Source organism: Panthera onca, chromosome D3 (genome assembly GCF_046562875.1).
Source record: "Panthera onca isolate mPanOnc1 chromosome D3, mPanOnc1 haplotype 2, whole genome shotgun sequence".
NCBI classification, from domain to species: domain Eukaryota; kingdom Metazoa; phylum Chordata; class Mammalia; order Carnivora; family Felidae; genus Panthera; species Panthera onca.
Genome location: NC_138350.1, coordinates 24,748,808 through 24,878,029, shown reverse-complemented (window position 1 = coordinate 24,878,029; position 129,222 = coordinate 24,748,808). Strand labels below are relative to the sequence as shown.

The 129,222-nt window shown below is 53.5% G+C and overlaps 3 protein-coding genes and 1 long non-coding RNA gene across 15 annotated transcripts; 2 read left to right on the top strand and 2 right to left on the bottom strand.

Moving 5' to 3' along the window:
- Window positions 1-10,911: 10,911 nt before the first annotated feature.
- Window positions 10,912-62,648, bottom strand: TPST2 (tyrosylprotein sulfotransferase 2). Of its 5 annotated transcripts, XM_060612869.3 has the most exons (8): window positions 62,524-62,620; window positions 60,149-60,368; window positions 28,422-28,493; window positions 23,945-24,850; window positions 20,802-21,000; window positions 16,186-16,236; window positions 13,375-13,423; window positions 11,323-11,432 (listed from the first exon to the last, which is right to left on the bottom strand). In XM_060612869.3, the coding sequence occupies exons 4-7, from the start codon at window positions 24,784-24,786 to the stop codon at window positions 13,382-13,384; spliced, it is 1,134 nt and encodes a 377-aa protein (XP_060468852.1). In that variant the 5' UTR covers window positions 24,787-24,850; window positions 28,422-28,493; window positions 60,149-60,368; window positions 62,524-62,620; the 3' UTR covers window positions 11,323-11,432; window positions 13,375-13,381. The 5 variants fall into 5 exon arrangements, with proteins under 5 accessions (XP_081646860.1, XP_081646862.1, XP_081646861.1 ...); XM_081790734.1 differs by lacking the exon at window positions 13,375-13,423 and having other exon boundaries at window positions 10,912-11,432; XM_060612871.3 differs by lacking the exon at window positions 60,149-60,368 and having other exon boundaries at window positions 62,524-62,648.
- A 5,958-nt stretch (window positions 62,649-68,606) lies between these two features.
- CRYBB1 (crystallin beta B1) lies at window positions 68,607-79,618 on the bottom strand. 3 transcript variants are annotated; one of them, XM_060612865.2, is made up of 6 exons: window positions 79,516-79,618; window positions 77,791-77,989; window positions 75,901-76,019; window positions 72,040-72,172; window positions 69,653-69,795; window positions 68,607-68,885 (listed from the first exon to the last, which is right to left on the bottom strand). In XM_060612865.2, the coding sequence occupies exons 2-6, from the start codon at window positions 77,956-77,958 to the stop codon at window positions 68,702-68,704; spliced, it is 747 nt and encodes a 248-aa protein (XP_060468848.1). In that variant the 5' UTR covers window positions 77,959-77,989; window positions 79,516-79,618; the 3' UTR covers window positions 68,607-68,701. The 3 variants fall into 3 exon arrangements, with proteins under 3 accessions (XP_060468848.1, XP_060468847.1, XP_060468849.1); XM_060612864.2 differs by having other exon boundaries at window positions 77,791-77,996; window positions 79,516-79,616; XM_060612866.2 differs by having other exon boundaries at window positions 77,791-77,977; window positions 79,516-79,606.
- Window positions 79,619-83,769: 4,151 nt separating this feature from the next.
- CRYBA4 (crystallin beta A4) lies at window positions 83,770-91,048 on the top strand. 2 transcript variants are annotated; one of them, XM_060612863.1, is made up of 6 exons: window positions 83,770-83,827; window positions 84,404-84,454; window positions 85,091-85,209; window positions 86,840-86,981; window positions 88,978-89,120; window positions 90,717-91,048. In XM_060612863.1, the coding sequence occupies exons 2-6, from the start codon at window positions 84,416-84,418 to the stop codon at window positions 90,862-90,864; spliced, it is 591 nt and encodes a 196-aa protein (XP_060468846.1). In that variant the 5' UTR covers window positions 83,770-83,827; window positions 84,404-84,415; the 3' UTR covers window positions 90,865-91,048. The 2 variants fall into 2 exon arrangements, with proteins under 2 accessions (XP_060468846.1, XP_060468845.1); XM_060612862.2 differs by having other exon boundaries at window positions 83,799-83,827; window positions 84,408-84,454.
- Window positions 91,049-98,796: 7,748 nt separating this feature from the next.
- On the top strand, window positions 98,797-121,796 carry LOC132665611 (uncharacterized). 5 transcript variants are annotated; one of them, XR_013551324.2, is made up of 6 exons: window positions 111,707-111,916; window positions 115,819-115,999; window positions 116,628-116,787; window positions 118,198-118,307; window positions 119,439-119,509; window positions 120,530-121,796. It is a non-coding gene; the product is annotated as an uncharacterized LOC132665611 (long non-coding RNA). The 5 variants fall into 5 exon arrangements; XR_013551323.2 differs by having other exon boundaries at window positions 115,816-115,999; XR_009604199.3 differs by lacking the exons at window positions 111,707-111,916; window positions 115,819-115,999 and adding an exon at window positions 98,797-99,242.
- Window positions 121,797-129,222: the final 7,426 nt, after the last annotated feature.

The window sequence follows — 129,222 nt, the reverse complement described above, 5'->3', positions numbered from 1 at the left end:
GGCGGGGGACCCCCCCCCCCCCCCTCCGCTCCCCGTCCCTTCCCTCGCCCCGGCCCCACTCACCTCTCCCGGGTCCCGCCGACCAAAACCAGATACCCGCTCTGGGCGAGCTGCGCGCCACTACAGCAGCCGGAACCCGGATGCGCCCTCGGGCGGCGCGCCGGAAATGACGTATAGCAGCGGAAACGGCGCGCTGGTTGCCATGGCAGCAGCCGAAGGCTGGAGCGTCTTGGGCTGCAGAGCGGCGGGGCTGAGATGCAAGAAAGAAGGCGGGGATTTCCAGGGCCTGGAATGGCTGAGGGCTTATTTCCTGGCCTCGCGGGCCTCCCTCCCGCGCCCGCTGGGTGTGAACGGGGCCGAGCCACCTTGGCCTACGGAGACTCCCTTTGCCAGCCTGAGATTAAAAATCTGTAAAATGGCGATACAGCCCTAGCTCGCTGGGTAGGTAGTTGTAAGGAACAGCGTGAGACGGTAGAGGGGCCGGGATACATTGCCTGCAAGCGGGAGTAATGAAGGTCAAGACTGTCTCCTGATACTACTTGGCAATGAGAAAGAATGGAATCTTGCCATCTGCGACAAGGTGGCTGGAACTGGAAGGTGTAATGCTAAGGGAAATAAGTCAGAGAAAGGCAGATACATGTTTGCACTCATATGTGGAATTTTAGAAACGTCCCAGAAGATGGGGGGGGGGGGGGGTAATAGCTACAGAGAGGGAGGCAAACCTTAAGAGATTCTTAAATACGGAGAATAAACTGAGGGTTGATGGGGGGGGGGGGGAAGGGAGGTGTAAATGGATGATGGGCATTAAAGAGGGCACTTGTTGGGAGGAGCACTGGGTGTTGTATGTAAGCGATGAATCATGGGAATCTACTCCGGAAACCAAGAGCACACTGTATAGCATATAGCTAACTTGACAATAAATTACGTTTAGAAAAAAAAGAAAAAAAGACTGCCTCCTGTATCTTGAGGGTCCTTTAGTGTAAGCACCGTCATGGGCACAGAGCAGTTGCCTTCCACAGAAGCTTGAGAGAGTGCAGGAATGAATGGGCCAACACTTAGAGGTCCCAAGTGTGCCCTCCAGGAGACTTCCCCATGCTCTTCCTCTCCAGCCAGTTGTTAAATACACTCACCCATTCACTGATCTAATAAAAATGTACTGGTTGCCTACCCTGTGCTAGGCTCAAGGGATGCAATGAACACACAGGCCCCGGAGTTTCCATCTCAGCTCTGCCACGTCCAGCTGTGGGCCTCAGGCAAAGTCACCCACACCTCTGGGAGCCTGTTGCCTCTTCTGCAAAATGGTTGAGGATCTATGAGTTAAAATACGTAAGCAGCTCCAACGGTACCTGCGACGCTGTAGGTATTTAGGAAGTGTTCACTGTTAATTTTTGCATACGTTCTTTCTCACTCTCTCCCCTCCATATGATGAAAAGATTCAAGAGGCACTCTTAGAGTACACAAAGTGCACCTGACTTCTGGTCAGAGGTTTGGGTCTAACTTCCCGTCCTTGTTATGAATGGAAGAAGAGCCTACAGAAAGGCAATCAACTGCCAGCTTCATGGGAACGGGCTCTGTGACTTCATGGTCTTTGTGTCCCCACTGACCTGTAGCGTCACTGTGCCTGACACATGATACGCACTCAGGAAATAAATTAGAAAGTGAGGTGGTAAGGGGCACCCGGGTAGCCCAGTCGGTGAGGAGTCTGACCCTTGGTTTCAGTTCAGGTCATGATCTCATGGTTGGTGAGGTCGAACCCTTTATTGGGCTCTGTGCTGACAGCGTGGAGCCTGCTGGGGATTCTCTTCCCCTCTACCCCTCCCCTACATGTGCTTTAAAAAAAAAAGAGAGAGAGAGAGAGAGGCACCTGGGTAGCTCAACCGGTTAAGCGTCTGACTCGATTTCACCTCTGGTCATAACCTCACAGTTCATGGGTTCAAGTCCTGCGTCAGGCTCCATGCTGACAGCATGGAACCTGGTTAGGATTCTTTCTGCCCCTATCCTGCTCATGCTCTCTCTCGCTCTAAAAATAAATACATACATACATAAACTTAAAAAAAAAAAAACAAGAGTGAAGTTTTAGTACAAGAGAAGGGGGTGGGGGGGATGGGGGGTGGTGAGAGTCTAACAGACTAAAATTTCCACCAGGCAGCAGAGGGAGGAAAAACAAGGAGACAAGATAGACTGTTTTGAGCCTGGGCCCGGAAATGTGTATGCGTCTGTTTACAGGCCAAAGCCAAAGGTAAAAGTAAGCTTGTGTTCAGCATAGAACGTGTTCGTGTGACGGGCATTTCTGCCCAGAGCCGCACGTACACAATGGTGGGGGGCTTAGTTGGCTCGCGTTCCTCGGGATCAGAACTGGCCCCTCTGTTCCTGACGCCCAGAGGGATGAACTTCCCTCATCGCCTTGAGCCAGACCAGGCTGGCCCCCTGGAAGGGCCCAGGGAGGGAAGAGAACTATGCAGAATGGCATCCTCCTAAGATTGGGAGATGGATAAGAGAAACAGAACAAAAGCCAGCTTGCTCAGGACTGCCCTTTGGCAAACTTAATGACTGACCGTAGATCACAAGTGGGTACTGTGTATATTGCCCTGGAAGGAATAGTTGGAAGCCTCACCTCAGGGGAGGATACTCTGCCCCGGGGGGCCCTCCATCGGGACTCCAACCTGGCTGTATGGAGGAGTGGGGAAGGGGGAGGGGGCTTCCCCAGCCAGAAGGTTGGATGATGTGCATACCCGATCGGATGTATTAACCCTTCTCTGATCTTCTCTATACTCCTTTCTGTGTTTACTCTAGTTGCGTATTTCTGTATATTCCCTTTCCCCCATACTTGATCAAGCTTTCTGCCACGAAACCAAGAGTGGCTGTCGTGAATTACTATATTCAGAAGAGCCGGCTTCTCCGTAGCTACCTCTGTAGCGATCCAGCCAACTTTATTGAGCTGCCGTCACTCTGACCGCAGGGAAGTGATGCTCGTAGATTGGCTTTACCAAATGGACCCTGCCATGTGGCTTCCGTGGACTGTGGCAGAGCCACTAAGAGTACAGGCTCTCTGATCACATGATCAGAGTGTGCCTCCCCCCCCCCCCGCACTCCCCCCCCCCCAGCGGGACAAGTGGACATCACCTACCGCGTTGATAGGATGCCCTGAGAAGATCTGTGATGTTCCTGCCAAAGACGCGTCACTGGAATGGAATCGGGACACCTAAGACGAACCCAAGTAACGAGACGTTCTACAAAGCACCTGGCCTGTGATCGTGCAAAGTGCCTGGGTCGTGAAAACCAGAGCAAGCCCCTGGCACTGCTCCAGACTGAAGGGTAGGTCTAAAGAGGTGTGGCAGCTCAATGCAACCCGAGACTCTGCACTGGACAGTGTTTTGCCATAAAGGAAGTTACGGGGTCAACTGGCAAAATGTGAATGGGGTCTGAGGTTTCCATGGTCGTGATGTGTTGGTGTTCATTTTCTGATTTTGACAGTTGTCCTGTGGTTACACTGGAAAATGTCCTTGCTTGTTGGAGAGACTAAAGTATTGGGGGAGTGATAGGGCATTCAAGTAGGGAGCTTCATCTCGCTTATTAAGGGGGACAGAAAGTCCTCTCTATACTTAGGATTTTTAAAATTTTTCTTATTTAAACAAATTTTAAGACTTTTTTTTTTACGATTATTGTTTTTTTAAGTTTATTTATTTTGAGAGAGAGAGAGAGCACAGGAGAGGGGCAGAGAGAGAGGAGAGAGAGAATCTCGGGCAGGCTCCGTGCTGGCAGCACAGAGCCCGACACGGGGCTCGAACTCACGAACCGTGAGATCATGACCCGAGCCGAAACCAAGAGTCAGACACTTAGCCCACTGAGCCACCCGGGCACCCCTAGAGTTTCTTTTTACTGGAGTAAAACTTCAAGGATCCAAATCGCTTTGCTGCTTCCTAGATGTGGGACGGGGGAAGATAGCTTTGCCTCGCTGCACCTCAGTTTTCCCATCCGCAAAATGGGCACAATGATGGTAGTGCACTAAAAGGGTTGTCTTCAGGACCAACAGAGGAGGGTGGTTAGTTAATGCACATGAAGCCGCTGGCCTTCGTAAGAGTAGCAAAAGCTTGGCAAATGGTTATGACTATTTTCATTTGAAAGACCCAACCTCACCACTGGGCCTGGGAGGCCCCCGTTTTTCAGGATTCCTGAGTTCCAATGCCCGGTCTCCAGAACAGCCAGGGGAGAGGCAACCAGAGGTTTAGATTTATGATTTCGTGCCAGTACATCACGGTCTCCAGCCACCGCCCACAAAAACCCCTGCTTTGGGCCTCAGGGACGCCCGGGCCCGTGTCTACATTCCCCACGAGGCGCTCAGAAAGGGAGCCATCCTGGAAGGGGTGGCGGGGCCCTCGACACTCGTCAGAGGAAGCCGCGGAAGAGGCCGTGCCCCTAGGGGCGTGCGCAGGGCGCTCAACGAGTTCAAGGACAGAACCAGCCGCGAGACCCGGGAGTCCAGACTTCCGGATGGGTGCGCGCCCCCCTGTGCCCTGCCGGGGGCCCCCCACACCATTTCTGCCCACGTCCTCGAGCTGATCCGTGGAGAGTGACTGCAAAGAACAGACGCTCTGCGTACATCGTCCCCTGGGTTCCCCAAACCTGCCCGATAGTTTGTTACCTGAGTCCACGCTTGCTATCACGCCCCCTGCACACAGCCTATGCTGGACAGCGCTCTCTCCACATTGCCTTCGAAAGATTTGGGGGCCAAAAAAAAAAAAAAAAAATCCTTCCTCAGCGACAACTTTAAATAGGTTGGTTCCATAGAAACAATCTGCAAGCAGCATTTCAAGGCTGAGGTATTTAAAGTCTAGCACAAGTTCCTTTTCCAGGACGGTGACATTTTACAGTCGCCTGCGGCTTATTCTTAGTTCGACTTCGGTCACAAAAATATACAGCATGCCCCGCGCTGGGGAGAATTGGAAAGCCAGATGGGCTGTGATTAGCAAACCTGGGCTCCCTTTAGAGGTTTTGCCCAGATGGTTGGTCCCTTGTTTCCCTTTCAAGAGTTTGTGAAGACTCTTTTCTCACACAGAGAGCCGGGACGTGAGGTGACGCAGGCCTGGGCGCTCTCTGTAAAGCGAGCACCCTCACAAGCACGCAGGGAAGGGGAGGAACCGCAGCCTTCATCATTCATTCATTCATTCGTTCCTTCATCCACTAGCTCGTTCACTCATTCACAGATATCTCACAAGCTCCCAGGGATTTCTTATCGCGGCATATTTCCTACTGCGGCGTGACCCAAGTCCCTCTACACTTAGCGGCTTGGAACAACAGTGAATATTATCTCACGCCATTTCTTTGGGTAGGAATTCAAGGGTAGCCCAGCTGCCTGGTACTGACTTGGGATCTCTCTTGGGGTTGCAGTCAAGCTGGGACATCTTGCTTGGCTTGACGTCCCGGGGCTTGACCACGGCTGGGGGATCCACTCACCCGGCTGGCAGGAGGCCTTGGGGAACTTGCCACGTGAGCTTCCACCTGTGGCTGCTGAGTGTCCTCATGACATAGCGACCAGACGCCCCCAGAATGAGTGACTGAGAACAAGGTGGATGCCACAACATATTTTATCACGGAGCTGGAAGTCACCCACTGCCATTTCCCTAATGCTGGTTACACGTCCAGCCCTACTTAGGGTTGCCAGATTTAGCAAATAAAAATACAGGATTCCAAGGGGCCCCCCGAGGGGCTCAGTGGGTTAAGCATCTGACTCGATTTCGGCTCAGGTCATGATACGTTTCATGATTTCGAGTTGTCAGCATGGAGTCTGCTTGGGATTCTCTCTCTCTCTCTCTCTCTGTCTCTCCCTCTCTCAATAAATTAACAACAAAAAATACAGGATTCCCAGTTTTGAATTTGGATTTCACATAAACAACAAATAAGTTTTTAGTATATGTCCCATGAAATACTGTAAAATACTGAAAATTTATTGTTTTACCTGAAATTCAAATTTGTTCCTACACTCATACAGTCTACAGTCTAGTAAGACCAATTTGAATCAAACCACCAGGCCAATCAATGCAAACCTTCGCTATGAGCAAGTGCTTCAGAGGGAAGGGTTGGAGCTTGGGATGGGGCTGATGTTCTCACCAGAAGAGCCACTTTTATGTTTCTTTTTTAAAAAATATTTATTTAGGGGTGCCTGGGTGGCTCAGTCGGTTGAGCTTCCGACTTCAGCTCAGGTCACGATCTCGCGGTCCGTGAGTTCGAGCCCCCGCGTCGGGCTCTGGGCTGATGGCTCAGAGCCTGCAGCCTGCTTCCGATTCTGTGTCTCCCTCTCTCTCTGCCCCTCCCCTGTTCATGCTCTGTCTCTCTCTGTCTCAAAAATAAATAAACGTTAAAAAAAATTTTTTTTTAAATATTTATTTAGGGGCGCCTGGGTGGCTCAGTCGGTTAAGCATCCGACTTCAAGGTCATGAACTCGAGGTCCATGAGTTTGAACCCCGCGTCAGGCTCTGTGCTGACAGCTCAGAGCCTGGAGCCTGCTTCAGATTCTGTGTCTCCCTCTCTCTCTGCCCCTCCACCACTTATGTCTGTCTCTCCCAAAAACTAAACATAAAAAAACTTAAAAATATTGGGGCGCCTGGGTGGCTCAGTCGGTTGAGCGTCCGACTTCGGCTCAGGTCATGACCTCACAGCTCGTGAGTTCGAGCCCCGCGTCGGGCTCTGTGCTGACAGCTCAGAGCCTGGAGCCTGTTTCAGATTCGTCTCCCTCTCTCTCTGTCCCAACCCACTCGCATTCTGTCTCTGTCTCTCTCAAAAATAAATAAACATTAAAAAAATATATATTTAAAAAATATTTATTTATTTTTGGGGAGAGCGCAAGTGAGGGAGGGGCAGGGAGAGGGAGACAGAGGATCCAAAGTGGGCTCTGCGCTGACAGGATGCCAGCACAGAGCCCGATGTGGGGCTCCAACTCACGAACCGCGAGATCATGACCTGAGCTGAGGTTGGACGCTCAACTGACTGAGCCACCCAGGTGCCCCCATTTTTACGTTTCTTAGATTAAGCTTTTGCATATGATTTTGTGCGTGTGTGTGTGTGTGTGTGTGTGTAGCGGGGGTAGCATATGGAAGGTTCTGCCACTGAAAGGAAATGAAACTCTGAAAATACACACACACACACACACACACACACACACAATGGTGGAAGTGGAACAAGGTCTGTGGTCTGCAGTCTAGTTCACAGCACTGCAGAGGACTGTTCGTTTCTTGGTTTTGATAGTACCCTCCCACCAGTACAAGACGTCAACATCGGGGTGGGGGGGGACCCTGCCAAGAAGCCACCGAAGGACCCTTGGTAGTCTGTACCTTCGCAACTTCATGAGAGTTTATCGTTCTTTCAAAAGAAAACAGTCCGTCAGCAACCTGTGGAAAACACCAGCTGTTACAACGGAAACGAGGTCACGTCAGAACAATGCGGACTTGTGGACGGATTTAAGTTGGTGTAGGGCGCTGGGTCAAGAGCCAGCCCTGGGGGGGGAGGGGGGGTGGACTGAGAGGGCTTTCACCCAAAGGAATGGGCTTTCTTTGTTAACTGTCCTGAAAAGTGTTCCTTTAGAAGAGAGAATGCGGGCGGGGGGGTGAGAGATGTCTTCCTGGTTCCAGGCCCAGATTTGGGTTTCGGGGAGGCGTGGAGAAGCTCCATCAGTGGGAAAAATCGTCCAGGCTCCCAAGGCATAAGCTGGGCAAACCAGAAAGCCTGGGTTTCTTAATGACGAGGCCTTTTTGCGGGGGGGGGGGTTGGAATCACTGGGATTTAAACAGTAAAGGAAAGATATGTCATTCTTCTGCAGCCTAATGGAAGAAAGGGAACATTCTGTCCACATCACATTTTACCAAAGAGAAATTTTACCATCTGATGAATTCGTATGTTCTTTGACGCCCCTGCAGGTGAGGCTGATACATTGGTTTTGATGAAGACGGTGGCCAGCTGTATTTTCCCAAGAGGCCACAATGGTATCTCTCACCATGTGGTGACCTTGCCACTCCAGCACCAAGAGGAGGGATTTCTCTATTCCTTTGAATGGGGGACAACCCTCCGACTATGACAAACGGAGCGGAAGTGACCCTGGGGCAGCACATCCCTGCAGCGACTGGCTGTTCTTTCTGCAACACCTACACGGGGGAAGCCAGCCACCACGTAAGAATCCTGGCTGTCCTGGGGCGCCTGGGTGGCTCAGTCGGTGAAGCGTCTGACTCTTGGTTTCGGCTCAGGTCACGATCTCACGGTTTTGTGAGTTGGAGCCCCGCGTGGGGCTCTGCACTGATGGTGCAAGACCCTGCTTGGGATTCTCTCTCTCCCTCTGCCCCTCCCCCTATCATGCTGTTTCTAGGAAGGAAGGAAGGAAGGAAGGAAGGACAGAGAAAGAAAGAAAGAAAGAAAGAAAGAAAGAAAGAAAAGAAAGGAAAGAGAGAGAAAGAAAGAAAGGAAGGAAGGAAAGAGATAAAGAAAAGAAAGAAGAGAGAGAAAGAAAGGAAAGAAAGGAAGGAAGGAAAGAAAGAAGCGGAGAGAGAAAGAAAGGAAAGGAAGGAAGGAAGGAAAGAAGGAAAGAAAGAAAAAGGAAAGAAAGAAAGAAAGAAAGAAAGAAAGAAAGAAAAAGAAAAGAGAGAGAAAGAAAGAAAATAAAGGAAAGAAAGGAAGGAAGGAAAGAAAAAAGAAAGAAAGAAAGAGAGAGAGAAAGAAAAGAAAGGAAAGGAAGGAGAGAAAGAAAGGAAGGAAAGAAAGAGAGAGAAAGAAAGGAAGGAAAGAGAGAGGAACAAAGAAAGAAAAAGAAAGAAAGAAAGAAAAAGAAAAAAAGAAAAAGAAAAAGAAAGAAAGAAAGAGAGAGGTCTGGCTGTCCTGAGATCACCATGCCGCGAGGAAGCCCGGGGCCAGCCATGTGGACAGGCTGCACGATAGAGAAGCCCCTAAAAGCCTCTCCAGGCTCCAGCCCCCCGGGCCCCCGCACCAGACACGTGAACGAAGAAGCCTTCGGCGACAGCGGTACCCTCCGCCCCCCCCCCCCCCCCCCCGACTGCGGGAAGCAGCCAGCTCTACTGCAGCTGACTTCCGGGACCGTCAGATTTCACAATAAGCCGCTGTAAGTCACGGAGCGTGGGGCCCGCTGGTTTTGCGGCCGACAGGTGCCCGGGACAACGAACGAGGCTGGGTGTGTCCCGCGGCCCCGGGGAGCGGCGACCGGGAGCTTCCCCGGTTCAAAGCTCCATCGGCTGTCCCTCTACTACGGTTCCAAGACCGGGAGAGGGAAGAGTTGCCTCGCGCTACGGGCTCCGGCCCCCCTCCCCCCACCGCTGCCTACAATCACCAGCGGCCTCTCCCGAGAAACCCATGAAGTTTTGACTTCCCCATTTTGTAGACGAAGAAAGGAAGACCGAAGCCACACAGCCAGTGATGTGGGGGACACAGGCAGAAGGCAACAGCATATAGAACCAAATTTCCTTACAACCTGCAGCCCATTGACACATTTGAGGCTCCCTGCTGTCTTACTGCTAAAGCTTCGCTAGAGGGAAAACCACCTGAGTTTGACAATAGCTAGGCCTCCGGGATCCTGTGCACGTGAAAATCTCTCTGGAAACTTCCCCTGAAAGTTCCCCCCAACTCCATGGTATATAACCAGTCTCTCCTCAGGGTCCCGGGGCAGCTCTTCCTGCCCACGGGTCCGGTACCCGTGCTTCGATAAAAATCACCTTCTTGCACCAAAGACGTCTCCAAGAATTCTTTCTTGGCCGTCGGCTCCGGACCCCACAAACCCCACTATCACCCCCAAAACCTCATCAGACCAGTAAGGGGGCCTGACTCCCAAAAATCTACGCTCCGAACCACTGTGAGCCATTGCCTGCCCAAATCCTGGAAGGTAAGGGAGTGTGGATAGAATACCTTCACCCTTAATAAGGTATGAAACTGCTCTGGGCCCAGCCGGTCCCTCAGCATCTGCGGGCCGTGCAGCAAAGGCCTAACTCAGCGGGCTTGTACGGGCCGAAGAAAAGACTGGCCCTCGAGCAGCTTTTGAGAGGTTATCTCTCAGCCCTTGGAATATCCTAATAAAAGTTGTCTTTCCCTAGCAGGGACTCTGGGCCACAGCAGGTACGACCCAGTGGGATCTGTGGGGGAACCTGGGAGCACGCTGTATCATTTGACGACCGCAGGGGCTGGAGACGGGGTCACTAAGGTCAGTCAGATGGGTGCCCCATGCCTACGGCTGACGCCCAATGAAAATGCTGAGCACCACGGCTCAGGCGAGCTTTCCTGGCCGGCCATACTTAATACACCGTGTGCACACTGTGGCTGGTAGAGTTGAGCCCCGTCCGTAAGCCTCCACCGGGTGATAACTAGAAGCTCACTCCTGGTCTCTCTGTGCCTGTCCTGCCTACTTTTTTCCTTTGCAGATTTTAATCCGCATCTTTTCGCCGTAATCAGCGGTGACTGGGGCGCCTGGGTGGCTCAGTCGGTTAAGCGTCCGACTTCGGCTCAGGTCACGATCTCACCGTTCGTGAGTTCGAGCGCCGCGTCGGGCTCCGTGCCGACAGCTCGGAGCCTGGAGCCTGCTTCGGGTTCGGTGTCTCCCTCTCTCTCTGCCCCTCCCCCTGCTTGCACTCTGTCTCTCTCTCAAAAATAAACAAACATTAAGGGAAAAAAAAATGTTAAAAAAACAAACAAACCCTGTGACTGTGGGTCTCCCAGCTAATCTGGGAGTCCCTCTAGCAAATCACCGATCCTGAGTGGCCTCAGGGGACCCAACCCAGGAGCTCAGCTGTGCCTTGCTGAGCCCCCAAGATGGGAACCTTGTTTGCCGGTCATCAATCCACCTGTCAAAATCTGAAATGGGAAAAAAAAAACAAAAAACAAAAAACAAAAAAATCTGTTCGCTCTGTAAAGTAAGGCACAGACAAATGAGTCCCTGGTCACTTTATTCAAATAATTTTTTTTTTTCCTCTGAAATCTGAGAAGAACTGAAGAGGAATCAAAGAAAACCTCATATATTAAATTCTTAAATAGATTCTTTGAATTCAAAAGTAAGTCGATAGGAGAGAGGCACAGGTGTGGGCCTTGTCCCCGCCAACAAAGCCGCCAAGGCAGTCCTGCAAATTAAGAAAAATGGCAAATCCATTTCTTTAAAAAAAAGTTCTTGAGGGGCAAGATAAAAAATACCGAAGTTTCAAAAGCCAGCCTACTTCCCACACTCTTCTTCGTTCTTCTCCATCCTGGGGGGGGGGGGGGGGGGGGCTGTCCACAGGTAGAGAGTCTCCAGGTTAAGTTTTCGGTGATTCGGCTTTTTTGCAAACATATGCAAATACATTCCTCGTTAGCAGTCCTGTTTTGGCAATTAAGAGCAAGCAATATGCTTGGATTAGAGGTCCGATTTCCACTCGAATGCAAGGTGTCTTCTCCTCTGGGCAACAATCTGCAGAGATCTGGACAGAGGATACAACGGCATTAGGTGCGGAGTAAGAATTCGGAGACGGACCTTTTGTATTTGTACGTGTGATCGGGGAGGGGATGGTCTCGCCACGTTCACACACACAAACAGGTGCAGTTTCCTCTACACGTCCCCCATGGCCAGAGAGAATTTAAATCGAAAAGCATCCCTCTGGTGGCGGGGGCGGGGGGCACCTGGTTGAGCGGTTGAGGTCATGATCTCACAGTTTGCTGGTTTGAGCCCCACCTCGGGCTCACTGCTGTCGGCATGGAGCCCACTTTGGATTTCTAGAAGTCCCCTTCTCCCTCTGCCCCTTACCTGCTTGTTCTCTCTCTCTCAAAAACAAAAATAAAAATAAATAAATAAATAAATAAATAAATAAATAAAAGCTTTCCTTGGGTTCTTACCCACATCTCAGCCTGGGTCGACCTGACCTCAAAGATCTCTTTTGACTTATGAAGAGACCAGTGGCAATGACGTGATAAAACACCAGTGGGATTTTTGGAGGTGAGGGAAGGATCAGCATTTAATGCCAACTGTTCACCAGGTATGAGCTAAAAAAAAAACAAAACACCCTGTACGTGGTATCTCATTGAAACAGCAAAGGGAAGAATATATCTGGCTTCTGTCAACAGGAAGGTTCAAAATTCTACGAGTGAATGTTGCGGAAGGAGCACGAGGGGATGGGGTTGAGGAGAAACGTGGAGAAGGAATCCTCGCGGTCCGACTCTTGATTTGGGCTCAGGTCACGATCTCACGGTTCGTGGGCTGGAACCCCGTGTCGGGCTCTGTGCTGACAGCGTGGAGCCTGCTTGGGACTCTCTCTCTCCCTTTCTCTCTGCCTGCTCCTCCCGATTCTCTCTCTCTCTCTCAAAATAAATAAATACATTTTAAAAACTTTAAAAAATTAAAAATAAGATCGGGAGACCAAAACACAGACGCCAGGCAGGGAGTGTCTTCATAGTCTAGAGCAACGGAGAACAAGTGGGTTGTGACCTCTCTGTGGGGTCACCCGAGAGGCAGAGGAAGTGAACTTACTGGAACCTTAACGCCAGTGCCCACAAGCACAGCGAGGGGGCAAGTCTTCCTGGATTCCCCACGCGCCCACCTGGGCCAGCTCACTTCACCTCTCGGCCACCCTCGCGGGGCGGACCCGCGTGAACCCCTGTTCTCCAGACGTCAGAAGCGGAGGCCGTGAGAAGTCCAATGTGAAGTGAGTGCCCGAATCTTTGACTTCCCAAGGTCAGAACCTGCGCCTCTCCCCCCCTTCGCAAAATACGGGTGGATGGATATGCCCTTCAAATCGGTCCCCCAAAGCGAACTCTGGAAGAAGGTGACCTTGGGAGGGATTCTGCCGTTTGGTGACTCTGTGGCCTTGGGCGAGTCAAAGCCCTCTCTGGGCTCTAGTTTCCTCCGCTGTGTCCGCTGCCTTCCCAGGGATACTGAGGGTTAAATGAGTCCCACAGGAGTAGCCCTCTGTCCAATGCCCTGGGGGTTATTCTTGGACCAGACTTGCTTAGAGCTTTATTAGAACATTAATTGCTCTGGGCCAACCTGATACTGTTTATAGAAGCAGGATCAGCAGGCAGCGTTCTGTGCAAAAATGTTCTGGAATCCCCACCCCACCCCCCATCACATTGGTCCCTGGCACCCCCCCCTCCCCAAAGGCAGACAAACCTTTTCCTAGTTGGTTCGGCACTGGTCCCTGCCCCCACGGGATCCAGAGCTGGGTGACTAGTCTGTGATTCTATAAATAGCTCCCCCGGCCCGTCGCCATGGAAACCCCCACAAGGGCCCTGGTCAGTCCACCTGGATGGACACTCCCCCCCCATCAAGGGAGGCTCTGGAAGGACAAGCTTTTCAGGGAGGGGCTCCCGAGCTGGGAAGGGCAGCCCCTTCTCCCCAGCCCCCTCCCCCGGGGAAGTCTGCAGGCCTACCTGGAAATCATGAACTTCCTAAGTGGGAGGAGGTGCTGTTCTGGTTCACCTGGAGGAAGACAACACACAGAGGAAGGGGTCACGGCCAGGCTGGGGGGCCAGGGTCTCACTGCCCTGAGGTTCAGCCCTCAGCCTCACTGAGGCAGGCACACTCTCCCTCATCGGGGATTTACTGCACACCTACTTAAGACGGGCCAGGTGCTGGGGATGCCGTGAACATGACCGACCTGGTCCCACTCTTCTACAGGGAGAGGCTTAACAAATACATCTGCAAGATAACGTTGCGTCCACCCACTCGTGGGCCTATACGAGTGACTTTGGAGCTACTTCCCATAGGGTGTCAGGAAAGGCCACTACAAAGCTGTTTGAAAAACAAATATGTGCTCTGTGTCCCGGGTTCCTGGCACACAGCTCAGAAAACCCTAGACTCTCCCTAGTGAGAACAAGCCTGTCTTGTATGCTAATGAGGTGACTGGCCTCTGGCCTCAGGATGCAGGCTGGTGGCTAGAAGGACGGAGGCATGACTCTGGGGAGGGGAGAGGGGCTGGAGGGTGAGTTAATAACCAGTGATTTAATCAATCATCCCTGCTTCATGAAAGCTCCATAAAACCCCTAAATAACAGCTTCAGGAAGCTTCCAGATTGCTGAACACAGCCCAAAGAGGGCGTGGGAGTGCTATACCTCTTACCCCACACCCTGCCCGGGGTAGCTCTTCCGTGGTTGTTCCTGAGTCGCATCCTTTATAATAAACCAGTAATCTAGGAAGTAAAGTGCTTTCCTCAGCCCTGTGAGTTGTTCTAGCAAATTCCCAAATCTGAGGAGGGGGTCATAGGGACCCCCAAATGGTAGGTGGCTGCGCAGAAATGTGGGTAGCCTGGGAACCCTGCCGTGGCTGGCGTCTGAAGTGGGCACGGTCTTCTGGGACCGAGCCCTGAACCTGCGGGGTCTGCCACTAACTGTGGGGGTGTCTCTGTGCAAACCGAACTGAATTTAACACCCACTTTGGTGTCTGTCTGGAGAATCAGACACTGGTTGTTGGGGTTGGAAAACGCCCCCTAAGCCGAGGTCTAAAAGATGTAAGTGAGGCCAGGCACACAAAGATCTGGCTGGAACAGCAATCCCTGGCAGAGGGAACAGCCAGGAACAAACAGGGAGGGCGTTGGGTGCCTGGCGAGTGAATATCCCTTTTTGTATTCGCAGCAATGGCAATGCGCGAGCTGCTTTGGTTTGCTTGCTTACTATTCTTCCATCTTTTGGGGTTCAGGATCATCATTCTAGAGGGCTATAGAGGACCCGGAAGACTTTTTCTTGTGCCACCATTTACCTAACGGTTGCTGTTAAGACTGAATCCAACTTATGCGATGCCCTGAATGAAGTCATGTGCACTCTAGAGGCCAGGGAGGGAGATGGGGGGAGGGAAGCAGGGGTTGGATGCGGTCTGCAGGGCAGCTCTCCCTGGTGGCAAGGTTCACGATGACAGGGCACATGCCGCGCTTTCACATTTTGCTCCTAAGCGAGCACGAAAACAGTCCCAGGCCAGCCAGCTAGATGTCTTGAGTATGGCCACACGTTCGGGTATGGTCCGACGTTTTTGTGAAACAATTTGGCCTTATGCTTCCAGAGTCTTCCAAAGAACTGGACCCTTGCACCCACCTATGACATTCCGTGACAATGGATTCTAAGGGAATGGCCCAAGAGAGCCCCCCCCCCCCCCGCCAGCAGGAGGGAGGCAAAATCAGGATGATGGGCACGTGCCACCATTTCTGCGAAAACTGGACAGGACCTTAGGACAACAGTTAATTGGTGGCCCATAATGCGTTCCAGAGAATACTATGTAACCATCGGGAAGAGCAGTAGACGGAAAATCCAAAAGATGGGAAAATACGAAGAACGCGAAACCAAGCAGCCCATGCAATGGAATTGCACGGAATAGAAGGTAAATACTCAGGTGGGCCGAGAAAGGATAATCCACAAAACTGAAGGCGTTCTGGACGGTGACTAATTCCCCTCACCCCGGCTTGTGTTTGCTGCTCGTTACATCATCTTTTTGGTTAAACCAAGCGCTAAATCACCGCTGACTAATCTTGGCAATATTTGTTCACGGCGGCAAGACGATGGGGTCTCTGACTCCCAGAAAGGGAGCGTGGAGCCCTCCCCGAAGAACTGAGATGTGTGCAAAAGCCGGGGACCCCGGACAAGGAGCATCTGTGATTTTGATTATCAAACTGGGGATTGGCACGGGGTGGCCCGCTCTCTCTCTCCCAAATTAAACACACACAGACTAAGAGTACTAAGCTTGGTATCACCACTTCATTTAAATGGGAGCTATCGCGTCCGTGAAGGGGGCAGTCCTTCCCGACATGATCCATGGACTGTGCCCCTCGGACGTGCCCAGGATGTGTGGGAGGCAGGGCCATGGAGATGTGCCTGAGGACGCAGGGATGTCTGTACGTCTACATTCGCGGGGACGCCCACACCACGTAAGCCTTACGGGTCTCATTTTTTGGCTGACTGATGAAAATTCTGGGCTGGGTCACATGTGGGAACTGCCACTTTAAATAAAACTGAATTTAAGGCTAGAGACAGAGAGCTGGACAGAAAGTCCCCACCAGGGGCTCGCGCAGAAGAGCTGTTGAGATTTGACCCTAGCTGGATCAGACACTTGGAGGGCCCCTGGCCCGGCTCCCCACCCCAAATTTTCTGACGAGGAAATGATCAGCAGATTAGGGAAGCAAAGTGTCCGAGGGCATCCGCAAGCTGCTGGGACAGCCCAATAAACCGATTTCCAGAATTCCCCTTGGGGTTTCTAACCTGAAAATATCCTTTCAGATTGGCTGGTGTTTTATAGTCCCCTTTCAAGACCTAGGAAAGAGAAACAAAGTATCACTATCATAGAAATTATCAAAAATAAAATTCAGTCTGTTACCACCACCTTCCCATCTACTCATTTATCCACCCACCTATTTATCCATCTACACATCCATCCATACACATTCATCCTCCTACCCACCCATCTATCCACTCATCCATCTACCTATCCACCCACCCATCCACCCATTCACCTACCCATCCACTCATCCATCCATTCTCCCATCCATCCACCTATCTTTTCATCCATCCATCCATCTAACCATCCATCCCCTCTCCCATTCATCCACCTACTCTCCTATCCATCCACCCATCCAACCACTCATCTACCCATTCATCATCCATTCATCCATCCATCCATCCATCCATCCACCCATCCACCCACCCATCTACCCATCCACCCACTCTCCTATCCATCCACCCATCAAGCCACTCATCTACCCATTCATCATCCATCCATCCATCCATCCATCCACCCACCCATCCACTCATCCACCTATCCATCCTCCTTCCCATCCATCCATCCATCCATCCACCCATTCAACTACCCATCCATCCATCCACTCTCCCATCCATCCACCTATCTTTTCATCCATCCATCCATCCACCCATCCACCCTCCCATCCACCTACCCTTGTACCCACCCATCTACCCATCCATCCACTCTCCTATCCATCCACCCATCAAGCCACTCATCTACCCATTCATCATCCATCCATTCATCCATCCACCCACCCATCCACCCATCCCATCCATCCATCCATCCATCCATCCAACCAACAAACATTTATTGACCTCCTCTTATTTCTAAGCATCATTCTAAGCTCTGGAGGTACAAAATTAACCAGACAATTAAAATTCCTTTTCTCCTGCAGCCACCATTCTAGAGGAGGAGCTAGATGATCCATAAGTAATACACCAATAAACAAGAACATATCAAACCATGAGAAGTACAGTAAAAAAAAAAATAAGACAAAGGGATGTGATCAGGAGTGACCAAGGGGCTTCTTTTGAGCAGATGGTCACAAAGGACTTCTCAGAACAAGTGACCTTTAAGCTGAGCCCTCAATGACAAAGAAAACTAGCCAAGCCGAGCTCTGAAGGAAGAGCGTTCCAGGCACAGCACACAGGGCAAAGAAAGTTCTAGGCCTTTCCATAACTGCTCCATAGATAAGCCATCATATAGACCAGTATCGTCCACTAGAATATAGGATGAACCAACTATATACTTCTAATTTTTTAGTAGTCACATTAAAAACAAAGTGACCAAGGGGTGCCTGGGTGGCTCAGTCAGTTAGCAGCCAATTTAGGCTCAGGTCATGATCTTGTGGCCTATGAGTTCGAGCCCCACATCGGGCTCTGTGCTGAGAGCTCACAGCCTGGAGCCTGCTTCAGATTCTGTGTCTCCCTCTCTCTCGGCCCCTCCCATACTCGCACTCTGTCTCTCTCTCTCTCTCTCAAAAATAAGTAAACCTTGGGGCGCCTGGATGGCGCAGTCGGTTAAGCGTCCGACTTCAGCCAGGTCACGATCTCGCGGTCCGTGAGTTCGAGCCCCGCGTCGGGCTCTGGGCTGATGGCTCGGAGCCTGGAGCCTGTTTCCGATTCTGTGTCTCCCTCTCTCTCTGCCCCTCCCCCCGTTCATGCTCTGTCTCTCTCTGTCCCAAAAATAAATAAAAAACGTTGAAAAAAAAATTAAAAAAAAAAAAAAATAAGTAAACCTTAAAAAAATATATATTAAAAAAACAAAGTGACCAAAAAAAAAAGTAAATCAAGTGAACTAATTTTCGTTAGATCTTTTATTTAACCTGATATATCTAAAATATTCACTCTTCGACAAGTAATTAATATAAAAATGATTAATGACAAACTTCACATACTGTTCTCCGTACCTGGACTTCAAAATCAGATACGTGTTTAACACTTAACAGCAACCCTCTATTTGGACCAGTCAGATTTCACTAGGCACGTTTCAGTGGCCACACAAGGTTAACGGCTAGAGGCTGTAATGGACAGTGCAGGCAGAGACAATTTCATTAGCACTGGGGTCCTTCCAGTGCCCAAGTGTCCTGCACCCCAGGATCTGTTACAGGAACACACAGTGTCTGCATAGAAACACACACACACACACACACACCACACAGTTTTCAGTGAGGGAACGTATCTTTGCAGTGACAGCAAAACTACCAGGAAGACTAAACAAGCGTCTGGCAACCCCTGGGAAGAAACCTCTTTGGAAGAAAACCAGGAGCAGCTTCCGTTTTAAACAAACAAACAACAGAGCTTCAAAGAGTTGGTCTTCCTCATCAGAATTTTTTAGAAGATACACAAGGTCAGGCCTTATTCTGGGAGCTTCCGACTTGCATTCTGGAACAAATCAGGGGCCTTCGCCTTTTAATTTTTTTTTTTTTTTTTTTGACGTTTGCTTATTTTTGAGAGAGAGAGAGGTGGGGGGGAGGGGCAGAGAGAGAGGGAGACACGGAATCTGAAGCAGGCTCCAGGCTCCGAGCTGTCAGAACAGAACCCGACTCCGGGCCTGAACCCACAAACCGCGAGATCACAACCGCCAGTCTAAGTCAGATGCTTAACTGACTGAGCCACCCAGGCGCCCCAGGGGCCTTCACCCTTTAAAGAGGCTTCAGAGAAGTTTCTATGGGGCCCCTGGCTAAGAACACAGAGTCGGGAGAGCCCTCTGTCAATGAGGTCCTCATCCTGGTCCAGCTACTGCCCCTGAGAAGCACCCTGGGTGCTGGAGTTCAAGATCATGCTCCCAGCTGCCGTTTCTTCTGTTTAATCTAATTGTTTTCTCATCATATGAAAATATATGCGACACATTATACAATAAGATAGCCTAGGTACAGAAAAGTGTATGAAACACATTAAGTACAGCTTAAAGAGTACTTTATGAAAGCATAAGAATAATAAATAGCAAAGGCTTAGAATAAAAATAATGGAAAAATAAAAGGGACCACATGGAGGTTGTGAATAGTCACACTGTCAGATGCAGTCTGAGCATCATGGAAGAGGAAAAAGAGGTATTTTTCCACAAAGAGATGTTTGCAGAATCGATAGGTGTCAAGGGGGAGAGGAAGTGCTGGGACCCGCCACCCTTCCCGCTTCCCCGCTTCCCCGAGGGCAGAGCCTGCATGTGTCAGAGAGGTGTGAAAGCCTTGTTAGCACCAAATGGGGTCTTTCTCCTCCAGTCACTGAACAATTAAAGGGGAAGAGGGAGAAATGGGACTTTCTCCCTTTGCCGTTCAACACAAGAACTGTTCACTTCCTAAAATCAGCATGTGAGGGGCCCCTGGGTGACTCAGTCGGTTAAGCGTCTGCCTACGGCTCAGGTCATGACCTTGTAGTTTGAGAGTTCGAGCCCCGCGTCGCGTCGGGCTCACTGCTCTCAGCACAGAGCCCCGCCTCAGATCCTCTGTCCCCCTCTCTGGTTCTCTCTCTCAAAATAAAGAAATAAAGATATTTTTTGTTTTGTTTCTATTCAGCACGTGTTTGGAAATGCTGAGCGTAGCTGGAATTAAGACTCTTGGGGCGCCTGGGTGGCTCAGTCACTTGAGCGTCTGACCTCGGCTCGGGTCATGAACTCTCGGTTCGTGGGTTCGAGCCCCGCGTCGGGCTCTGTGCTAACGGCTCAGAGGCTGGAGCCTGCTTCGGATTCTGTCTCCCTCTCTCTCTGCCCCTCCCCTGCTCCGCTTGTGCTCTCTCTCAAAAGTTAGTAAACACTAAAAAAAAAAAAAATTAAAAAGACTCCAGGTCTTACTGGCGTAGGAGCTAGGAGCTCACGTGTCCCCAGGCATGGGCCCCATGCTCAAATACTGTCCCTAACTTCGTGCCTCCAAGGAAGTTAGCATACAGCACCCAAAGTAAACTAGAAGCTGTGACAGTCAAGGACAGACTTGCTAACTGTTCCTTTCCCCAGGATTACCTGACTTTAAGGCTTCAGAAACATCTAGTAAAGTCATTTCCCTTGACCACCTTAACCAAGGAGAGCTTAAAGAGTAATTCCAACTGCCCCAAGCTCCCATCTGTCTGAGAAATCAACATTAAAATTTAAGGGGGCAGGGGCGCCTGGGTGGCTCAGTCAGTTAAGCGTCCGCCTTCAGCTCAGGTCATGATCTCACAGTCTGTGAGTTCGAGCCCCGCGTCGGGCTCTGTGCTGACAGCTCAGAGCCTGGAGCCTGCTTCGGATTCGGTGTCTCCCTCTCTCTCTGCCCCTCCCCTGCTCATGCTCTCTCTCTGTCTCAAAAATAAATAAAAACATTAAAAAAAAATTTAAGGGGGCAATAAAGTGACCAAGAGTTTATTTCTATTCAGCCTCAACAAAGACTTGAAGTACTTTCTAAACAGACAAATAGCCAGGGAAATGGGGGGAGAGAGGGTAAAAGAGAACAGAGAAATAGGATGAAATTAGGACACATGGACCTGCCGGTAGAAAGGCCAGCAGTCGGATTTGAGCTTCCCTGTGGCCCAAGCAAAAACGGCCGTCATACAGATACAACCACCCCCGTTCCAGGCCGGGAGCACATCTCCGCGCGAGCACACGTACTCACCCGGTGGGTGTTGTTGACCACGATGGGGTCGGGGTTGCCGTAGTTGGGTGGGTTTGCGTAGGGGTCATAGCCGAGCCGCGCCAGCATGGGGGCGATCTGGGCCATGTCCCTCACCACGTCCCCAGGGATGTGGCCGGTCCACTTGGAGAGCGCTTCAAGGTTCACGGGCTTGATGACCTGGTCTGTGGATCGCTCGATCCTGGGGAGAAAAAACAGGCCGCAGGGGGCACAGGGAGACCCAGATGGCACCCAGGTGACCTGTGCCCGCCTCGGCTGTGAAGCTGCGGGCAAGTCACTTGCCCTCCTCAGCCCTCCTCTGTACGATAAGAGCCTCTGTGGCCAGAAACTGGAAACTGGAAGACAGTGGAAGGCGGTGAGAACTTAAAACCCTGCTCCCTTGATGTCTCCAACTTTTTAAAAATAACGTTTTATTTCTGTGACTAAGATGGGTATTTCGTTCTGGCGAAATAATTATAAAACACGAACTACCCCCTCCCAGCCTATCAGCTCCCTACAGAAACCTAATCTTAGCATTTGGGGGTCCACCCGCTCAACACTGTCTTCTGTGCTTTCAATGGGAGAGTGGCCAAGGGCAGACTCGGGGGCCGGGCCGCCTGGGTTCAAACGCCAGCTGTAGCGACACTGGCTGCGTGGCTTTGGGGGGGTTACTTCACCTCTCTGAGCCTCCGTTTCCTCATCTATCGATGGGAATAATGATCGTGCCCACCTCACTGGGCTGTCCTGGGGAGTAAATGAGTTAATGACAGACAAGGCTATGGAACACTGTAAGGTCTCAGTAAGCACCAGCTTTCTCTCTCTCTCTCTCTCTCTCTCTCTCTCTCTCTCTCTCTCTCTATCACACACACACACACACACACGGAAAACCTATGGTTGGTCTGCAGTTTTAAAACAGCAATAATACGCTGTCTGTATCAGCTGATAACTTTGTTTCGCACCCGACACCTCCTCCATTTCTCCAGCTGTGTAGCATCCCTCCAGAGCGTATTTTTCCAGCCCCTAAAGGTGGCCACTTAGGTCGCTGTCACTTCTGCTGTCACCGTGGAACCACCACCACCTGGGACGTGCGTCCTCGCTCGCCCCTAGGACGGGCTTCTCGCACTGTCTGAATCACAGGACCCTACCGGTCACTGTCCGACGGCCTTGTACGGCGGAGGGTGGGGCACTCCCAGGATCCAGGCCCTGTCTCCAGGTGCTTCCATCCCAACGAAGAGAGAAATTGGGAAGAAGACCAAAACCCAAAAAGATGTGGCAAAAGGAAGGTGGGACCAGGAGTGAGGAGAGCGGGGAGGCTGGGGGGGTGGGGACAGGTGGTACGAGCAAGGGTTTGGAGTGTGCAGACCAGGAGGGAAATCTCAACTCGGCCCCCTGTGTCTAAGGTTCAACTACATGCGTGGCCTCTGCCACGCCCTTGAACCTCCAGGATTTTATGAGACAGAAGCGACACAGGTGCATCCCAGAACATGAATGGGACACGTGCTTGATCTGAGTAAAGAACCAACGTGTCCCGGGGCGCCTGAGTGGTTCAGTCGGTTAAGCATCCGACTTCGGCTCAGGTCACGATCTCACGGTTCGTGGGTTCGAGCCCCGCATCGGGCTCGCTGCTGTCGGCACGGAGCCCGTTTGAAATCCTGTCTCCATCTGCCCCTCCTCCCCTGCTTGTGCTCTCTCTCTTTCTCTCAAAAATAAATAAACATTAAAAAAAAAAAAAAAAAGAGTCAATGTGTTCCAAAATATGGGGCGTGAGACAGAATGCTGTGCTCCACGGGGTGGAATATTACACAGCCGTCCAAAATGACGTCACGGTGGCAAGCCGGGGCCCGGCGGGCAGGTGGTCCCATACACAAAGCGAAGAAAGGTTACAGGGAAACATGTTCCTGTTTCAGGAGGACTCCGGTTTTACCAACAGCCCCTGACAAAGGACCAGCACCAGCTTTCTCTCTCTCTCTCTCTCTCTCTCTATCACACACACAGATCAAAATCTGGATGGTGAGATTTTGGGTTCTTGTTCCTTACCCTGGGGGAATCGTCTCAATCTCCGACAGTAAAGATATATTCCTTAAGTTATCTGATTTTTTGGCTAATTTACAAAGATCCCAGCCCCAGCACTGACTGGCTGGGGTACCGGGCACGTGGGCACTTCACTGCCGGGAGAGTTGCTGTACGTCCCCAGCTCTGCTCGGGGCTCAAGAGCTCTTGGGGATGGGGTCTGACAGGGCCCAGCCATGAGGGAAAGGAGGTGGCGCTGTCCCGGGAAGGACTGCTCTCTCACTGGCCTCTCAGGGATGCTTGGGCCAGATCGGGATGGAGACCGACAGACGGCACCCTCCGATCCTGCATTGTTCAAGCGCTCTGGGTCTCAGGAGAGGGACGGCCTCCCCAAAGGAGGAAGGCGGAGAGGAAGGGACAGAAGGGGAGAAGGAAGAGGGGTGTGGAGAGCTTGCGAGCACACACCCTGGAGTCCAGCAGACCTGGGTTCAAATCCTGGCACTACCCTTTGCCAGCTGTGTGGCCTCAGGTAACGTCTCGCTGCGACTCAGTTTCTCCGCCTGTAAAATGGGTATAACAGCTGTTCTCCTGTCCTCAGGCTGGGAATTAAAGGAATAACGTGTGTTGGGGGCTTAACGCAGTGCTTACTACACCTCAGGCACGCATTACGTGGTCATGCGGGTGAGGATAATGAGCAGGCCGATAAAAGAGGTCTCTATGCTACCATGGTGACAATAATAATAGGAATAATTGCACCTAACGTGTCTTGACCTATTTGATACTCCCAGGTAGCTAGAAGGCTGCTCGATTAGATCCCTGCGCTACAGGTAAGGAAATGGGGGGCACAGAGAGGCTGAGTCACTCATTCAGCGGCACACAGTCAGGCGGTGGCTGAGCCGGGATCGGAACCCAGACAACCTGGTTCCAGATCCGTGTTCTGAATGTAACCTTTGCCCGCTACGACTTACTGCAAAGCACATTCGCATCTGCTGGTTGGCTCAGAAACAGGGCAAGAGTGAGCGCCCCGCTTCTGCGGGTGCTGAAGCTGAGGCTCAGAGAGACAGCGGCACTCTGCCCACCCACTGCCTCTGACTCAGGCCACGGGGCCGTGGGCGCAGGGCGAGGGCTCCACTCACTTGGACAGGGACACGCCGCCCGGCTTGCCAATGAGGTCCTCGTGGTGCAAAACAGCGTCGCTCCAGGCAATGCCCAGGAAGTCCAGGATGAGCTTGAGGGAGCGCCTGGGGTGCAGCACCAGCTGCTCGTAGTACACGGGCAGGCACTTGTCCTTGCCCACCTCCATGCACTGGGCGTACATCACCTCGATGGCCTTGTTCCACTTGGTGAGGCAGTCGCGGTAGCTGCTGAGGTCGAAGCCGGCGATCGTGACCTTGCGCGTGATCATGGAGTGCACCGACGCGCGGCCGTCGCGCACCATCAGCAGGAACTTGGAGTTGGGGAACAGGCGCGACAGGTAGACGGAGGACTTGAGCGTGAAGGGGTCCTTGTTGCACAGCACGCGCGCCGGCTCCCCGTGCTTGGCGATCACCTCCAGGATGAAGGCCTGCATGGCGGCGTCCAGCACCTCGTCCGTCACGCCCGCCTCGTCCAGCCGCAGCTTCTCGCGGCCCGACTTGGACCAGGCCTGGCGCATGGCCAGCACGCGGGGGATGATGCGCGTCTCCTCGCCGCAGCGCACCTCGGGGTGGGCGTCCAGCATGGCGCGCATCAGCGTGGTGCCGCTGCGGGGCACGCCGCCCACAAAGATGAGCGGCATGGCCTTGCCGTAGCGGTACTCCACGCGGTCCGCGCCCACCATCACCAGGTCCTCCTGCTCCGGCCGCATGGCCCGCCGGGGCCCCCGGGGGCCCCCCAGCACCGCGCGGCACTCCAGCACCTGCTGCCCCACCTGGACCGCCAGCACCAGGGCCAGGGCGCAGCTGGCCGCCAGCAGCGCCCTCCGCACCGACAGGCGCATGCTGGGCCTGGGGTGGCGGGTGGGCCTTAGCGCCAGGTCAGCGGAGGGCGGGCGGGACTCGCATCTGGGGAGAGAGAGGGAAGCAGGAGTCAGGCAGGCCTGGGGGGGCTGCCGGCCCTAGCCAAACACGCTGCGATCGTATTCCTCACCCGACAGACAGACAATAACAATTATTAAAAAAAAATTTTTTTTAACATTTATTTTTGAGAGAGAGAGACAGACAGACAGAGGGTGGGTGGGGGAGGGGCGGAGAGAGAGGGAGACACAGAATCTGAAACAGGCTCCAGGCTCTGAGCCCTCAGCGCAGAGCCTGACGCGGGGCTCGAGCTCACAGACGGTGAGATCATGACCTGAGCGGAAGCTGGATGCTTAACCGACTGAGCTGCCCAGGTGCCCCATAGGAATGATTTTTCAATTGACTATTAAAGTATGGAAAATAATAATGCCCTGGGATGTCCGAATTCAGCAGCACGCCCACTTTGCAAGGACAAGGTTTCTGTGTGTCCTGTTCACGGCGGGCTCTCCAGAGTCTAGCACAGAGCCTGGTGCCTAGCAGGTGCTTCGTATGTATTTGGGGGATGGGCCTTGGTTGAATGAGCAGGACAAGGTTCCAAGTGCTGTGACATGACGGCCGTAGAAACAGAAGGAAACCGAGGGTGCCTGGGTGCCTTAGCATCTGACTTCGGCTCAGTTCACGATCTCACAGTTCATGAGTTCGAGTCCCACATCAGGTAAGCTTGAGCCCTGCTTCGGGTGAAGACGCCCGCTTTGGGTAAGCTTGAGCCCCACTTTGGGTGAGCCCTGCTTCTCTCTCTCTCTCTCTCTCCTTCTCTCTGCCCCTCAGGGGATTCTCTCTCCCCCCCCCCCCCGCCCTTCTCTCTCTCTCTGCCCCTTGCTCCCTTGTGCTCCCCGCCCCCCCCCCCCAAAATAAGAAAAAACAGAAGGAAACCAAGAAATGGAGAGGCTGATCCCAGGTGCCCAGCTGGGGAGCAGCCAGGCTGGGGTAGAACATTCTAGCCCGGGCCAGCCAGCTCCGATGCCTGCTCTGAAGGACCACACCGCCTCGGTGAGAGATGCTTTTCAGGAGACGGTGTGGAATACGCTGTCCTGTTCTGGGCTTCTTCTGGAATCACTACTCACTCCCTCGGTCTTCATTCGGTGAATGGGGATTAAGTACAAAAAAGGTGCCGGGCACCGTGTGCAGTGCTGGGGACAGGAAAGTGGGTAAGACAGCCAGGCGGGGGAGCGATACCACACAAGCTATAGGCACCCAGTGAAAAGGGCTTCTGCTGTGAGAGGGGTCGAGGAGGGGAAGGAGGAGGGAGGGCAGGGAGGGCCCCTCGGGGAAGGTGGCATCCAAGCGGAGTCCCGGATGAAGCTGGCCACGTGAAGATGCATGGAGGACTGATCCAGGCAGAGGGAACAGAGAATGCAAAGATCCCCAGGTGGGAGAGGGTGGCCCCACACCTGGGAGGAGGGGGTGACAGCTTCTACCCGAGGAGGTGAGGGAAGACTTCTTGTAGGAGGCGGCCCCGGAGCCAAGTTCTGAACAGTGCACAGGTGGTTTTCAAACAGCCAGGTAGGGAAGAGAGAGGAGGGTGTTCTGGCAAAGGGAATGCCCAGTGCAAAGGCCACAGGCAGGTTCCTTGATGGATGCGAGCTTCAGCCGGAACCACCGAAGGACCGACCCAGCCTGCATCCCCACTGCGGGCTGTAGCAAGCGGGACGTAAATATCAGAAGGAGGGAATGCACAATCTCGGCCCCGGGGTCCAAGCTGTCGAGAGCTTCAGCATTTCCTGGCTGTGTGGCTTTGGGAGAGTCACTTCCCCCATCTAAACCACAGTTTCCTCAGCTGCAAAGAGGGGTGGGGTGCACTGACCTCAAACGCTGAGAGGATTCTAGAAGCAACTAAGAAAGCAAAGATGAATCTCAGCCTGGGGTCACTGGCCACCGTGGACATCAGAAAATAGCTGGGGACGCTCTCCCCAGGAAACTGTGCTTATCATATGCTGCTGACAATGGCGGGGGTTCATTGGTGCCCTGAATTCAGGGTCGGGGATGGGGAAATCTAATGCCAGGGCTCCTTTCAGGGAGAAGGCAGGCTGGGAAGGACAGAAAGCCACTTGGAAATCCCTCCCAGGACCTATCAACTTGTTCAAGTGCTCACTGAAATTCTCCTCTTCGACTTGAGACTAGAATTCTGTTATTATGTCAGTGTCTGTGCTCCTGGGGACCAGTCCATCACACTTTAGTTTAAATTAGAGCAATCACCCTTTCCTCCTGACACTTGGTGGGCAACGAGAGAATGGACCAGAAGGTGATGGGAGATGCACAGAAAGGAAGAAAAGGGGTAAGCTTTGGGAAAGCTGTTTCCAGAAAGAGTAAGTACAGTATCTGTGCCCGTGCGTGCGTGTGTGTGTGTGTGTGTGTGTGTGTGTATTCTCTAGTGTATATTTGGGGTCAGAAAGTGACTTGGATACTAAATATCAGGGGAAAGGACTAGAAGAATGGACAGGCAGAATAAGAAAAATGTTACCAACACACCAGTTTTGGTTAATATTGGTCATTCCTGTTCAGTTTAAACCAAATCACACGAATTTTGGGTTCTTACATTTATGACGCACATGCTCGGCTAAAACTTTTACTATGCATTAGCAGCATTTAATGCAATCACCTCTATCACCCCTGGGGGAGGGACGCCTCGCCCTCAGCAGCTCAGAGAGAAGAAGCCACTGGCCTAGGGCCGTGTGGCCAGAGACAGGCCTGCATCTGACCAGGCTGAGGCAAGCTGTTCACTGTCCTCAGACAGGACACAGTGACAGGCCCCTCTCTGTCGCCAAAAGAAAACAGCTCAAAGCAGACAGGTCAGGCCTAAGCAGGAGATAGCAAAGCCTAAGGGGTGCCTTGAAAAGAAAAAGTAGGGCAATGTGGTAAAAAGGACAGCCAGGGACCCACAAAACCAAAAGCAACTTCCTGGCCATCTACGGTCAAGGACCCCACTCTGCAGGGGCCAGAGTGCCCAGCCCGGGGATTCGGGCCAATCTTCTACCCCCCACTATCCCGCTGGACCCCGCCAAGGGCAGTGTCCCAGCATCCTGGCAGTGAGGATGGCGGGTACGAGACTCAGACGTGGCTTCTTAAAGCCCTGGGTTCAAATCCTGCCTCTGCTGCTTGCCAGCTGGTGACCGAGACAAGGGACTTCACCCCTCTGAGCCTCTGCTTTCCCCTCAAAGAAAGGGAAGGGTAATAATAACCCTTCCTCAGGGAGCTATTCTGAGATTCGGGGAGACTCTGTGAGAGGTGCTGAGATGAGCAAGCGCACCAGAAACGCTAGTCAGATGGGACACAGAGGGCTTTGGATTCTGGCCGTGCCTCGAATCTGCTCAGTGATGCCGGCCAAATCCCCTGCCCGCTGTGGGATCCGGCCTTCTCCTATTATAGGAGAATCGTCTTTCTAAGACATGAAAAAGAGCAGAGGACTGTCCCCGACATGCTGCTGGGACCCAGTGCTGCATTTCTAACAGAGAGAACACTGGCCAGGGGAGTCTGGCTGCCCCATAATGGAAGTCGGGGGAGTGGAGTAGCTCTAGGGCTCGGGCGGGGCGGGGGCGGGGGGACTTCTGGAGGCACTTACCTCTCCCGGGCACTGTCATCTCTGGGCTCTAGCCCTTGTGGCCGCTCACGGAGACTGCTCGCCAGCTGTCCCCTGCAGAGGCAAAGGAGATGCCGCGTTAGGGGTGGGTGCTGTGGAGGGGGCCCGGCCCCCTCAGAGGGGCAGAGGAGGGTGTCAGGCTCCCCAGGGGCATCCGGCGGTGATTTGGGGTAAGTTTTCTGGGGGGGGCAAGCTGGAGTGCAGGGGGAGGCCATCTGAGCCCAAGATGTAACAGCTGGGGTCTGAACTCGCCTGGTCCTACAGGGAATGAACTGGCTTACTGTTCAGGCAGAGAGGTATGAGCTGAGAATCTGGGTTCAGGTGCTGCTGCCTTAGGGAGCTGTCGGGTGTCTGCGAACCAGGGTTCTCCCTTCCTCTTGGCCCAAGGACATTGGACTTCAGGAAAAGTAAACCTAAGGATAAGCAACAACTACCACCATTATATCACTAATCAGCATCTGGGGCTGCTGGTACGGTTGAACAGGCTGTGCACTGCCCAACTCCAAAAGGGCACCACATACCTAGCCTATGATAAATAAGGCGCCCTCAGAGTAGGACAGCATCCTGCCACTGCCACCTAATACTGGCCCAATGCCTACTATGTCAGGACCTTGTATCATTTAGTCCCCCTACGAGGAGTGTGTGATGATCCCAATTTTCTCTTAATTTTTATTATTTTTCTAAATGCTTAATTTATTTCCTTGGAGAGAGAGAGAATGCAAGTGTGTGTGGGGGGGGGGGGCAGAGAGAGACAGAGAGAGAGAATCCCAAGCAGGCTCTGCAACATCAGCACTGAGCCCAACACAGGGCTTGATCTCACAAACCTTGAGATCATGCCCTGAGCTGAAATCAAGAGTCAGACGCTTAACTGACTGAGCCACCCTGGCACCCCAATCCCAATTTTCGAGAAAGGAAAAAGACCTCAAGAGGAAGAGCAACTCACCCAGGGGACCATGGGAACCAGGATCCCATCCAGATCCATGAGCCTTGGGTGCCCAGCTCTTAACCACGGCGGTAAAGGAACGGGGCCATGGATAGGATGGGGTCTGGCAGGAAGCCGGGCTGATGTGGAACCAAGGGGCTCCTGGTGTACTTGTCATGCTGTGTCCTTACCATTTGGGGGCGGGGTGAGGAGTTTTAGTCTGATTCTCACCTTCCCCCATGTTACCGGTGGGATGACTGAGGCTCGCGAGGGAAATTATTCCACAGACTTACACACGGAGTCCGGGGAGCTCCTGGTCCCTTTCCAGGAGGCGGGAGTGGTTACGAACACAGCCCTGAAGCCAGACGGCTCCCTGACTCCATAAATCATTGTTCCTCGGAGCCTCAGTTTTCCTGTTCTGCAAAATGGGTTGTTGTCTGCTGAAAGGTCACGATGGCCTATTTACGGTGAGCGCTCAGAAATCTTTAGCTATTACTGTATCTGTGTCGTGTTGTAAATTATCTGGGTGTAGACTGTTAACTGCGCCTCTCTGTCCTCTCTCCCTTTCTCCTCGCTTACTCCTCGCCTCTGTAGTTTGTGCCTGTCCTGGGAAAAGCAGGCTGATGAGGACTCGTAAACACAGCTGGAGAAGGGTATCCAGATGTAACCACAGCAACCAGCCACACACACACACACACACACACACCCTGCCTCCGAGCCTCCTGGGGGATGGGTGGCCCACAACAGAGACCTGCCTCTTGGAAGAAATAAAAACAATTAGGGACAGGGCACTTGAAGCTCTTCCAGAGTCGAGATGGCTGGGGCCCAGGTGCCCTCGGGTGGCCCACGAAATGCCACAGTGCTCGGAGAGGCCTGCCGGGGATGAGAGCTGCCCCAGACTCCCATTATTTACAGCTGCAGTCCAGTGTGGGGCACGGACCCCTTGGAAGGCATTTCAATTTAAATTAAGTAAAATGAAACAAATTAAAAAACCAAAAAAAAGTGGTGGGAGCACCTCAGTGGCTCAGTTGGTTAAGCGTCTGACTTCGGCTCAGGTCATGGTCTCGCGGTCCGTGAGTTCAGGCCCCGCGTCGGGCTCTGTGCTGATGGCTCGGAGCCTGGAGCCTGCTTGGATTCATTTATTCATATATTCTCTCTCTCTCTCTCTCTCTCTCTCTCTCTCTCTCTCCCCCTTAACCCTGCTCCTGCTCTGTCTCTCTCTCTCTCAAAAATAAAAATAAGCATTAAAAGAATAAAATAAATAAATTTCAGAAAAGGAAATTAAGGAAAACGAAAGAAAATGTTAAATTCGGCTCCTTGTGTGCCCCGGCCGTATTTCAAGAGCCCAGCAGCCGTGTGGTGGCCAGTGGCTACCGTGCTGGACAGTGCAGATCTAGGATGGGGTCAGTGAACCACGGACCAAATCCAACCTCCAGCCCTTGACTTAAGAATAGCTTGTACTTTTTTTTTTTTTTAAGGGAAAGAGGAGGGGGAGGGGCCGTGGGGAAAAGGAGAGGCAGCAAAACCCACCTTACGCACTCAGCAAAACCTGAAATGGTTAATATTTGGATACTTATAGAACAAGTTTGTGGACCCTTGCTCTGGAACATTCCCCTTATTTGCAGAAGGTTCGACCGGACAGCGCTGACTTGGAAGAAAAATGAGGTACACGGGAGGGGGGTTGTGGAGACTATGGACACTGAGGCCTCTTTTCCTTCTGGGAGGAACATCAGCATTTATTAAGCACCACTGTGCACCAGACACCAAACCGAAGGCATTCCGTGCTTTACCTCGATTCGTCCTTACAACAGCCCAATGGCAGGGTGGGGTGGCAAGGGGCAGCCCGGATCTGCAGCTTAGGGATGACAGAGTCCCACGCGGGTGCAGCGTGTGCATAATTATGCCAAAAAGCAAAACCGCCAAATCGGCCGAACCGAACGGCAAACGCAAACCACAGAAGAAGAAAAAAGACAAGAAGGAAATACGTCGACTCAAAATGCAAACAGGAGTGGTGCTTGGTGATAAGTTTTCTCCTCAAGACACACTGTCACAGTCTTTCTCTCTCTGTAATAAAAAAACAAAGCGACTAGTGTGTTTTTAATCATATGCCAGGTATAGTAGGGAGCCAGGCTGCTTGGGCTCAGATCCCGGCTCCACCAGCTACTGGCTGTGTGGCCTTGCCAACTCACTCACCCTCTCTGAACCTCAGTTTCTGCATCTTTAAAATGGGGATGACAGCAATACCTGAAAGGAGGCTCCCGGGGGGGCACCTGGACACTTGAAATGTAGCCAGTGTGAACGAGGATCTCGCCTCGTAGGGGTGCGGGGAGCTGTAAATCAGTTAGAACGTGGAGCTATTCACAGGCTGGCTTTCGCTTTCTCATTTCAGCTGCAGGAGAACCTTCTAAGGTGGGGCCTTTTATCCCCATTTGATAGGCTGAGGAGATTGAAACTCGGGAGAGTTGAAGTGGTTTGCAGAAACCACACAGTTTAGTAAGAAGAAAAGTCAGTTTCCAAATCTGGTTATGTCCCCAGATCCCTGGCATCAATGTCACATGGTCAGTGGCAGCAGGGGAGGGCAGAAGGGACTCTGCTCTCTCTCTGCACTGGCCCAAGGGTTTCCCTGAATGACGGCTGGAAGGGAGGGGCAGGGAGAGGGCTGTTCGGTCTTCCAGACCCCTTTAGACCCACATGCATTCATTCCACAAATGTTTATTGAGCGCCTACTATCGCCAGGCACTGATCAGATGCTGGGACACATCAAGGGCAGCAGACAGAGACCCCTGCCCGCATAGAGCTCACATCCTGGCGGGGAGCAAGGAGACCAGTGTGTGGGAGCATGACGCCTGTGACACATGCTCAGAAGGAAATGCCCACAGCAGGGACCGGGAGATACGCCATATGGTGTCACAGAGGGAGGGGACATTTACACGGAGACCACACCAATCTGGGGTCGAACTCATTTGAACTTTCTAACTCAGCAGGGTTCCTCCAAGCTCAGCAGATCAACAGGTTCCCCAGGCCGGGGAGGCAGGTCGCCGGACTTACAGAGTGGCCTTGGAGGGGTGCCTGGCACCCCTGTGCCCGGGCTCAGCCACCGGCCCTGCAAACTTTCCCGGTGGGGACCAGCTTCCAAACATTCCATTACCATGGCTACTACCTACCCGCTGACCTCACCACCCCAAGCCCCAACCCTTCCCTGGCAAAGCTGGGGAGACAGGAGACAGGTGATCTCTGGGGTAGGGCCCCTGGCGATCAGAGACCTCCGGAGACCCACTCCCGAGACAAGCCAGCCAGAGTCGAATGGGGCCCAGTTCAGCCCTCTGTTAAGGCACAAGACGGGGATGGGAACTGGGGAGGCTGCGGGTCACACCCCGGCTCCCCCGCTCAGCGGCTGGGTGTCCTGGGTCACCCCGGTGTGGCTCTCTGAGCCTCGGTGTTCCCACCTGACAAATGGGAATAACACCCAGACCAAAGAGGGTCTTGAGGAACTGGACGTAACTTCTACCAAGCCAGGCACAGAGTCAATATGCAAAACTAGGCGTGTTTAATATTATGAGTACTGTCCTCACAGCACGTGGACAAAGATCTGAGAAAACGAGTGGCCCGGCGAGGTGGGATCGGCAAATCTCCTCTGTGAAGGGCCGGGAAGCCAACGACCTTGGCCACGTGGGTCAGACGGTCTCAGACGCAGCTACGCCATTCGCGAGAGCACCTCCAGACAACACAGCAAGGAAGGCGTGTGGCTGTGCTCCGATGTACAAAACCAGGCACTGAGCTAGATTTGTCCCGCGGGCCACAGGGTGCCAACCCCCTGGCCTGCACGGCAAGGTTACGGTACGGGCAGCACACGCGCCCAGCAGGGCTTAGACGAGCCCAGGACGCGCGAATGCAGTGAGCCCCAGCGGGAGCTGGTGTATATTCCGGTCCTGGCCGCCCCCCCCCTTCGGGGGAGGCCTCAGGTGGCCAGCCTTTGGTGGGTGAGAGGAAAACGTAAAATTCAGGGGAGGAAATAGTCCATTTAAAAAAAAAAAAATGAAGAAGCACGTGCACAGAATCCTCTGGCATCCGGTCTGTCGCCAAGTAAATAAAGACTCAGGGGGAGAAGCTTTTGTGTATGTCTGGAGCTTTCCTGGACACTCTGCCTCCACCAACAACCGTGGGGGGTAGACGCTGTTACCAGCCCCGTTTTCCAGAGGGGGGTAAGGTGAGGCTCAGAGAGGTGAGGTGCCTAGCACAAGGTCACACAGATGGTAACTGTGCCTGAACTGGAACCCAGGTCCTTCCCAGCCTTCCCCACTCCTCTGGTGTGGCCCCTGGTTCCGGACTTCCTGCTCAGGGGAAACACGGTAAGGGGGGCCCTGCCTGGTAAACAATGCAAACAGGAGAGGCCCAAGGGACCTTGCACTGGCCACACATTCGTGGGTACACACACACGCACACACACACACACACACACACGCATGCAGGCATGCCCGAGGCCCCGCCTCCATTCCTCTGCCAAGAAGCTGCCAGAGGGAAGGAAATGAGCACTGGAGCAGGAGTCCTGGTTCTGCTGATTATTATCAATGCAGCCCTTGAGGGGGTAGGAGGGGGAGGTATTACCTAACTTCTTTGTGCCTCAGTTTCCTCATCTGTAAAGTGGGTCTGCTAATGAAGTTGTAAGACTAAACAAATGAAGGGCACAAAGCACTCGGGACAGGGCCCTATGACTGTATCCCTGTGATTTCCCCCCTCAACTCGGTTCTCAAACCCCTGTGCAGCACACCCCTGGGTCCCGCGCCCAAACACTCTGATTCAGAAGTTACATGACGAGGCTCGGCGAGCTGCCTTTTAATAAGCGCCTCTCTCCTCGACCCTGCTGCTGGAGGAAATGCTACTTAGGGCCCTGGATTCGCATGCAAGGTGCCCACCCAGGCCAGGCACTCACGCAGCGGTGCAAGGCAGCATCAGGATGCAGCCCCGCAACTCGCTGGTCCTTCCACCTGCTCTGTGCCACAGACCCCTTCGACTGTGACATCGACGGACCCCTTCAGAGAAGAGTGGGTTTTTATTAACGTTTACTCATATATTCTGGGGGTGCAGAGAGAGAGGGAGAGAGAATCCCAAGCAGGCTCCGCACTGTCAGCGCAGAGCCCCACGTGGGGCTTGAACCCACAAACTGCGAGATCGTGACCTGAGCCAAAATCAAGAGTCGGACGCTCAACCGACAGCATCCCAGGTGCCCAGGTTTTAAATAGAATCAAATACAAGGATCACAAGGACACCAATTATAGTAAAATCTGGCCAAGGACACGATTACCAAAAAACAAACAAACAAAAGCTCTGATAAAGTGACTGCTATGCTCATTTATCAAAAACAGTAAGGGGCACCTGGGTGGCTCAGTCGGTTGAGCGTCCGACTTTGGCTCAGACCACGATCTCCTGGTCTGTAAGCTGAAGCCCCACATCGGGCTGCCTGCTGTTAGCAGAATTCACTTAGATCCTCTGTCTCTCTGTCTCTGCCCCCCCCCACTTGCACTCTCTCAAAGATAAATCAAACATTTAAAACCAAATGAAGAACGAATGAACGAAAGAACGAAAGAACGAAAAATGAAAAAATGAAAGAACGGAAGAACGAATGAAAACATGAATGAAAAAACAAAGAGAAAGAAAGAGAAAGAAAAGAGAAAAGAAAAGAAAAAAGAAAGAGAAAGATAAGAGAAAAGAAAAGAAAAGAAAAGAAAACAAAACAAAACAAAACAAAACAAAACAAAACAAAACAAAACAAAACAAAAGAGAGATCTAGAGGCAGGCCCTATAGCAAACACAACGTGCACGCAGCGATGACAAGAGATGCCTGTAGCCGCTGAAATGCAACATAAAGGTATGTGTGGCTCCTATTGGTGACCACGACCCAGCTGCCTGGATGTGTCACCTACAAAGACACCTGGAGCAAATATTAAATCAGAGTCAATAAAGATATCATTGGTTCCCATCCAGACTCCCGGGCCCCTAGGGGGCCCTCCAAAGCTGCACTCCCACCTCGGGAGGGGTTCGGACTTGATGGAATAGTCCCGAGCGCGGCTGGGGTGTTTTCATTTTACATAAAAAAATAAAAGTAGGAGGGGTGGCTGGGTGGCTCAGTCGGTTCAGCACGGACTCTTGGTTTCAGCTCAGGTCATGATCTCGCGGTTCGTGAGTTCGAGCCCCACGTCAGGCTCTCCGCTGTCAACGCAGAGCCTGCTTCAGATCCTCTGTCTCCCTCACTCTACTCCTCCTCCAGCCTCTCTCTCTCTGTCTCTCAAAAATAAACATAAAAAAAATAAAAAATAGTAATAAAATAAAATAAATTTAAAAAATAAAAGTAGGAGGCAATACAACTATTACAAAGAAACATGGCCTCTGCCCACGCTGGGCATCACATGCCAGCAGGTGACCTTGGCTCAAGTCTGAAGTAGAGGACACCGGGGACCAGAGTCGGGGTGACTGTGGCCCCAGACCCGGAACACACGGCCCCGCGGGGAAGCTGAATGAGCTCTGCGTCTCAGCCACCGGCAGTGCAGAGACCCCAGGTGTGCACCTGCCTCGGCTCTACACCCCTAGCAGTGCCCTCTCCTGTCTCTGGGCCTCAGTTTCCTCATCTGTAAAATGGGCCCAAGAATTCTTCTGAGCAAGACCGCTGTGAGCATTCACAGAGACGGAGGCTTCACGGAGGGAAGGTTAGTTATGCAACCAAGCCCACGGTCCACCTTGGAATGTTTTCATCATCTCAAAGAGAGACCCCAACTGTTAGCTATCACCCCAATCCCTTATCTCCCCCCCACCCATGGCAACCATGGGATCTACTCGGTTTCTATGGATTTGCCTCTTCTGAACATGTCATATACAGTCAACCCTCGAACGACATGGGGGCTGGGGGGCCGACCCCCCATGCATCTGAAAATCTGCAAACAACGTTTGACCGCCCCTGCCCCAAACTTAATAGCCTGCTGTTGACCAGGAGCCTTACCCATAACATCAACGGTCCGTCAACATATATTTTGTGTGTTACAGGTACTCTAAGCCATATTCTTACAATAAAATAAGCTGGAGCAAAGAAAGTGTCATGAAGAAAATCATAAAGAAGAGAAAATACATTTACGGTACTGTCCTATATTTATATATATTTTTAAAAATCCGTGTATAAAGTGGGCCATGTATTTGAAACCTGTACTGGTCAAGGGTCAGCTGTAAACAGAACAGCCCGACACATGGTCTTTACTGGCTGGCTTCTTTCATTTGATGTGCTTTCAAGGCTCACTCATTGGTTTCGATTTTTTTTTTTTTTTTTTTTGCATTAAAATGTTATCTACCTTGATGACAGAATTTTTGGACACCCCCCTACGTTCTGTGCCCAACGCGAGTGCCTCGCTCACCACAGCCTCCAGGACAAACCTGGGTTTGTTTCTACAAACCACAAATCGATGCGTGGCTCTGTTCACACCTGTACTCAGGAGCTGGGGAGCCTGGGGATCCCAGAAATGCCGGGATGGCAGGGGCCACTGGGCATCTCTCCAGGAAATCCATGCACAGCGGTATAACCAGCTTCCCCCACAAAGCCCTAAGCCCTGCTCCTTCTGGCACCACTCTGTTCAACTCGCGTTGAGAAATTCTACCACAACTGTGGCTTTGAGGTAAGCATTTATTGAGCTCCAGCTGTATACACTCTGTGTCATCTCCCCCCACACCGAGCTCAGTTCTCCTTAGACAGTCACGGCACACTCACTAAGGCAGGCAGTGAGGCCAGGGGACAGGAGCTGGGTTCATCTCTGCCGCTCCCTGGCTCGCCAGCTCTGGGCAAGACAGTGACCCTCTCTGAGCCTCGGTTTCCTCACCTGTTAAATGGGGTGTGCGAGGAGATTTCTTCCCGGGGGGGTTAAAGGGAAGACAAGAGTCCACGGGGAGTTGTCACTTGATCAAAGTGAATGTGTGCTCACTCAGTGGGCACAGAGCTGAGGGCCATGTGACCATGGCACCATCTGAGGCTCCCAGCCACCCCGAGAGGAGGTACAATGACACCCCACTTTACAGACGAGAAATCAAAGCCTCGGGGAAGTTAAGTAGCTTGGCCACCACCGGGAGACCGGTAGGCGTGGGCCAGGATTTACACTGAGGTCTGGCTCGGAAACACTGGATCTTAGACATCGAGCTGGCTTCATTCGCCTTTTCATGGGCCAGACTCCTTCACTCAGAGGCCTGACGCAGGACGAGGGGAAGGTGCTTCCAGTCCTGCAACCAGGACATGCCTCTTCCCTCTCCGGGACTCAGTTTCCCCACCACTGACTCACGAGGGGTGGCGGAGCTCTGAGACGCCCTTCCCTGCCCCACACCCAACTTCCGCAGCTAGAATCCTCTCTGATCCAACACCTCACGTGGCACACCCTGTAAGATTTCACCCGCAAAAGGAGTTCAGGGTTCGCATTTGAAAAAAGACAAAAGAGGCCAGTGTCCTTGTCTGTAGAATGAGGACAATGGCGGTGCCCACCTCCAGGGGCTGCTGAGAGGGGACAAGATAGCACGTCCCAAGTGTCTTACCAATCCCCTGACTCCAGCTGGAACCCCCAATGCAGCCCAGGATGCCCCCACGCTCCCGGCTCTCCAAGACAAGGGCTGTGAAGGTGACCTTGGGCGAGGCTCTTAACCTCTCTAAGCCTTAAGACGGAAATCGGAAATCGCTTTCCAGGCCCGCTTCGCGAGGGCTCCCCTGCTCAGGGTGGCCACGGCAGGTGGCCCAGCACCAGCATCTCAGAAACTCTTTAAGGCCTGGAAGCCACGGACTCCAGGGCGAGGCCCCGGCCACCCGTACTCTCCAGTCTTGGGAAAACCGTCCAGCTGAGGCCATCCGGATTTCACCCCACAGGGTTCTGGCAAATTCCCAAGGACAACCGCCTCTCAGGCCTAGGAGGGAGGGCTGTTCCGAGCAAGAACATTCACCCTCTCTTTGGCCATGACTGATGGATCAGGCCACCGCAGACTGCCGTGGCTTCTCCTAATTGGTCTTCCTTCCTTCCTTCCTTCCTTCCTTGGCCAGCACCCAGCTCACTTGCCCGCCTCAAAGAGGACACGGGTGATGAAGCAAGGGGCAGGGTGCTCAACAGGGGTTAAGGGCATGGGAGGATGGCTCAGGAGGGGCTGAGTCCACATTTGGCTCCGCCGAGGATGGGCTATGAGACCGGGAGCGGTGGGGGTGGGAGGCAGTTCACATCAAAAGTCTCAGTTTCCTCCTCTGTAAAATGGGCTGAGCTGCCTCCCTCAGAGGGTTGCCAGGATGCCTACTGAGGCACGTGCTTAGGGCTGGAGCTGAGAGGAGTCCAGTACATGCCGGCTATTAAAGCATCATCATTGTCTCTAATTATTCTAATTAAATATTCCATGGTACAAACACAACAGACCCAGATGTGACCCTATAAGAATTCATTACCCCTCAAGGCATCCTGGATAAGTTAGGGGACAGAGGTTAGCTGATCCCATGCTGGTACATATTTAGGTTGGAAAAATACTCCAGAAGGGTATACCCTAAAACGCTTCATTTATTTCTCCTTCCACACCACCCCTCTGACCCCCCGAGTTTTCTAACTCTCCAATAGTGAGTATGTATCAGCGGCACGATACAAAAGAAAAGAATGGAAAAATGAAATGCGGGGGCGGTGGGGGGGGGGGGGGGATGTTCCCAGGTTCGCGGCATAACCTGGAGACCTTAAGCTCTGGAATACAGAGCCAGCCGCCGAGACAACCCACGGCAAGCCCAGAGAGGAGAGTCTGTCTGGTCAAGGTCACGGAGCAGGCCGGGCCTGGGCCCAGCTTTCCAGACACCCAGCCCTGGGCTCCTCTCTGCTGGCCTCATGCTGGCTCACTCCCCTAACGAGATGAGGTAGGTTGACCTCCTGACTTAAAGTCTGACTCTGAAGTCAGGGTGAAGATCTTGGCAGGGCCAGGAGCTACGTGACCTTGGGCAGGACACTCCACTTTTGCGAGCATCAGTTTCCTTTAACTGTAAAATGACAATCAGCCTTGTGGCAGTGCCAGATGGTTTCTGTGCGGATTAAATAAAATAGTGCAAAGGGGCGCCTGGGTGGCGCAGTCGGTTAAGAGTCCGACTTCAGCCAGGTCACGATCTCGCGGTCCGTGAGTTCGAGCCCCGCGTCAGGCTCTGGGCTGATGGCTCGGAGCCTGGAGCCTGTTTCCGATTCTGTGTCTCCCTCTCTCTCTGCCCCTCCCCCATTCATGCTCTGTCTCTCTCTGTCCCAAAAATAAATAAAAAACATTGAAAAAAAAAAAAATTAAAAAAATAAATAAATAAATAAAATAGTGCAGGTAAAGTACTTACTACTCTACCTGGCAAACAGTAGGTGCTCTGCGTCCTATTATTATAGTTATCACTATTATTAGTATTTGGAATCTAGTCATGTCAGGCAGGATCCTTTGAAGGACATGGAATGCTAACCCAGTAGGCACGGGTAGGAAATTGAGACTTAGGTACTAGGGAGCCATGGCAGGTATTTGAGCAGGAGAGGTGCAGTAGGACTCCAAAGCTGCATAGGGCTGGCAGCCAGTGCCCATCTACGGGAAACTTTCTGCCAAGGTCCTCTGTCACATCCTTGGCCATCCCCCTAGCGCTGCTGTGCAAAACCAGCACAATCCCCAAGGGGGATTTCTGGGTGCCAGCTGGGCACCGGTACATGTCAAGTGATCAACAAGCCGGGGGACCTGAAGCAGCCCAGATGGCCTCAGTCCACAGGTGCGGGGACCAGGAGCTCCAAACACCCGGCAGGGGCCCCAGGGTGACAGAGGAGAGATGGCCCCTGTCTCAGAGCCATGAAGAGTGGCTCCCTTCGACTTTCCTGTGTGACCTTGCACAAGTCCCTCCCTCTCTCTGAGCTCCTCTGCCCAAATGCAAACAAGGTCTTAACTGCTTCCTTCTGCTTCAGGGCTGCAAGCCTCACAATAAAGGCAACAGTGGTTTCCTCTGGTTGTTCCAAGTATGTGCCAGGCACTCTGCTGATCCCTTCAGGTGCAAACTTTAGTTAAACCCTCACAACTCCAGGGGCGCCTGCGTGGCTCAGCTCGGTGAGCGTGCAACATCGGCTCAGGTCATGATCTCATGGTTCGTAGGTTTGAGCCCCTACGTAGGGCTTTTCGCTGACAGCGCAGAGCCTGCACTGGATTCTCTGCCTCCCTCTCTCTGTCTCTGCCCCTCCCCTGCTTGCATGCGCACTTGCGCTCTCTCTCTCTCTCAAAAATAAATACACATTAAAAAACATCTTCTAAACCCTCACAACTCTAGAAGAGGTCCTTGTATCATTCCTAGTTCTAAAATTTATTTAAGTATTCAAGTCACAGGTACAATCTTCATTTTTTTGTTTTAAGAGACGGCTTAATTCTCCTTGGAGCAAAATCTCCAATGCTGTTTTGGTTAGTTAGTTAATTTTTTTTTTTAATTTTTTTTAAATGTTTATTTATTTTTGAGACAGAGAGAGACAGAGCATGAATGGGGGAGGGTCAGAGAGAGAGAGGGAGACACAGAACCTGAAGCAGGCTCCAGGCTCTGAGCTGCCAGCACAGAGCCCGACGCGGGGCTCAAACTCACGGACCGTGAGATCATGACCTGAGCCGAAGTCAGCCGCTTAACCGACTGAGCCACCCAGGCGCCCCAATTAATGTTTATTTTTGAGAGAGAGAGACAGAGCGTGAGCAGGGGAGGGGCAGAGAGAGAGGGAGACACAGAATCCGAAGCAGGCTCCAGGCTCCGAGCTGTCGGCACAGAGCCTGACGCGGGGCTCGAACTCACGGACCGCGAGATCATGACCTGAGCTGAAATCCAGTCAGATGCTTAACCAGCTGAGCCACCCAGGTGCCCCGTGGTTCCTTTTTCTAAGAGGTAACCACCGTCGATCAGTTTGGGGAGGAGCCGCCTGTCCTTCTTTCTATGAGGTCCTGGTCGGACATGTATCTGAATGGCCATCACACAGGGCCTCACTCCCACCCTCCCGAGCATCCCTCCTCCCCTCCTTCCACGCGCACACCATCATCTCCCGCCAGGGACCGATTTTACCCTTCAGGGGGACAACTGGCAATATCTGGAGACAGTTTTGGTTGTCACAGCCAGGGGCCATCTCAGGAGCAGAGGCGGGGGTGTGGCTAAGCGTCCTATAATGTGCAGCTCAGCCCACACCACAAACGATCATCTGGCCCCAAACGTCCGTGATGCCGAGGCTGAGAAGCCCTGGATCACGCATGTCCTGAAACCCGCTTGATTCCCTCCACGTTAGGTCACAGGGGTATTGCACACGTGTTCGCCACTCAGTGAACATTGCCGGAGCACCTACTACATGTTCCCTGTAGCCCAGCCAGACCCCGGTTAGCCAGGGGGCACGTGAGCGAATGACAGAGGCAAAGCCCCAGCGCTCAGACGGCGGTCCATCCTCACAGAAGACAAGACCCCTCCTTTAAATTGTGCGAGAGCACCTCCTCCCCCTTCCCCAGCAGGGATGGCCCACCATCCGTGGCCAAAGCCTTCCTGAGCGACATTTAGGCTGTTCCCATCTCTGATGCAACCGGCCCCCCCATCGCTAAGGAGCAGGCCTCCTCATACCCACGTGTGAGAGGCACCCTGGGGCCTTGCTAACTGCATCAGCAGGGTTCCCTGGGAGCTTGCTCGTCCCCTCTGGCAGGTTCCAGATCCAATCTGCATTTTAACAGTCCGCAGGGATTCCCATGCGTGTTAAAACTTGAGAAGCACAGATCTAGGCAGCTGCGTAAAAAGGGTCCGCTGGCTGGGGACACCTCGGCAGAAACTGCCAAAGCGCCTTCAGAAGGCCAGGGGTCTGTGAGTCCTCCTGCACCGACTTCGGACTGCCAGATGCTGCTGTTTTTGTGAAGCTGACAGCTCCTCCCCTTTTCCAGATACAAAGACTGAGGCTGAACAAGGTGTGCAGACAACCAGGACCCCTCTCAGCTCTGGCTTTCAGGATCTGGCCAGGCCCCCCCGGGCATGTTCCCTGCCAGCTTCCTGCCCACCCACTCTGGCTGGCAGAAAGCGGCTCAGAGCAGGGAGGCGGAAAGGTCACGGCTCTCCTGGCAAAGGAAGGAAAGTTCCCGAGGTGGGGCAGGAGCTCCGTGGGCTGGGCATCTCCGAGTGCCACTGGGGAGGCTGCGCTGTACCCATTCATGTCCAGTCATCCAGGACGGAGGGCCAGGCCCGGGGACAGCGCAAGCCCGCCCTCATCGAGCACAAGAAGTGATGTCAGGACGCTGGGGTGAGGGTGAGGACGGGGCCCGTGCCGGGGACAGAGAGGGCCCTGGGGCCAAGGAACTGGTTGGGGCCCCAGCTTCAACTGATGAGGTGCACATATGCGCCTCAGTTTCCTCCCCCTGAAAATGGGCTCACACCAGTAGCTGCAGAGACTTGCCGTGAGGAACTGATCCGCGCGAATCGGTCCACACACAGTAGCGTTATCTGGAGGCCTATCTCCCCCCTGCAGCTGGCACTGAACTGCCCCCCTCGACTACCCCACCGCCACCGGCCGTGGTCAGCTCTGCTCTCCACCCCACCCGACTGATGAGGATACCGAGGCTCGGCGCCCTACCCTTGATCGCAAACTGAGACACGGTCACGGGAGCGGTGGCCCTGCACTGACAAGGCCTGCGTTCCCCGTGTGAATTCTGCCTCTGTTGAGCTGTGTGGACTTAGGAAAGCCCCTTCTCGTTTCTGAGCCTCAGTTTCCAAAGCAGGGGGCAGCGGGGACATAATCCAGAGATGGGAGATGGGGAGCCACCCAGCAAACGGGAGACTGCCATGCCCAACGTCCCCTGACGCTCCACACTGTCACCCCTCCAAAGACCCAGCCCAGGAAGACCTGTCGTCTGTGGGCATCTATCCTATGCCCCAAGTGCGACCTGGGTGAGGCCATGCAAAGCCAGCAGCCCCCAGGGAGGGCAAGTCACTTGCTCAAGGCCACATAGCTGATAAAGCCGTGGAGGGCAGGGCAGGGCAGCAGAAGGTGGGGAGTCAAACCTGAGTGGGGTGCAGGCTGCAGCCAGCAGGGCAGAGAAGGACCAGGTTAGGTCTGGAGTGGACACCAGAAGAAGCAGGCAGACTTGTGGGCACGGTAGCCAAAGTCACTCCTGCTGGCTTTTAGCTGTGAGGCCTCTGTGAAGGAGGGGCAGTCCTGGGATGTGCCCGCCCCTCCCCACAGGCTCCTCCTCCCTCCGGGGCCCAGTCTGGTCACCTGCCCCTACATCCCCAGCAGCCACTACCTGCCTGGGCATCAAGGTTTCTCTCTGTGGCCACAGCTCAAGCCTTGTAGGCTACACTGTCTCCCTATGGCCGAACTCATCCCATCCTCTGGAATCTTCTCTTACCACTATGGCCGGAGGGTGTTAACTCCCAAGGAAACCCGACCAGGTGGCTCCCCCGCCTAACCCCTTCCACGAGCCCTCAGCCTCAGTAGAACATTCCAGCTCCTCCCCAGGGGTTATAACAGCGACATCCACGGTGAGCCATGCGTGGAATCCAATTGTCCAGAAGCCACATTGAAGAAGGAAAAAGAAAAAGGTGAAATGAAATTTGATTCTAGACTTTTATTTAACTCCACATATCCAAAATATCATCGTTACGCAATATAAAACTGTAAATAAAGCCAACATAAAGCACATGTATGATTTAAAATCAGTACCAAAATTAAAATTAATGAGACATTTTCCCTCTCCCCCCCCACCCCTGCTTTAGCACTATGTCTTTTAAATCTGGGGTGTATATTCGACTTTTCACCGGGCCTCTCTGATCTGTATTTGGAGCTCACAGAATTTACGGTTGAAAAAGTACATTCGCGTCCCGAAATAGTCCCACACATGCTTCCAAGTTTTCCAAGAACGGAATCAAGTATCTGTGTTGCAATCTAAATTTAAATGATCTTGAAAATAAAACACTCAGTTCCTTAGGCACACCAGCCACATCGCAAGGGCTCGACAGCCACATGGGGCTTAGGGATCCCGGAGGGTGCGGTGGGGGTTGTGGGGGACACAGGCTGATCAAGTCCTCAACTGTGTGTGCCTGGTCCCCGCGGTCCTCTCCTGCCTCATCTCCAGGCTTGAGCTTGGAGTGAAAGCCCCTGAGCACACAGGGGTCCATCTCGGAGATTCACCAGCACTGCCTCGGCGGCCCCCGCTTCCTGCCTCTTCCCACTGATTCCTTCAAAATTCAGCTCCAGATGCCTCCTTCTGCAACGGCTCCTCCGACATCCTCTGGAGAGGGTGACACTCCTAGTCCCTCTGCTCATGCCCCTGACTGTTAACGTCGCACCCTCTACTCACCAGACGACAGTAGCATCCCCTCCCCAAGGTGCACCGACCAACAGCATCTCCAGGTATTCCCAGTGGCCCTGGGAGCGCAATCACCTCGGGGTGGGAGCCAGTGCCTGGCGCACAGAAGGCGCCCAAGCGTGTGCCTGAACGCAAGAGCCGTACTCAACTTTACTCAACCCCGTGAGGCTTGCCTCCTCCAAGAAGCCTTCCGTGATGCTGTAGCCCAGTTAGCGCTTCCTCTGGGTTCCCGCAGCCCCCTGCACTCACCTCCAGAGCCACAGCCTCCAAAGGTAGGAACTGGGTCTAGTTCATTGCTATACTTTGAATGCCCAACCTGGAGATTGGTATATAGTAGGTGCTTAATAGATATTTATAGAACTGACCTGAGAAACAGAGAGGATTTAGGTTGAGAAAGCTCCACAGGGTGAGTGTCGCCTGTTTTAGGTCAGGGTTCTTTCATCCCAGCAAAGGTTCTAAAACAGTCACAGCTCCATCTACACGCTAAGCACTGGGCTAAATATAAAGACTCTGCAGGGTTCAGAGAGGGAAACTGAGGCTTAGACACATAGAGGGCTTGCCCTGTCTTCAAATCAAGGATTGTGAGGTTCAAAACGTTTTTCAAACGTTCACCCATCAGGGAAATAAATGCAAATTAAAAGTACAATAGAAGACTGCTATATAGCTGAATCGCTTCAAAAAAAAAAAAATAATAATAATACCAGGTGTTAGCAAGGATGTGATGCCATCAGAAATGCATCTAACTCGTCACCAAAGGCCCCAATAGCACCAAACGTTCCCAATAGCACCATCGGCAAAAGCCCCCAACTAGAAACTACCCAAACGCCCATAACCAAGAGACTTCACATGTAAATACGAATAAATAAATATACACCCAACAGCCAGGCAGATGAACAAGCCAACACTTCAGACAAAACTCAGGACGAATCTCATAGACTTATGTTGAGCGGGGGAAAAAAAAGCCAATACAAAAGAGAGCATCTGCGTTTTGACGTATGTGAAGTATTTTATACTTGATAGGTCTATAAAGTACAAAGGCAGGCAAAATTAATCTCTAATAGGAGATTTAAGGATGGTGGTCACCCTTTGGGGAGACCTGACTGGAGGAGGGGTATGGACATCTTGTTGGAGGGGGTACAAGGCATGTGCTTTAAAAAAGATTTTTTTTAAGTTTACTTATGTATTTTGAGAAAGAGAGAGAGAGCAGTTGAGCAGGGGAAGGGCGGAGAGAGGTTGGGGGGCGGGGGGGGGGGTGCAGAATCCCAAGCAGGCTCCACGCTGTCGGGCAGAGCTGGACGCAGGGCTCGATCCACGACCCGGGGATCCTGAGCGGAAATCAAGAGTCGGATGCTTAACCAACTGAGCCCCCCAGGCGCCCCGAGGCACGTGCTTTTTTTCTCGATCTGGTGCCGTCACACAGGCACGTTCACCTGCAAATTCATCGAGCTGTCCACCCATGATGTACGCAGCTTTCTGTACGGATGAGAGCCTTTCGTAAAAGTAGTCTTAAAGAGCCACACTCGGTCAGAGGCTGAGGAACGGTGGTGCTGCCTGGGCACCCCACCCCCACCCCACACACCTTCCTGTTTCTGGTACAGCAGAGCACACAGGACTCCATTCATTCCCTCAACCAACACCCACTGGCAGGCGCCCTCCCAGGGCCAGGCTCGGTGCCGGGCACTGCGAACATAAAAGTCAACAGGGCCGAGGCCTCCGATCCCGGCACCCACAACCCAGTTCCTGGTACACACGTCCCCAAACCCACACCCAAGAAAGGAGCAGCCAGGCTGGGGGAGCTTTTGAGGAGAGGCCAAGGAGGTGATGTCTACTTGTCTTCCTCTTTCTCTGCCACTCCTCGGAGTGAGAACATTTTCAGGCGTCTTCCTTCCGGACCCCGGGCCAAACCCCAATGTTCGGGCACAGGTAGCAGGAGATTCCTACTCTGCTCCTCCAGGCTGACAACCCCTGGATTATCACCTCCAATCCAGAAATCCCTCCCCAACACCAGACTCGGGCAACCACTGTCTCCTTGTCACTGCCACTTGGGCGTTGAGCTGGCGCCCCAAGCTGATCACCTGGTTATCCCCCCAAATGCACGCTACCCTCACTTGGTGGCAGCGTATTATGCGCAGGCCGAAAGGCTTGAAGGCAGCCCAAAGCAAGACTCCCCCCTCTCTCTCCCAACCCCAACCGGACCCAGCAGCAAATCCTGCCGACCTCACCTTCAAGACAGAGCCATGCAACGATTTCTTGGCTGTGACGCCAGAGGCACAGGTAGCAGAAGAAAAAAATAACAGGCGACCGGAACTTCGCGGAGAGTAAAACATTTTGTGCATCAAAAGATATCCGAAGAGCAAAACGCCAACCCACAGAAGAGGAGACAATATTTGCAAGTCACGATAACCAGAACATACGAGGAACGTGTAGCACTTAACAACACGCACCGAGCCACCTGATTCGAAACTGGGCAAGAGAGCTCAGCAGACATTTCTCCAAAGATCTACAGATGGCCAAAAAGCACATGGAAAGCTGCTCAACGTCACTGACCATTAGGGAAATGCAAGTCAAAACCGCCACGAGAAAGCACCTCGCATCCGTCAGCAACAACGTGAATACCTCCCCCTCCTACCTGGCCCCCACCTCCAGCCCCCCTGCTCGCCAACAGTGTGCATGTAAGGCTCCCAGATATCCTCAGGATGCAATTCTTCTCATGGCTTGTGGGGGCCTCACGATCACCACCCTGCACGCCAGCCAAACGGATTGTCTATCGACCTGATAGATGCCACGCACCCCTGATTTTCCTATCTCAGTCTACCTGCGACTCCAGGTGTGAGCATGTGTCCCAGGACACAGTGTCAGTTCAGGGACGGGTACGTAACTCAGTCCAGGTCCGTGAAAGTCAGCTAGAGCCTCAACAGGATCTTCTGGGGAAGCTAAGCAAATAGCGTGCGGGGCCGGAAGTACGGGGACATCTCTGGTCACCACCTGCAGAGCCGGCCTGAGAAGCCTAGGCAAGAAGATGGAGCCACGACTCCCTCTCTGAGCTTCATTTTCTTATCCGCGAAAGGCAAACGGCAGCTAGCTCCAAAGGATGGCAGCGCCTACCCCCACCTTCTCCTCCAGGGCCAAAATTCTGCCTCTCTCTTCTTTCTGCTCCATTACTGGTGTGGATTATCTGTCCCGCTGCCTACCAAACGTGCATTCTCTGACCCCCTGGGATCGGTCTTTGGGACCAGGATGGCGCTGATCCCATGCCCAGGATCAGTGATGGAGGGCTGACCGACGAGGGTACAGAAATTTACAGATGGGCATGGGCAGGAAGGTGAAGAGGAGTCAATCCCAGGATTTTCAAGAATTACTAGAGAAATGGCTCTCTTACAGCCAAGACTGGTATGTATGCCCGGGAGTGTTCCTGGGGACAGCATGCCTGAGAATGAAGCCACCACAAAAGAAAGTCTATCTAAGAGACACGTCCTAATACAGTGGAGCACCTGGATCCAGCCATACCTGAAGGTGATGTGCCTTACCTGACCCAATAAATACACCTACCTAATTGTTTCTTTTGACCTCTACGTGCTTCCCACTTAGTGGTCTTCTCCCAGGCCCCGGAATGATTTTTTTTTTTTTTAATGTTTTGACAAGCCTAGGCAAAACTGATTTCCAAAGTCTTACATAGAGACTCAGGAGCCAGCTAACCACTCGAACTTCTGCCCCAAGGGTGTAGGTAGAAGTTTTCCACATGGAGAGTTTTCCACACAGGAAGCCAACTCTTGCAAAAAAGTCAGGTTGTTCCTGTCTATTTTGCTTTACACAAAAGTCAGGCTGTTCCCATATATTTTGCTTAGAAGGTCTTTGGCTGCCCCCCGGTTGTGATTTATGGCTTTTCCTGATTGCATTACCTTCCACTTCTTCACTGTGGAGGTTTTGCAAGGGCTGCAGTCAAAAGGTCGTGTCCCCAGATAAGAAGGTCCACACCTTTTTTTTTTTTATGGTTCATCCAAGAGGCATTTGACTTTCATCCTGGTGATACGGTGGGCATGTGAGTCTGGACAGAAGTAGGATTTGGGTGTTTGTTTGTTTTTTTTTTTTTAAAGTTTATTTATTTTGAAAGAGAAAGAGAGAGCACAAGCAGGGGAGGGGCGGGGAGAGAGGGAGAGAGAGAATCTGTGCTGTCAGCACAGAGCCCGATGTGGGGCTCGAACTCACCAACCGTGAGATCACGACCTGAGCCGAAATCAAGAGTCGGACGCTCAACCGACTGAGCCACCCAGGAGTGGGCGGGGGGTTTTAAGAACACAATTTGCGGGCTTGGTTCTGTGGCCACGCCAACCTGGGCATCTAGTTTCCCTGCCCCTCTATTTCCCTCTTGGACAAACACAGCCCAGGACCAGGAGAGTTTCGTCCCTCACCTGCTCATGAAGGAGACAGAACAGCAAAGGTCTCAAAGGCCCCAAGAGCTGTTCAGAACAAGAACACTTAACAGATTGAAACCCGTGAGGAAGGAGCACCTCCTCACAGCTCACTGTCCTCCTGGGAGGGCCACTCCAGATTCGGAGTGAGTGAACAGCCTTTTCCTACACAAAAATGGTTTGGGCCCTAGAGGAGGCCTTGGACCCTGTTGGAAAGTATTTCCATCTGCAGACTTGCCTGGACATGGCCAGACACAGGACCAGGTGTGAGGAGAGTCCTTGAACTTCTCTGAGCCTCAGTTTCTTCATCTGTTAAATGGGTGAACAATATAATCCTTATTGCCACGAATTGCCGAGCACTTCTGTGCAGTGGGCACTAGACAACCTTATCTATAATCTTCCCGGCACCCCAAGAGATGGTCATTATTATGATCCCCATTTTACAGGTAAGAAAACTGAGGCCCAGAGAGGGGAAGTGGCTGGCCCAGGGTCTCACAGTTTGAGTTCCGGGCAGGTGGCATTCTAATTCAAAAGCGTCTTACTCAAAAGGCCCCATTTCCCCACCATATCATATCATCATATGCTCTGGATGCCAGCGTCACATCACTGTGAGCTTTCAAGGACACCACACACAAAAAGATAAATGTGCACCTGTTTGCTCAGGAACCGGCAAGTCACAAGTGCGATTCGTAAGGGAGAGGATTCATTTTCAGAAAAACCAAATAAAAGCTGTGCTGCCTAATTAACAAGAGGTTTACAACCTGCTGCAAAGTGTACGAACCCCTCCCACCCCCTAGGATGGAGTCCCAAACCCTCAGACACCTCACTTCTGCTGCTTCTTCCCCTCTCCGTTTCACCAGCTTATTTTTGCGGGCTTTGCAATGAGCATGCGCCAACATTTGTTGCAATCAGACTGTTCCAATCAGCCTATGGGCAGGGGGGATGGCGGTGTAAGGCTGTACCCTCTGTAGTTCTCAGCCAATGAGGGATCAGGGGAGGGGCTTGCAGGCTAGGAGATAAATTGCCTGCTTTAACTGCCCCCAGTGGGCCTGTCCCTCAGACGCCCGCTCTTGCAAGAACGTTGATTAAAGCCTCCTTCACTGTGCTCCAAGCCTCCGCGTCCCTCCTTCGATGGGGTCAGTGGGCTTACTTCTCACAATAGGTATTCAGGGATTTGAGAACTGAATGGCTGGAGGCAGATGCAGTTCCCTGGTGTCCTCATTACCCGCTTCATCTCAGCTCTCTCTGTCCCCAGTCCCAAGTGGAGCAGGTCCCCAAAGAGCAGAGCTGGGAAAAGGTGGCAATAAATCATCACCTTTCGATGAAGGGGCACACGCCTGGGCGTCCTTGCCCTCGAGGACATGGGCTCCCAACCACGCATCTGGCCATGCCCATCACTCCCAGCCCCACTAGGAAGCTGCCACCCACCGGCCAACCCCACCGGAAGGAGGCCAGAGAGGGGCCCCCCGCTTCCCACCCATTTCTGTGCGGCTTCATACCGCACTGGCTTGCTCAGACTGGAAGGTGAGATGGGCTGCAGACCTCCCCACCCTGTCCACCCCAGGGACTCCAGCAGCTTCAAGGCAACACTTGAGCCCTCCCCATCTGGCTCCAGCCCTACCAGTCTCACCTCCAGAAGGAGGGCTAAGAACCCCGTTTCAAATCGCCACTTCTCCACTTCCCCAGACCAGTTTCTCCACTTCCCCAACTGCCATGCCCCACATCCTTCCTCTGTCAAATGGGGACAAGAGCACCTCCCTGGAGGTCAAGATGAGTTTGTACCCGGGAGGCCCTCCGCAAACTACCTGGCACACACTAGGGCATCAGTAAGCACCGACCGCGAATATCATGGTTTTGACACCAAATACCTTCCCGTCCCCACATTGTTACTGACACTATTCCTTTTCCCTGCCACGTCTCCTGTCCTTTTTCACCTCCTCCTCCTAATAATTACATAATCAATCAATTACATAATAATTACATAATCAAAGGCCCTACCAAGTACCTAGGGCCTCTTCGGTGCACAGAGCTCTTCTCATGGGCCACCTCCTACCCAGCATGGCCTCACAAGGACAGTATTATGCACGTACTTCTTCGGTGATGGTTAATTTCGTGTGTCAACCAGACTGGGCTAAGGACTGCCCCGACAGCTGGTAAAACATTATTTCTGAGTGTGTCTTTGAGGGTAGTTTCCCAAAGGGATTAGCATTTGAATTGGTAGGCCCAGTAAAGAAGACGCCATCATCAAAGGCGGGTGGGCCTCACCTAAGCTGTTGAGGGTTTGTATAGAGCAAAGACCTGGAAGAAACGCAAATTTTCTTTCTTTTTTTTTTTTTTTTTTTTTTTTTTTGCCGGAGGTGGGCCATCCATCCGTCCTGTCCTGTCCCCGGACATTTGTGCTGCTGGTTCTGAGGCCATCAGACTCAGACTGGATTTCACTACCAGCTTTCCTGCTCTCCAGCTTCCTTGCAGAAGTCTCAGCCCCCTTCACTGGGTGAACCAATTCCTCTGATAAATCTCCTCTCCCGTCCTATGGGTTCTGATTCTCTGGAGAGCTCTGACATATTTCCCTTCCTCTTCAGCTTTTCCCCTAAGCTGGCAGCTCCCCAAGGGCAGGGACAGTCTGTCTTGCCTGCTGCCGGATCCCTCGTACCTGGCACAGAGGCTGGCATACAGAAGGTGCTCAGTACTTGCTGCATAAATGAGGCCCGGCTGAATCCTCACAAAAACCCACCAGTGGGACGATGGTTACCGTTTTAAAATGAAGCCGCCAACGACACAAATAGTTAAGAAAATTACCAAAGGCCACATAGCACTAAATGGGTAAAGCTAGATTTGAACTTGAGACTTTCAGATGCCGATTATTATTAATTAGGGAAATCCCACGTGTTCTTATTCATTAGGGAAATCCCACACCCCAGATGTGTGTTCCACCCCGCAGCCCTGGGAACCTTCTCTGACCTCTGCTGCCACGGGGCCGGCCTGCGTGAAACACATCAAGGCTGTACTTTGGGAATAACATTCCCAGGGGACTTCCTCTGCACCATCAAAGCCCCCGAGAAGTCTCATCTTGGAGGAGTTTAGGGGTCAGCCCAGGAAACTGATGCTTCAGTAACCGGATAATGGGCAGAATGAAATAAAAGCTTGATCGGGGGAATAAATAAGTCATGTGACCAGGGAGGTCAAGAGGAAGGGACTGTGGATTCTGGAAGCATGCGGCAGCAGGTGGTGAGGGTCAGGCAGGAGTTCAGAGAAGGATTCCTAGCATCCGAACAGATGTAGAGAGTAGGGGAAGGGCCCCAGGGGGAGGGGAGGCCCAGAAGCGTACCAGTGCACTGGGGACTGGGAATGGCAAGGAGTCACTGAAAACACAGCGGTCTCAAGGTCAAGGTGGGGGGTAAATGATAACGGTAATAAAAATTACAATAGCAAGAACAGTCATAGTAGCAAACACGCAAATACTGCTTACTTTGTGCCCAGACGCTGTTCTAGGCACTTTACATGTATTAGCTCATTTGGTCCTCACAACCAATCTATGAGGATGGTGCCGTTACGGCCCCATCGTACAGATGAGGAAACTGAGGCACTGGAAGGTCAAAGTCTTTGCCTATGAGCTCACAGGGTAGGTGGTGGAGTAGGGTCTTGCACCAGTTTGGTTTTTAGAGTATGCTTACCCTCTACCACCGGGGTTCCCAAAATGGGTTCCCAGACCAGCGGCACTGGCAGCACCTGGGAACCCATTAGAAATGCAAAGGCTGGGGCCCCTTCCAGACCTGCTGAATGGGGGGATTCTGGGCATGGGGTGCAGCCAGCTGTGTGGAGCAAGGCTTCCAGGGGAAGCCGCTGCTTGCTTCAAGGTGCCACGCTGCTATAAACCTGCTCAAGAGGGGAGGGAGGCAGGAGAGGAGGGCAGCAGAGATGCCCAGCAGATGGGTAAGGGCGAGCCAGCCTCAAATTCCAGTGTCCCACCTCCTAGGAGGGAGTTTCCACATGACGCCCCCGGAGGGCCAGCTGAGCACCCACCAGCTAAACGCTCTCCCCGCAGTGCATCTGCCTTGGGGACCCAGACCTGTTCTGTACTCCAGATCTGTTTCCATGACCTTAGCAAATAACCTCCACTCTCCGCCTCTGGGAAAGGACGAGGCTGGGCCCATTTTCTTATATACCTATTCCCACCCCCTGCCCCGCCCAAAACTCTTAGGCAACAAAAGTGCACTGCTGGCTTACTGTGTGCCCCGGTTGGGGAGTGAACACAATGTGGGGCCTGCGCGGGCAGTTCGCACCCACTGAGACAGAAGGAAAGGTGAAGGCAATGACCTGCAGGGCCACGCACCTGCCCACCTGCCGTATGCCGGCTCAGGGGGTCCCCAGAGGCAGGGGACAGTGCTCTGCTAAGCCCCCACACCAAAGCAAACCCAGAGCCGCACTCCACCCCCTCGCTGCCAACTCGGGCTTCCTCTTCCTCTCCCTACCCCACAGTCTCAGGGCCTGCCCAGCACCGCCCCCCCCCACCCCGCCCCCACTGCACTAGGTGCCCCAGAGGCGGGGCTGCTGTAGGGGGCGGGCTCAGAATCCCCGCCCGCCCAGTGCTGCTGCCTCTGCCGGGTTCCTGACCTCCCTGGGCCTCCACACCTGTCCACACCCCTGCGGGGAAGTGGCACACCACCACCACCTCCCACGCCTCCAGAAGGGTGGTCGCTGAGTCCCCCGGACTCCGGGATGGTTCGGTTCCGAAGGTTCTGGGGCAGGATGTCACTCACAGCCAAAGGAAGTGGGGCAGAGAGTTTCTAACGAGAAAAAGGAAGGGCTGGGGGAGGGGGGTGCGCGTGTGGAGGGGGAAGTAGTGCCGGTGGGGGAGGGAGAAGACAGACAGATGGGAAAGAGCCAGCCGGCCAGAGATAGAGAGAGACAGCGAAGGGGGAGACACAGTCAGGGGGAGATCTGAACAGAGGGAGAACAGGGATGGGAAGGAGACAGGGAGAGACAAAAATAGAGACCCAGACAGACGCGCAGAGAGAAGGAGCGAGATGGGGGGGGGGGGGGGGCGGTAACAGGCTGGAACCGGAACCTCAGCTCCTAGAGCGTGCCCCCCCCACCCCCGTTAACTAATGGAGTCCTTCCCCACCCCTCAGTCAAGTCTCCGGGGGCTTCACGGAGAACTTTAAGGGCAAGGTCACTTGCTAGCCTAGCGCCCCCTCCCCGTCGGGCTGCCCCAATTCCCACCTGCTGGGGACCACCCTCCACATTACTCTCACCTGTTTCATATTTTTGTTCAATGAGCTCAATGCTGTTAGAACATTTTCAAAGGGAACTAGAACCCACCGGCTTCAACGAAAAACATGCCCTAATTAAAAAGAAGCTGCCAAAATAAATGCACAGCGAGCAATAACCGTTCCGCCTCCTAGCTTGGAGGCTGCCGCCCAGGGAGGCCAGCCTGGGGAGGCCAGCAGGGGGTGTGCTCAGCGTTAAACAACAGGAGCCTGGAGAGAAACGAAGTTAGCACCCCGCGGAGACTTTTTCTGGAAGTCAGCAAAGGGCAGACAGAGGGAGACGTGGAGAGGAAAACTCTCATTCTCCAGGGGGGAACCCAGGTTCTCCAGGGTGCCACTGGCTGCTGGTGTAACTCCACTCCTTTTTTTTTTTTTTATTTATTGAGTGAGGCGCGAGCGCACGCGAGGGCACGGGGGAGAGAGGGAGAGAGAATCCAAGCAGGCTCTACACCGTCAGTGCAGAAGATCGATGCGGGGGCTCAAACCCCCAAACTGTGAGATCATGACCTGAGCTGAGATCATTTAACCACCAACCGTGCGAGCCAGGAGCCACAGTTGTGTGGTGGCTCTACCCCTGCAGAACTCCAGTGGTAACCCCCACTCCACCCCAAAAGGTACCTACGAACATCCGGAAGGGCTGGACCACGAACTCTGTCAGGCCACAGGGTCTCACACCTCTGAATTTTTGCACCTGTGGTTCTCTCCCCGCCGAAACACATTTCCTGCCCTCCTCTACCCAGCTAACTCCTACTGGCACAATTTGTACCCCCCCCCCCTCCTCCAGGAAGCCTTCCCTGGCTGCCTCCCATCCCCCAAAGTACTTAGCTGCCTTTGTGGCCTCTCTGGCCTGCTGCCTCCTCCTCTGGAATTCACAGGTTGGCCATTCCCCCCCCCCCCCCACCGTCCTGGTGGCCCCCTATTTGTCGACTAAACCGGAGAATGGACAAGACGTGGAGGTACCCTAATAGCCACGGACAGTCAAAATCAAAATGAAACCTCCTCTGAGCTCCGTGAGTTTCAGGCAGGAGCTCCTGCAAAACAAAAATGAGGCGACCTGGCTCCAATGGGCCTTACCTACTCCCTGGACCACACACTCCGGGCCAGTGACCGAGCGTCAATTTCCTATAAGCCTCAATTTCCTCTCCTATAAAATGAAGGTACTGGAGTCCCTTATGGTAAGAGTTGAGCTAAGAAACATACATGTAAAGAGCTAAGTACTCAGTAGGCACTCAAATATTAACGGCAATCATTATTTTTGCTATCACCTTACAGCCACCAAACTACAAAATATCACAACTTACAGGGACCCAAGAGATGAGTAGCTCAGGGCTTGCCAGACTTTCTGCAAAGGGCCTGATAATAAATATTTTCAATTTTGTGGACCACATGGGTCTGTCGGAACCACCAAACTCCGCCCTGGTAGCACGGAGGCAGCCATAGAGGAAATGTAAGTAAATGAGTGTGGTTGTATTCCAACAAAACTTTACAAAAACACGCCGGGGGCTGGACTGGGCCCAGGGGCTGTCATTTGCCAACTTTCTAGGTAGGCACCTCAGGTGGGAGGTGTGATTTACTTTTTGTCTCGTCTGATGCCTCCACCAGAGGGTAAACTCCGGGCACCCAGGGGCTTCTTAAATCCTGCACCCCAGCATCTAGCTGAGAAACTGCCACGCGTCCCTATTTCCCAGGAAGTTACTGAGTGCTTCTAATGACCCAGGCTCAGTGCCAGTTGCTAGGGACGCAGTGACTGCAGATGCGTGGGGGGGGGGGGGGGGGGGGTGTCACTCAGCAGAAATCTGTGCAGTGATGGGATGGATGAAAGACTCCCATGGGCGGCCTCTGGAGTTGGGCAGGTCTGGGTTCAAACCCCAATGCTGTCCCATCAGGCCTGTGTGACCTCGGGAAAGTGACTCGACCATCCTGAGCCTCGGTTTCCAGGAAATGGAATCATCAATAACAAATGCTTCCCTGACACCCTGTGAGGACGGAGAAAGGGTAGGGGACGGTGTTCCCCGAGCCACTCAGGTGGTGTAGACGTGCTGGGACACAGGCAGAAATAGGCTCCCCAGTGCTCACAGCACAGGGACCTCAGCTGGCCTCAAATATCTCACCGTGGGTTCTGTGAGAACCCCAACCAGTAAGGTGGGACCCTGGGGCCCAGAGACAGGGGCTTTCCCGCCCCGCCCCCCCCACCGCAGGGGGTGGGGAATGAGGACACGCTCCCACGTGTTAAGAGCCTTGAGGCCGACAGTGGCAGAACAGGAGGCCTCGGATAACCTCCAATGTGCTAGAAAAACAGGGCTGGAAGGACTCTTGAAAAACACGGGCACAGCGGTTGAACATTTTTGCTTGTAAAGCAATGGGAACTGCCTGTTCAAGTGACACCCAGGCAAGCCCGTGGTGTCTTCAAAGACCCACACCGGGCCAGAGGGCCCTTGGGGCCAGACAGGTCACGTGTGTGATGATGGAGAATGGTGGGCACCATGACGACCAGGAGAGCCCAGGACATTTAAGGGGGAGCTTCAGGCCACTCCGGTTTCGCCCAAGCTCCTGAGGTCCCAAAAGAAGTGGGGAGATTGGATTATTCTCTAAAAATATTTGAATGTTGGCTCCATGTAAAATGAATCACCATGGGAGCCACACAAAAACCATCCTGTGGGTCACAGGCATCGACTGCCAGCACATTACAGCCCATTCTGCCCATTTCACAGCTGGGGAAACGGAGTCTCGGGGGGGGGGAAACACCTTACTCGATGTCACAGAGTGACCTGGGAAGCAAAGCTGGGGCTCAGATGCCTCCAGGCCTCTACCCAGCCCCAACTGCTCCAGAGACCGTGGGGAATGGGAGGGAGTGGGGGTGGGGGATGAGGGTTGGGGGGTAGGAATCTGGGCTACACAAGCCAAGAGCCCTGTGTGTTCTGCCATCCAGGACGGAGCATGGACAAATGGGCAGGAAAAGGGATGAATACGTATTAGTAACACCTAATAATTTGTAGGGGCACCTGGGTGTCTCGGTCGGTTAAGTGTCTGACTCTTGATTTTGGCTCAGGTCATGATCTCACAGTTTGTGAGTTCAAGCCCCACATGGGGCTCTGTGATGACAGTGCAGAGCCTGCTGGGGATTCTCTCTAGCCCTCCCCTACTCTCATGGGAGCACGGCTCTCTCAAAAATAAATTTAAAAACTTAAATAATAATACATACTAATTTGTAACAATATATATAATGCAGTAATAATAACTGATATCTTCTTAGTGTTTTCTATGTGTTGGGCATTAAGATAGGGCATCAGGAGTGGGTAAGATGGTGATTGAAAGTGAAGATGAGGGACACCTGGGTGGCTCAGTCGGTTAAGCGTCCGACTTTGGCTCAGGTCGGGATCTTATGGTATGTGGGTTCAAGCCCCGTGTCGGGCTCTGTGCTGACAGCTCGGAGCCTGGAGCCTGGAGCCTGCTTTGGATTCTGTGTCTCCCTCTCTCTCTCTACCCCTCACACACTCATGCTCTGTCTCTCTCTGTCTCAAAACTAAATAAACATTACAAAAAAATTTTTTTTAAAGTGGAGATGATAATTAAGAGTACAGACTCAGGATTAAAATCCTGTCTCTCCCACTTCCTAGCTGAGGGATCTTATCCAAATTGGTTCACCTCTCTGTGCCTCAGCTTGTCCTTTTATTTTTTTAATTTCAATTTTTTTTTTTTTTTTTTTTTTTTACTTGAGAGAGAGAGAGAGAGCACACACATAGGCATGTGCACAGGGGCATGGGGCTTGATCTCATGACCCTGGATCGTGACCTGAGCCAAAATCAAGAGTCAGATGCTCAACCGACTGAGCCACCTAGGCGCCCCTTGGCTTGTCCATTTCATATAGCCAGTGGGAGAATCAAATCTGATTGACGCACATAAAGTGCCTCGTGCCTGGTGAGCTCTACTGGTATCAGTTATAATTATTGCTTTTTGACAGATGGGGAAGCTGAGGCGTCCAAAGGGACATGCTCCAGACTCCAGCCTGTCTGACCCTGAGCCCTCACATTTTGCCTTGTACCAAGGTATGCACTTTATGCCCCACCCCCCCGCCCCCCCGCCGGTCTCCTCTGGTCCAAACCAGGAGGTAGGTCCTCACTGCACCTCTATTCTGCAGACAAGGAAACTGAAGCATGGGGAAGGCAGCCAGTAAACCCAGACATGCAGCCACGAAGTGGAATAACCAGATTCTAACGCAAGCCCGAGCCCTCCATCATGCGTGCTACCACTCGGCCTGCCTGCTGGCCACCGGAACCTGGTCGAAAGTCTGGTTGATGCAAGAATGCACTTGGCAGACGGGACTGCTGCCCTGCCTTGCCTCCCACCAGCTGAGCACACAGGATTACATGAAACTCCTCCCTAGGCAGCAGCCCCAGACGCTCCCCTGGGCATATGGGCGCTTCCCCTAGGATTTCGAGGGCTTGGCCCAGCTCGTGGGCTGTTCTCAAGGAATCATTCCCACGAATCCTCCTCAGGCCACAACCCGGGGTGGAGGAGACCAGAGAAGGGGCATGGGAGGGGGCAGGATCTCAAAACTGTCTCCTGAGCGGCCCCAGACAGGGTGAACATGTGGCTGCAGAGGGCAAGGGGACCTTGCAGATGGCAGGAACAGGTGGCAGGTGGGGAGGCCAGGAGCTGCTGTTACCCAGACAGGTTTCTGCAGTGCCGCGTGGCAAACCAGAGCCAGCTGGGCCATACCCGAGCTTTCAGATCACTCACACCAGCCACTTCTGACCCACCTCTCTTACTGCAAATCGATTCACAAAGTCATGTCGATAACACACTTGGATGGCTTTACCAGTCCCAAGGTGGCACTACATCTAAGTTGTGGCTGGGTCTACACCCACTGCCCAGCAGGATACACTGAGGCCCATGCATGCCTAGGGCCATGTTTCCCCAGGCTATGCAGGAATGCTTGATTTTAAAAGGGCGAGGAGAGGGAAGTATGCACAAATGAATAAAGGCAGGAGGGGCTGGGGCTGGGGCTGGATACAGCGGCCAGAGGCCCATCGCAATGGCCCTCCCAAACGGCAGATGCCCGGGTAGGACAAGGCTGCTTGTTGGGAGCCCAGAACGCACAGATGAATGCTGGCTTAAGTTCCAGAGCCAGCAGACGACAGGTTTAAGAACATCAGGAAGACCCGATCACCTTCGAGAAACTTGGTTCCTCCATGAAAACGTCATGCTCTGACCTGGGCAGCTTCACCTCACAGAAGCCAGAGAGCGTGAGGGAAGAGGTGGGGGTCCCAGGCACAGGGGCAATGCCAAGAGGAGGGACGGGATGTCTGTGCGTCCCGAGGGGCACGAGTAGGGCGACTGCCCTACTCAGGACTGCCGGTCGCAGGCCTGGCAGGGAGCATCTCTTAAAAGTAAGGAGTGGCTCACTGAGGCCACTCAGATGGCCCACCTCACATGGCCACCAGGGGAGGGCACCTTCAGAATGATTATGGGGGGCCGGGGGGGGGGGGAGCACGGGCAGGACCAGACTCCCTTTCTCAATTGAGGGACAAGCCTTCCCCCGGCCTCTGTGGGTCTTTGCTGTGATGGGATGTCCTGTTGGCCTGGGGTGGGAAGGTCTGAGCAGTTCTTTCCACTGTGTGCAGGTTCCTAATAGGCAGCCCCACGTCTGGGGTGGGTACCATGAGCTCCCGGGCTCCCCACTGCCCCCGGTCCCACACAGGGCCCAGCAGGATGCCTTCAGCAAGTTATGTCACTATTACAGAAGCGATGTAAACGCACACATACCTCGGCTAAGCGCTGGCTGGGCTTCGTCACCAGTTTCCTGATGGTCCCGGAGCTGTTCCTCGTGACCCACAGAACACTCCTCATTCTGCTAATGAGGCATTTAATTCCACGCGTATTGGAATATAATTTATAATGAGCACATCAAAGCCAGTGATTTCAAAGATTAGGACAGCTTCGGAGACTGTATTTAGTCCAGATTATCCACACCTTCATTGGCTGCCTGTGGGATTGTAAAATGGGGCAGCTGCTTTGCAAAACTGGCCCTTCTTCAAAAGGTTTAGAATTACTGTGCAACCCAGCAATTCCACTCCTCGGGATATACCCGAGAGCACTGAAAACATCATGTGCCTGCACAGACTTGTACACAAATGTTCACAGCAGCATTATTCACGACACCCAAAAAGTGGACAGAAAGCAAACGTCCATTAGCTGCCAAGTGGAAACATAGAGTATATCCACAGTGGAATAGTATTCAGCCCTTAAAAGGTGATCAAATACTACACCTGAAACTAATAAGACACTGCACGTTAACTATATTGGAATTAAAAACCTAAAAACAGAAAGTCATGAAATAGCAAAAAAATTAAAAAAAAAAAAAAAAAAGGAACACAGAACCCCTACATGCTACCACATGGACGAAACTCGGGCTCATTCTAAGTGAAAAGCACCAGTCACAAAAGGCCACGTTGTGCGTGACTCCATTTACATAAAATTTGCATAAAATGTCCAGCACAGGGAAATCCAGAGAGGGAAAACAGATGAGTGGTTGCCAGGGGCTGGGGAAGGAGGGATTGAGCGGTGATTGCCGATGGGTCCAAGGTTTCTTTTTGGGTGATGAAAATGTTCTAGAATTAGGTAGTAGTCGTGGTTGCACATCTCTGCGAATATCCTAAAAACCAGTGAACTGAATGCTTTAAAATCTGAATTGTATCTCAGTAAAGCTGCTGTAAAGAGATCATATGCGATTTGGAAGAACAGTGATATAAGCACATACACTGGGTAAATAATACAATAATACAATTAGGATTCAGTAAGGTAAAAATGGTTCATGAATGACTCAAAAAACCCAATTTCACAGTCATGGAAACTGAGGCTGGATAAGGAAGAATGACTCGAGCAGGCTACCTCACTACTAAGCCAGGATGAGTCACACTGAGATCTGCCTAACTCCAGAGGCCTGGCCTAACCATCAGGCCACCTAGCTGAAGGAAAAGATAGGAGATGGGGTGTAGGGAGAGGTGTGCACAGCCCAGTACGGGACACAGACCACAGACCTACAAGGAGGTTGGTAAGTGAAAGAAAGAGCAAGTTACCTCAGTGGATTTCAAAACAGGAACCCCCCACAATGCCTGGGGACTGCTAGGCACCCCAGGATAGGGTGCTGCCTGAAGCTTCTGAAGGATGAGTAGGAGTTTGCCAGCTCCCCTCCCCAACATCCCGACATGACACATGAAGTCAGGAGGCCTGAGGGTAGGTTTCAGCTCTGCCACGTCCTACCTGGGGGCCCTAGTAGGTTACTAGGGCCGTGGGCACATGCCTTTCTGAGCCTCAGTTTCCCCAAGTGATAAGCACAGTGCCTTGTAACAACTGCACTCCATCGGATGGCTCCCACCCTTCCTCCCGAGGGGATGAGTGGGAAAGCCAGACCTGACCTCTGTCCCACATTTAATAATAACGACTCTGCCAGGTCCAGCCTCCGTGACCAAACCCCTCTTCCCTCGCGGCCACTCCCAGTCCCAGCTTTATCTGGCACCTCGCCTCCAGCTCACACTGCGAGGGGGAGGTTGCCGGGCGGTGGGGTGTTCTGGCCGAATTTCGCGGGGGACCCTCAAGTTCACGAGGGCTCCGCGGACCCCAAGCTCTCGGCGGCGCCCTCCCCAACCAACGATTTCCGCCCCCCGACGCCTCCACTCTGGACACACCTCGCAACTGCACGGCGTTGCAAGTTAACTTCCACGCGCCCTCCCGGGGGTCCCCGCAAGGCGAGGAGGGGTCGGGGACCCCGACGGCGGTCACACGCCGCTTTCCCCCCACCCCCAACACACACACACACACACACACACACACACACACACACACACGGACGCCGAGCGCCGCCCGGGCGCTGGGTCCGAGGCGGGAAGCGCGGGCCGGGGGCCGAGGCTCTGCCGCACCCCGCGGACATCGCTCCGGACGCCCGGCGCCTGCGGATCCTCGAACCGGCCGCGCGCGCCGCCTCCCGCCCAGCTCCCAGCCCCGGAGCCCCAGCAGCCGCGCCGGGCCCGGGAAGAAGCCGCCCGGGCCGAGGGCTCCCCGGAGCCCGAGGCCGACCCGCAGGCGGCCCCCTGCCGGCGGCTGCGGCCCGGGGCCCCACGCGCCGCCCCAGGGCCACCTACCGTGCCGAGGCGCGGCGAGGCGACCCCGCGCGCCCAGCGACTCTGGGCTGGCCAGCCACCCCGGCCGGGGGAGGGGGAGGCACCCGCGCGCGGGGGCGGGGCCGCGGCGCCGTGACGTTGCGTGGAGGCGGGGACGGGGCGCGGCCCCGCCCACGGCCGCTCGCCGCCCCTGCGGTCCGCCTCCGGACCGCGCGGTGGGGCGGGGCGGCCCCGGGAGCCGACCCCGCCCCGGAAGTCCTCGTCTGCGTGCTGGCTTACCCCCCAGGACGGGCAGCTCACCACTCTTCCTGCCAGGACAGCTCTGTTTCAGAGGCGTACCCTTCTGTCTGTAAGCAGCAGGGTGGAATGGTCGCGGAGAAGTGGTGTGAGAGAAGACTACGCCCTGAACAGAGGGCACTTATGCTCCGGTGTGTGTGACACAAGGGAAAAAGAGAGAGGGGCTATCATACGTATTCATAGGCGTCAGGGGTTCTCAAGAAAGGGGCGACTTTGTCCTGCCCCCACCGCAAGGACATTTGACAATATCTGAAGACATTTTTGGTTGTCACAACTGGGGGATGGGGGTGTCGTACTGGTGTCTGGTGGGTAGAGGCCTGAGGCGCTGCTAAACATTCTGCAATAACACGGGACAGCCCCGTCCCCAACCCACCCACCCCCAGCCTAAGATGTCAGCTGTGCTGAGCTTGAGAAACGCTGGCGTAGATGAGTAAAATAAAACTCTAGGCTGGTGGGACTCAGCTCCATCTAAGATATATAACCTCTCTGTGCCTGTTTCTTCATCTGTAAAATGGGTGTGTAACAGATCTATCTCTGCATTATATGCATACTCACTGAAGGAAAGGGAAGGAAGGGATGCGGCTTACCATTCATCGTGGACCTTTGTTCTTTGTTGTTGTTGTTTTTAACCATCTGTATATAGGGCCTATTTAAAATGAATTTCTGTTGGGGCGCCGGCGTGGCTCAGCTGGTTAAGCAATCCCACTTCAGCTCAGGTCATGATCTCACAGCTCACGGGTTTGAGCCCTGTGTCCGGCCCTGTGCTGATGCTTAGTATCCTGTGATAGGTGTATTGTCACCCCCATTTTACAGATAACAGCACCAAGGCCTACAGAAAAGAGGTAATTTGCCCATGCGTTCATTCATAGCTCTTCATTAATTCATTCACGTGTCCAATAAATAGTGCCTACCATGTAGAAAGTATTGGGACTGACGATATGAAATCCCCTGTCTCCGTGAAGCTGACTGTTATTTAAGAACGATATCATATAGTGTTTCTTGTGCACATATTAGAGGATTTGTGTGATTAGCTGCATAGTAACTCTGCTGGGTGTTTTATAACGCCCCCTTTGTGGGCAGAGAACTGGCGATCAAGGGAAGAGATCTGAATGGGGACCATCTGTTTAATAACATTCTGGCCAGCAACAGCATCTCCTGAGCGCCCTGTTTCGGGCACTGGGATTCAGCAGTTAACAGGAGGACAAGGACCCTGCATCCACTTGGGAAACCAGACCCTTCAATATGCAGTCACGATACAGTGGGCACCTCTAATTGGGAAGGACAGAGGGGATTAACCTGGCCCCGGCAGGGAAGACCAGGAGTGTTTACACTGAGGCCTGAAACATGGTAAAGGTCTACGGAAGAGTGTGCCAACCACAGAGACCAGCAGGTACAAAGGTCCAGCAGGAAGCACTTTCCAGATGCAGGCTTGCGTGAAATGCGGTGGACCAGATGTGGGGAGAGGCGGGGAGACAGGAGATCAGAGGGGTCTGCAGGGGCTGGATGCTGCAGGGCTTTGCTGAATGTGGGAAGGAGTCAGGACCTCACCCGGCAGCAATGGAAAGACAGGAAGGTGTTCCGCAGGGGAAGGACATGGTTGATTTTGCTTTCTGCAGAGGTCCTCTGACTGCTCTGTGGAGGATGACAGGCAGGGAAGGCAGGTTGAAGGCTGTTGAAATACTCCAGGGGAGGTGGCCAACCCAGGGTGGGACCAGAGGCAGGGAGGGGATGTTCGGGTTCCAGAGATATCTGGAAGACAGGATTGGCAGATCTCAGTTGTGGGGCTGAAGAAGGGGACCAGATGATCTTCTGGTTTCTAGGTTGGACCTTCTCCTCTTGGTCCTCCAACTTGGTGAACCCCTTCAAATCTCAAGCTAGCTGCCCCTCCTTGAGGAAGCCTACCTGACCCCCAGGAGATCCTGATGAGACGGACACTGGACCATGCAGCCCAGGAATTTGATGTGGCTTTGAAACCAAATGACAGCTCTCCTCCCGTCTGCTCCTCCAATCCATGACCACCCAGGCAGGGGGCCTCTCCTGTCTTCTCTCCCCACCTGTTTCCCCAGCACCTAGATGAAGCCTGGCACTTAGGAGGCCCTCAGCCAATACTTGTCAGAAGCAGGAAGAATAAATGTGGCATAAAACACATTGATTCCAGGGGCGCCTGGGTGGCTCTGTCGGTTAAGCATCCCACTTTGGCTCAGGTCACGATCTCATGGTTCTTGGGCTGACGGTGCACATCTTGCTTAGGATTCTCCCTCTCTCTCTCTCTCTCTCTGCCCCTCCCCCCTCTAAATAAACTTAAAAAAAATGTTGATTCTAAAACTCTTTCCAGCTCCAACATCTGAGAAGGTGATACTGATGATGATTAGGGGAAATGCTGTGCTTTAAGCTCCTTGTATGTATCCTATTCAAGTTGATCCTTTACTCCTCCTAACAAACAACCTCATCACTCCCATTTTACAGATGAAGAATCAGAGGCTCCACCAGGTCATTTGTCTTGACCACAGGCCACGGCTTGTAAATGTCAGAGCTGAGATGCAGGCTCAGGACGGTGGTGGCAGGAGGTGCCCCACAGTGGATAGGGAGCTAGGCTTTCTCCTGCTGCTGGAAGGATGCGTAGCACTCCTAGCTCGGTACCCAAGCTTCATAAAACACTCTGACCTTAGGGATCGGATCCAGGCGACTGGCTGTCATGGCAACGAGGCTCTAAAGAGATGCTCACCTCTCTGGAAGCTTCTTGGGACACCCTGGCACAATGAACCTTTCCCAAAACTCGGTTGCTGTGTGTCCATCAGCATCGGGTGCCGGCACGCAAGGGATCACAGCCCCGGGTGGCCCTTCCACCCCCTCACCCCGCCCCTCACGCCCACACACACTGCTGATTGTGCCCTGATGCCCCAAAGATGGTGGTTTGCCTCCTGTTGCTGTGGACGGGAGATAGCGTTCCATAACCAAGGTGCTTTGTCTTCCCAAAGGCCTGTGACTCAGATTCATGAGCTGGGATCTAATAGTGAAACAGGATGACATCCCAGCGTGCACTGCGTTTGGAAGCCAGCATTTAGGGCCAAACTCCCACAGAGTCCAAACCGGCCCCGGGAAGCCCCCCAAAAAAGCTGTGGGCACGACAGCCACATGACCAGGTCCGGCTCCACTGGTGGCCTCCAGCATGGTGCCCATCATCAGTGCTTCTGGTGAGCACCTGAAAAAGTCGAACGCTCTAAGTTTCCATTTCGAGGCAAAAAAAAACCCCAAAAAAACAAAAAAACAGTGACTTCTCTTTCAGCTCTGAAATTCTGTTTCAGGTGGTGAAAAGCTCACGTTTCGTTGGAAGTAGGACCCACGGCAGAAACAACAGGTCGGTCAGTCTTAAATGTCACCCTCCCTCCCCACCTTTTTACGTGGCCTTGTCTTGGGCTCACTCATCCTTTGCGTTTGTTCCGGCTTTTTATCACGTGGTGTGTGGATTCAGGAGCTTGTTAACGAAAGCTAAATAATATACGGACACAGCGGCAAGTCAGGCATAGAATAAATTACTGGGACGCTGCCTGCCTCGTCTTTGCCGATTTGCTCGGTTTTGCCGAGCGTCAGCTCGCGTCACCGCACGGCTACCACGCACCCTGTTTTCGTAGAACACCTGTGAGAAAATCAGGGCTTCGACACCTCTGAGTTACAGCAGCCTGGAAAATCTAGATTACGAACACGCGTCAGCTTTGTCACTCCTTAAACCAGTGGATTTCTGTTATGTTCGCCTTTTGTAGGACTCACAGGATTGGCACACGGAAAACAAAACAAAACACCTGTTACGCCCAAAATAGTTCTCTCAAGAAGCGTGAAATACAAGTTCTGAGTGATCAGAGAGCAGCTTGGGTCATATCTGAATGGGGAGCGTGTTCCTCTTTCTTTCTCTTTCTCGCCGAATCGCGCGTCTTGCTGTCCGCGAGGTCTCACAGTCGGCTCTTGTGATTCCACCGAGTGGAGTGTCAGAGCTTCACCCACGGACCTTAGGAACCGAGGACGGCAATCTGTGTGGCTTGGCTTGGGAATCAGAGAGTCACGGCTGTTCGGAGATAAACTACAGAATCTTGGAGAATCGTGGGAGTTGGGAACCATGGAATGCCAGCGTCAGAGTCTTGGGCCTGTTCGGACAGTCGAGCTGCCCTCGTAGGGACGGGCAGAATGAGTCCCAGGGAATGGAAGCATTTTGCCCAACACTGCAGCTTCTAGCAGTGAGACAGGGCAAACACCCACATCTACAGATTCCTGCCCCGGAATCTTCTAGTCCAAGACAAGAGAACCTGTCTTCTAATAGAAGATGCTGGTCACATTAGAGGGTGGAGGCGGGGAGACTGAGGATGGGAGGGAGTGGGAGGGCACGCCTCAGAGGGCAAAGACCTTCGGAGTCAGGTGGTGCCTCAACTTTGAAGCTCAGCAAAACCACAGAGTGGGGTTTCAGGAGGCCCCACCCTTCTTCTTTCCAGCTTCATCTCCTGCCACATTCAGCAACTTCTTTCCACCCACCCACCCCCCTCTCCCTCCCCGCTTCTGCCCACACAGCCGCCAAGCTAGTGCTCTCACATCAATAAGCTTTGCTTGGGCCCACCGCAAGCTCTCTCAACCTCTGTGCCTTTCCCATGGTGCCCCAGGCCTGCCAAGTACAGCTGTGTAAGTTGGGCACAGTGCAAAGGTATCGCATTCACACTTCGGGCGTCGCAGACGTAGGCCAAGAAATTCTGGCAGAGGGCAGTCAGATGTCTTGAGGAAGAGAGGTATCATTTTATCATTTGTACAAAGGTGCCATGTGGGATGGTAGTAAGGCCTCGCTGTTTGCTCTGCCTGGAATGTCATCGTTCTTCTTCCCCACCAAAGCGGGCTCCTGTCCTACCCCTCAAGGTCCCCTCAAACATCCCCTCCGCCATGGCAACACACCCCCCCCCCCGCCCACCCTCCTGCATGGATTAAAGGTTAATAACATCAATCAATAATAACTGTGGATATGGGAGTCAATATGGCCTGGCGCGGGTTTTCAAAGAGCAAAAGGCATGTGCCATTTGTAGTAGGAGGGATGATTCTCAGTGGAACTTGGACCCGGGATTAAGTAACCCTGCACCGGATACAAGAAAATAAGGCTCTTTTCAATCTTCTTTGATTATATCAGGGAGAAAAAACTCTGTGTGGCGTGTGTCTCCCATCTCTCTCCGCAACCCTTGGTAATCACCCATTTTATCAAAGCCCGCGCGGGGCTACAGGCTTAGAGCCTTCAGCGGGCAGGTGTCCGTCTGATACTTGGCCTTCTTAAAAAGTACATTTACACGATTGCTTTCTATCTATGGCATATGATGCTGATTCGCCACTTCCCGTGGTGCAATAAAGCTTCATTTACAAATCAATGCCTCTGAGCGCAAAATAGGAAGTCTGTTTAAATCAAAATATTAAGTAAATAACAAGACAGGTGTCGAGCAGAGAAGGCAAGAAATGAGCAGCGTGCACGAAGGAGCAGAGTTGGAAAGCACAGATTTGTTAAGAGCTCAGCAGTCAGAGGGCCTGGGTTCAAATTTTTGGCTGTGTGACCTTGGGCAAGTCATTTTTCCCTCTCTGAGCCTCAGTTTCCTCACCTGTCAAATGGGAATAATTATGCTCCCAGCCACTTAGAGTAGTCCAAAAGAGATATGAAGAGAACATGTGTCATGAACTTTTGCCTGTTGTGTTTATTACGAGTATACGTAATTATCAAGACAGAGGAAGTCACATGCCGGCAATGATGGGGGACCCCAAAGCTCACATTTATGCACAGACCCAGGAGACAATTTGGCTTTAGGAACTTTTATTTGCACGGGAAAGATGGGCAAACCGGGTCTGGGGGAGGGGTGGGGCAAGGGAGAAGAGCAGAGTGTGGATGGCTTCACTTGGAGGGCTCGGCGGCGAGGACCGGGAAGCAGCCCTCACGATGCCACTGCCTGTCACGCAGGCGACGCACGGCCTGCATCTGCGGCTGGAAGGCCCCCCACTCGTTCCAGTGCCGGAATTCGCCTGGCTCCAGGAGGTACTGGTACCCGCGGTAGCCGGGATATTGATAGCCGACCCAGCTGGAAGGGAAGTAAGGAGCACAGGGTGGAGACGGTCAGCCTCACTGCCTGGCACCCAGATCCCTGCCGGGACCAGCTCCCCCCATCCCTGCAATCTGTTCTCCATCCCTCATGGGCTTTGGTCACAGGAAGCGGGCGCGGCTCCTCTGTCCTGGCTTTGCCCCTTCTTGGGGCTTCCTATTGGCTTTGGCCAGTAACTCCACCTCTCTAAAAGACCTCAGTTTCCCCTTCTGGAAAGTTATTAGGGGGCCACGTGGAAAAATGTACCTAAAGTACTTCGTGTGCTTGGGTGGCAGGGAGATCAGTGCACATCCCACCGATGGTGGTGACGTGGGGCTCACACAACAGAATCGAAAGGATGAGACTAGGTTTTGGGGACTGGTTAGCAATGAGGCACAGAAGAAAGAGGAGCCTCCTTTCAAATAGTGGTTTCCTAGGTATGTAAGTGAATTTACATGTAGTGGTTGCGAACGCACAGTCTGATATCAGCAATACTTTCGTTCAGATCCCAGCACCGCTACCTGTTAGCTGTGGGATTCACAGCTAACCAAGCAATTGCCAGGTTTGTTCACACTGACATGTAATTCATCAGAGTATGAGTCCACTCTCCAGGGGAATAATGCTCTGTGGGTGCAATCCCAGGCCCCAGCACCAGGGAGGGGCCGTGTGGCCTTCCTACGCACCCAATGTTATATTCTAGAAGGGGGACCGCCTTTGAGCTCCGAGCTTAAGGCAGAAGCCACGGGCCTGGCAGGAGAGATGCTTACGTTCCACTGGAGACCCTCACGCTGCCCACGCGGTCACAGAAGCCATAGACCCAGAGACTGGGCACATCGTCCTCCTGGATCTCCATGGTGTTGCCCTTGAAGTTGGCACCTTCAAACAGGCAGATCTTGTGCTCCTGGGAGTCCTAGGGAAGGAGAGACCGGGTCAGGCATGTGAAGTGTGAATGGGGCGAAGAGAAGTAACATAGAGGGGCCCACTGGGTGTGGACAGAGAGACAGCTGAGTCTGCTCGGGCTGCCATGGGCCTTGCCTGGGGCTGCCACTGTCCGGCCTGGGAGGGCCCTCCTCAGCTGTGAAAAGAAGCTATAACGGCCTGTGTTTCATGGCACTGTCATGCGGGCTACACGTAGTAATTCACACAGCACTCTCCACACCGCGCCTAGCATACGATTCAGTGCTTACCAAACCCTGTATCCGTCACGGTTATCGTTACAGCCGGGGATGCAGAGGCTCAAAGAGGTCAAGACTCTTGATCGGCGTCACCCAGCCAGCGAGAGGCAGAGGCTCTCAGAGACGCAATTTATTCCTCCCAACCCAGCCTGCGCCCTTCTCCCCTCCGTCCCGCCACACCAGCTCTTTTGTAGTTCCTGGGCTCCCAGTTCATCCTTGCTTCAGGGAATTCGGCACCCCCTTTGCAGCGGAAAAGCCCGTCAGGCCTCTTGTGGCTGACTGGGTCCTCAGCCTCCAGGGAGCTGGCTTCCTTGACCACCCCTGGCCGGCTGCCACCGCCCACAGCAGAGCCCCACTAACCTCTCCTGCTCTCCTAGCCCGGGGTGCGTGCCACGTGCTTTGTGATTATAGACTGATTTCTGTGACTGGGTTTTCAGTAGCGGCCTCTTGTGAGGGCAGGGGCCTGGCCTGTCCCGTGAAGAGTTGTGCACCCAGAGCCTGCAACGGAGCCTGGCAGACAGAGGTCAACCGATAGTGGTTGAATGCATGATGGTAAGTGGGAGGTAGGTCAGGTTGGACACCCATCTAATGTCCCAGGAGTGTGGGCTGGGAAGGAGCCAGGGAACCGGGCGGGGAGGGAGCGGGAGCTGCCCAAGGAAGAGACCATGGTGGCCCGCACGAGGACAGTGGCCGAGATAGAGAGGGGAGAGGGGTCTGGTATTCTCAGCCCCGGCAACACCTCCTACCTTGTGGGCATGAGAAAGATACCAGTGCCCGTGACCCGGCCGCAGAGATTCGGATGCAATGGATCTGGGGTGGGGTGCAGGCACTGGGATTTGTCCCCCCTAGTAATAGACTATATAGTTAAGCAAATACGTCCAACCTATTAGAATTTCGACATGCAAACAGTGTAGCAATAGTAATGAGATCGTGATATTCTTATTTTTATTTTTGTACTACGTGGTCAAACCCTGGTTTGTGTATGTTACACTGAGAGCACCCCTCCATTCAGACTAGTCAAGAGTTAAGCACTCAACAGCCACATGTGGCTACTCCTTAAGGTATTGGGCAGCAAAGCTCTAGAGGCTACGAGAAACGCCCTGGCCGGTCAACCCTCCAAACAAGCTTTGTTGACATAGATTGCCTTTTAAGGACCGTTGATTGAGAGATACATCTATGAATTCTTACCAGGGGCCCATTACAGCCTGATAAGTCAGCTCCCAATTCTGAGAAATATGTTGGGGCAATGCCAAAACAGCTGGGATCACGGAGAGTCATAGAAGTTCTTCGGGAAAACTCCCATCATGGAGGCAGAAGCTGGTTACCCTTGGAGATCAACACTGGTGACGGAACACACGGCTGGTTCCAGCATCGCAACCAACACTACTCTGGAAAAACTGCCTTTCTTGGGGATCGCACCAGCGATCTTGGCTTTGAGCCTTCCTTAAGTGATACTATTTAGCTCAGCTAAATAGTATAAAGGAGCTACTTCAGTATGTTGTCCTATCATCGTGAAGTTCAAGGTGTCCTTCTACGACATCCCTCTTCTCAGCTACCACACAGGCTTGAACCTGCCCCTTGGAGGTTTTGAACAGGCACTGGGATTGTCAGAACTTCTTAGGAGGGTCTAACGTGGAGTCAGGGATGAGAAACAGTCCACAAAGAGAAGCAAGGGAGACACTGAAGTCTCTCGTTCCAACAACTAAGGTAGTGAGTCTCCTCTCTAAAGTGGCAGGGAAGGAAAAACCATATTTCGTATGTCTCATTGGTCCAGGGCTCCTAGCGGGGGCTGGGCACACCAGGAACACCTTATAAATCGATGAGCGTCAGGGCCCAGTGCCCTTGGTCATCGTCCCTCCCTGCCTGCCTTTCCTCCTTCTTTCCCTTGCTCGTCCCCCATTGCCTTGTTTGCAATCAGACCTGACCTTTGCTCCTGCCTCCCCACTGACCCCCCCAGGATGGGCTCAGGAGCCACTCACCATCTTGACAGGCCGGAAGGACATGAGCCTGTCGCTGCGGTAGCTGCTCGACCACGTGTCCCAGCGTGGGTACTCGCCCTTCTCCAGGACGAACATCTCCCCCCGGAAGTTGGACTGCTCAAAGGCGACCCAGCTGGATGTGGGAGGGATGGACAGAATGACGAGGGCCGGGAGGGGCAAAGGCAAGAAGGAGAGAGACCGTTAGCAGAAGCTCTTGGGTTTGAGCCTAGGCTATGTCACTTACAGGCTGTGTGACCATGGGCAAGTGGCTTTACCTCTCTGAGCCTTGGTTTCTTCCTCTACCATGCCTATTTTCTGGAGGCTGGTGGAGGATTCAATGAGACAGTGTGTGTCATTATGTGAGCAAAATGTTTCCCCAGTTGTGGGATTCACACACAACTTAAGCACTACAAGACCCTGGAGTAAAATAAGACATAAGAAGACATTTCCCTTGAAACCTGATTACAGCTAGGGGAAAGTCTCTGTTGGGTGCTGACGAACCTTTGACACTCACTAGTCTCTCTCTCTCTCTCTCTCTCTCTGATAAGGAAAGAACAGCCATCCACCCAGAGCCTTGAGCAAGCAAACGGTGTAACAGCCCTTCTTTACGTCCATCGTGTTGACTCTTCACCTTTTACTTACAGCGAGTGATACTAGCTTTCCATGTGTGAAACGGATGTCAAGGTTCTTTAGACAGATATTTAATTGTGTTCGAAAGGGTCGTTTGAAATGAAATATACTAAACAAATCAAAGTCTTGGTAGCACAGGGGCAAGGGGCACGCTGATACAGGGGCCCAGATCACACGCTGGATGAGGACTGGTCTGGAATATGGAAGACACCCAGTAATTGGTATGGGGGCAGTGGTAGGAGCATCGCCTTCTCAGACCCCTCTGACAATTCAGTGTGACAGTGCATTGGAAGATGTTCAGTCCTCTCCAAGAAAGGATTACAAGCCCGAAGTCACACAGGGCTTTTATTGGCTTTGCCAGTGTCTCCTGATTAAGGATGGGAAGTCCGCTTGTGTTGAAGGGATCCCCTGGTTCTGGGGGAGGTTGATGAAAAAGTTGAGGCTAAGGGACCCATTTCATAGATGGGAAAGTTGAGGCTAAGGGATCCCTTGGCCTTTGCTCTGTATGTGTTCAGGGAGTCTCAGGGAATAAGAGGGGACACTGACGTCGGTATCACCTCTCTGGGATCTTCCTCAGAAGGAGACAGGGAGGCATGTAGGGGATGGGCTACCACCATGGACTGAAACACTATGAGCCCCTGGAGCCTCAGGTCCTTGTCTGGGGAATGAGCCAATGCCCCCTGGAGTGACAGAATTAAAGATGCAGTTATGGTCCTAGAACGGAGGGGAATCTGCCTCAGCCTGCTTGATCTAGAGGAGATGAGAAAAGGGTGGATGGATGGATGGATGGATGGATGGATGGATGGATGGATGGTTGAATGGATGGATAGGTGGCTGGATAGGTAAGTAGATGGATACAAGGGTAGATGGCTGGGTGGATAGATAGATGTATTGATGGATGGATGGATAGAGGGAGCAGATGGCTGAATAAGTGGAAAATGGATGGATGGATGGATGGATGGATGGGCTGATCTACAGATGGATGGATAAATGGATAGATAGATGGATGATGAATGGATGGTTGGGTGGATGGGGAGGGAGCCTTGGAAGATGGTGCCATGCAGTAATTAAGAGCCTAGACTCTGGAAACTGACCTAAGTTCTAATCCCAATTTATCATTTATCTGCTGCGTGACTTCAGGCAAATCACTCAAACTCATTAAGCCCCAGTAGAGGAGAGGAGAGATCGCATCTACCTGTGAGGGTCGAAAAACGAATGCATGGACCAAGTCCAGCCCAGAGAAATCTCCACAAATACTATCTTTTATGACTAAAGAAAGAACAAAGCTGCAGGATGGAAAGATTCTGATGTAACTTGCCACCCTGCCCGCCTGTACCTCAGGCGTTGGACCTCAGGGATTCTCTGAGATCAGGAAAGACTTTGTGCCCGCAAACTCTCCCTGTCACCGCTCTGGGAGTCATAATACCCAGTGAGGACCCGTTATAAGAATGAGGACTCGTATATATTTGTTTCAATCTTTTCTCATCTCCTGTGGCTCACTGGAGCCTTACGAGAAAGGAGAGAAGTAGGGCAGGGATATTAAGTTACAGATATGGAAACTGAGGCTCAGAGGGGCCCAGTCACCGTCTAAGGTCCCGGCATGGTGTCAGGTGTCAGGGTGAAGGCTCCTAGGTTTCAGGCAGGCATGCCCCTCTCTCCCCACCCCTGTGCTGAGGGCACACCCCTCCTCTCCTTCCCCCGCCCGCCTCACCCTCTACCACCGCCTTTCCCACCGCCCTGCCGGTCCTGACACAGACTCGGGACGCTGGACCACAGCCCCTCTCCTCTCCCCGTCGGGCACAGCCGAAGACCAGCTGCATCCTTGTTGGAGGAGAAATACTCTGGGTTTGAGTCACTGTCACCAAAAAAAGCCCGAAAACCCAAATTGGCCACATCCGTAGCTTCTGTTCCCAGCTGGGCTTTGGGTCTGAGGGTGGGGCTGAGGCCGTGTTGACCACACCAGGGGTGGGGGTGGGGCAGGAGGTAGAAGTGCACCTCCTTCGCTGAATTTCGCTACACTCACAGGGCAATGGGGAGGGGAAGCAGTCGTCACTGTCACCCGCTATGTTTGGGCAGGCACGAAGTGCCAGGCTGCCTTAGCTCTTTTAGGCTTCAGCATAATTCGATGGAGGGGAGTGGGGACCATTACTCTCCCCATTTCAGAGATGAGAAAACTGAGGTTCGGAGACGGTACAGGTGAATGGGGGAGGTGGGACTTCAACTCAGGCCTGACTGACCTCAAAGCCCATCTCTGCCCTTTTGTACTGCAGTCCCACGATGCTGGGTATACAGGCTGACCCCACCCCTTGGGGGATGGGGGGCTGGTGGGACAAGAGGCAAAGCAGCCACGTGGGTCCTGTCCTGCACTCTGACCTCAGCAGGGCTTGGAGCCGGTACAGCCACTGCATCCACCAGGCTTTCCATGGGGGTCACTAAGGCCCAGAGAGGCCCGGAGAGCCAGGGGCAGGCAGTGGAGTAAGTGATGAAAACACTGGATGAAACTGACCTGAGTTGCTGCCATTTACCGCTGCTTGACTTTGGCCAAGGGACCTAACCCCTCTGAGCCTCTGAGAAAAGCGCCTGCCTTGGGGCGCCTGGGTGCTCAGTCGGTTAAGCGTCCGACTTCGGCTCAGGTCATGCATGATCTCTCGGTTCCTGAGTCTGAGCCCCCCGCGTCGGGCTCCGTGCGGACAGCTCCGAGCCCGGAGCCTGCCTCGGATTCTGTGTCTCCCTCTCTCTCTGCCCCTCCCCCACTCGCGCTGTCTTTCTCTCTCACAAAAATAAATAAAACATTAAAAAAAAAGAAAAAAAGAACAGCCCATGCCTCATGTAGCAATCATCCAGGTAAAGCCCTCAGTCGGTGTCCAGCACCTAGTGTGTGCTCAGTGGATGCTGACTGTTTCTCGTAAGGCTGCCTGAGGCCCAGGAGGGAGGCAGTGGGAGAAGCAGGGTTCGTTCCTTCTATAGAGAAAAAGCGTTTCTCCCCCAGAATCGTGACTTACTGTGAGTGTGACCTTACGCTAATCAAATCATCTCTCTGAACCTCAGTTTCTTCATCTGTAGAATGGGAAGGGGGATAATACCGCCCCCTCGCGTTTGAAACAAGGACTGGAAATATTACACGGGTCTCCACTAACATGGAGCAGGTGCCCAGGAGATGGCAGCTACTGTGTTTCATTATTATTATTCTACTGTGGCCCTGGGAGTGCCCTCCCCCCCGCCAACACTCACGGTCCCGAGGTGACAATGAGGCTGCGCACTCGGTCGAAGCCACGGTCTCCCAGGTTCAAGCACTCCCCAGAGAATTCCACACGCCGGCCCTGGAAGTTCTCCTGCTCAAAGACCACCAGCTGCAGGAGGGAACCCCCGTCCCCGGGGCGGGGGGGGGGGCGGAAAAGGGTACGGAGTGAGGGGGGAGGTACACCCCCCAGGTCAAAACTTCATTAAGTATCTATATAAGTAAGAGCAGACCCACACGGATCATAGGAGAGTGGGCCACGAGCCAAATTCTGTGCAACTATCCTGTCCTCCCTTCCTTACACTTCTGGACTGAGCATCTCTGCACCATCTTTAGGAATTGATGGCTCTTCCTTCCCGCCTCGGTGCTGTTCCTTCTGCCTGGAATGCCCTCTGCAATATACGTCCCCATCCTGGAGCTCATCCATGGTCCCTGTCCTGCTCTAGGCTCAGATGTCACCTCCTCCAGGAAGCCTTCCCTGATACACTTGCCCCATGTGGGCTTGGTTGAGTGACCCTGCACTGTGCTTAACCCATTATCAGCACAACCAACACGGTCCCTGCTGCTTTGCTTCCTGGCTTCTCTCTGCGCACCCCCTCCCCTTTATTCAACCTCCAAAGACCAAAGGCTCCTCCAGGGCAGGGTGTGGGGTTGATCTGGTTGTGCACCCGCAGCCTCAGCCTCAGCCTCAGCGCCTGTCATGGAGCTAACGCTCAGAAAGCACTTGCCAGTTCACCTGCCTCAGCGTAGGGGCCTCTGTGCTGAACTTGGGCTAATCCCTCCCTTCACTGGGCCTCCAGCATTTTGTTGTCCTGAGCTGGGAAAACCTCGTCGTTCACTTGACCTGAGGCAAGTGTCCTCCTTCTCTGAGCCTCAGTTTCCCCAGCTACACAAGGAGGAGGTGCACACACCCTTGACCCAGCACGTGCACGCCTCCACTTGCCCTCCCCAGAGGAACTCTGGCACGTGGGCCTCAGGAGACACGGACAAGAACGACCCGGCCACACTTTTCGCCAGAGAAAAGCCAGCAGCCACCCAAATATGGTCTTCAGGAGTGACGGTCCCACTGTGACACATCAGCAGCCCAAATGAGTGACCCATAGAAACACACAGCAATGTGGCTGACTATTCTGGATCTCGTGGGAGTGGGTGGAAAGAAAAGGGAAAAACCCAAATGATTGCATACAGCATCATTCTAGAAGTTAACACCACGTAAAATACAAACACAGGAATTTCTTTTAATGGCATAATGCATAAAAATGCAGGAAGGCAGGGGTACCTGGGTGGCTCAGTCGGTTAGGAGTCTGACTTCGGCTCAGGTCATGATGTCACAGCTCGTGAGTTCGAGCCCCGCATCGGGTTCTGTGCTGACAGCTCAGAGCCTGGAGCCTGCTCTGGATTCTGTGTCTCCCTCTCTCTGTCCCTCCCCCCTTCACACCCTGTCTCTCTCTCCTCTCAAAGATGAATAAAAACGTTAAAAAAAATAATATCAAAAAGAACGAACTGCATGACAAAAGCCAGCCACATGCGGACCACATGAGAGAGCACGTAGTGAACCCAGTTCTGTGCACCCCAGTTTGAAACCTAAACCCACCCCAACCGGAGAGGCTAGATGTTGAGGTCTACGGAAGCCCTTTCAGACCTCAGTGCCTCGAAGAATTTTCCGGAGGGGCTGAGGCCACCTGCAGCTCCTAGAGTACCTCCCAGGGGGCGGGTGGTTCCTGCTGCTAAGCCAGCCCACCTCTGCCCCCCCTTCCTTTCTCAAAACTCCGAGGGGGGGGGGGAGGGGGGAGGAGGGAGGGGGAGGGAAAGAGGAGGGGAGAGGGGAGGAGGGAGAGGAAATGCAGGGGTGGAGCCCAGCCACTGCTCCCCGGAGTGCTTACCTTGTAGTTGCCTAGAGGCAGGTCCCCCGCTTTTGTCGTTGGCACGGATGCGGGGGCCAGGGCGGGGCCGGGGCTGGGGGCTGGTCCTGCAGCTGGGGCCCCTTTCCCCTTCCCATCAGGCCCTGTGTTCGCTGCCGCTGTAGCTGAGGCCTTCACAGCCTGAGACATGGTCCCCACCTGCAAACCTCTGCAAAGGAACCTTTGGCCTGGGTCACTCAGGGATGGCGCCCTTAAGCTGTGTCCCAGCCTCGCATTCCCCTCCCCCCCAACTGGCCCCAAGATGTTCGCAGCCCTCTCTGAACTCATTTGTGCGCTCTCTCTCTCTCATTCTAAGTCCCCTGCCTGGGGACCGCTTTTTCTTGGTGTGCCTTCCCCCAGGCCTCCTGCCACCTGCCGCCCCCCCGCCCCCCACCACCTGGCACGCCGCTCATCAGGCTTCTCTGCTGGTTCCATTCAGTTCGCCTCCCCAGATTCATAACAAGATGTCCCATCTGGGGGTCCTTGGGGTACCCCGCGCACGTCACCAGCATTTGTGATCCTGAATGCTGAGCCAGTGCGGTGGGTTCAGTGGGGGCCATGGCATCCCCTCTGAGCTCAGAGAGGGGAGTGACCCGCCCCAGCACACACGGCTGCTAAGAGGTAGGGCTCAAATCTCACCTCAAGCAGATGGACCCAGCCGCCGGGTTATTACCTGCTCTGCTCTTTCCTTATTCTGATGAGCCCACCCCACCGTCCCCAGCGGCATCGGCCGGCCGTAGATTCTCAACCAACAGCTGTTCCAGGAATGAATGCCTGCGGATTCTTGACCTCTTCCCAGGTTGACCTGCTGCCTCTGGCATTGGCCGCCAAGGGTGTGTGGGTGCAGACACGGGCCCGGGACTGGGGCATAATGGAGGGAGCCGAGAGAGTGGGTCGAGTGTACGTAGGGGCTTCTGAGACGAAGCCCTCTCCGGCTGCGTAGGCGCTGGCTGGAGAGGGCTTTGGTCAATGCCTGTGGCTCCTCAGTGCTTTGGGGTCATGGGCGCCTTTGAGTGTTTGAAGAACGCCCTGTGATTGCCCCCCTTTCATTTTGGAGACAATTTCTGGGGATCTGAGGACCCCCTGCCAGTACAGATTAAGGCCCTCCGGTCCCTGGCTGGTTCCTGAAGGCTTTGGGTAAGAAAGAGCTAATTGGGACAAGTAGACCCTCCCCTCTACTTCTCCCAGGAGGGTTGTCGTTTCTCTGCCGTGCTCTGCCCACTCTGGGCAGGCCAGACATCTGGGCCACATCTGTGACTTCCAGGCTCTTGCTTACATCCCTCACAACCCCCATGTCACTCTGGGAATCAACATTCCCCTGAGCTGGCAGTCAGGGTCCTTCCTTCCTGGAGATGTTCCTGTTCTCTCTCTCTCTCCCTCTCCCTCTCCCTCTCCCTCTCCCTCTCCCTCTCCCTCTCCCTCTCCCTCTCCCTCTCCCTTTCCCTGTCTCTCTCCCTCTCCCTCTCCCTCTCCCTCTCCCTCTCCCTCTCCCTCTCTCTCTCCCTCTCTCTCTCTCCTTCTCTCTGTCCTTCTCTGTTTATTTTTATCTCCTCTCTCTCTCACTCCGCCTTTCTCTCTCTTCTGCTACAGCTCTCTTTGCCTCCCTCTGTCTCTCCCCTCCTCTCCTCTCCTCTCCTCTCCTCTCCTCTCCTCTCCTCTCCCCTCCCCTCCCCTTGGGCTCTCGGCAGCTGCCGGGTCCCCTCTTACCTGGGGACCTGCTACTTCCTGCTAAAGGACAGGCAGGCAGACGGGCGGGCGGACTGGTGCAGTGGGTGACTGGGGGCCGACCCCCCATTTTATAGTCTGGCAGACACCAGGGCCCATGCCCTATGACACAAAGCTGGAGCTGGCTCAGCAGGCTCTGGGCTGGGGGTGGCCCCTGGGGCCCCGACCTCGCCTAGGTTACTGTGGAGAGCAGCAGTTTCCATTGTGAGCCCAGCTCGCACAGCAGAAACCCTGGCCAGCTGCCACTTTGCCTCGCCCCCGTGCCTGGCCCCTACCGGGAGGCCTTTCTCCAAAAACCCAGCTGTGCTGGGCCCATGGGGTCCCCGCTGGCTGCCAGTCCCGGGACAGGGAAAAGAGGAGCCCCGGGAGGGGGGTGGTGGTGGGATACTTGGGTGACAGGGGGCATAGCAGGTGCGAAAATGCTCTGTAAAGGCAGATGTGGGTGTGATCCCAAGAGCCCCGCCTACTGAGTGTTTGCAGTGTCCTAAGCGCACCGCCAAAAGCACGACTCCTGCCATCTTGGTCAAGCCCCAGGGCAGCCCATCTTATCTGGTACTTTCAATGCCCATTTCACAGATGAGCCCAGCTCTCTGAAAGAGAGGTCGGAGGCAGGAACCGGCCCAAACCGGCTGCCCCGGGGGCCTGTGTGCTTCATTCTCCTGACATCTGATCTCGGCTCTGGCCTGACTTTCTGCCCTCAGTATAGACGTCAGGCTGTGCTCAGGCCTGTTGAAGGTTCAAAGCCTGAGTCCTGTTCCTCTATCCACATTGAGCCCAGATTCTTCCTCCACTCTTCCGTGACCTGCCTGTAGAAGTCCCCCCGCTGCCCCCCCTGCCCTAAGCTGACCCCGGGGACAGAGCTGGTGGCCAGGAACACGACTGCCATCTGGAAGCTTCCTTGGGGAAGCCCCGAACCCCACTCCCTTCTTGTCCTCTGCTGGACCCCAGCACTGGCACAGAGGCACCCCCAGTCAATTTGGGGGGGACTAAATGGTCCCACCAATGGCTCATGATGCAAGCTGGGGCACAGGGGGAAATGGGGGAACCAGGGTGAGGGAGAGAACCAGGGTGACTGGCTGGGAGACATGGAGAGGCACAGAGAGAGACGGAGACAGAAACGCAGAGCAGCAGTGGGGGAGACGGACCGTGCAGGGGAAGAGACAGAAGGCAAAAGAGAGCAAGAAAAACTCAGAAAAACGGAACAGACACCAGAAGTCACATCTTCCAATTCCTTCCTTTTGCAAACGGGGAGACTGAGGCCCAGCGGGAACGGGTGACTTCCCCAAGGTCACGGAGGGTGAACACATGTACTGCTGGGGGGGGGGGGGACTGCTGAGCTGGGTCAGCCTGCAGCCTGGCCCCCTGGCCCCAGGTAGTGGTGACAGCATGGGTTCCTGCCCCCTGTGTGGGGGGTCCAGGGACCCAGGCCCCACGGAACTCAGCTCCGCCTGGAGATCACGCTGGCTTGGGGCCAGCTCTGCCGGCTGCCCCTCCACCCCCCCACCCAACGTCGCCTCACTTCCCGGCCTCTCTCTCAGCCTTTCATCCTCGGCCAAGGCCTAGGAGCGGGGGCAGGAACCACAAGATGGGGCAGCCACTGGAACAGGGGCCAAGATGCCTGCGGCTGGGGCGGGGGGCGGGGGGAACCACCCACAGGTCTGGGCTTCAAGGCCAGGCTGTCTGGGAGAGTTCCATCTCCCTCGTGGCAATGGGCCCCCTGCCAAAGAGTGGGGGTAGAGGTAGGGGATGGCCCCCCATGCTGGGTGGCTACACCCTGAGCCTTTTCACTGACTTGGGTCCCGCAAGCCTCACTATGAGGGGCTGTCTCTGGGATGCATCCTGTTTACAGATGAGGAAACCAAGGCAAATCCTTTTCTCCGTTCTCAGCCTGGGAGCTCATCCATGAAATGGAATTGGGAGTTACTTCTTTTTAATTCTTCAACCCAGGCTCTTGAAAGCAATGTACTCCTGCTTTTCCATGAAGAATTCTTCATATATATATATATATATATATATATATATATATATGTTCATGTATATAGTGATATATATATATATATATATATATATATATATATATATATATGTGTGTGTGTGTGTGTCAAAGTTTATTTATTTATTTTGAGACAGAGCGCATGAGCAGGGGAGGAGCAGAGAGAGAGGAAGGGAGAAAGAATCCCAAGCAGGTTCTGCCTTGTCAGGGCAGAGCCTGACTTGGGGCTTGAACTTACGAACCTTGATATCGTGCATGACCTGAGCTGAAATCAAGAGTTGGGCGTCTAACCCACTGAGCCGCCCAGGCGCCCCCCCCCCCCCATGAAGAATTATTTAATAGGAAGTCATTTTTGCACCTTTATTGAGCTGTAATTGGCACATAACTTTGTGTAAGTATAAGGTGCACAGTGTATTGATTTGATGCACGGGCGTGTGTTGCTGCTTTGTTTTGTTTTGTTTGTGCTTGAGAACAGGTAGGATCTACTCTCTTAGCAACGTCCAAGTACGTGATGGAATATCATTAGGTACAATCACCATGCTAGGTCCCCAGACTTCTTAATCTTACAAGGGGGGTTGCCCCCTTTGAACAACATCTCCCCGTGTCCCCCACCGGCCAAGCCCTGGAACACCACTTTACTCTCTGTTTCTATGAGGGTTTTTTTTGGCAGATCTCGTGTTATATAAGTGATATCATACGGTATTTGTCTTTCTCTGTCTATTGCAAATGGCAGAACTTTCTTCTTGCTCATGGCTAAGTCATACCCATGTTTATATGCCACATCTTGATCCGTTCATCCGTTGGTGGACACTTGGGTTTCCCCCACGTGTTGGCTGTTGTGAATAACACTGCAATAAACACGGGGGTACGGGTATCTTCATAGTAATCACCTTTATAATTAGCAATGATAATGACAGTGAGGAGGTGCATAACGCTTTCTGTGTTTCAGTTCAGGAGTGGCAAGTGTTGTTCGTGGGTAATCACACTTATCTGCACATTACCCCTATCTCTTAGGCTGAGCCCAATTTATTCTTCATACCCATTTTGTACACGGGGAAACTGAGGCTCAGAGAGATTAAGCCACACGCTCAAGTTTTCCAGCCCGTAAAGGGAGGTGCGGACCCAGGCTGCTTGGTCGCAGAGGTTGCATCCCTGGCCTTTTATCTTTCGTGATAGCCCTTCATCAGAGTCACGCATTTGACAAGGCTGCCTCTAACCAGCCCTGGAGGGAGCTAATGTTGCCATTTTGTAGGCCATGAACTTGAGATCAGACATCCTCCAGGTCACCCAGATGTTAAGAGGCAGGGCTGGATTTCACCCAGAGCCATCTGGTTTCCAGCCACACTCGTTCTCCGCTGTCAGTGGCCCCTCTTGGGTCAGCCCTCAGAGGGTGGGAGTGTGGGGACGGGTTACCCAAAGCAAATCTTACCCCCTCCCCCCCCCCCCCCCGGATATCTGACAGGTTTATTTGCACAGCAGCGTTCACACCCACCATCTCCTTTATTCTGCCTACGGAACCATCTGGACTCCTCTTTGAACTCTGTGGGTCCTGGAGATCTTGGCCCCTGCCTGCCTTCGTGCCGGGCTCCCTCTTTCAGGGTCCTGGAACTCCAGCTCAATTGGGCTACTGGCTCTTCCTCGCACATATGCTCCCAAGTTCCCACCTCTACACTTTTGCTTAGAAAAAGCATTCCCTGAAGCTCACTTTGTATACATCCTCCTCACCCTTCAGAGTCTCGCACCTGCCTTCAGAGTCTTGCTAAATGCCACCTCTGACATGAAGCCTTCCCTGATTACCCCTACTGGAAGAGGAGGGGGTGGGGGAGGAGGAAATGTACAGACATTTGATGAACGTTTTCCCTGTGGTAGGCATGTTACATAACCTCACAACAACCCCGTGATATAGTTTATTCTTGTCCCGTTTTATAGGCAGAAATGGAGGCGAAATGACCCGCCCCAGGTCACACGGCTAGGAAGGGTGAGGGTTTTGGGCTCCTTGTCCAGTGCTCATTCTCCTGCTCCAATCAGGAGTCTCATGGAGCTGATTAAGGTAGAACTTCCCCTTCTTCTCTTCTTCATGGCTGATCCCTGAGGGAGGCCACCTGACCCTCTCCCTTCCAGCTACAGCCAACGCTGCTGACACCTCTCAGTTGGGACTTCAGCCAGGACTGGCTTTTGTTTCGGTGGCTCACATGCTGAGTCCGAGCTTTGTCTCCCAGGGGCCCTCTCCCCTCCCTGCCTATAAGAGCCTGACCTCGGCTGGTCCCCGCATGTTCTGGCATATTCTCTGGGTCCGTCTTGGTAAGTCCCAGGCTTGGAGAAAGGGTGGGATCCACGTTCCGAGCGAGCACTGTGGGAGGTGGGGAGGCCAGGTCTCCCATCCTGGGGATGTCACTGTGCCATGCTGAAGGTCATCCTCACCTTAACCAAGGTCAGGCCCCAGACATCACGGCCAATACCTACTACCTTCATTTAAAAGCAGAATTATTCCTACAGTCCCGTTGCCTCAGTGGCCACCGTGAGAGTCGCCTCTTTGGGTCAGGTGTCCTCTTGCGGGGAGGGGGCTCTCTCAAACTTAGCACGCTGGCATTTGCTGGAGTGATGCATCCCACTGGCAGCCGCGGAGAATTTCCCATAGTGAGCGGATAAATTAATACCGAGCAGGGCTCAGAGGCAATGGGACCCGGAACGGTAAGTTGTGAGATGGTGTGTAGAATGGAAGTAAGGGAGATGATGTTAGTCACAGATGGGAAGAGGAGAGGGCCCCGTCGCATCTGGACGCCATCTGGCTCCCGACCCTGCCCAAACGGGACTTTAGCATCCAGAGGGACAGCGGAGGGGCGGGCCAGAAGCTTATCATGTTCTTCTCTTGCCCAGGAAGCTGGCAACATGACCCTGCAGTGCACCAAAACCACAGGACATTGGAAGGTAGGCAGACCCACGGGGTGCTGTCTGAGGAGTGGGGGTGGGGCCGCAGAGATGGGCGACCCCCTCGGTCCTCCTCCCCTGAATCCCCACCTCACGCTGGGGGCATGTTATGAGAGCCCATTTTGTAGAGCATGCAATCAAGGCCCAAAGAGGGGAACGGGCTGGCCCAAGGTTACACACAGGGGTCTCGATTCGCACTTGGGTCTTCTGGCCCCCAGATTTAACCGTTACACAGTGGCAAACAGGTGACTGCACACAGTCTCTGGGCACGGTTTCTTCGGCCTCCTCTGTGTTAAAATGCGTTTGTTTCCAAATTTATCATCAGCCTTTAAAAACCTAGAGGGTCCACAGAAGAGTCCAGATACAGTGATGGTCTTGAGACACTGGAAAATCTGGCCGGCATCTCCAGGTGGCAAAAAACAGGTGGCACTGAGCTGAGACCACCCCTTGGCGGGGTCTGTGCTTTCCAGGGTGCGGCCCTCGCCCTCTTCACCCACCTGGCTCCCGGAGACATCTGAGTTTGCGATCCCTGCCCCGCCCCCGCCCCCGCCCCCTAGTCCTGGGGTGAGGTCCTAATCCCTCACCCCCCACCGGACTCTGATTGAGGCTGGTCTTCACCTTTTCCCTCTGTCATAGATCGTGGTGTGGGATGAAGAGGGCTTCCAGGGCCGGAGGCATGAGTTTACGGCAGAGTGCCCCAGTGTGCTGGAGCTTGGCTTTGAGACTGTGCGATCTTTGAAAGTGCTGAGCGGAGCGTGAGTCTGGGCTGGGGGTGGGGGGGGGGGAGGGCGCGGATCTGAGTTGGGATGGGGGCGGACAGGAAGGGATCTAGAAAGGAATGTTCTAGGCCCTAACTTCCCAGACTCTAACGGTACCGGTGTGCCTTCCTTGGGTTTGAAGTGCTGGGGAGTGGCATAAGGTTAAGCAGTTTGTGCACTGCCCAAATGCAGAAGGCAACGTTCATTCAGAGCCTGCCCACTGGATGAGGCAGCCCTGTAGGGGCAGATCTTTCGAACCAAGTGTTGGGTCTGAAATGTCCCTCTTTTGTGTAATTTGAAAGCCACATATGGCCATTGGGAACTTATTTGGAGCCAGTGTGACTAAAGGACTGAAAAAATTTTTTTAACATTTATTCATTTTTGAGAGACAGGGTGCGACGGGGGAGGGGCAGAGAGAGAGGGAGACACAGAATCTGAAGCAGGCTCCGGGCTCTGAGCTGTCAGCACAGAGCCTGACGCGGAGCTCAAACTCATGGACCGTGAGATCGTGACCTGAGCTGAAGTCAGACACTTAACCGACTGAGCCACCCAGGTGTCCCCAAAACCAAAATTTTAATTTAACTTAATAGAAGTGTGAATTTAATTAGCTACTTGGGGCTAGTGGCTACGAGAGTAGATGGAAGTTTCTAAAAGTTTGGGAAGTAGCTTGAAAGGAGAACAAGGTTCTAAGTGATTCGGAGTCACTTTAGACTATGCCCGTGAGTGCCACGGAGGTTATCTGGGGTATTTATGCACCTCACACCCGGGGAAACACTCTTCTAGCTTCTGCTTTGTACAGATGGGGAACTGAGGGTCAGATGGGAGCAGCGACCTGTCCAGGGCTGTGTCCAGCAAACTGCTAGGCTTTGCCGGGGGGGAGACAATAACCTCAGGTTCATTACTTACATGCGACAGCTTGTTTCTTATGCAGACAGCGAAAGCAAGGGCATCATGGTGGCAGCCGCGTCTCAGGTCCCACAGGATGATGCCAGAAGGGGCCGGGTGACAGCAAGTGTGGTGGGCGCCCCGCTGTTGGGGAGCCGCTCCACGCTTCGGCTGGGGCTCGCTGCTAGACCCTGCAGGGTGGAGGGCGGTGGACAGTCCCATGTCTCAAGGGACCCCGAGAGTAATCGTCTCATGGAAGCCTTCTCAAGAAAGGGAGGCGGGTGGGAATGGTCCTTGGCCGCTCCTCACAAGACTGCCTGTCTCCCCGCGTTCCTGGAGGATCACAAGGAATCCCACCAAGGCTTAGGTCAGCCTGTGATCAAGCCGTGTCTCCACGGCCCAGAGGACCGCATGCAAGATGGCCAGGCACCGGCACAGAGCAGTTCCCCCACCCGAGGGACACACAGCAAGGCAGTGGGCTACAGGGTCTGGACTAGGTTTCTTCACCTGAGCACAGTGGATGTCCGGAGCCAGATACTTGTGTTATGGGGGCTGACCTCTGCGTTCGGGATGTGTCGCAGCATGTCCAGCCTCTCCCTGCAGACACCCTCTCCTCCCTCCTCCCAGCGTGACAACTAAAAATGCCTCTAGACGTTGTTCGATGCTCCTAAATGATAACCACTGATCTTGCATTGGGACGAATGGTCTCTTACCTCCTGCTCTCTCTACCCTCTGCCTGCAGGTGGGTAGGCTACGAGCACGCTGGCTTCCAAGGGCAGCAGTACGTGCTGGAGCGGGGCGAGTACCCGTCCTGGGATGCCTGGAGCGGCAACACTGCCTACCCAGCCGACAGGCTCACCTCCTTCCGACCGGTGACCTGCGCTGTGAGTCCCGCCACCACCTCGTCCCAGTGGGGACTTGGGAACAGAATATGCCAGAGTTCACATCCTCTGGTCACTTAAAAAAAATTTTTTTAACGTTTATTTATTTTTGAGAGAGAGAGAGAGAGAGAGAGAGAGAGAGAGAGAGAGAGAGCGCATAAGTGGGAGAGGGGCAGAGAGAGAGGGAGACACTGAATCCGAAGCAGGCTCCAGGCTCCGAGCTGTCAGCACAGAGCCCGACACGGGGCTCAAACTCACTGACTGTGAGGTCATGACCTGAGCCAAAATTGGACGCTTAACCCACTGAGCCACCCAGGCACCCCCATCTTCCTGTCACTTCAGTGTCACATGGCTTCCCTCCCTTCTCTGAGCCTCAGTTTCTTCATCTGGAAGTGGGGCCACTTCGTGGGGAAGAAGAATGGGTAACATCTGGACAGAGACAGGTGCAAATGTTGTGCCCTTGGCGACTTTGGTTGAGATTTGAGCCCCTGCGTGTTTGGTGCCCCTCTTTTCATGACTCGGGGATACTGGCAGATAAGATGGTGAGGAAGGTTCTATTTCTTGCTCCTGATTCCTTACCAGTGTTCCTGATTGTATGCTTTAGCTACTGTTTATGGAGTCGGGGGTGGAGGTGGGCACTGTTATCCCCATCTTACAGACCAAACAGCCGAAGCTCGAAAAGGTGTATTGTTTTTCTCCAAAGGCAGCTTTTATTAATTTAAAAATCATTGATCGTCCAGAGTTCAGGAAAACACCTGATATGGCAGAGTAAGAAAAGTCTCTCATCTCCACACCTCTGAGACAGAAGCCCGGTCGTAAAGGTGCTGGAGACTTCCTTTGGTCTTGTTTGTTACCCACAGATTCTGCCTGTCCCAATCGATACTGACATCTGTGTCTGTATCTATACACCTATATCGTCTATATCTCTGTATCTAGGCCCACTCGTAACTTTGTTATAAAGATGGAAACACAATGAACGTCAGGCTTGGAAGCCAGCTTTTCTCCCTGGGCAAATACATCACAGTCATCCTCCTGGGTGATGAAATCTCTTTGACAGCATCGCTGTTCATGGCTCCCTAGTGTCTCAGGGTGTGAGTAAACGCATTTGCTCATGTATTTATTCCACAATGGCCCAGGCGCTGTGCCGATATAGGGACCCATGGTGGACTGTGACAGATGCTATCCCTGATTTCACACAGTTTACAGCTTCCGATTTCATTTTGCCCTCCAAACGAACCTGACAAGGAAAGGTGATTAGCTTCATTTTAGGGGTATGGTAAAAGGGGAGAAACGTTGTGTGACATGTCCAAGCTGGTACATGGAGAGTCAGGATTTGAACCCAGATCTCAACAGTCCTCTTCTTACCTCCGTCTACCACCGGATCCCCTAGTGGGATATTCAGGTTGATCCTTCTTTTTCTCTTTTCTTTTCTTTTCCTTTCCTTTCCTTCCCTTCCCTTTCCTTTCCTTTCCTTCCTCTATCTCTTTCTTTCGTTTTTTTCTTTCTTTCCTTTCCTTCCTCCATCTCTTTCTTTCTTTCTTTCTTTCTTTCCTTTCCTTTCCTTCCTCCCTCCATTTCTTTCTCTTTCTTTCTTTCTTTTCTTTTCCTTTCCTCCCTCCCTTTCTTTCTTTCTTTCTTTCTTTCTTTCTTTCTTTCTTTTCCTTTCCTCCCTCCATCTCTTCCTTCCTTCCTTCCTTCCTTCCTTCCTTCCTTCCTTCCTTTCTTCTCTTTCTTTCTTTCTTTCTTTCTTTCTTTCTTTCTTTCTTTCTCTTTCTTTCCTTCTTTCCGTTCCTTTCCTTCCTTTCTTTTTCTTTGTGTACATTTCTGGAAAGGCAAATGCTATACCCTTGTAAGGTTTCTGGTGCTTGCTGCCTTACTGCCCTTCCAAAAGGTTTGCAAGGAAGGCTGATGGGGGTGGGGATCAAGGGCAGGGGCTTAGCAGGGGCTCCTTCGTTCTCAGCTGGGTGTCTGGTGGCCTGACAGTTTCCCTTGCCTACAGAACCATCGTGACTCGAGACTGACCATCTTCGAGCAAGAGAACTTTCTGGGCAGGAAAGGCGAGCTGAGTGATGACTACCCCTCCCTCCAGGCCATGGGCTGGGATGGCAATGAAGTGGGCTCCTTCCATGTCCACTCGGGGGCGTAAGTGAATCCAAGGCTCTGCCTGGTGGGGAAGGAGAGGCTGTTGGGTGGGACAGGGACACCTCTTGTGAAAACTGTGTGCTGGGGACTTTGGGGCTCTGATGCTCACAATCCGGAGGAGGACACTCAGGCACAGGGAGGTATCAGGCGGAATTTGTGGGGTTGCAAGTGGTAGATTCCCGTATCAACCTGACATTATTCCCAAAGGATATTTATTGACCCTTGTAACTAGCTTCAGGCATGGCTGGATCCAGGTGCTACAGCAGGGCTCTCTCTTTCCTGTTCTGTCTGTCTCACTGGGGCTATAATCTCAGGCAAGCTCTCCCCATGCAAAGACAACAGTGAAGCTTCTTACCCCAGCCCACCCCAGGAAGGGCGCCTCTTTCTCAGTGATTCCACCCAACGTTCTCAGAAAGGCTCTCATTGGGCCGATTTGGGTCATGTGCTCGACTCTGAACCAATCGTCATGCTGCAGGAAGTGGGTGGTCTAACTGGCTAGGAAGGGTCACATGCTCTTCACCAAGTGAGCATTTTCCCACGTTGACTGGGAGGTAGCATAGGGTGGCAGAGGTCTCTCCCCAGAAGAGGAGAGAAGGGATGTCCAGCCATAAAGAAAAAGGTGTGGCTCAAGCACCGTGTTCCACGTCAGCAGCAGCTGGGTGACCAAATCTAGCCCAGGACGGACTGACCCTTCCCACCCTTTCCCGCAGGGGCTGGCAGGTGAGGCCTGACATGTGAGGTCTACACTTGGGGAGGACGATACCGCCCCCTTCTAGGCGCCCTTTGGCTCTTGGCAGGGGTGAAGGTGGGAGGGCTTTTGTTTGTTTGGTTTTGGTTTTTGGTTTTAAGTTTTCTCAGGAAGCGTCAGAGGATCTTGTTGTGAGTGGGATGAACCTCTTGTGGTTCTTGGGTCCACTTCTCTCTTGCCAAAGAAGAAAGAGAAGCTCAGAAAGTGAGACACCGAGTCTTGACCGGTGCTGAACAATGTAGGGGTCGATGAATTGAAACAACATAGCCCGTTTCCTTGGAAGGGCTTCTGGCTAAGGAAGGAGGGAAAGGAATAGGATTCCCTCCTTTTCTCCTTCCTTCCTTCCTTCCTTCCTTCCTTCCTTCCTTCCTTCCCTCCCTTCCTCCCTCCCTCCATAGTTATTAGCCCCTCCTCTGTGCTGGGCATTGCACTAGGAATCAGAAATCCCAATGAACGAGGCACACACACCCCTACACCTAGGAGCTCACCTGCTGGTGGAGGAGGCTGACATTTTACAAATAATCTGATAATTGTCTAATTATACAAGAACTACCCAGGACCCATAACGGACTGTGGCCTGATTTGGAAAGCAAGTCCTCAGAACAAGCTGAGACCCGGAGGATAAACACAACTTGGCGGGGGGCCAGGCAAAGAGTGGCTGGAATGGTGTTCTTGGCAGAGGGAACAGCATGATCAAAGGCCCAGTAGTGGGGGGAGCAGGGCACATTCCGGGCACTGAAGGGAGGCCAGGATGGCTGAAATGTGTCTGTAGCGAGTCCCTTCGTCCCCCGCGTGCTCACCTCGCTGATGCCTCTCTAGGGTAACCGTCTGCCTCTTCCCTTTCCCAGCTGGGTTTGCTCCCAGTTTCCCGGCTACCGAGGCTTTCAGTATGTGCTGGAGTGTGATCACCACTCGGGCGACTACAAGCATTTCCGAGAGTGGGGCTCGCACGCCCAGACCTTCCTGGTGCAAAGCATCCGCAGGATCCAGCAGTGAGCAGGGGGGGACCGGCGCTGAGGAGCCAACGCGTGCTTGTCTGGACGGAGGAGCTGTGGCGGTCTTTCCGTGCCCTCTCCTCTGCCTCCCCCTGTGCCCCGTGTGAGCCCAGCACCCATGTGAGCCAGTTCATGCACAGTCAGCACGAAAAACAAAAAGTAATAAAAAAGAAGGTCTAGTGTTAGCTTGTGCTTTCCGACGTTATTAATCCTTTCAAAGAACCGGTCTTTTGCTTGGTTGGTGCCCTTGATCATTTGCCTGCGTCTTCCTTCATTCAGCTTTACTCTTCTCTTCAGTATTTCCTTGCTTCTATTTACTTTGGGTTTACTTTATTCTCCACATCTGTAGCTTCTTTTTTTTTTTTTTTAATGTCTATTTATTTTTGAGAGAGACACAGAGTGTGAGCAGGGGAAGGGCAGAAACAGAGAGGATGACACAGAAGCCAAAGCAGGCTCCAGGCTCTGAGCTGTCAGCGCAGAGCCCAACGCGGGGCTTGAACTCGGGAACAGCGAGATCATGACCTTAGCCGAAGTCAGACGCTCAGCTGACGGAGCCACCCAGGTGGCCCCACATCTGTGGCTTTTAAGGGTAGTCTCTTGAGTCATTAATGTTGGGCCCTGTTCCCCACCCCCCCCCCGCCATATATTCATTTAGGACTATCAATTTCCCTATGAGCACAGCTTTGGATGCTCCCCCCAGATTTGAACTGGACGTGTCTCCATTATCATTCAGTCTGGTATTTTCTGTTTTCCTTTGTGATTTCTTCTTTGACCCATGGGCTCTTTAATAAAGAACTTGCCTTTAATAAAGGCATGTTATCCCCTTGGGATTTTCTAGATAGTTTATTGTTATTGCTCTGTTATCAAGTCCCTGTGGTCAGAGAATACAGTGTATAAGATTTCAACACTCATGCTCGCTTTGGCAGTACACATACTAAAATTGGAACAATGTAAGATTGCAAGACTCTAAAATGAATCCAGACTTATTTTATCGTCCAGCAAATGGTCTGTTTTTGATAAACTTGGATGTATAGTTGAAAATTGTTTAAATTTTGCAGTTGTTGGGTATAGCGTTCTGTCAGTGTCAATTAGGTCAAGCTGAGGTTGGTTAGTGTTTTTGGCAAATGCGGTTTAGATTTTTGTACATTTTTGCTGATTTTATTTTATTTTTTTAAAAAAATGTAATGCTTATTTTTGAGAGAGAGAGAGAGAGAGGGGCAGAGCACGAGCAGGGGAAGGACAGCAAGAGAGCGAGACACAGAATCTGAAGCAGGCTCCAGGCTCTGAGCTGTCAGCACAGAGCCCGATGCGGGGCTCGAACTCACAAACCTCGAGATCGTGACCTGAGCCCGAGTCAGACACTTACCTGACTGAGCCACCCAGGTGCCACTTTGTTGATTTTTTTAACTCAGATTTTTATCAATCACTGAGAGAGGGTTGTTAATATCTCCTACTAATAACCTGGATTTATCTGTTTCTCCCTTCAGTTTTATCCATTTTTGTTTCCTGATTTTTTTTTCTTTTTTCCAGAATGTTGATACTCTGTTATTAGGTGTGTGTGCGTGTGTGTCTGTGTGCGTGTGTGTGTTTTCTTAAAACGAATCTGTTAGTCCAATGTGGGGCTTGAACTCACAACCCTGAGACAAAGAGTCACACGCTGTACCGACAGAGCCAGCCAGGCACCCGTAGGTGAACTTACATTGATGATTGCTATCTTCCTGCTAAATTGTTCTTAGTACACAAGTGTTTTATTTTTTATGTTTTTAATGTTAACTTATTTTTGAGAGAGAGAGAGAGAGCGTGAGCGAGCGGGACGGCCAGCCAGTGGGGGAGGGCCAAACAGAGGGACAGAGGATCCAAAGCAGGCTCCGTGCCCAGCAAGTGCAGAGCCCGACCTGAGCTGAAATCACGTGACTGAGCCACCCAGGCGCCCCCTTAGTTTGTGTTTTTTAAAGCCACGTGTGAAGGGGGCCAGTTCTCTCCCCTAGCGACATTTCTCATATCCCTTTTGTCTTTACCCTGTTCCTTCTCACATACTACCCTAAAGTCCTCTACCCCCTAAGGGAGGTCTCTGAAACAAAGAAATAAACTCCCTTTCCGTGCTCTCTCCGGCTCTCTCCCCACCCCTGGTTTCTTTATTATGTAGATTGCCTTAACAGTCATAAGCCCTCTGGCTCTTTTTTCCGGAGTGTCTTCCTTTGCTGTAAGTCAGTCGGACAGAGACCGGACAGGGTGGGGTCCGAGCCGCCTGCTGGAAAAGATAACATTATCCGGCTCCGGAAGGGGAGGGATGTGTTTGGGAACATTTGTTCTTGGGTAATTCTTAACCCCTCGTTGGGTCGTCCCGTTCATTCAGACCAGCATTTGTCGGGGTCCCTCTGCGCGCCAGGCCCCCCGGGGAGTGGTAAACAAGGCACGTGAAGTCCTCACTCTCAGATGAACCCACCATGGGTTACAACGTCCTGGGAGAGTGGGGGGAGCCTGTGGGCTGCCGGGCTGGGATGGGTAGGAACAACTCTGGGTGATAGGAGATGGGTGGGGGGGGCGAAGACTCTCCTGGGTGCTTATCTCTACGACCACCTCTTGTCTGAACTTGATCCCTGAATGTCCAACTGCCTCCCGGGCACCTCCGCGTGGACGTCCAAACGCGCTTTGCAAACAGCTCATCAAAACAGAAGCTACGCGGTTCCAGCTGGAATCCATAACATGTCTCTTTCTCACTCCCCAATCCAATCCATTGCAAATCCTGCAGGCTGTCCTTGCAAACTGTACCAGAATCCAATCACTTCTTACCATCCCCACTGGGTCCAAGCCACCCCCCTCCCCTGCCACCCACCCCATGTAGTTTCACGTCCCAGGTCAAAACCAGAGCGTTCACACCCGCCATCAGGTCTGAGGCGCCAGTATGTGGCCAGGAGAGTGATGCCAGGTGGCTAAGAGTGGGAGGTGAGGGGGGCACCTGGGGGGCTCAGTCGGTTAAGCGGCGACTTTGGCTCAGGTCATGATCTCGCAGTTCTGGAGTTCGAGCCCTGCCTCGGGCTCTGTGCTGACAGCCCAGAGCCTGGAGCCTGTTTCAGATTCTGTGTCTCCCTCTCTCTCTGCCCCTTTCCACCTTGCATTCTCTCTGTCTCCCTCTCTCTAAAAAATAAAGATAAAAAAATTAAAAAAGAAAATGGAAGGAAAATGGACCTTGTCACTCCTTTGCTCAAAACCCTCCTCTCCTCCTCCCCACAAAACAACACAAAACACAACACAACACAGCACAACAGCATCTTTCTAGTTAACCTGCTGGCCGTCACCTGCCTCTCCCATGGCCCGTCTCACCCCCTGTCCCTCCAGTGAGTCTTCCTCGAACATGCCAAGGGCATCTTGCTTGCTGTTTGCCAGAACAGAGCCCTGCAAAATGGCAGCTTCAGCAACGGATAAGTATTTCTCGCTGTCCTGGAGGTTGATGTCCAAGATCAAGGTGCCATCAGAGGTGGTTTCTGGTGAGGCCCCTTTCCTTGGCTCGCAGGTGGCTGCCCCCTGTCTGTCCCCACCTTTCCTCTGTGCGTGCGCCCCGGTGTCCCTTCCTTTTTTTGGAAGGACCCAGTCCTATTGGGTTAGGGCTCCACCTCAATGGCCCAACTTAATCACCTCTTTAAAGACCTTTTCTCCGAATTTGGTTACTTCTGAGGTCCTGGGGTTGGGACTCGAACGTATGAATTCTGGGGAGAAGCATTTCAGTCCACAATACCAGGTTTATTCCCCACAAGTTGAGGTTCTTTGGGTTCTTGTTGTTTCCTGTTCCCTTAGATATTTCCCGCCAACCCCCCCCCCCCTTCACCTAGAGTCAAAGGTTCATAAACTGTCAGACCTGGAAGGAACCTTCTATATCAAATCTAGTGTTTCACAACATTTTCTTCATTATTGTCCTACCCCCACTCCAAAAGTCTTTCTTAGACATTCTTTTCCTGATTGTCACCCCACCGTGAAATTTTAATCCAATTTTATATTACAACTTAATACAAATTTGTAGCACAAGTTATATTACAGTTTAATACAAAGCTATATCAGAATTTTAATATAATGTGTATCTGTGTATGTCCTATATGCATATCTGTGCTTTATATATAAAAAGAATTAAGGTTGTTTTTGTTTGTTTGCTCCCAAAGAACCATTTTCACCTCCTTCCTGGGGGTGTCACTGCCCCCGTGAGAATGTATAATCCCTCACCAGCATTTCTCACAGACCTAAAACAAACAATCCTAAAATTTGTATAGGACCAGAAAAGACCCCAAATAGCCAAAATAATTTTGAAAAAGAAAACCGAAGGGGCGCCTGGGTGATTCAGTCAGTTATGCGTCCGACTTCGGCTCAGGTCATGATTTCTCAGTCTGTGGGTTCAAGCCCCGCATCGGGCTCTGTGCTGATGGCTCAGAACCTGGAGCCTGCTTCGGATTCTGTGTCTCCCTTTCTCTCTGCCCCTCCCTGCTCACACTCTGTCTCTTTCTCAAAAAAAAAATAGACATTTAAAAAATTAAAAAAAAAAAAGAAAGGAAAAAGACCAAAGCTGGAGACATCACAATTCCGGGCTTTAAGCTATACTCCAAAGCTGTAATCATCAAGACAGTATGGTATGGGCACAAAAACAGACACATAGATCAATGAACAGAATAGAGAACCCAGAAATGGACCCACTGATGTATGGTCAGCTAATCTTTGACACAGCAGGAAAGAGTATCCGATGGAAAAAGGACAGTCTCTTCAGCAAATGGTGCTGGGAAAACTGGACAGGGTCACGCAGAAGAATGAACCCGGACCACTTTCTCACATCGTCTCATCCTTTCTTTACCTGCAGGGAAATGGAAACTTCGGGAGGGATAAGGACTTGCTCAAGGACATACAGTGCGTGAGAGGCAAAGCCGGGATTAGAACACAGACTTGCTGATATTGTCCAACTGCCAATATCACTCATGCATTCATTCATTCATTCAACAAACATGTATCAAATATCTACAATGTACCAAACTCTACTATAGGTTCTAAGGATCAAACAGGGAAGGAAACAGACAAAATTCCCTTCTTTTAAGGGATATCAATTTGAGTTGGGGGGGACACAGATGTTCTCCCCATACCTCCACAGTCCTCCAGTTAAGAGTCGTCAAAGACCATTTGGCAGACGCTGTTACATTGTTCCTTGAAAAAAGAAAAAAATGACGTCCAAAAGGCATGGGCTTCACTGGTGTCTGTTTTGCAGCCCTTCGCCAAGCCTGCGATAGTTTATCGTGTGTTGTGACTCTCTGGAAGGGAGAATGGAGTAGTCAGACTTTCCCAAACTAATTTGACCACACAACAATTATTATTATTATTATTATTTTAAATGTTTATTTATTTATTTTTGAGAGACAGAGAGAGCAGGTGGGGAGGGACAGAGGGAGAGGTGAGAGAGAGCGTCCCAAGCAGGCTCCATGCTGTCAGCGCAGAGCCCAGCACAGGGCTCGAACTCACGAACTGTGAGATCATGACTGAAGCAGAAATCAAGGGTTGAACGCTTAACTGACTGAACCACCCAGGCACCCCACCACACAGCTATTATTATTATTATTATTATTGTTATTATTATTTTGGCAGAGCATCTTGCATGATGAGCGACTTGAGTAACACAGGTGGGAAATGCTCAACTTAGCCACGATAGTCAATCACAACCTAGTGTAAGTTAGTTGGCAGGTTTGGGTCCTGCCATTCAGCAGGGCTTTAGGAAATGGACTGCGGAAGAACTGGGTGCTGCTGTTGATGCAGGGGTGCTGTCCGGGAAGTGGCCTCATGGTCAGTCCTAGGGAATAGGCATTAGGAAGACATAGGAAGGGGGAAATTTTAGAGAGGGTAATGAAGTCAGTCTCAGATTCTGAGGCTTTGCTAAGGCCTGGGATGGGGGCTGGGCCTGGCCGCCATCTTCCAACCAGATATGTCCTCGCCCAGAGCCCCCGAGACCCTGCGAGGCACTGGATGCAGAGTTCTGTACCCCTACAGCAGTGTCCGCCATAGAGGGGCAGCTGTCTGACCCTGACAGGTGTGGGTTGACTACCAGCCTCTGGGGAAGCGGCCGTCACAGCCCTGGGTTTGCATCTTGGGCTTACCAGGTTGTGGCCTCAGTTTCCTCCTCTGTTAACTGGGAACACACAAGACCCACCTCTTTGCTTGTGAGAAGTGAAATGATGTATGACACGTGCCTATCCCCAGAACATGTACGAGGTATGGTAGGTGACACTGTGACAGTTGGAAACTATTGGCATTATTCTACCTCTCTGTCCTTTTCCTTTGACACCTCCCATCACCACCCTCGTCCCCTGCCTTGGGCACGCCTTCCTCATAATGATGATAAAGATAATATCGATGATACATACTATGTTGGTTCAATTCACGTGTCATAAAATTGAAATCTCACAGCAACTCCTTGACATCGTTATTATTCCTATAAAACCCATCAGAATCTTGAGGGCCATAGGCTCAGAGAGGTCAAGCAACTTCCCCAAAGCCAACCAGCCTGTACCAGCATTGAGCTTACTGTGGACTGTGTAAGGTTTGGGGGAAAGATTAAGAGCTGATGGCATTTGTAAGTAGTAAGTCACAATGCTCCTGTCCTCTCTTAATAGAGTTGAGAAAGTATAGCCCCTAACACTTTAGTATGAATAACTGGGAGCTTTCTAATCTATCATAGGAACGTCTTAGTTTCCCGGGGGACAAAGCAGACCATATTTGCTGAATGAATGAAAGAATGAATGGATAGGGGAGGCTCATTAGAATTCGATGGCAGGCCTGTGAAGAACCAGCTGGAGTCCAAGCCCAGAGTGGGGCTGGTAACCCAAAAAAATGGTACCCCAGATGTGAGATGACGGCTGGAGTGACAGGCACTAATGAGACAATTTGTCAGGGGTGAGCTTGGGAGGGGAGGAAAGAGAGCATGAAATTATTTTTCATCTCTTGCCAGGAGACCAATTTTCTTAGGTTATAGAGGCAAAGGGAACTTGAATTATTGACACGATTTGGCCAGAGGTGGTGGTAGGTGCAGAATACCCATGGTCCAGAGCAGCGCAGTCAGCCAGCAGGACCGACCGCAGAGTCCGGAACAGCGGAATACAAACGGGCGCCCTCTGGGCGCAGAGAGGAGGGGAGGGGGCTGGTCCAGAGCCACACAGCAAACACCACCCACGTCGCTGCTCCCTCTTGCTTCGTCACCCGGAAGCGAGCGTGGGGCAGAGGGTGACAATACGCGTGGAGTCGCACACGCCCGGGTCCGAATCCTGGAGTTTGTCAGCCAAGGTGACCTTCCGGGAGGCCTCTTTGCCTCTCCGCGGAGAGGGGAGAGCCGTCGCTAGGGTTGGGGGGGGGGGGCACCTGGCACAAGGTCCTTTGCACCCATCACTCGTGCCCTCTCTGCCCCCTCTGCTCCATCCGTCCAGCGCTTTCTCTGGTCTGCACGCTCCTTTCACGGAGTCACGTCCCGGGGAGTAGAGACGCTGCGACAACTCTTCGGGTGGAAGCTGTCAGCCAGAGAGGAAAGAGATGGCCTAGAGGGGGGTTAGGGTGAGAAGCTGAAGATCACACACACACACACACACACACACACACACACACACACGTTTCCCGGAGGGAACAAAGGAGCGGAGAAGGGAGAGGAGGGGGGGAGACAGAGGCTTGTTCCTGCGCACCTGTGAGAAGGGAACACCTGTTCGTCACTAACAGGGACCAAAGCAGTGCCCGTGACAGTGACCCAGCCCGCGCCACGTCCCTTTGCGGAAAGGAGAAAGAAAAGCATCTGGGCGCAGAGCCAGGCCCTCACGCATCCATCGGGGCGGAGCTTCCGGCGCCAGGGGTGGGCTGACCCCCCACCTGGTCCCCGGGGGGGGGGGGGGGGGGCGGAGCCCTGTACCTGCCTGCGGGGTGGCGCACGTGGCCAGCCCTGCTTCCTGGGCCTCTGTTTACAGGGACCATAATTACAAGATTAACGGAGGCGAGATATCCTGAGGTGGGAAGGCCCTTCCTCTCCGGGTTGCGCGCCCGTGAATCTTCGGGCAACAGAGCTAGGGGAGGCAGGCCCGTGTGTGGGGACAGCTTCCCCCCAGGGATGGCAACCGGCCTTTCACGCTTCAGGAGCCTTCAGAAGCTTCTGGGAGGAGCCCCGGGTTCAGTTTAGAGAATTACTGCTTCTCCTTTACGCATCGAATGGGCTCGGGCCACTCGGATCGCAGAGGCCAGAACGTGACCCAGGTCCGGTCAGCAGTGGTCACCAGGACTGGGCCAGGGGTGGGCACCTGAGCCAGTTGGAGCCAGGAAGAGCCAGCTCTGGAACTTTGTTGGAAGCATCTGGAAAGGGAAGCTCCCTTTGTGCCGGGCTTGGTAAGTTCTGGGAGGTAAACTTGGGACTTGCCAGCAAAGCCACACTGACAACAAAGCCAGTGTGGGGGACAGCGGGGGTCAGAAATGGAGAGAATGAGTCCAACCGTCTGTCCTATTATGCAGGCATCCCATGTGCCTTTTACCACACGGACTAAAACACACTCTCCCCCTGCCTTTTCTTGTTTTTGTTCTTTTTTTTGGTTTAAGACATTCGAGGATGGGTTTCTGTCATCGACACTCGAAAAAATCCTGAACGTTTTGACTTCTCCAAACCCCCCTCCCCCGAGGACCTCCCCGCCTCCCCCCCCCCCCCCGTTCATCCCCAGCTGGGGGGCCTTGGTGGGCTTTCTGGAAAAGTGGGTCCTTTTTCCCCCCACCCCCAGCTCAGAAGCTCTTGGTCCCTCTGGCTATTCCAGGCTTTAGTGACACCCATCTTTCTTGATCCCCGTTTCAGGCTCCTCTCCCCTTCCCCGCCACCCTCCCCCTCCCCCCCCCCAGCACGCATTTTTCACCCCCTTGCTCAGATGAGAAGACTGAGGCAAAGAGAGGTGCAGTGCTCAGGTTTGAGCAGAGCTGGGATTCCAACCCAGGACTCCAGCCTCAAGGTCCGGGGCTTTTCCTTCTCTCCCCGCCCCCCCCCCCCCCCCCCAAAGAGAAGCAGTGCAGCCTGATTTCTTCCTTGAGGTTCAACCAAAAAGCCCTGCCCCCACCAGGCTGCCTTCTCAGGCCCCTCCCGTCCTCCAAGCTGCTGGGGGAGCGAACCTGTTCTCGCATTTCGAGAACCCTCCTCCTAAGGTCTGCGCCGCACTGCCACCTGGTGGCAGCGTGCGGGAAACACACCCTCCAAGTCGCTGTCCAAAGACCGCGGCTTTCGGCCCTGGAGCAGGGAATGGAGACGGGGCGCAAGGGACAGTTTCTGGGAAATTGAGGATCTGATATTAGATCAGGGATCCTGACGTTCCGTTTCTGTTTTCGATACCAGGCACGACCAGGTCTGCAGAACGTGGACACTCACAAAACGAATTGCATTCTTTTTTTTTTGCATAGGTTGCCAGGGTGCTCAGAACCCACGTAGAGTCCCTTGGATGATTAGCCACTGGATAGAATCGTGTGTCAGGTATTTGGAAGAGGAACTTAATCCCTGATTCCATATTCTTTTCTCTGGGACTCATTTTTCGATCTTATTTTACATATACTTTTCTGGCTATGCTGAGCTTTCTAAGCCACCTTAGCTCCCTCTTTTGGGGGGAGGATGGGGGAGGGGGACAAAACAAAGTTACACATTCAGGAAGAGCTTGCTTACCTCGGGCAAGCTTCTGTTTCCTCCCCTGTAAAGTGAACACAAGAATTTCTGCCTTGTAGGGTTTCATGTGGGTTTGAGGAGCCACTCACTCAGTTAATATTAGTGCCTACCCTATTTCCCACCTTTCCACCCCCATCCCAACCCGAGGGCTCTTCCCTGCTTGCCTATAGCAGGCCAGGATGCATCAGGGATCCAAAGTACAGATCACTTGGTCACCAGTCCCCCTCTGTGCTCTGCAGGCCAACTGGGTGGCCCTTTCAGAGCCTGGTGCCTGGGATCCAGCCCCTGCCTGCCTCCTGGAGGACTTCCTGGCCTCCAGAACTCCCCACCTCCTGTCTGCAGGCACCCGTGGCATTCCCAGCTGATTTGCAGGGAGCCAAGATGCATCTCATAAATAAAGAATGTACTGTTCTGCAGACTGGCTGCGGCATGGCCACGCGGGGGTGGGAAAGTCTGGAACAGACAGGAGCCACAGGAGGCAGGGAGGATCGGACAGGGGCTGCCGGTCAGGAAGGGGACGGCAAGAGCCTGGGAAGGTGTAATGGGACCGGGGTGGGGAGGGGGCTTTAGGAGGCTGGGATCCGGATGTAGACTGTTGGGACTGCATCTTGGTTCAGACGCCCTCTAGCTGTGTTTCTTTAGCCTCAGTTTCCTTGTCTGTAACCTGGCAATGGCATCAATCCCTGGCTAGCATCAGGCCAGAACCTGGAAGCCTGTGATGCTTAGTAAGTGTTATTATTTGCTCCAAGCTTCCTTAGCGTCTTCCCCAAGACCTCTGTGTGGCTTCCGCTATGGGGAGCAAGCAGAGTGGGGTGAGGACTGCATCTGTGTCTGGGGAGAGGGCCACAGCCCACGGGAAAGGGGAGGAAACAGGTAGAGGTGCCCCAAGTGACAGGTGCGAGAGGTGAAGACACAATCACCGCTCATGAGAGGGGGACGAGACCCCAAAAGGGGACTGCGTTTCTGCGGCCATGTCAGGGTGGGCACTTGAAATGCTTCATTGGCTTCTGAAAGAGAAGGTGACCTTTGGAAGGCAGAAGAAGGGGGCGGAGGGGGGCTGTGGAGACACTGCGGTTACACCCTCAGCTTGGCCACACTGGGAACAGAGCCCCCGGGTGAGTCATTTTCCTTGCCTGGATGTCTATGAAATGAGTGGCCAGAACCACAGTGTTTTAAGCTTTAAGGTTTAGTTCCTCTTTGGACAGGCATGCATGGGGGGCGTCCTGTGTGTCAGACCCTATGCCAAGCCCTGGTGACGCCAATCTCACAGGCTGGTTGGGCAGTGTGTGTGTGTGTGTGTGTGTGTGTGTGTACAACAGACAAGCAAATGAAGGTATAGAATCCCAAACTGGGGTCAGTCAGGGAGTGTGTGTAGCTAATGGACTCGACTTTCGCCCGGAGGTCAGGGAAGGCTTCCCGTCACTGCTGAGGCTGGGCAGGGCTGGGTCGGGAGGTGGGCGGCTGGAGGAGGAGCTTGGGGAGGGCGGAATGCGGGCAGCAGCAGGGGCCAGCCTTGCGGGTAAAGCTGGAGATCTTGCTTCCCATCCTGGGACAGGTGGGGCAGGGGCGTGGTGAGGGCAGCTTTGCATTTCAAGAGTCTCCTGGCTGGGGCGAGGGGGGACAGGTTGGAGGAGCCTGCCGTGGAAGCTGGATGTCCCAGAAGGGGATGATGGGGGCTGAGACCACCGTGGCGTTGGGTGGAGTGAGCATGACTTAGTGGAATGTTCAGGAGGATATACTGATGGGGCTGGGGGTGCACTGGATCTGGGGGTGAGGGGACATGGCTCCCCTTAGGTGTATGGGGGGGTCCTTTGTAAGTCTTCCACGGGGCTTGTCTGGCTCTGCCGGCATCTGCCCTTAAAGGGAAAGAGATGGGCGGGAGGGAAGGGAGGGGAGGGAGAGGAGGGCGGGGAGGCGGCTGGCTGAGGTCTGTGCCTTTCTCTGGCAGCAGCCGTGGGCTGGCCGGCTGCAGCACCTGCTGGGGCGGCCGGCCGGGAGGGCTGGGGAGCAGGTGCGGGGTGTCTGGAGGGGGTCTGTTTGCAGATGGATAATGAGAAGGGGTGGATGGAAGCAACACACCCTCTGCCCCCCTTCTCTGTTGTCTGGACAAGACAAGACAAAGAAGCCAAGACAAAGAAGCTTTGGGGAGGCAGGACACGGCGCACACAGGCGTGCCCACGGGGCACACACATGCTGGAGACAAAGGAGAGGCCCCCGGGCAGAGGCAGAGGCTGAGCAGGCACAGGCAGAACTCAGAGCTCGGGGTGCAGAAGCAGGGAAGTCTCCCTTGACCTTGGCCAAAGCCTCCTTGGTTCCAAGTCTTGCTCTGGGGACCGTGTAGGAAGAGGTTGGGGGATACGAGTGGGCCCCAAACTTTGCCAGCCCCATCGGACTCTTTCTTAAAGGAAAATAGACCGTGGGCTGCACAAAGTCAAGGGTACGCTTTCAGGTCCCGAGGATGAGAAAGAAAGTAACTCTGAATGTGGTGTGGGGGAGCCTACGGTCATACCACTCGGAACGCGCCTGATCGCGTCTGAATGTGCTGTGGGGTTGATACTCGCCTGGATTTAGTCAATTCAATGGCATGTTTGCACACATGAAAAAAGCCAAGGGCATCTGTCGACTGGACTTGTTATTTCTATGCTCTGCAGATAGCGTTGGTGTCTGTTGAGTTCCTGAGACCCCCTTCTAATGACTTCGCAGGAATAAGACACTCCAGGCCTTGGAGAGTCTCTAATGGCCCTTCCAACAGAGAGAGAGAGAGAAAGAGAGAGCCAGAATTTACTGAGCCCATGACTAGGCTATGCGTTTTCCAGGCTGAGGTCACTGAATTCTCCCCACAGCCCCGTGGAAGAGGTGATTTTATCCCCATTTTACAGAAGTGAAAACTGAGGCCCAGAGGGGTGAAGTTCCTTGCCCAAAGTCATGTGGCAAGTAAGAGCGGAGATGAAATTCGAACTCAGGTCTACCTGAACGTCCATGTCTTGGCTGAGGGGAAGGCAGAGAAAGGCAGCAAGACAGTCAGTTGGCAGAGGGTCTGGAAGTCCCTGGTGGCCTCTTCCTTACCTCTGCAGACAGCTGGAGAAAGACAGATGCCTGGTGGTAGTGTTTGGACACCCGGATACAGCCGTGCCTGAAACCAGTCTGGCATAGCTTTGTTTCTGCTACTTGAAACTGAAAAGATCCTGAAGATAATAGTGATTGTTAGTTATTCTTGTGATTTTCTTTAAAAAAAAATTTTTTTTTAACATTTATTTATTTTTGAGAGACAGAGACAGAGCATGAGAGGGGAGGGGCGGAGACAGAGGGAGACACAGAATCCGAAGCAGGCTCCAGGCTCCGAGCTGTCAGCACAGGGCCTGACAAGGCACTCAAACTCATGAACCATGAGATCATGACCTGAGCCGAAGTCGGACGCTCAATTGACTGAGCCATCCAGGCGCCCCTTCTTGTAAATTTCTTATTGGGATTTTCACTTCTCATTACCGGGGACAGTGTCTGACACTTGATCGGCCTTTTCTCGATCTCAAAGGCTAGTTGGGTCACTTATACATACTCCCATTAGCCCCTTGACCTTCCTTCATTACGGCATTGGTCATCATGACGTCTCTTTGCAAAGTGGCTTGTCTCTGCCCCAGACTAGGCCAGGCTGGCACATAGTGGGTAGAAGCTTCTCACACTGGGGAGGTTTGTGGGGCTCAGTGTGGGCTCTGCTGGGTGGGGTTGTGCGGTGAGTGGGTAACGGGAGAATGAATGGTCCACTGTCCCCTGTGGTGGATGTCCCCTGGATACCTGCCAGGCCCAGGCATAGCGGTCGGTGGCTTTGTACTGCGGCCCCCAGTGACTCCCTGCTGATGACTTTCTCTGGCCAAGGGCACACGTTTGGTCTGCTGCCATGGCCGCCTGGAGGTGGCGAGGGGTTGATGCGCAAGGAGCGCCCTTCAACCATGACAGGAAAGAGTTGGTGGTTGGTTACCCAGGTGTCCTTGACCTCAAGCGGGATGCTTCAGGTGTATCCTACTCTGGCTCCCAGAGAACCTCAGCAGGATGGAGTCCCAGTTGCCCATAACAGCCAGCTCATTGTTATGGGCTGAATTTCATCCCCTCCCAAATTCGTATGTTGAAGCCCGAATCCTCAACGTGACTGTACTTGGAGATGAGGCCTTTACGGAGGTCATTAAGATTAAATGTGATCAGAAGAGTGGGGCCGTAATCAATAGGACTGAGGTCCTTATAAGAAGAGGAAGGACCTCACGCCGGTCAGAGTGGCTAAAATGAACCAGTCAGGAGACTATGGATGCTGGCGAGGATGTGGAGAAACAGGAACCCTCTTGCACTGTTGGTGGGAATGCAAACTGGTGCAGCCGCTCTGGAAAACAGCGTGGAGGTTCCTCAAAAAATGAAAAATCGATCTACCCTATGACCCAGCAACAGCACTGCTAGGAATTTACCCAAGGGATACAGGAGGGCTGATGCATAGGGGCACTTGTACCCCAATGTTTATAGCAGCACTCTCAACAATAGCCAAATTATGGAAAGAGCCTAAATGTCCATCAACTGATGAGTGGATAAAGAAATTGTGGTTTAGATACACAATGGAATACTACTTGGCAATGAGAAAGGATGAAATATGACCTTTTGTAGCAACATGGATGGAACTGGAGAGTGTGATGCTAAGTGAAATAAGTTATCCAGAGAAAGACAGATACCATATGTTTTTATTCTTAGGTGGATCCTGAGAAACTTAACAGAAGACCATGGGGGAGGGGAAGAAAAAAAAAGAGGTTAGAGAGGGAGGGAGACAAACCATAAGAGACTCTTAAATACTGAGAACAAACTGAGGGTTGATGGGGGATGGGAGGGAGGGGAGGGGGGGTGATGGGCATTGAGGAGGGCACCTGCTGGGAGGAGCACTGGATGTGGTGTGGAAACCAATTTGACAATAAATTATATTTAAAAAAAAAAAAGAAGAGGAAGAGACGGGGTTCCCGTGCACAGAGAAAAGACCACGTGAGGCTTCAGCAGGAAGACAGCCACCGAGAGAGGCCTCAGGAGAAAGCAATCCTGACAGCACCTTGATCTTGCACTTCCAGCCTCCAGACAGTGAGAAGAGGAAATCTTGTTTGTAAGCCACTTCGTCTCTGGTACTTCGTCATCGCAGCCACAACACTAAGACGCTCATCGATGCACCTGTTCCGACTTTCTTCCTTTCGCTGTCCCTAACTGATGCTTCCTTGGATCAGCTCCCAAATAAATTACTTGCACTTGAATCTCTGTCTCAGGGTCTTGGATAGCCCAGGCTAATACACCCGTCCATGCCTCATCCAGTGGGGACACATTAAGGTAGCCTCGGGGGGCAGGACAGAGGTTAAGACCCTGAAGAACACGAAACTCTAGTCTTCTATGGCAACGACCCTGAACCAGTGATGTCTCTCTGGGACCGAGGCACAGATTAACCGCTGCTGTGCATGCCAGGGCAGGTGAAGGGACCCCAGAGCTACCCCAGCAAGGTGGCAGGGCCATTGTTCAGCTGGCTGTGGGGAGGGCACGATCCCTCCCCGCGGAAGGATGGGATGCGTGTGAATGCACTTGGGATTTTAGAGATTCTGAGTGCTGTTTTTGGAGTCAGACAGTGGTGGGTTTGAATCTCAGCCTCCCCCCTTTCTAGCCGGCTGACCTTGGGTAAGTCACTTCCCTGCTCTGAGCCTCCCTTTCCTCATCAGATGGACACGATATCAACACTCCCTCAGAGGGTATTAGGGAGCCATGTGGATAAAGCACCTGGACCAGTGTCAAGAAAGTAGGCAAAGGGTCAAGTTCATTGCATCTGAAGGTGATTCCAAGGGGGGCAGGCAGGAGAATGTTGTGGCTGTGGGGACTTTGTGAAAGGCACGTTCTTTTTGAACGTGAAAGCCACATACCCAAACGCAGCTCTCCTCTGCCACAAAAGGCCTCCCCCTGAATTCACGGAGCACCCCCCTCACCCCAGCTGAGAATGGCTGCCTTGATGAGTCAAAACGGAATTTTCTATCTGTGTGGGACAGGGAGTTGCTTGCTCAGGGAGCGGCTGTCAGAGAGGAGCTCCCCTGATGCCATGATGGATGCCCGCAGTCTTGGTTAATAACATGGCTCGAGGGCAGACTGAATCTTTCCCCAAAGCCATTCCTCAGGAGGTACGGCAGGTGTGGCCAGGCAGGAAGGGGGCGCTGGTGCTGGCGGTGGTGGTGGAGGGTTTGTGTGACTAGGTTAACAAGGTAAAGAAGCCCACCTTGTGACGAACTTTGGACGCCCCTGACTACGTGCATGGGGACAGTGTAAAAAGGAATGAGGCACAGAGGGGTGTATTCCCTCCGAAATTGGGATGCTAGACTCCAACAAACCCTTGCACATGCATGTTCACAGCGGCACTGTTCACACTCGCGAAAGACGGAAGCCGTGCAAACTGGATGAGTGGGCAGCGAACTGTGCTACATTCACACGACGGAATAGTATTCAGCCATGAAAAGGGATGAAATACTGGTGCGTACTACAGCACGGATAGACCCCAAAAGCATTATGCTGAGCGGGATAAGCTGGACCTCAAAGATCACATATTGTAGGATTCCATTTATATCAAATAACCAGAATAGGGGGCGCCTGGGTGGCTCACTGGTTAAGCGTCTGGCTCTTGGTTTTGGCTCAGGACAGGATGTCAAGGTTGGTGAGATTGAGCCCCGGGGTCAGGTCTCCGCTGACAGCTCGGAGCGTGCTTGGGATTCTCTCCCTCTCTCTTTGCCCCTCCCCTGCTCATGTTCTCTCTCTCTGTCTCTCTCAAAAATACATACATACATACGCTTAAAAAAAATAACCGGAATAGGTAAACCCATAGAGACAGAAAGCAGATTTGTGGTTGCCAGTGGGTGGGGGGGAGAGAGGATGTGTAGTAAACTACTCAGTGGGGGTGGGGTATTTTAGGGTGATGAATAGGTTTTGGAACTGGATCGAGGTGGTGGTTGCACATTGTGAGTGTTCTAAGCTTCTGCACAGCAAAGGAAACTGTCAACAAAACTAAAAGGCAACTTACTGAGTGGGAGAGGATATTTGCAAATGACATTATCTGATAAAGGGTGAGTAACCAGAGTATACAAAGAACTGATACAACTCAATGCCCCCAAGCCCAAATAATCTGATTAAACATGGGCAGAAGACAAGAACAGACATCTCTCGAAAGAAGACATCCAGCTGGCCAACAGTCACATGAAACGGTGCTCAACATCCCTCATCGTCAGGGAAATACAAATCAGAACCATGATGAGATACCGCCTCACACCTGTCAGAAAGGCTAAAAAGCAGACACACAAGAAACAACAGGTGTGTTGGTGAGGCTGCAGAGAAAAAAGAATACTCTCGCACTGCTGGTGGGAATGCAAATGTCCACAGCCTCTGTGGAAAACAGTATGGACGTTCCCCAAACAAGAACTACCCTGCTGTCCAGCAATCGCACTGTGGGATATTTACCCCCCAAACACAAAAACTGCAATTCAAAGGGAGGCAGGCACCCCTAGGTTTATTGCAGCACCATCTACAATAGCCAAACGAGGGGAGGATAAAGTAGTGGTATATACAATGGAATGTTGCTGAGCCACAACAAAGAATGAAATCTTGCCATTTGCAACAACGTGGATGGAGCTAGAGAGTATAGTGCGAAGCGAAACAAGCCCCTCAGAGAAAGACAAATACCATACGATCCCGCTCATGTGGAATTTAAGACGTAAAACCAGCAAATCAAAAAGATGAAGGAAAAGGGATAGAGACAAACCAAGAAACAGACTCTCGGGCGCCTGTGTGGCTCAGTCGGTTAAGAGTCTGACTTTGGATCAGGTCATGATCTCGCCGTTCGTGGGTTTGGGCCCCGCATCAGGCTCTCTGCTGTCAGCACAGAGCCCGCTTTGGATCCTCTGTCCCCCCTCTCTCTTGCCCCTCCCCCACTCTGGTGCACTCTCTCTCTCTCGCTCTCTCTCAAAACTAAAATCAACAAAAAATAAATTAAAAAAGAAGCAGACCCTTAACTATAGAGGACAAACTGATAGTTCCCAGAGGGTGGGTGGGGGGAGGGGATTAAAGCGTACACTTACCACGATGAAAAAAAAATAAGATGGAAAAAATATTTACAAGAAAAAAAAATAAAGTGGTTAGTTTTATATTATGTGAAGTTCATCTCAAAAAAAAAAAGAAAAAAGGCACGGTCGGGTGCATGAGCGCTCTGTTGTACCCAGGGCACCCAGGTGCAAATGGAACCCCGGCCTCCAGGGCCACCCTCGTTTAGGGATAAAGAGAAACCCTAGTCCCCTCTCCTGGCTGCATTACCAACGTCAGAATTCCCCTGGGAATCTTGGGCCCTGGCGGTGTCCTGAGCGGAAGACTATGCTGCTCGCACACGTCCTCGTGGGAACAGGTGGGCTCCCTGGTCCAGGTTTAAGGAGCAAAGTTTATTCTCAAGTGGATCTCCTGAGATGTACCAGGGCGCCTCCTCCCGTTGCCAAGGCAACCACCACTCCATCAGAAGAGGCTCAGGCCATTTCAAGAGAGGCAGGAGAGGGAACACTGACCCTTCTCTTCGGGGTTCCATCTGGTGTTCCTATCTGCTCGCGGGCTCTTGGGGCCCACGTTAGCTTTGTAAATGTCACCTGGAAGACTGGAATTCCTGGCGAGACGACGCAAGAATGACATGTGCCATCCTGGGCCGTGCTCTGCCGCGTCCTGGGTCTCCCCACAGGATTAAGGTGAGAGTCCGGGGTACATCGACGGGGGGACAGGAAGGATGCGGGACCTAGCTATCCAACCAGTGGTGAATCCCAAAGGAGGGGGTTAAGAGTGACCCGAGCTTGCAGGTTGAAGAAGGCAAGCATGGGTTTCTAACCCTCCCTGGGAAAATGAGGGTTTCTGCTCACCACAGAGGCACTCACGAGATGGACAAAAAGAGGGCAAAGGACCAAATGAACCCCCAGGAGAGCTGGTTTGGGCCACCCACGATAAAGAAATGTGCCGTGTTAGAGAACTGGGGCAGAGGACAGCCAGGCAGGTTCAGGGTGGTTTTGGTGACTGCTGGACGGGGTGGGGTCTGGCCCCTCCTTACTCAGTTTATGGCTTGCCCTGAATCCACCGGAGTTAGACGTAGTCTCCTCACAGGGAGCCCCCAGTAGCTTCTCAGGATTACTTCCTTTGCCTATCCCCCTCCCCCCCACCCCCGTCCTTTCTCACAATGCTCTCCTTGAAAGGATATCCCTACGACGAAAGAGACTCGGAAATTGGATCACGGGCTCATTATTGCTCATCTTGAAGAAGCCCCAGGGAAAAGGAGAAGTGTTGAAAATCTAGGAGCAGGCAAAGTGCCTTGACTTCTTATCCAAATGGATATTGGAAATGATAGGCTGAGATTTTGACAGCAGATTACGAAACAGGTGGCTTGAGAATACTTAAAAAAACAAAAAACACAAAACAAAAACGGTCTTCCATTTTGTTTGTGGTCTGTTGATCCGGGGGAAAGTCCTAGACCTGGCCATGACAATACTCTGGGCAGTGGTGTGACCACACCCCATCTTGCCTGTTTTCTAGATGGTCCACGTGAGTCTCACTTCTCGGGCAGGATGGCTAGCTCTGCTGGGGGAGGGGTGGGTAGCTGGGACCTCCCCTGGGGTCTTTAGGGGTCCTGCAATGTCTTTGCACTGGGCACATTGGCCAAGTGCTATAGGTTTGTTGAACGGGATTTAGATTTCCTGAAGACCAAGCGGGGGTTCCTGGAAGGAGATACGCAATGTGGAAAACAGCCAGTAAACCTAGAACTTTTTTTTTTTTTAATGTTTACTTATTTTTAAGAGACGGAGAAACAGAGTGTGAGTGGGGAAGGGGCAGAGAGAGAGAGGGAGATACAGAATCCGGAGCAGGCTCCAGGCTCTGAAGTTGTCAGCACAGAGCGGTGAGATCCTGACCTGACTGGAAGTCGGACCCTTCACTGAGCCACCCAGGCGCCCCAAACCTAGAACCTTTTAGAGCAGTAAGTTCAAATCCTGCCTGGGTCCCTTACTGTGGCTGTGGGCGGCTCTTAGAGCTTCTCCGGGTCTTAATGTCCTTATCTGAGCAATGAACATGATAAATGATATACACAGAAGTGTAAAAATTAGGCAGATGTCAGAGCCCTATCACAGTAAGAACTACGTTTTGAGCCTTTGTTAAGCGGCAGGCATGTGCTAAGCATCCCTTGTCTTCCTATGCCTTTCCACACTTAACCCACATAACCCCATGAGGTGGGTTCCATTATTATGTCCACTTTGTGGACTAGGGAACCGAGTCTCAGGACTGGTGTGTCCAAGGCCATCTGTCAAGGGACAAGGACAAAGCTGAAATTGAAACCCAGGACAGGCTGGCTAAAGAAATCCCTGGAATGATCCAGCACAGTGGTTCCCAAGCCCGATCGTGCATCAGAGTCCCCCGGAAGGCTTGTTAAAATACCTATCTCTGGGCCCCACCCCAGAGTTTTCCACCCAGTAGCGCTGGGGCGAGGCCCTAGAATTTGAGTTTCTAGCAAGTTCCCAAGTGATGTTTATGCGGCGGGTCTAGGACCACTTTCTGGCGTCACTGCTCTGCAGAAGGGTAGCTACTAAGCAGAGGGCCGTTCAAAACATAAAAGACCAAACCTATGAAAGCGGTTACGCCAAGGGGCGTAGCGGCACGGACAAGGGCGGGAAGCCCGAGGCATGGGTTCGAATCTTGACTCTGCCATAAGCGCGTGCCCATCTCAGCAGGGCTAATTGCGAAACATCCTCTGAGGCCACGCGGGGAAAGCATGCTCCAGGACCAGCGTCCCGGGTCCTGTGATCGCGCCGGGCTCCGGGCTTGGCTCCCGGGCCCGCGGTCGCGCGCCCCTCTCCATCCGCGCGCTCGGCGGCCCGAGTCCAGCCGGGCAAGCGTTGCCATGGCAGCGCCGCGGGCGGCGATGCGGGAGGCCGGGCTCGCCCTTTTGTGCCGCGGGGGCGGCGGCGCGCTCCCCCCACCCACCCTCGCGGGCTCGGACCCCCGGGCGGGGGCGGGGGGAAGGCTGCGGGGGGTTGCAGGGGCGGAGGGGGGGGGGGAGGCGCGAGCGGGGCGCCGGGGCGCGGGCCGGGGGTGGGGCGCCGCCGCCCGCCAGCCGCTCCCGCATTAAAATTTCATGGGCGCTGCAGCAGCTACAAAGACGACGCCGGCTGCGCTCGGGGGACCAGAGGGAGGGAGGCTGCGGACGAGTGCGGGGAGGAGTTTGCGATGGGAGGCGCTTGCAGGGGCTCCCCCAGTTCTGCGCGGTGAGCCCGGGCACAAAGAGCCCTCTGCACTCGCGCCGCAGGACCGCGGAGCCGAGGTAAGCCGCCGCCCCGCGCTCGCAGCCCTGCCTCCCTAAGCGTCCTGCTCCCGCGCCGGGAACAGCCTAATTCCCCGAGGTCGGGTCGAGGGTGGGTCCCAGGGTCCCAGGGTCCCAGGGTCCCAGGCAGTGTTCAGGGGGATGGCAAAGGCTGCCCGAAGTGCCCCTCGTCTACGGGATGAACAGCTTCTGCCGCCCGCACTTGTCCTGGGTGGGGCTTGGGGGACCGAGAGGAAGGATGCGCCGGGAATCTAGCGCGGGTGGGGGTCTTGCAGTCCCCATCCGAGGGCGAACAAAGACCCTCCCCACCCCCCCACCCCCGCGGCCAGCCAGGGAGCAGGGGACCCTGGACCTTCTGGGCCCGCCAGGTTAGCGGCTAACTGGCCCAGCCTCGGACAGAGCCCGCAGGAGCTCGGAGCTGGGGGTGGGGGCGGGGTGCTTGAGCCCCTCTTCCCTCCTGCCGAGCCCACCGCCCAGAGCCCGCCCTGCCCCATCGGTGGGACCCCGCTTCCAGCTGCGCGGCGTGCTGGGTGGGTCCAGGGGGATGCGGAAGGCAGGAGAACCGCCTTCCTTGAGAAGAATAATGCCAATGACAAAGATGATGATACATCAGTTCACAGCGAGCTTACTTTACGCCAGCCTCTGCTTTGCCCGCATTACCACAACAGTCCCACGAGCAGGTGAGAACCCCATTTTAAAGATGAGGACGCTGAGATCCGGAGAGGGTTAGGTACGCGTCCAAGGTCACGCAGCCAGTGATTTTGCGATCCGGGTATGCAGGAGTCCAAAAGCCCGTGTCCAATCCCCAAACAGGTCTGGGGAGCCCTCAGCCCTCACTAGCCCCCTTTCCACATCTCCTCTCCAGTACCCTCTAGACAGGCTGGAAATCCAAGAAGGGGGTCCTGGGCTGGAGAAATTGCTTCTGGGACTCTGCAGGGAGAGGCCTGGGGCGGTGGCGGGGCGGGGGGGGGGGGGGGGGGGTGCGGCGGCTGGATTCCCTACCCTCATCCCGGGCTCCAGACCAGCGGCCGCCGCGCGCAGATTGCTGGCGCGCACAACCCACTGCAGGGCCGCCGCGGGGAAAACGCCCCCACCTGCTGCTGGGGGGGAGGGGGCAGGGGAGCGAGGCCCTAGTGCGGGGAGGGGAGGGGAGGGAAAGGCGAGAAACCGTGCGGGAAGAGGCTTTGTTTTTCTCGGTGCCAACCCCAGACGGAGCGCTAACGCGGGCACCTGGGAGCTTAGCGATCGCCTGGGTTCGGTGGGGGTCGGGCGGGGTTGGCGGGGGGAGGTGGGGATGACAGGGAAACCTGAGGACAGTGGTTCTCAGACTTCAGGGGCGTCGCTTCACATATGCAGATGTCCGTGCCACGTGGCCAGGGGATGAGTCAGCAGGACTGGGGTGGGGCTGGGCATCTGGATGTTTACTCAGACCCCTCCTCCCTCTCATCCAGCAGGTGGCCAGACCATCGGTTGAGGGAACAGTACCCCCGACCTCTCTCCCTCCCCCCCGCCCCCGCCCCCCTCAGCGCAGAAACATGTCGCAGTCCTGGCAAATGGTTTCCTCTGGGACACTTTACCAGTGCCTAGCTTCGGGTGGCATTCAACTCGTGTTAGCTGACTCCGATTAATTTCCCGTTGAAAGAATTCTACGGGTAGCATCCCCTATGCCCCTCCGCACCTGCCTGTTATTATTTGACCACCCTGGCCACCGAGAAAGGTTCAGAAACGCACCCTGCATCCTTCTTGCTGCATTTTGGGGTCTGTCCCCCCACTCTTTCACGGAGGAGAGAGCTGGTCTTCAGAATCCCCCCCTCAAAGGAACCATAACTCCTTACGCGAGCTTTAGAAGAGCCACCCTCTGTGCCTGCATTAAAAGCGAGAATTTTATAATTTTTGGTGATTTTTAAAAGGAATCAAGAAGTCTAACAAAATGGATGATAATTGTAGAAGGTTGGAAAAGACAAACGTGTTCTACTCACTGTCTATTGTTGGACCCGCCAGGCATTTCCATTTCTTTTCCTTCCTTCTTTCCTTCCTTCCTTTCTTCCTTCCTTCCTTCCTTCCTTCCTTCCTTCCTTCCTTCCTTCCCTTCCTTTCCTTCCTTCCTTCCTTCCTTCCTTCCTTCCTTCCTTCCTTCCTTCCTTCCTTTCCTTCCTTCCTTCCTTCCTTCCTTTCCCTCCCTTCCTTCCTTCCTTTCCCTCCCTTCCTTCCTTCCTTCCTTCCTTCCTTCCTTCCTTCCTTTCCTTCCTTCCTTCCTTCCTTTCCTTCCTTCCTTTCCTTCCTTTCCCTTCCTTCCTTCCTTCCTTCCTTTTTCCTTCCTTCCTTCCTTCCTTCCTTCCTTCCTTCCTTTCCTTTCCTTTCCTTCCTTCCTTCCTTTCCTTCCTTCCTTCCTTTCCCTTCCTTCCTTCCTTTCCCTTCCTTCCTTCCTTTCTTTTTCTTTCTTTCTTTTTTTTTTTTTTCAACTTCATTTTTTAAGGCCCCTTCTCTGGATCTGATCTGTGCTTCCGCTCAGGACAGGATTATGCTCTTTGAATTTATCACCCATCCAGAGGGTGTGGTGTGGTGGAAAGAGAAGGGGTTGAGAGTTACACCGCGTGAATCCTTCTCCCCACCTACTTTTTAGGTCAGCTTCAGCCAGGAAGCCATTTCCCTCCTCTGAGCCCCAGTCCCCTCATCAGTAGAGTGGGAATCAGAATTCCTGCCTTAAAAGACCGTCCTGAGGCTGTGAAGCACTATGTGTAAAAGTGCCTGCAGCCTGTAAGTGTTGAATAAAGATATTACTGCTTAGTCTGCCCACTGTGTACCTGCTGGGGACACTTACGAGGCCCCTGAATCTTGCGTTGACACCTAGTTATTTGCTTTTATTTGTATTGGGGCTGTTGGTTCCTCTCCTGGGTGACCCTTGGGCTGTTTGAGTTGGGCGGGGGGAGGGTGTTTCTGGAGCCCTGGGTCCATTGTGCAAGTTCAATGGGCTGGTGAATAACTTATAGGCTAGCCCTTTGTTCCCAAGGGGATCCTTCCTCTTGTCTCTGAGGCCTGGCTCATCTGTCAGCTGGAGCTCTGTGGAACAATAGCCAGAGAGACACAGGGGCAGAGGCAAAGGGCAGCTGAGAGTGACATCTGTCTCTGTATTCCTCTCCAGGCTGATCAGATCAGATGAAACAGGTGTCCCCTCCCCCCTTGTGGTCCGGGTGGGGCCCTGTGGAAGCTGGATGAGTCATGGAGGGGAGGGGGGAGACGGAGTCCGTGTGTACTCCAAGGGATGGAGTAGATAACCAACGCCTCGACAATTTAGTGGCCATTTACCAGGGTTCTTGCTGGGCACTGCCTCCTGGAGACCCCGCGAAAAGCCTGGGAACTGGGCATGACAGATGAGCACTTGAGGCTCAGAGAGGTGGAGCGACGAGCTCCAGATCACACAGCCAGTTGGAAGGAGAGTCAGGACTGGCCCCTGGGTCTCGGCTGACCCTGAAACGTGTGTTTATAACTACTCCACCTCCTCTCCTAAATGTCAGCCTAATCAGTTGCCTCTTGAAGCCACTGGAATGAAATGACCCGAGATGGTGTAGCAATCGTGGACCAGGTACCCCCCAGTAGTGCTGTCCATGGTGTTGCGGTTCACACATACCTCCCTCCGGCCTTTCCCCGTATAATCCCCACCCCGTATTTGAACGCAAGCCTTCTGCTGCTTTGGGGTTCAACAAGCCTGTTGAGAATCCAACCGCACTCCTTCCCAGCTGGGTGATGTTGGAGAAAGGCATTTGACTCCGAACCTCAGTTTCCTCGTCTGTAAAATGGGGACAGTGAAACCCAGTTTATTCTTTCAGCAGGCAGGAAACTAACATTTAGTTTATCATCTTTCTCCTTCTTTAGCTTTTCCCTCCCTCCCCCCCGCCCAGCAGCTCAGGGGCTCCCTTGTTTGAGGAAGAGTTGAAATTCGAATTTCGGAGCTCCTCTTTTGTGTATGCCCTGCTTGCATTTGTCCAGAAGCCGGGCTTTCTGCTGCTCTGCAGACGCTTCTGTTTCCCTCAGCGCGTCTCCTGCGCATCTCGTTGTTCCTGGGAGGTTCCTGCTGTTTTGTCGGTACTCACTCATCCAGAGCAATTTAGGCCAACATCTCCCGTATGCCAGCTCTCCGAGCAGCTATTTTATTCCAGAGTTGGGGAAAAAAAAAAAAGCCCAAATCCAGAGGGACCCTAAAATGCAACCAAATGCAGATTTCCCTGGCAGCTGTTACTCCGTTACCAGGAACGGCACAGAGTTTAGGGGGAAAAAATAACCCACCGATGGTGTTAATGAGCCGTGTGCGCAAAGGGAGTACTAACAGCATAAGAAAATAATGGAATGCACGCTAATAGGTAAGTATTTATCGTCCCAGGTAATCCTCACGGCGGCCTTGTAAGGTGGGCACCATTATTATCTCCATTTTGTGGATAAGAAGACAGGCCCAGAGGGGCGGTGCACTTCCCGAGTGCGGCCCAGCAGGATGGAACCCCGGGCCGGGAAGCCCTTGTCCTGTCCAACGCATCACGATGGTTTGGTACCACAATACCTCCCGGTTTCCTGTTTTGCTTCTGATCTGAGGAGATCAGTTTTGGTAAATGCTGCGCTTTTAGAACAGGACCCTGGCATCTATTTTCCAACATACCTGTGGGTGCATATTTATTCCCCTACCCTTCTCTCTCTCTCTCTCTCTCTCTCTCTCTGACAGCTGGGGGCACCTCCCTGCCCACCCACATGGCTCCAGACGTGTCTGCGTGCCTACCATGACCCTGACCGCATCAAAGGAGTAATCAAGGTGACCCCGGGATAATAGACGCCGGCTTCATGCTATGAAGTCCATCTGTGTGGAAAGCCCCAGAATCTCAGAGGTAGGAGGGACCTCTAGAATCTTCTGGGGCCCAACCCCTGCAATCAAAGCTTCCCTGATGGGGCCCCTGACCTTGGCTTGAAGTGGGGGGTTGTGTGGGCCAGCGGGAGCTGACACACCAGGGCCCTGGGGTCCACCATAGGAGAATCGGACTCTTCTCGATTCTTATTCTCTGTGGTTACCTCTCAAGGAGTATTGAAAAACAAGCATTATTGGATTACAATTTCCATACAATAAAACGCACCCATTTAAAGCCTGTATCTCAATGTGTTTTGCCAAATGTAGACACTTGTGTAACCATCACTACAATCAACATCTGGAACATTCTCATCACCCCAAAATGTTCCCCTGTGTCCCTTCCCTGTATGTCAATCCCCTCGCAGCCCCAGCCCCAGCCCCAGCCCCAGGCCCAGGGAACCACTGATCTGCTTTCTAGGCCTATAAACTAGACTTGTTTTCTCTAAAGTTCCATTAATATGGAATCTTTGGTGTTTGGCCTTCTTTTGTTCAGGGTAAGGTTTTTTGAGGGTGAGGTTTTGAGTTCATACTTGTTATTGTATGGATCAGTAATTCAATCCTTTCTTGGGTCTGACCTTATGGAGACGTGGCTTAAATGGCACAGAACTCATCTCAGGTGCACAGTTCGATGATTTTTTGTAAATTTACCAAGTCGAGCAGCCCCTTGCTGTCAACCTGTTTTGGGCTATTTCTGTTGCCCCCGTAAGTTTCCCCCACACCCCCTTACTAACGTCTGCCGTCCCACTTTGGATTCCAGACGACCACGAGTCTACTCTCTGTCTCCGTAAGTTTGTCTGTTCTGGACATTTCATAAAAATGGAGCCAACCAGCACGCGGTCTCTTTTCTCACAACGTGTTATGTTTTCAAGGTTTGTAGTACGTAGCACTCATTTGTTCCTGTCGACTGATGAGTAGATTTCATTATAAGAATGTACGAGCGTTCATTTATCCTTCCACCAAGATGGGATTTTGATTTGATCTGTGTTACCTACCTGGGGTATACGCACCCCCACCCCGGGAGGCATATCATGCCGCAGGATCGAGATGGCCCGTATTTCTGGGATTTCAGCATTAGGCAAAGATTTGAGTACATGGTGAAAATGGTTTTTGGAGCACTCGCAGCGTGCCAGGCACTGGCTAAACCTCTGAGGATAATTCATGTTGAGTCACACATCGGGTGCGTGGGGTTGGGGAGCCATGGTCTCACCTGGTTCATCTCACCTTCACGCCCTCGCCTTCCTTTCTGCCCTCCTGGCGAGCTTTCAGCTTGACCCAGGGGCTGAAGTTTCCCTTGAAACCTTCACTGCCATGTTGACATCAGGGTCCGCGGGGCCAGGGGAAGGGCCTCTGTGTCAAGCGATGCTCCCTTGAGCAGCCTGGGGTCTATTTACAGCATCCAGCAAGCTCCTGGGAGAGAGGGAAGAGAAGGGGAGGAGAGAGAAGGGGATTTCCGGATTCTTCCTGAACATTCGTGACCACCCTGGGCAGCAGCCTGACAGATAAGTATTCCAACTTAACCAGTGCTGCTCCCCCTCCCCCCACAGCCCCCCCTGCCCTCTCTAGGTCCGTGCACGAAAGCGTAGAATCTCTCACAATCCTGTGGGAGGGAAATTGGCGAGGCCACTTTTCAACCCCTCCGCGTCACAGACCAAGACCTTGTCCCCATTATATGGGGCCCCAGACAGGGGCGTTTCCACCCCGCTTTTTGGCACGGAAGCCAGGATTTTGTCAGTTCCGCCATGAGGACCTTCTGTAGGCTGGAGTTTGGCGACCTCCTCTTGAGTCCCCGTCGACCTGGTGTCAGAAGGAGTCAGAAGGAGACTGGGGACTCCGGGCGGCTCTTCTCAGTTCCGGCCCTTTGTCATCATATTTGTGAGACTTGGCCAGGGCCCCCTTTACTTGGCAGTTGGGCGGGGAGGCTGACACTGTGATGATGGGCCATGTTCTCTTCTCCGGGTCTGGACCCGTGTCCCGAGTCTCAGGCGCCTGTAGAGAGCGCTGGGCGCACACTGAGCGGTCCCCTGACTCTCCCGGCACGGGTCTGCCAGCTGATGAAGATAGCTTAGCTGTCACCAGGAGCAAAACCCGGGACACGATTCTGGGTCAGGGTTAGCAGGCCGACAGGGACAGATGGGGGCAGAAAAATAACTGAGGGTGAGCTGTAGCCCCCTCCCCGCCCCCCATTTCCTGTCCACTGCCTCAAACTATGGGTTAGTATTGTGCACTCTGGGTGAACGCAGGGCTGGAAGGATCCCAAGGCTCAGAGAGAGAGCGGGGCAGGCTTCCCATGGCTACACAAGATGGCAGAGCTGAATCCGACCTCTGGATCCCTGACTCTGGTCCCTGCCTCCACTCAGCTGTTGCCAAGCTGACCTTGCCTTACTTTGTCCTGGGTCCCCTTCTGCTGTTGCTGGGGAACAGGGAGGTGGGTGAAGGAGCCCCCCCCCCACCCCCCCTTATCCTGAGGACATTCTGGGGTGGGAGGAAGGGAGGTGGAAGGGGGATGTGCCTGGGCCCAGCCTCCCTGGCTCTGGGGGCCTTCTCGTTAGCAGAGAGTTCTGGCCAGTTCGGGCGTGGGGAGGGGGCCTGGGTGCAGTTTCCTCCTGCAGCGTGGTGGGCTTTTTTGTCTTCCAGGATGGGATCTACACGGAGAAGGAGCCGGGAGCTGGGCCTGGGCTGCCAACATGTTGTCTGGGTGCAGCCAGGTAAGCCTGGGTAGGCATGGGGGGAAGGAGGTTGCACTGAAGTTAGTTTTATGGGGGATGATTGTCCCCCTAGCCAGGCCCCTCCCCAGACCCAGGGTCCGGCCAGAACACTCATGCTCACGAGCAGAAGGCCCAGAAGCCGGGTGGCTGGAAGGCTTGCTCTCGGTGGGGGCATGTGGGGCCCAATCAAGACCACTATGGGCGCATTATGGCAGATTTCAGTACATTCCTTCATTCAGCACAAACACGGACTGAGCATCATCTCCAGGCTAGACCCCGGGAATCCAGAGACATGGTTCTACTCTCAGACCTTCACACAAGAACATGCTTTATCATGGTCTCGGCGAGGGAGTGAGCTCCCCGTCCAGGGAGGTGTGCGTGTGTGTGTGTGTGTGTGTGTGTGTGTGTGTGTACTGGGGGAGGGTGGTACAGGAGTTCTGTCAGTGGAATGTTGTAAAGGGAATCCCAGCCTCCTGGGGACCTTGAAGGCTCTTTCTGCCCACCTGAACCCTTGTCCTTTTTCTACCCGTGATGCCCTTGGCCTTGCTCTGGGCTCCCACTATTGCTTTTCTGTTCTCTGAGCCAGTCCTGCCAGGGTAGGGAAACTCTATTCCTGAGTTTCTCCTAAAAGTCAACAGTGTCTACGGGGTGCCTGGGTGGCTCAGTCGGTTGAGCCTCTGACTTTGGCTCAGGTTATGATCTCATGGTCCGTGAGCTCGAGCCCCATGTCAGGCTCTGTGCTGACAGCTCAGAGCCTGGAGCCTGCTTCGGATTCTGTGTCTCCCTCTCTCTCTGCCCCTCCCCTGCTTGCTCTCTCTCGCTCTCAAAAATAAACAAACATTAAAAAAACCCCAAAAGCCATCAGTGTCTAAAACCCCTACCCTCACCCTGTCTAGGGAGGCTGGGGGGGTCTCTAAAGGTGCACCCCCCACCCCGCTCAGATGTGGGATTATGTTGGGGGATGCGGGGTGCGGGGGATAGAGGCCGTGCTCACATCCTAACTCGCTGCATTTCCCCCAGGTGGCTCAGCCCGGCCCCGTCTCCAGGACTCCTGCCTGGTCTTCCCTTTGGAGCCCTGGTGACTCTGGACTCTGGCCACAGTGACGCAGGGAGCAGCCTTCGGTGGTTTTCTCGGACTCTGGACAAGTCCCCAAAGCCGTCATCCTTCCACTGAGATAAAGGCCCCTCCTGGCTGGTGCCTGGCTGAGGACAGGCCGTAGCTCCGGAGGACAGCCCGATGGAGGGGTGTGAGGGAGCCTGGCTGCCCACTGCCCCTCTGTGTCCCACCTGGACCCCGCCTGTTGGGCCTTGCCGTCTGGGCCTGGAGGCTGCTTCTCGACCCCGTGCCGACTCGATTCCTCTCTGTGGCCCTGCCGGTGGCCAGCCGGAACCCCGCCTGGGCCAGGGCCCCACTGACTGCACCCTTGCCACAGCTGGACGCTACAGGATGGTGCAGGGACACAGGGATGGGCGTCGGGGTGGAGCTGCAGGGAGGACAGACAGCTTTGTGGGCTCCGTCAGCTGGAGTCTGTCTTGCGTCCTTTGCCTTGAGTGGTTCTCATTTTTGTGGGTGCTTTTTGGATGAGGCTTTTCTGTGCTTCTCCTCTGCCTCACGGTCGCAGGGAGGAGGCGGGCAGGGTCTGGGAGGAGCCTGGGCCTTCCCCCCAGTGTTGTTGAGGTCTTGGAGGGGGGCAGTTGGAGGGGCAGAAGGTGCCCGATCCTGAAAGGGGAGGGTTTGCAAGAGATGAGGAAGCCCAGGCCAGGAGGGAGACAACAAACTGAGCCTTATTCCCACCGTCCAAAGGGACCGGGCTGGATCCAGCCTTGTCCCCAGGTTTGAGGGGTCGGGGCAGTCCGGCCTGATGACAGACCCCCTGTTTGCTGTTGCACTCGTCTTTCATTCTGTCCTGGGGGGGCAAAGGCAGGCAGGGCGGGCCCCACGCACACGCCCCCCCCCCCCCCCCCCCAGTCAAAGGCTTACCTCCATAAGCATCTCTCCATTCTCCCCTCATTCTGGCCCCTCTGGAGGGGACGGTCTGGTGCCTGCACAGGAGCGGCCCGTGGGCTTCCATAGGCAAGCTCAAAGCTGGGAGTGCTTTTCCCGGGGTGGAGAGGGGGCCTGTGTTAGCTCGAGCCTCTGTGACAGAATAGTGCAGCCTGGGCAGGGCGGGGCTCAAACAGCAGAAATGTGTTTTCTTATAGTTGTGGCAGCTGGAAAGCCAAGATCAAGGTGCCAGGGTTGGCTTCTTCTGAGGCCTCTCTCCTCGGCTTGCAGATGGCCACCTTCTCGCTGTGTCCTCACGTGGCCTTTTCTCTGTGCACATGTACGGGGTGGGTGGGGGGGGAGCGGAGTGAGGCGGAGGGACAGATCTGGTGTCACTTCCTCTTTTTATAAGGAGGCCAGTCCTATCTTATTAGGGTCCCATGCTTATGGCCTCGTTGAACCTTAATGTCCTTGGTAAAAGCCCCATCTCCAAATATGGCTACACTGGGGGTAGCCATATGGCTTCAACCTACGAATTTGGGGAGGGGGACACGATCCGGTCCATACAGGTAGTCACGGCAAATGTGGAAAGCGGGAGCCATCTTCCTTCCGGCATCCCCAGCGCCACGGGGCGGGGAGCGGGGGGCAGAAAGAACAGAGGAATGGGGAGTAGGGACAGAGTGCAAGGGGCACCAGGCTGGATGGTCCCCGTGCCTTGGGGACACACGGAACTGGCTGGACCAGGGCAGCGAGAGGGAGTCCCAGGAGAAGGAGGGCCTTGGAAGAGCCTGGGCTTTGGAGCCCGAGGCTGCATCTCTGCCACTTAACCTTGGGCACGTGACCTCATCTCTGCGAGTCTGATGTCCACTCTGAAACAGCAGTCATCTGCTCACCTGGGGGGGGGGGTGGTGGTGTGCGGGGAGGGTTCAGCGTAGGCCCCTGCCTGCCCAGGGCTGGGCTCCTGGCCGGTTGCTCACGATACACTCCCATCGCTTTCGGGGTTTAGATTTAGGGCTTGTGGAGTTTTGGTGCCCTGGAGGTGCCAACCCAGTATCTTCTGACCCAGAAGCACTTCTGTCTGACTAGCCCTTCCCCTGCCATCCATCTCGAATCAGCTTGGGGAAGTGGCTGCACTGCATGGCCTTCGGAGTAGCTCCGAAGGCCTCCCGGGGTATCCTCTTATCAGGATTGAGCACCTACTCTGGGCCTTTCTCTGTGCTGGTCACTTGCAGCGGTGGGGGCGGGGGGGGGGGGTGGATATAGGTGAAGCTCTGGCCGTGATTGAAGCCTTCAGGATTGCACGGCCACGCAATTGGAATTGGGAGAATCGGAGAACGGGGCAGAGAATAGCCCACTGAGGCACGGGTTCTGAGTGCTTGGGGGGATGGGGGTGGGAGTAAGATGCCAGAATGACTTGCACAGACTTCCCAACAAGGCTGAACCAACCAGGGCCTTGAAGGATGAGAAAGATGTGGCTTAGCTGACAGGTTCCAGGTCCCTGGAAGAGATTCCCAAAGTCAGTCCTAGGAGATCCCATTGCTCGCTCTCTCCCTTGTCTCTCTTTTTTTTTTTTTTTTAAATTTTTTTTTTTTTAATGTTTATTTATTTTTGAGACAGAGAGAGACAGAGCATGAATGGGGGAGGGTCGGAGAGAGGGAGACACAGAATCGGAAACAGGCTCCAGGCTCTGAGCTGTCAGCACAGAGCCCGACGCGGGGCTTGAACTCACGGACCGCGAGATCATGACCTGAGCCGAAGTCGGCCGCTTAACCGACTGAGCCACCCAGGCGCCCCTTGTCTCTCTTTTTTAAAGTGAGTTCAAGTGCAACAGGTTTCTAGAATGCAGGACTTATCAGAGCCTTGCAAGCGCTGATGGGAATTGTGAGTCCTCAAGGGCAGACAGGACTCTGTGTCCTCCCCGTTTATGGCAACAGAACCCTTTTCTTATGGAGCATCGTTTAAGACTGAGGGGGCAGGAGGCTGGGGCTCTTGGGGCTCAGAATGGGGACACCACAGCGGGGATAGGAGATGATATAGCTCGGCACACTCAGGGGCTCTGTAGGACCAGCTGGAAAGGCAGCAGACAGGAGGGGCGGGGGAGTGAGAACTGGGTTCCAGGAGTCAGGTGAGCTCTATGTAGTTTTGGTCCGGCGGGAGATGGGGGGGGTGGGGAGGGCAGGCCGGTGGCTGGGGTGGCCGGCATCCTGGCAGGTGGTGGAGGAGGTGTCCACCAGACGTGGTGCCTCCGGACTTAATGCCACTGGGAAGACGCTGGTGTGTGCGTGCCTGAGTGCGACAGGATCCAGCCTTCTGGGAAGGGGCTGACCAGAACCAGGCAGGGGTTTCCAGCCAGGACGAGCAGGTTCTATTTTCGGGGGACCGGACTGTTCTGAGAGAGGAGGCCCGCGGCCAAGCAAATCGGGAAGCCAAATGCTTTGGGGCAGGGTCCGCGGGATGGGCTCGAGTGTGGTGGTGCTGAGGAGCTTGGAGGCGGGCCCCTGCCCTGGTCAGGCCCAGCTCGCTGGCTGGTGGTGGGGGGGGGGGGGGGGGGGGGGGAGGGGCGGTGGGGGGCGCGGGAGGCCTCTGGAGCTGCAGCCGAGCGGCCGGGGCTGTGATGCATGGTGTGATTAACCTACTAACCCAGGGCTCGGCCGGGACGCTGTGGCGTGTGACGAGGTGCCTGGCCTTCTGCCAACCAACTAACCCACTAACCAGGCCCGAGCATGCCCTACTAACCCCCCGCAGCCCGACCCTACTAACCTGGCAGCTCATGGGCCTTCCAAGGGGCTGGGACGTGGGGGCAGACGACGCTCCAGAAGGCCCTGCCCAGTGGCCTGGGATCTCTGTGCAGACCCGCATTCCGGGACGCGGCGTGCAAACAGGACTCGCCAACTCTGCCATTTCCTGCTGAGCCATTTTGAGCTGAACCCCCTTCCTCAGCAGCACAATGGGAGTACTGATTTTCACCTCAAAGGCTGCAGCGAGGATTCCCAGGAATGTAAAAATTCTTGAGACGTGGCAGATGTTTAAAAAATATACAAGGGGCGGGGGCGGGGGGCGTGGAGAGCCCAGAAAACCCGACTGATCATATCCCCTGCCTAGGCCCTGGTCCCTCTGGGGAGTTCTGCACACAGACCCCCCTGCCTGGGGCCAGACTTTCGCTTTGAACCCTGTCTCTTCCTCACATTCTTCCTCCTTCTCAGCTTTCTTTCCGTAGGCAGCTCTTTTGTTCAATTACTAACCTGTCTAACCCGGGGGGGGGGGGCCTCAACTGCACCCCGACCGCCCCTTAACCGACTAACGGACCTGTGTGTGTTCTTCCTTTTCTCCTAGTGACTCCTGTGTGTGTCTGCTGAGGTGCCCCCGTCCGCTGGTGCTGTGCTCTGACTTACTAACCCGGCCCCTACTAACCTGGTTTTCTCTTCTTACTAACCCCAGCCCTGCCGAGCTCTGGGCGCCCCTCCTTTTGGCAAGCAGAGGTCCTGGGGCTGGTCCTGCAGACAGGTGCCCCACTTTGCCGCCCCAAGTGGCTGGGAGTTCGGGAGTCCACTGGGTCAGGTCTAAGGCAGGGGACAGCCCTATTCAGCCACGCGAGTGGCCCAGGGGAGGAGGCGGTCATGGGGAGATGGGAGGCTGGGCTCTGAGCAGGAGAGAGCGTCTCCCTGCGCAGACGTCTGGTGGCCACTGGGAGTGGGCGGGGCCAGGGAAGCTTCTGGGGTGTGAGTGTGGAGGCCTGCGGGTCTCTAACACGGAGTCCTGGGCTTTTCCCGCCAACAGGCAGAGAGATGGGGCCTGTGTAGCCCTCTTTGGAGGGAAGTGAGGACCGAATTCTCCCCCCCGGAAAGCACCAGGTGGAGGCACTGTCCTGCACCGGAAGTCAAGGGGGGTGCGTGTCGGAAGTCAGCGAAGGGGGCGGGGCCCACACCGGAAGTCAGGAAGCGGAGCCTTCCCCTACACAGGAAGTCAACGAAAGGGGTCTTTCCCACACTGGGAATCCCTGAGTAGAGCGTTCAGTACGGGAAGTCGGCCAGAGGGGCATTTCTCACACCGGAAGTCAGTGAGAGGGACGGCCCACCTTATCACCAGGCATGAGAGGGAATGACCAAGAGATCAGCGAAAAGGGCCTTTCCTACAAGGGCAGTTGGCTGGAGGGGCCCTTCCCCTCTCTGAAGCTGGGTTGGATGTGGGCCAGCCGGAGGTAGATGTGGGCCATTGTTTCACATCGGAAGTCATCGAGGAGTGTGTCCACACCAGCGAGCTTGAGAAGGCAGGGAAGAAAGCAAATCTGCCCTGGGTTCGGGGTTCACAGGAAGAGGAAATGGGAAGCAAGACATGAACCCCAGGGTCCCGCAAGGTCCTGCCGTCCCTCAGGCCAGCCAGAAGTTCATCCCGGGCTCCCTGTCATATTCCCACCCATGCCCCTGCCCCGGCTTGCCTTCCCCAGAGCCCGCCAGCCGCTAAAGCCAGGGCCACACCTGGGGGTGATTTTATGCCTCACCTCCAGTAGGCACCTTGGTCTGTCTCTCTGGGCTAATCTCTGGCTCCTTTGCACTAACTCTTGCTCTCACCCAGCTAATCCCTGCCTCGCCCTGGCTGCCCGGCGGGGGTGGGTGGGGGAGAGGGTTGCCCACTAACAGCCAACCCTGCCCGGCTGGGGGCTCCAGGCTCCTGGCCTGGCTCTGACCGGCTCTTAATTAACCTCTCCTTCACCTTGACTAACTCCTGCCCTCCTGGTCTGTTCCTTTCAGCGGAAACTAACGGCTTGTGGATTTCTTCCTGACTAACAACAGGTCTAACACTCCTTGTTACTGTTACTATTAACAGCTTGGATGTCGGCATGGCTGGGATGGGGCTAACACAGGTTTGGAACTTGACTAACCCAGGGGGAGGTGTAGCTAGCGGTGCTGGGCTTGGTGTCTGTGCTGGTCAGAGCAATCTGTAGTCCAGTAGAGGTGGAAGGACTCTGAAGGAGGTGCTAGGGATGGGGTGTGGCTCAGGTGATGGCGGAGTGGCACCCACTGAGGGTAGGGTCAGAAGCAAATCAGCCTTCCAGGGTTTTAGCCACTGGACCTCTCCTGCCAACCTGTAACAATCTGCAAGTGGGTTTCGGTTCTTTTAAATAGCCTTATAGCTGCCATAGTCCAAACGGGTGGATTCAGCTCTAGCGAACTTTAAAATACCTGTGCAGTCCATACAGAGGATATGCCATTATGCATGGAATGATCGGTCACCAGGCCAGGGCTCCACTTGAGGCCTTGATCTGGGGGCTTTAGAGTTTTGGAAGTGCCAGGACATAAAGCTTTAGATGTGAGTATTCAGAAGGGTTCAGATTCCATCACCCACTTACACCTTAGTGTAAATTAGTCCAGGGTCGTCTTCTTCTGTCTTTCATGCAGTGTAGCTGCACTGAGATAGGATTTTGGCTGTAAAGGAGCTTGGATTGCTTCAGGGCTGGGGGGGGGGGGGTAGTCCTTTGGGAGCAGAGAAGGGGAGCCACGGGGCCAGGGGATCCTGGGTGGGGGGTAAACGCCAGCATCCGTTGGAGATGGGACCATTTTGCTGATCCGGTCTGGTAGTCAGGTTCTGTGGGAGAGGGCAGCTCATGGCTGACTTGGAGGGTTGGGTCAGCTCAGGCACGGGGTCAGAGGCTGGCCTTGAGACTTGCAGGCAGGTTGCTTGGGTTATGGGACACTGGCCTGGGGCCCAGAGCCTGTCTGACGGCCATGGGCTCAGAGCTAAGCTAGTGGAGCCAGCAGTGGGGAGGAAGCACCTCCCTGCTGCCCTCTAGTGGCCGCCTCCCCCCATTTTACTCGAAGCAAGAAGTTCAGGCACCTGGCGTTCTGGAATTTCTCTTTATTCGACTACAAAGATCTGTTGTTGCTGAGGACCTGCCGTGTCCCCAGCAGTGCTCTGGGTCCTGGGACCCACCTACGGGCCCTTCGGTCCGGTGCTTGTATCACTCACTGGGGAGGTTGGAGAAGTTACCGTGTAATGCAGTGAGACCGGCGCTGTGATGGGGGGGCGGGGCTGTGGAAGAAGCACCCAGGAGGCAAGCAAGGATGCTGTGCACCAAGTCCGTGCCAGGCTCGGTGCTTGGCGTTGGGGAGGAGCGCTGATGAAACCATCCCCGCTTCAGGATATTTCATGCGGGTGTATACCGGGGGGGGGGGGGTGGGGGGGGGTGGGGGTGGAGTGTAGGCAGTCCCAGCAGGCTTTCTGAAGAGGGAGGCACCTAAGCTGAGCCCTGGTTGGATGTGGTGGGGATGAGTTCCGGGTAGGAGGAATGGCAGACGCAAAGTTCTGGGGGGAAATCAGAGAGGATCGAGGAGGTTCTGGAAGGTTCATGGGGGATGTAGCAGGAGGCAGATGGGAAATGGACAAGTACCAGGCCGTGTTGCCAAGGAGATTGGGGGTTGCCCTAAGGGCAATGGGGAGCTATGGATGTGACCTCAGGAGGGGAGGAGTTGCATTTGGCTTTTAGGCTGGCAGCTTGGCTAGTTCAGGCCAGATGGGACGTATGCGGCTCCTGGAGAGGATCCGAGGGGATGTGCTCACGGGCTGCAAGTCAACAGGAGACCCTCACTTGTCCTGTGTGGCTGCAAGGGGGACACGCACGTGTGGAGTAAGCTTCTGAGAGGCTGATCCTGGTTCCAGCGAAGGAAACGTGGTGTGGCGGGTAACACATCTTCTGGAGGCAGAAGGATAGGGACTAGGCCACCTTGGAGACTGAGACTTTGAGACTCTGGCAGTGAGAGTCCAGGATTCCGCGTGCGAGTGTGCGTGCGTGTGCATGCGATTGCGCATGCGTCCCCAGTAGGCGTGGTCTGTTTACCTCCCGACCCGGCCCTCTGATGGTCACTCTGGCGTGAAGTCCCCTGAACATCAAGCTTGTGAGGAGCAAGACATTATGAGCTGGGGGTTAGCGGCATACTGAGCTCAGGGGGTGCCCGGGGTGGGTACTGGTCCCATCTCAACAAGGGATCCCGAAGGCCCTTCCTGAGAGTCTATCCAGGGACCCGTTGTTTTGCTTTGACCAGAGAAGACGTTTTCCATGTGGGGTTGCTGAATGTGGGGGTAGATAGCCTGCTACAGATTAAAGACCGGAGTTTTACCTGGATCCAGCAATGGAGGGTGAACTTGGCTTTTTGTTTTTACCCATGACCGTGGCTTCTGTGTACGTACCATTTTGATATTAAAAACCAACTTACACCCAAAGGATGGCTGCTGCTTAAGAGACAGGAGGGATGCCTGCTTGGTTCGGGGGGAGGATGGGCAGCCAGGGGCACTTTGGAGGAGCTGAAGTGCGTTCTCAGCCTTGTCTCGAGACTGCGACTTTAGAAATCAAAAGGACATTTATCTTGATTTTTCATGGGGGGAAAATACAACAGAAAATTTGTCATCTTAACCGTGTTGAGTGTATAATTCGGTGACAGTAAATATATTCGCATTGTTGTGCAACCAGCACCACTGTGGATGTTTCAGAAAATAGCCCTAATTTTTGCCTAGGGCAGTGTGCTTCAGGGAAACTCTGGGGCCTTAGTGCCAGGGAGCTTATATTTCACTGGGAAAGCCAAGAGTTCCCTGGGGACAGAGCAAAAGGGAGAAGGAGTTTAGCCTATGGGCAAAGGCCTGGCAAATTGCTTCTCTCCATCCCAGCAACCATGGCAGACATTGCTAGTCGATCACCCATCTGTCTTTGGGACACACGAGGGAAGCCTTGAGAGATGGA

Bases quoted from the DNA above. Each gene is read 5' to 3' on its own strand.
- TPST2 (XM_081790736.1), bottom strand. From the start codon at position 24,786: ATGCGCCTGTCGGTGCGGAGGGCGCTGCTGGCGGCCAGCTGCGCCCTG. The intron at 21,001-23,944 runs GTGAGTGGAGCC...TTTTCTCCCCAG, and splicing joins GGCGGCGTGTCCCTGTCCAA to GATCGAGCGATCCACAGACC. The intron at 11,433-16,185 runs GTTAGAAACCCC...TCCTCTGTCCAG, and splicing joins ATCTGAAAGGATATTTTCAG to ATCTCTGCAGATTGTTGCCC.
- CRYBB1 (XM_060612864.2), bottom strand. From the start codon at position 79,603: ATGGGGGGTCGGCCCCCAGTCACCCACTGCACCAGTCCGCCCGCCCGT. The intron at 69,796-72,039 runs GTGAGTGGCTCC...CTCCTTCCCTAG, and splicing joins CCTTCCGGCCTGTCAAGATG to GACTCCCAGGAGCACAAGAT. The intron at 68,886-69,652 runs GTAAGCATCTCT...CTTCCCTTCCAG, and splicing joins GTGAGGGTCTCCAGTGGAAC to CTGGGTCGGCTATCAATATC.
- CRYBA4 (XM_060612863.1), top strand. From the start codon at position 84,416: ATGACCCTGCAGTGCACCAAAACCACAGGACATTGGAAG. The intron at 86,982-88,977 runs GTGAGTCCCGCC...CCTTGCCTACAG, and splicing joins TCCGACCGGTGACCTGCGCT to AACCATCGTGACTCGAGACT. The intron at 89,121-90,716 runs GTAAGTGAATCC...TCCCTTTCCCAG, and splicing joins TTCCATGTCCACTCGGGGGC to CTGGGTTTGCTCCCAGTTTC.